Genomic DNA, 132,671 nt, shown 5'->3' with positions numbered 1-132,671 from the left:
CACAAAAGCGAGGGATGACAGTGTGAGTCTGTAACTCCAGCGCTGGGGCAAGAGACAGGCAGATCCCTGGACCTCACTGAGTGCCAGCCTAGCCAAACTGATGCGGCCGTTAGGGCTGGAGAGAGCTCAGCAATTAAGGACACCCGCTGCTCTTCTACAGAGGACCCCAGTTCACCGTGACTCACCACCACCTCAACTCCAGTCCCAGGGAATCCAACAACCTCTTCTGGCCTCTGCGAGCTCCTGCACACACGTGGCAGACACACACATACACATAAAATCTTTAAAAAGAAATCATTTTTAGAAATAAAGTAAGAGGACTGGAGAGATTGCTCGGTAGTTAGGAGTACTGACTGCTCTTCCAGAGGACTCAAGTTCAATTCCCAGCACCCACATGTAGCACACAACTGTTTGTGACTCCAGTCCCGGGGGATCTGGCACCCTCTTCTGACCTCCTAAGACAATGCCCATATGTGATGCATGTGTGTGTGTGTGTATGTGTATATACACATATATGTACACATATATATGCAAGCAGAACAAAGAAAACAAACAGAAAGAAAAGAGAGTGAGTCCTTAACCCAGGACCCAAAGGCCACATCACTCACCTGTAAACGGTACTTGTGGAAGGCTGGCCACAATTCCAATCTTGCCCTGTCTTTTCCAGAAAGCAAAGCAGACATCCTCTTTGTTTGTTTTATGGCATGATTTTAAAATTAAACTGCAAATAAATGAGAAAGTTACGGCCAAGAGGTAAGCAAGAGGCCAACAACTCAATATTTAAAGATGGTCAGGAACAGAGAAGAAGGCAACATACACTTGTACCCCAGGGCCTCTGTGTTCCCAGCCCTAGAAAAAGAGGATCACACACACACACACACACACACACACACACACACACACACACACACACACACACACACAGAACAAGTCTCATTATTATTAGAAAAGACAACAGTGTAAACAGTGTAGGAAAGAGCAAGAACCTTATTTCTTTGTTTTTGTTTTTGTTTTTTTGTTTTTTGTTTTGTTTTTTTTTTGAGACAGGGTTTCTCTGTGTAGCCCTGGTTGTCCTGGAACTCACTCTGTAGACCAGGCTGGCCTGGAACTTAGAAATCCACCTGCCTCTGCCTCCCGAGTGCTGGGATTAAAGGCGTGCGCCACCACTGCCCGGCAAGAACCTTATTTCAAAGGCACTGTGGCACACACCTTTGATCTCAGCACTCAAGAGGCAGAAGCAGGTGGATCTCTGTGAGTTCAAGGCCAGCCTGGTCTACATGTCTAGTTCCAGAACAGTGAGGGCTACAAAGTGAGTCCCTGTTGCTATTGTTAATGTTTTGTTCAGTACAATCCAGAGGGTAGGGAAGAAGGCTGTGAAATGTAGTCTTCTGGCCAGGAACTCACTGCAGCTCTGGTTACCTAGACCAGATCTGTGCAAGATGAAGCCAAAAAGATCTGTCAACATTCTAACAGGCAGCACTAACTGGACTGAGTGGGGGAAAAAGACAAAAGAAAACAAGGAGAGGCCATGTTGGGGAGTGGGCGGAGGAGTGGGGGGGTCGGGTGGGGGGTGGAGTCCGGATGTTTAGGAGTAAGGGTGGAAAGAATTAAAGCCACTGTTTTTGTGTATAAAACCCTCAGAGTTAGAGAGCTTGCTGAGTGGTTAAGAGCACATGCTAGGCTCGGTCTTCATGTGGGTCCCAAACAACTGGAGTGGGGGCTGTCTGTGGGATATGTTCTAGCTGGGCTGCCTTGTCTGGCCTCAGTGGGAGAGGATGCACCTAGCCCTGCAGAGACTTAATGTGCCAGGATGGAGGGATAGCCAGGGGGGCCCCAACACACTCAGAGGAGAAGGGGAGGGGGTAGAGAGGGAGGATTGTGGGAGGAGGTGACTTCAGTGGGAGCAATGAGCAGATGAAAAGTTAATTTTAAAAAGTCCTTACTTATGCTTTCAGAAGGCATGGTTTTGTTCTCAGCGCTATCAGGGCAGCTAACAGCCATCTCTAACTCCACTTCCTCGTCTGGACTTGCAGGCACCAGGTGGACTGAGCCAGGAAAGACTCCCAGGAAGGCAGGGACAGAGCTGTCATTCTTCACAGGTGACAGGATTGGACACACAGACCTGAGGTAACCCGCTGAGTAACCACCAGAATCACTGAGCTTTACAGAATGTGGGGTTTGAAATAGCACACAGAGTCGTCTTCTTATGTAATAGGACTAACCAAGGGGCTGGAGGAGGCTCTCGGGACTCCAGAGTGTTCGCTGCTCTTTCTATGACAGACACTGGGTTCCCAGCAACCACATTGGGTGGCTCAAATTCATCAGCTCTAGGGGATCCGATGCCCTGTTCTGGCCTCCCAGGGTGTCTACACAAGCAGTATACACTCACACAGACAGACAGACATGTGAATAAGTAGTAAAATAAGTCTTTAAAATATAGAACTAAACAAATATACTGTTTTTTTTTAAGTCTGGGGCTAGGATGCCGGTGGGGAGATGACTGGAAGCTTTGGATTTGATCCTCAACTTTGAAAAAAAAATTAAATGATACAACTTACCACAATGTCAAGAGATCTCATTTCCCCGGAAGGAAATCTGGTTGAAGACCCGGGAAATGTATGTAATGTTATTGATCAATGCCAATGGGCAGGTGTGTAAGTCATACTCACACTGCAAGAAATTCAACACCATATGTGTGTCGCCTTGTTTTTTAAGGTTTTCTTTTTATTACTATTTTATATGTATAGTTGTTTTGCCTGCATGCCTGGTGCCTGAGCAGGCCAGAAATGACACCAGAGGGTGTCAGATCTCATGGAACTGGAGTTGTAGTTGTGAGCCACCAAATGGGTTCTGAGAATGGAACCCAGGTCCTCTGGAAGAGCAGCTCGTGCTTTTAATGGCTGAGCCACCTTTTGTTTTTGGTTTTCTTCTTGAGACGAGGGCTCACGTAGCCCAAGCTGGCTTCAGAAGCCCTATGTGGATAAGGACAACCTTGAACTTCTTCGTTTTATTATGAGGGGAGGGGAGGCATGGGACCACTGTGTGTCTGCGGAGGTCAGAGGACAACGTTAGGGAGTGGGTTCTCTCCTTCCACAGTGCGCTCTAGGGATCAAACCCCAGTCTGCTAAGCCATAGTGAAGACCCAACCTTGAACTTCTGACCCTCCTTTCTTCATCTCTCAGATGCTGGGATTACAGATACACACTGCTGTACCCATTTTATAAGGTCCTGAGGGAAGAAAGAAAGCCTTTGTGCACAGGTGGCAGCTGCTCTACCCACTGAGCTACAGCCCTGCTCACTTAGCTCCCCCTGGTCCCTCTTCTTAAGCTGTCACCTAAGATGACTGGTCTCTTTTTAACGTAATCATTTCCTGTTATGAACTTTCCTTCATTGTATGTGTCTGTGTGTGTGTGTGTATATATGTCTCTCTCTGTGTGTACGTGTCTGTATGTCTCTGTATATCTGTGTGTGTGTGTGTGTGTGTGTGCTTGAGTCTATGTGAGTGTATCTGTGTCTGTGTGAGTGTCTGTGGGTGTATGTGTCTGTGTGTATATATGTGTCTGTGCATGTGTGTCTGTGTGTATGTGTCTCTGTATGTATGTGTGTCTATCTATGCGTCTGAGGGTCTGTGTGTATGTCTGTGTCTGTGTGTGTGTCTGTGTCTGTGTGTGTGTGTCTGTGTGTGCCACCAAAACATCATGCATTATTAGACTTTAGTTTTCATTAGTGTGGAGTGTTTCATTATTTCCCTCTACAAGCCGTATGGCTTTAAGCAAATAAGGGGATGCTTGCGGAGGGGTGTCTGGGAACCTGGGGCTTCAAGTCCAGTGTTCTGAGGGTGCACACTGCCCCACTCCGGTCACCTCCAAAGAAAGCTTCATCGGGCCACCCTGATGTCCCCTTCAGCTCAGCCCTTTTCACACTGCCTAGTGTGGCATTAGGACCCCAGCCTTCCTACTTCTGAACACCTCTTAGTCACCAAGGACCTAAAAAGAGGAACTTTCCACCTCTGTGGCTTTGTCCACTGGCTCATGGAAATGGTGGTAACAAGATGGAAAGCTTTCAATGTCCATCTGTGACCATGGGCTGGGACTTCCTAGTTACCAGGCCACCTTAGCCAAGGTCACCCAGCTAGAAAGGTCCAGGGAGAGAATGGATACGCTGGCCTCGTGTGCCTGGCTGACTCGCAGAGGCACCTGGAGTTCAGGTATGCTTGTTAAAGGGCGAAGTGAAACAGGGGCGAGGTGGGGGGAGGAACTCAGAGGTGGGGGTGAGCTGTGGCTCTATTCGTAGCTCAGAAACACCACCCTGCAGATTCCCTACCCAGTTCCTTTTTGTCTAGAATAAAGGTGGGGTTTGCACTACTGAACCAAGATGCAAGGATGCTTTTAAGGAGAAATGTCAGGTCCTGGTCCCCAACTTCATCTGACCTCCTGCTGCACCTGTCCACAGGGGCTGCCTCTGTCCTTCTGCTCCTCAGGGATGGCCCCTGTGCTGAGCTCACCCCAGGACACCCAGCTCCTCCTGATGCAAGGGAGGGAAGTATAGAGGGCAAGCAAACATGGAGGAGCTAGGGCTCACGGTGGCCATGGGTAAATGTTCACTGTGCTCAGTCTCTATGCAGGCCCATTGCTTTCACCAAGCTGGGATCAAGTTTGTCTTTCTAACAAATCTCCACGCAATACAGGTGCCACCCCAGGGCCCTGGCTTCAGGAAGTGGCTGGCAAATCCCTGGTCCTTTCTACCCCCACACCAAGCTCCCTGTGCACTACTCTCTCGGCCCCTCTTGTGGTACATCTGGGACAGGCCCTGTGCTGTCTCTTATTGTCTCCAAAATGCAAAATTACTGCTGGCATCATGTCGTTGTACCGAATTAGCCACACTTAACTCAAGTGCCTGCCATCGGCAGCTACTGCGAGCCTGGGCGCCTGGGTGTGCCTGAGACTCTGCACAAACTGACTCAGTCCATGCCACGTGAAACCCCAGGTGGCAGCACCTAGCCCTGGCCCTGCCCTGACCCATCAACCTGAGCCCCAAGCCCTGCAATGTCTCACAGGGGCAGCAGTGAAGATTAAAGGATTCTAAAGGCATCCACAGGGCTCTGGGACCTCCACCTCTTAAATGCCAGGTAACCTGGTACCCGAAAGAAAAACAGAATCCCAAGGAAGCGGTAGGCAAGCACCTGAAACCTCTCTTTGTAATGAGAGTGAGGCTGTGAAGAGAAACAACGGAAAGAGCCTTCCCTAGGGAGGGGCTGTGCTGGCCTCTAGGGCTCACTTCCTCAGACACTTGCTCCTGCTGACATGCTGAAGGGAAGGACAAGGGGACTCTCTACAGGAGTGTCCAGAAAAGAAAAGCACCAGCCTCATTCCTGCCTTGGCCATCAGGGCAATACCCTTGCCTCCAAGGGTCTCTGCACCTACCTGCATCCTGCCTCCACGACATCTAGGCTCAGGCCTTCTGGCTCCCCGCCCAGAGAGTCTCCACAATCTTTCCAGTCTATCTGACCAGAAAACTCACCCCCCTCCCCAGGAACCCGTGGGTCTCTGTATTGGAGTCTATCCTCTCTCCATCAGCAGGGCTATCTCCCCTGGAAGCACGCCTGGCACTAGATGGCACTTCATCAGTTGTGCTAGGCCTCTCCCATTCAGCCACAGCTTTGTGGGTGTTCTTTTTCTCTGGCAGGGAACATGCCTGTCCCCTGGGCTCAGGATATAGCTGGTCAGTGAGGGTTCACAATGCTGCTCCCCACTCCCCACAACCCCCATTCTGCGACAGCTGAACTGCACAACCCCGCTGAAGAGCCAGGGATGTGGTAGCATCTGGAACACAGGACACAAGCTGGAAAGGGAGCCAGGGCTGAGCCATATGCTCTGAAGGGCACTCCAGGGTGAGGCACTCCTCCTGCTATATGCCAGGCTCACAAACCCCTGGGCTCAGAAAAGGCCCTACCTCTAGAAGAGAGGCAGGACTTTGGGCTACAAGCTCAGGAGCCAAGAGCCTGCCGGGCATGCCTGGCACCCAGCACTAAGTACTTAGCAAGCACTTGCCTTGTCCGGGACCACATCCTGAAGGACTGGAGCCTGCCTTGAGAAGGGTACCAGAGAAGCCCTGTGGGCATCACCAAAGCTCAGATGTAAGGTCACGAAGGGAGCATGCTGCAAGCCTCAAGGGTCCCAAGAGAGGCCCCCGTAGCTTGACTTTGAGGGTACTGGGAGCAATGGAAGGATTGGGGCATGGGAGGTAAGGGTCAGACCAGACAGCTTCTGCAAACATCTACCCATCCCCAGTTCAGGGGCACCCTAACCTGGACAGCCCAGGTCCAGTTTGACGGACAGGTGGCCTCAGGGTTAGCAGTGGCTCCAACCCCAGACATTCCAAGAACTGGGTAAGACCACACCACATTTAGAACCAGCCTGTCCGTTAGGATCCAGTTCCACACAGGCTGCCCAAAAGGAGTCAGAAAAGGGACACAGGATTCTGCCTAGAGCTGAGCGGGTAACTTCCCATTGCCTGGCTGCCCAGGTCCAAGGTTAGTCCCTTGGAGTCCCCTTGCTTCTCTCCAGTTCAGGGTATAGGATACAAAGTATAAAGTTTAGAATTGTGGTCTTCCTCCTCTTGGAGTCACCTCCATTCCAAATGTGCCAGCACCTCAACTGTAAACCTCAGTTTCCCGTTGTGACAGGTGTGTCATCAGGTCTGCACAAATGCTGAGCCTGGAGAAACCTGAGCCTTTACTGCTGAGATAAAACATAGCAGCAGAGCCACACGGCCTGCCATTCGGCCACAAGCACCAGCAGTGGGCAGCCATGTACTCACAGACTTGACAGGAACCCCCTGTCGAAGGTGGTTCCTCATTGTCTCATGTGGCCACCATGAGGAATTCAAGGAACTGGAACTTTACTACTGACACCAGCCTCCCCTATTTCCTTTTCGTTGCTTGCGAGACTTCTCAGCTGTCAAGAGTTCACATATCCTAGGTTGGGGCGTCCCCGTGAGGACTTCTGTTACCTGTCAGCTTGTCTGGAATCTAGAATCGCCAGGGAGATGGGCTTCTGAGCATGCTTGTGGGGGAATTATCTTGATTACATTAATTGATATGGGAAGACTCATAGTAATTGTAAGTGGTGCCATTCCCTAGACTGCGGTCCTGAGAAAGGGCACCAAGCTGTGGCATATCTGGTTCCTGGTTGTGGATTCACCATGGACAGCTTCACTCAGCTCCTGCAGCCTTCACACACACCATGAACTTGAACTGTGATCTGCAATAAACCCTTTCTCCCTTAAGTTGCTTCTGCCAGAGGGTTTTAATACAGTAAAAGGAAAAATATTTTTAAGAGGGTCCCCATGGACCAGGTAAGAAGTTTAGGGGTATAGAGACATCTGGGCCTCAGGATAAGGAGACAGGGAAGGGACTCAGGGACACATCTTAGAGCCACAAAGCCAAGCAGGGGAGGGTGTGACCTCGGTCCTCATGACCATGATCAGCCCCTGTGCCTCTACCTTGACATCACACTCTCCTGCTCCATTTCTTCTGGCCCCTGAGCCCATGAGGTGCCTGGTCTGAGACTGCTTGATCACACCTTGCTCTGCGCTAGAGAAGGAGAGAGGGGGACAAAGCAAAAGGAGCCTCATGCAGCCTCAGGGCCAGAAGCCAAGCTACCCCACAGCTGCCACAGTACCAGTAGTTGACACCTGCCCCTCTGCTGACACCCACCAGACAGCCACAGAAAATAAAGAGCCAATTAGCACACATCTTCCAGAGATCCTTCTACAGGTCAGCTGTGCTATAGTTCTGCCTTTGCACAGCCCCGGGCTCTCCTCCACCTCTCTGTCCGTCTGTCAGTCTTGGTGGGGACTTGGGGGGTAGAGAGAGTCTACATATGCTTGTTTGCCTCCCTTCCTTGGCCTCCCCTCTCCCTGCCACCCATCTAATGGCACCAGCTGAGAGGGCAGCCACGCGCTGAGTCACAAATCTTCCATGTTATTCCCTCTCCTTTATTTACACCGGGCGCACAGTAGCAATTCAATCTGAAAAAGCACCGTGTTTTCAGAGGCGTGTGGCCGGAGAAATTGATGTTTGTGTTAATCAATCTTGTAGGAGCCTGAGGGGCTCAGAGAGGTGCCTCTCGAAAGATTTCCTCTATTGATTGATTGGAGCCCAAGTAGGGAGGGGTGGGGAGAAATCAACACTCTCAGAGCCTGGAAGCCAAGGAGCTGGGTCAGAGTACCCTAGGAGCTCTGCAGCACCCTGGGGGCCCCACAGTTTCTTCTCATCAAAGTTTGGGCAGGCTGTGTAATGGGATTCTTGGCTCTAAGGATAGATCTTTATGTCACCTGTTTTCCATCTGGGAGGCCTGGGGACATCCATCCCTTGTGTCATAATCCTCTCACTACCCACTGGGTGAATCTATGGCCTCCAGAGGTTTTTAGGGCTCAGTCCTGAAATAACCCTGCAGCAGGGGCAGCTGGAGATGGGGCTGTGGACAGAACAGCCATGGGGCCTCAGTTGGGCTCCTTCATCGTGGAAAGTCCCTGGGCAGTGGCCTAGAGCAGACTGTCTACTGGCTCTGCTGTAAATGGGGGCGGGGGGGGGGGGCACACAGGCAGTGAAGCCAGTTGGTCAGCCTGTACTAGCAGCAAACCCAAAGACCTGCCCCTTTGCAGCCAGAGGCCTAGGCTGGGTTTGACTTTCTAATGACTCCTGTCTGGGTTCTGGAAGGAGCAAGAGGACAAGGGAACAAGAGAGAGGTGACTGTGACACACAGAAGGGACAGACCATGCACCCATGGCAAACAGTCTGCATTGGGGGAGGGAGGCTATGAGTGACCACAGAACCTAACAGTGCTCCATGATGCTCCCTGACTTGGGGGGGGGGGGTACACCGCGCTCCCTTGGTCCATGTTGGGGGAAGGGGCTGAGTTTCCATAGGTGGCCGCTCAGCTACAGAAGGACAGATCCAGGGTCACAAGGACTGTTTCCAAGGACTGAGTTGGTTCCCCAGGAACAAGCCTTGTCACCAAAACAGGTGGACTGACTTTAGGGTTCGGAGGAGGCCAGCAGTCGGGACAGTTCTCAGACAGGCATCTGAAGCATGACACCTTGCAGGGGCCCAGACCCAGCTCCGGAGCTTTACAAGCAGTCCTGACTCCCTCATTAGAGCATCTGCTCCAAACACAACCCCACCCCAGGACACTGTGACAATCACAGCACACAAATGAGGCCCTTTTCTACCATATCCTGGTCACCACTGACTGAACACCTACTGTGTTCCAGGGACTGAGTTGTCAGTAGTCAATATAATGTTGGAAACAAGGACCATGTCCCTAGAGCAATGTCCTGTCTCACAGGGCAAAAAGACCAGAAGGACCATGAATCTTCAGTGTGAAGCTATGCTCACAGGAGGGACACTATTGTTAGGACTCTGTCCCCAGAGATCTGATAGCAGCGGCCATGGAACACCTTTGTTTGCATGTGAGGCTCTCCAGGCAGGAGAGGCTCTGACAGGGTGATCTTGAGTGGTCAGCTCCAATCTGTCTTGCTATTCCACCTGAAATACTGAGGCAGAAAATCACTTGGGCTTCAGGGGTTTGAGAGCACCCTGGCCACAGACCCCAAGGTCAAAACCAAAAATCTACAAAGGTGACCTAGGGTCCCATCCACTTGGATATCTGTGGGCTGCCTAAACCAACTCCTCACACTTACTGTAGGCCCTCCGGGTGGGCCCCTCACCATGCCCCTGGGCCGAGCACTCAGCAAAGGCACTCGGCCAATCACCAGACACAAGAGGAAATAGAATCTTGGGAATGGTCAAAGGCTACAATGAGCCTACTAATTGGGTGACTTTTGCCCCACTTCCTCACACGCACACACACACTGTCATATCTTGTTGATTTTCCAACAAACAAACACAATTTCTGATTCTGCAACAGAATGTCCTGTTTAGGTCCACAGAAGCCAAAAGGGTGACCCTGAACCATCCACCACAGGACTCAGTTCCAGGAAGAGTTCACTAGTCCCGGCAGAAGCCCCAAAGCACAGAACAGTCTCAAAGGGCAGCTGCACTCACTGCTGCGCAACAACTGTGCCTTGCCCAGGTCTCTGCCTCCGATCAAGGCTACACAAAACAGAACCACTAGGCAAGAAAGAAGGCTTGATAAAGAAGGTGTGTATACTGAAGAGTGACTTGTGGAGCTAGAAAGACGGTTGAGTGGTTAGGAGTGAGCACTGCTCATGCAGGTCATGAGAGAACACATGTAACCTAGCACTGAAAAGACAGGCGAGTGAGTGTCTGGGCCAGTCTGGTCTACAGAGTGAGTTTCAAGACAGCCAGGGCCACAACATAGTGACACTATCTGCAAAAAAAATGAAAGAAAAAAAAAAAAAAAACCAGAGTGAGAACTGTTCTTGTTGAGGACCCAAGTTCAGTTCCCAGACCCCACATGAGGTAGCCTCACAAGTGCCTCTAACTCTGGGCATCCAAATGGGCTCCACAGGGCACCTACATACAAGCACAACATGCGCATAATTGAAAATAAATCTTTAAAAAAACAAGCTTGATGTGTGCGGCTGGGGTAGTAGTTAAGAGAACTTGTTCTTGCAGAGGACCTGGGAGGACCTGGTTCAATCCCCAGCATCCACACGGTGGCTCACAACCATTTGTAACTCCAGTTCAGGAGACTCGCTGCTTCTCAAGGTACCTGGCACACACAATGGTCCACACACAGGCAAAATGCTCAGACACATAAAATACAACAAATCCTTTACAACTGGGCTGCTGGAGAGATAGTTCAGCAGTTAAGACTAAGTACTACTCTTCCAGAGGACTCATGTGTGGTTTCTATTGCCCATGTCAGGTAGCTGACAACCAGCAGCAACTCCTGCTATTGGGAACTCCGACACTCTTTTCTGGCTCCCAGGGGCACATGTACGTACACAGAATTTAAAAAATAACAATAAGCCGAGTAGTGGTGGCACATGCCTTTAATTCCAGCACTTGGGAGGCAAAGGCAGGCAGATTTCTGAGTTCAAGGCCAGCCTGGTCTACAGAGTGAGTTCCAGGACAGCCAGGGCTACACAGAGAAACCCTGTCTCCAAAAATAAAAATAATTAATAATAATAATAATAAATCTTAAAACATAAAATATTTAATGAGAGTTGTCTCAGGCTGCAAAGATAGCGCCATTGTAAAAGTACCTGTTTTGCAAGCTTGAGAAGCTAGGATTGGTCCCAAGTGCCCACATAAAGAGCTGGGCAGAAGAGTGCACTCTGCACTCCTTGTACTAGGATGCTAGGCCCTTGGGGCTTGGCGGCCAGCAAGCCTGGTCCAGTGAGTGAGCCCCGGCCCAAGTGAGAGACCCTGTCTAAGAATGACACCTGAGACTGACTCCTGGCTTTCCCGTGCACACACATACATACACACAAACGTGCATACACTTACAGATACATACATAAAAATATTGAAATGGAAAATGAAAAAATATATATAAATCAAGAAGCCAAACCAACAAAGGAAACGCATACTGGGGAAAAGAAAAAAAAAAAAAAAAGGTTTTTTACAAGAGACAACTAAAAGAGATTTTATTGACATACCCAGAATTCCAACAAACGCAGACAGGAGGAGGCTCTCCTGCTAGAGGGAAAGCAAGTCAGAGGCATGGCCAACCTTGTGTTTTAAATAGTTAACGTCTCAGATTGCAAAACATAAAACAATGAGAGGACAAAGCTGGGGTGGGGTGAGTACATGCCTATAGTCCCAGAGTTTGAGACCAGCCTGGGTAACACAGAAAAACAAAAACATGTTAAAGAGGCAGATACCTCTTTACCCACCCACCCACCCCCCAAGCTGGCAGTGCTGTTGGTCAGTCTATAAAATTGGCAAGATGGAAGGCATGTTACCAAGTGGGATGTCTGTGGGTCTAAAGGAGGAGGGAGAGGGCTGTAGTCATTACTGCTCTTACCAAACACTTGACAAGAAACAGTTTAAGGATGGAAGGTATGTTCAGGCTCCCGAGTCAGAGCATGCAGCGTATCACTGTGGTGAGGATGTGGGGGAAGGAGGCTGCTCCCTCACGTCTTGGTAGATCAAGAAACACAGAAAGGACATGCTAGCACACAGTGTGGTTGGTTGGTTGTCTGTTTGTTTTTTCTCCCTTTTTATTCAGTCTGGGACTCTAGCCCCATGGGATAGTGCTAGCCACATTCCTCTCTGAAAACGCCCTCACAGACACATCCAAGTGTGTCTCCTAGGAGATTCTAAATTCTAGTAGGTTGACAATGAAGATTAACCACCACAAGTCCAGCCCTTGTCAAGCTGACACTCAAATGTATCACTCTTAAACAACAGTCCAACCTTGGCTTCCCATCCAAAACATCTTTAGTCCAACTTCAGAAATCCCTATAGCCTGCTCAAGTGCAGTTTCTTCTGAGACTTGAGAAACTCTAAGAACTCAAATAAAAAATAAAATAATTGTTTAATTTTGTAATATGTATGAATGTTTTGTATGCATGCATGTCTGTGCACCTCATACATGTCTGGCGCCCATGGAAGCCAGAGAAAGCATCATATTTTCCAGAACTGGAGTTAGAGCATACAGTGGAGTTACAAGTGGTTATGAGCCACCATGTCAGTGCTGGGATCTGGGCCCAGGTCCTCTGCAAGTTCAGCCAGTGCTCTAACCACTGAGCAATCTGGGCATCCAAACTTATTGTTATCTTACAGGTATATTTTACCGTCATGTATGTATGTGTGCTACAGACATGCCTGGTGCCTATAGAGGTCAGAAGAGGGCATCGGATTCCCGGGAACAGATGTTTGTGAGCCACCAGGTGATTGCTAGGACTCCAAACTTGGTCCTCTGCAGGAGCAACAAGTGCTCTACAGCCCTCAATTAAAATTTTGAAAAACAAATTCTGGTTTTTACTTTTTGGGTTTTGTTTTTCCTTTTTTTAAAAGATTTATTTATTTATTTTATGTATATGAGTTATGAGTACACTGTAGCTGTCTTCGGACACACAGAAGAGGGCATCAGATCCCACTACAGATGGTTGTGAGCCACCATGTGGTTGCTGGGAATTGAACTCAGGATCTCTGGAAGAGCAGTCAATGCTCTCAACCGCTGAGCCATCTTTCTAGCCTTTTGGGGTTTTTTGTTTGTTTTTTTTTGTTTTGTTTTTTGTTTTGTTTTGTTTTTGTTTTTGTTGTTTTGTTTTTTGTGTTTTTTTTTTAAGGCACAAAGTGAACATTCTGATTCCAAAGGGGAAGAATGGAAAATAACAAGAAAAAAAAATAAGATCAAAGATAGACTATCACTCAGAGGGGCAGCAAGTGTCAAGTCCTGTCCAGAATCTGAGACTGGTGGTGGCCCCACCTGGACTCCAACAGCCTTGATTAACCCCATGCCTCCAACTCTACCATCTGAAGCACATTTAGCCTCTCCCAGGTCACCTCTACTATGTGCCTGCACTTTCCTCAGCGGATACGCCATTGTCCGGCCATCTCCAACGTGCTGGGGTCTCCACTGCAACTGACGTTCACCTTCAAGCTCCTCACAATGGTCTCTCAGAGCCTCCTTATAGGGACTCAACCCTGCTACACAGTGACTTTCTGGATCTTTGGTGCAAACCTCCACGACCCTGTAAACACTTGGATTCTGCATGTCTGCAAAACTGCCACCTCGAGGAGGATTTGAGTCATCCGGAAGCCGGGCTGGACCCCAAGGCCACAGCAGTGTGTCCTGGGAGCTGAACCTAGGAAAACAGTCCCCAGGCGGCTGGGTTTTGGAGAGTGTTTGTTAAGCAGCTTCCACCTTCTAGCCTAGTGTGGGCTCTCTACACTAATGAGGAGGCCTGAATCCAGGCTCTTCTAGTAGATCCTAGAGTAATGGCTTTGCCTCTTTAAGATGTTGTCTGTCAAAAAGGGGGGTCGCCTGGGTGCTCAGCTGCATGAAGAGCAAGCTGTCATATTCACCCCCACTTGAAGCATGGCTTCTGGCTGAAGAAGTTACACCATTTCAACCTCCCTAGAAGCCAGCATACAGTGGGCCTACAAAGGGTCTTCAGCCTGCTTTGTCCTCTGCACCTTCCATCGAAGCACTAGCCCCTTGTGGGACAGCCCGGAAGTTCATGGGCAGCACCTGTGTAAGCCTGACCAGGTCTCCATGTTATCTTGGTTCCCAGCTGCTATCACCCTGCTCCAGCTGTGGTCCTGATGGTCCTTGGATCCTACATTTGCCAAAAGACCCCTGCAGTGCCTAGTGGAGGCCCAGTGGACAGGGAAATAGCTAGCCAAGGGATGGCTGAAAGATCAGCCCAGAAGGCATCCTGAAAGGGTACAACTGCATGGATAGAGACCCTAAGGTGGGAAAAGTTAAACATTCTAGCAGGGAAGGAAGGGTGGAGCCCAGGATGGCTATGCAGGGCTGGTGGCCTACCAGGCTATGTACCTCAAAGCTCCACTTGGGTCAATGGGCAGCTTGCTTGTGAAACATGGAATGAGCCTAGGTTACTTGGCCCAGGAGCCCCTAGAGTTATATATAGTCACAGCTGTACTCTTCAAGACTTCCCCCAGACTGGAAAAGGCAGCCCCCAGCAAGTATCTCCTGCCTTTCCCAAACAGGGTCTGGTCACAGAAAACTAGCACTGGGTCCTGACTTGTGGGAAGAAGCCACTCCACCTGCAAGGCCAGACCTATAGGAAGGGATGTAGAATTGTAGCCACATCACTGACTGCACCCCTTAACAGAGGACACATATGTGAAAATGGAGGTACAGAGAGTAGTGGACTGAATGTTGCCCCCTTCAAAGACATATTCCTTGAAACTTACGACTGCCCTTGTTTGGGAAAAGATACTCTGCAAATGTAAATGGGGACAGGATCATCAAAAGAGATCAGTGGATCGAAGGCCTGAAATCCAATGACAAGTGCCACTATAGGAGACACACAAGACACAGGGGAGCAAGAGGAGGCCTTGAGAGAAGGAAAAGGAAATTTATTGACACATTCTCAACCCCAGGACTATCTGGGAGACAGGAGGAACCATCTCACTAGGAGCCTTGGGAAGAGTCAGCAGCCCCACCCCCACCCCGACATTCCATGCCCCCCCATGCCTTGATATCGAACTCTGACCTCCAGAACAGGGAAATTTGTTTTGAGCCATCCAGTTTCAGTTCGTGGAATTTCAGTGATGCAGTATCAGGCTGCTCAGAAACCTTTATCTGCTCCAAGTAAAACAGGGGCCCAGCCTGGATGTGGTGTTCTGAACATGAGCCTGGGCCCTGAGCTGCAGATTTCGCTGTCTGGAGCTTGGGGCCCAGGGAAGCTTAGGTGGGCAGAACCAGGTCCATTTTGCCTTCACTTCAGGTTTCTGAGCACCCAAGTGTCCAGCTGTGGCCGGTGACAGCAGGTATCCTAGAACCCCACGCACATACAGTCAGTCTGGCTGACTCTTCCCCTGTGGCTCAGTGAGTGTGGTACTGGCAGAGGGCAGACAAAAAAGGCAGACCCCAGTTCAACAGAAAGAGCAAAGGCTACCAGGGACCATAGGACAAGGTCAGTGTCACCGAGTCAGGATTGGGGTACTCAGGAGGATCCCTCTTGGGGAGCTTCAACCGAGCACAGCATGTGCCTCTAGATCAGTGGTTCTCAACCTGCGGGGTGTGACCCCTCTGAGGGTCACCTAAGACCACCAGGAAACAGATATGTACATAATGATTCAGAACAGTAGCAAAATTACAGTTATGAAGTAGCGATGAAAATAATTTTATAGTTGGGGTCACCACAACAGAAGGAACTGCTGTAAAGGGCCACGACAGTAAAAGGTTGAGAACACTGCTCTAGGCGGATGATAGAAATTTGGTCCCTGCCCTGAATCTCAGCCTTCCACTTCTCCAGCACAGCTAGACCTCCAGAATGAGAAGAAAGTTGTCTCCTTGTCCATCCCCAGCCAATAGCCTCCGATTCCACAGAAACAACTGATGAAAGAGAAACAGAGCGAGTGCCCTCATCCAGGCTGCCTCGGGGTTCTGCAACAGCACAGGACACCAGGGGAGCCCAAGAAGGCTCTGGAACAACCTGAAAAGCAGATGACTTACTCTGAGTCATGCCTAGTCTCAAGGGCCTGGGGCTCTGTCCCTCCCTCCTTCAGGCCCTTAGGACTCTCCCAGGGAGCTGGTAGTAGGTTATTTATATATTGGAGGAAGAGCAGCCCCAGCTTGGACCATGCAGAACTTCCGGTCCTTCAGCCAAGGGGCCAGAGCAGGATGGAAGCACTCTAGAGGCGGCTGGGTCAGGCACGAAAGGTCTCTGGACCGACGCCGACCCTGGGAATACTGTGTCCCCTCATGTGCCTGCACGTCCGGGGGTCAGTGGTTGTTTTATTAATAGAGGGCCCCAAGGAGAAGGCTCACCCCGCTGGATGGTCATTCACCTCCCTATAGAAACAGAAGAGCATCCAGGGAAGGCTAAACTAGAAGCACAAGGGCATCCCCCAGAGGGACACAGCCTTAGTCACTCATAGGGGCATCTCCCAGAGAGAGCTTGGCCTCAGTCATCCTCTGCCATGAGAAATAAAAAGCTAATTTGCCAGATCTCTGGCTCCAGCAGGCAGCAGCTACTTTAAAATTGACACCAGTCTCATTGAGACACAGGAAAAGCAACACACAGTCTGAGCAGTAGCCTATCTGCAAGACACTGGAATAGTCAGAGGTGTCCACCTGAGCCAGTCATACACACCAAAAATTTCAGCCCAGCCCTGTGAGTCTTCAAAGCCACTGACTGGTTGGTTGTATCTTTCCAGGGCCATTCACAAAAACAAAACAAAACAAAACAAAACAAAACAAAACAAAACAAAACAAAACAAAACATGGTGCTGGAGAGATGGCTCAGTGGTTGAGTCCTGACTGTTCTTCCAAAGGTCCTGAGTTCAAATCCCAGCAACCACATGGTGGCTCACAGCCATCTGTAACAAGATCTGACACAAGATCTGACTCCCTCTTCTGGAGTGTCTGAAGACAGCTACAGTGTACTTACATATAATAAATCTATAAATCTTTTTAAAAAAAGATGATCAGGTTTACAAAAATACAAACTATGTCCTCAGAGAATCTGGTGAGTGAATTGGGCTTCATGGCTCACATTTCCTGGGTAGTATGAAAAAAATCCCCAGGGCATTTCCTAGTTGCTATATAACAAAGACCTGACAAGACCAACTTCAAGAAGGGATGGTGCTGGTGGGGCTCACAGTCATCAGAGCTAGGAGGGAAGGTCACATGGCATCCGTGCCGAGGATGCAGACAGAGCTCAGCCCACTTTCTCCTTATTTAGGCTAGCACCCCAGCCCGTGAGACGGTACTGACCAGTTTCAAGGTGGCTCCTCCTACCTGGACAAACACAATCTAGAAAACTCCTCGAGGACATGCCTAGACATTTGTCTCATAAGTGACACTGGATCCTATCAACTTGACAGTCAACATTAATCATCGCATGTGGAATTGCATGTATGCACAATACATATGCAATGGGAGGTGACTGGTCCACCACAGCACTTACTAGAGACCCAAAACATAACTATGTACCAAGCCACAAGCCCAGGGCATTCCCTAGCACCCCAGAGTCCTCTGGAGCTGTAGACCCCAGTTCAGTTTGTGCATGTCAGTCAAGGTACTAGAACAGGATCAAAACACTCCAAAACTGGCCGGCGACACCTCCCCACCATCCTGTGTGTGTGCATTCCAAGTTTTAGTTTCTCCATCTGGAATCAGGACAGGCATAGCTGGGTCTCCCAAGCTTGCTCCAAAGCCAAGTCTGAGGCCCACATTATGTATTTCTCTGATCAATTCCTTTGGAAAAAACAAACAAACAAACAAACTGAAGCCCAGTCTGGATGGGCAAATTGTCCAAGCCAAAGAGAAGTGGGAATGCAGCCCTGCCCAAGGCTTGGAGGTGGGGGAGCAAAAGTTCCTTTCCTCGGGACCCAAGACCAGTTTGGCTTTTCCAGAGCCTCCGCACCCTGAGTGGTGCAAGTCTGCCTCCACGTGGAGACTGATGGAATTTCCTCCAGATGAGCAGAAATTACATCTGAGACCTAGGAAAGTCAGCTCCCAAAAGCATGGGGGTAAGTGCTAGAAGAGGCTGAAACAGCTTTCTCGCCTGAATGATGCCTACCCCATCTAAACCTTGCATCCAACGCATCATTAGACATGAGGCATAACTGCAGAGAAATCAGACTGGATAGGTTGGATTTGTTGGTTAGCAATGCTAAGCAGATTCTAGACTCTGTTTTCTAGAGTTGCTAGAGAAGCTCAGCTTAGCTGGTTGGCTAAGCATGGGCCATAAGGTGACCGCCACAAAGTCAAAGCCTAGAACTGTTTGGGGGTCATAGAGGAAAGTGTCACTCCTCAGAGAGACTGGAATGTTCCACTAGATTATTCCAGCATGTCTGTTCATCTCTGTGGGGTGGTCCAGAGAAGACTGCTCTCAGCATGACTGTGAAAAGTTATTTTTCTAGGGGATTCCCAGCATCATGAGGAACACTGGTCTCTCCCTAGATGGCAAGAATTACAATATGGGCCAGAGAGATGGCTCAGCGGTTATGAGCACTGACTGCTCTTCTGAAGGTCTTGAGTTCAAACCCCAGCAACCACATGGTGGCTCACAACCATCCCTAATGAGATCTGACGCCCTTTTCTGGTGTGTCTGAAGACAGCTACAGTGTACTTACATAATAAATAAATCTTTTTTAAAAAATTACAATGTGAACCACAGCCATACTGGGCCCCATAGCTGCAATGAGGGTAACTGGATGGTCACACGGTCAATAACATAACATGGGACTGAGCGGCAGAAGAATCTCCGAGTTCCAGATGAGCCGGGTCCAGGATAGCTAGATACAAAGAAACCCTGTCTCAGAAAACAAAAACAAACAAACATGGGTTTGGAGACCATAAGGACAGCAGAATCAAAGAGTAAAATAAGCTGACTCTGGGAAATTTAGGGTGCTGAGTAGCTGACAGAGGTGTCCTCAGAGGGGACACAGACTGGTACTCTACATTGTTACTGATTTTATGAGTGAAGCTTTGAACTTAAGTGAGCAGAGTCTAACTTGAACTGGCAAAGCAGTCTTGTAGCTTCTCAACTGATTGACCCAATCTATAAACCCACAGGTCTTGCTTACACTGATGTCTTAAATCACTTTCACACTTTTTCCTTTTTTGAAACAGGGTTTCTCTGTGTAGCCCTGGTTGTCCTGGGACTTACTCTGTAAATCAGGCTGGTCTTGAACTCAGAGATCTGCTTGCCTCTGTCTCCCAAGGGCTAGGATCAAAGGTATGCGCCACCACCACTCACACCTTTTAAAATGCTATTTACTGGCTGGAGAGAATGCTCAGAGGCTAAGAGCACTGGTTGCTCTTCCAGAGGTCCTGAGTTCAAATCCCAGCAACCACATGGTGGCTCACAACCATCTGTATGGAATCCGATTCCCTCTTCTGGTGTGCATGAAAACAAAATACTCATATACATAAAACAAATTTTAAAATATTTAATATATATACATATATATGTATATATGTATGTGTGTGTATATATATGTGTATATGTGTGTATATATATATATATGTATATATATATATATATATATATATGTATATATATATATATATTTACAGCAAGCAGTTGAGACACACCACACACCTTTGATCCCAGCACTAGTGGGGCAGAAGCAGGTAGATCTCTGAGTTTGAGGCCAGCCTGGTCTACAGAGCTAGTTCCAGGACCACCAGGACTACACAGAGAAACCCTATCTATAAATAAATAAATAAATAAATAAATACCTAAATATTACATTTATTTAGGGGGGCATATGCTGTGACCCACATCCATGTGGAAGTCAGATGACAACCTGTGAGTTAGTTCTCTCTTTACAACATGCTCAGGCCACCAAGCTCTGAGGCGACCACCTTTACCCACTGAGCCACCTTGCTGGATGATGGTTTGAATGAAAATGTCCAAGGTTTACCGTAGATGAAGGGGAAGCAGGAACATCTGAGAGTCCAGAGTGGACTTCAGTTGTACTGTGAACCCCGAGGTTGTGCCTGTTTCTAGTTGTGGTGTGGCTCAGCCTTTAGCATACATCTCTAATTTCTCTAGCTAGAATACAGGACATGCCCTTATTATCACCTTTAATCCCAAACAATGAAGATAAAGTTAGTTTTAGAAGGAACCACCCATATTTGAAAGTGATGATAGGGCTGGAGAGTTGGCTCAGTGGTTAAGTACACTGACTGCTTTTCCAGAGATACTGAGTTCAATTCCCTGCTACCACATGTGGCTCACAACCATCTGTAATGGGATCCGATGCCCTCTTCTGGTGTGTCTGAAGACAGCAACAGTGTACTCACATACATAAAATAAATAAATATTTAAAAAGAAAGAAAGAGCCGGACAGTGGTGGAGCATGCCTTTAATCCCAGCACTTGGGAGGCAGAGGCAGGTGGATTTCTGAGTTTGAGGCCAGCCTGGTCTACAGGGTGGGTTCCAGGACAGCCAGGACTACACAGAGATGGCTCAGCTGTTAAAAGCACTGACTGTTCTCCCAGAGGTCCTGAGTTCAATTCCCGAAACCATCTGTAATGGGATCCAATGCTCTCTTCTGGTGTGTCTGAAGACAGCTACAGTGTACTCATATACATAAAATAAATACATAAGTCTTAAAAAAAAATTTTTTTTTTTTTGCTTTTTCGAGACAGGGTTTCTCTGTATAGCCCTGGCTGTCCTGGAACTCACTTTATAGACCAGGCTGGCCTTGAACTCAGAAATCCGCCTGCCTCTGCCTCTGCCTCCCAAGTGCTGGGATTAAGGGCGTGTGCCACCACGCCCGGCTTAAAATTTTTTTTTAAAGGATCTAGAGAGATAACTCAGTGGTTAAGAGCACTGACTGCTCTTCCAGAGGTCCAAAGTTTCAACCACATGGTGGCTCACAACCATTTGTAATGGGTTCTGATGCCCTCTTCTGATGTGTCTGAAGACAGGGACAGTGTACTCACATATATAAAATAAATAAATTGGTTTTTTTTGGGGGGGGGGGTTCGAGACAGGGTTTCTCTGTATAGCCATGGCTGTCCTGGAACTCACTTTGTAGACCAGGCTGGCCTCGAACTCAGAAATCTGCCTGCCTCTGCCTCCCGAGTGCTGGTAAATACATTGTTAAAAAAAAATTTTTTTAAGTGATGTCTAGGGCTGGTGAGATGGCTCAGTGGGTAAGAGCACTGACTGCTCTTCTGAAGGTCCTGAGTTCAAATCCCAGCAACCACATGGTGGCTCATAACTACCCGTAATGAGATCTGATGCCCTCTTCTGGTGCGTCTGAAGACAGCTACAGTGTACTTAAAAAAAAAAAAAAAAGTGATGTCTAATTGAGTGGCAGACAAAATGATGAACCAAAGAAAGATTTGACAGAATAGGATACTCCCACTTCCCATGAGGAGAGAGAGGAAAGGGGAGCTACTTAAGGGGCAGTGGGAGAGGAGGAAGCAGTTTTACTGGGTGAAGAGAGAACAAGCCAGAGAATGAGAAGGAGTCAAAAGATTAGAATAAATTGCCAGAGTTAGTTTGAGGCCAAGCAGAGCAAAAGAGTCAGAGACCAAGAGTGAGAAGCCAGATTGAGTCAGTCAGCTTAGAGAGGAGTATGAGCCAGAACAGCTGAGTTGAACCAAGCAGCCAGAGCTCAGAGGGAACAAAGGGCAAGCTTATTCAGCAGCAAATCTCAGAGGCTGCAAACATTCTAGACCTACATTAGATTGTATGGAGGCTAGCAGCTTCCAAGACCAGGCCAAAGTTAGCAGACTGAGGCAGCAAGCCTCAGAGACAATACAGGAGGACAAGAGATCCTTTTACAGGACATGACCAGTCTGAGCTGGGCCAAGTGGACAGAGGGAAAAAGGGAAGGGAGAAGGGAGAGCAGGGGACCCAGAGGGCAAGAGGGCAAAAGTACAAAAGGGCAAGTAAGCCAAAGGACTGGAGTGTACAGAGAGAAACAGCCGGCCCTTTGGACTGGTGGAGAGTGTGGGACAGGGGGTGGGGCATGCCAGACAGGAGGACCCAGCAACAGGTAAGAACTGAGGGTAGTGGAAGAACTTGGTGGCCAGATTCTTTGATGTGTTAAGAAAGTATCTCATAATGTTGTTCCACCTATAGGGTTGCAGATCCCTTTAGCTCCTTGGCTACTTTCTCTAGCTCCTCCATTGGGAGCCCTATGATCCATCCATTAGCTGACTGTGAGCATCCACTAGCTGCATATATATCAAAAGATGGCCTAGTCGGCCATCACTGGAAAGAGAGGCCCATTGGACTTGCAAACTTTATATGCCCCAGTACAGGGGAATACCAGGGCCAAAAAGGGGGAGTGGGTGGGCAGGGGAGTGGGGGTGGGTGGATATGGGGGACTTTTGGTATAGCATTGGAAATGTAAATGAGTTAAATACCTAATAAAAAATGGGAAAAAAAAATAAAATAAAAAAAAAAATAAAAACCAGTTCCTTTAAAAAAAAAAAAAAAAAAAAAAAAAAAAAAAAAAAAAGAAAGTATCTCAGCAGTTTGTTCCAGGGTCTGAGACTTAACAATAGGAAGTGGCACTGTTTGAAAAGATTAGGAGGTGTGGCCTTGTTAGAGGAAGCGTGTCACTGGTTGTGGGACTTGAGGTTTCAAAAGCCCAAGCCAGGCCCAGTAGCTTTCGTTCTCCATATCTGGACACACAACTCTCAACTACTCAAGCACTGTGTCTATCTGCATGCTTCCATGCTCCCCACCATGAAAATAATGGATTAAACTTCTGAAACTGTAAGTAAGCCCCAATTAAATGATTTTCTTTATGAGTTTTGTTGTAGCCATGTGGTAGAGGCACACACCTTTAGTTCTAGCACATGAAAGGCCGAGCCAGGTAAATCTGTTGGTTCAAAGTCAACCTAGGGCTAGAGAGATGGCTCAGTGGTTAAGAGCACCCACTGTTCTTCCAGAGGTCCTGAGTTCAATTCCCAGCAACAACAGGGTGGCTCTCAACCATCTGTAATGGGTTTGGATGCCCTCTTCTGGTGTGTCTGAAGACAGCTACAGTGTACTCATATAGTTAAATAAATAGATCTTTTTTTAAATGTTTTTTAAAAAGAAAGCCAACTGGTCTACAGAGTGTGTTCCAGGACAGCCAGGGCTACACACACGGGGGGGGGGGGGGGGTGTTGTGGTCATGGTGTCTCTTTACAGCAAAAGAACAGAGACTAAGAGAGAAGTTGACACCAGGAAACAGGATGTTGCTGTCACAGACCTGACCATGCTTCTTGTTGGCAGAATGTGAACTCTGAGGCTTTGGATTAGGGAAGCAATTGAATGCTTTAAGTGGGGCTGAATAAGCCATATTACATACTATGATGGCCTAGCTCAAGAGGAGAAGAATATTATTTAATGGCCTAGAGGTAGTTCTTGTGATATTTTGGCAAAGAGTGTGGCTGCTTTTTGCCCTTGTCCTAAAACTCTGGCTGAAACTAAACTGAAGAGTTCTGGATTAATGCTGTTGTCAGAGGAGATTTCAAGACAGCCTAGTATTGACCGGGTGGTATGACTATTAGTAATCACTTATACATCTCTATAATTAAAGGAGCAATCTGGACAAAGAGAAATACAAAATGTCCCGTGTGAGAACAGGAAGACAGGAAGGTGTGATGAAGATAAATCCAGTTTTCAAGGATTTAAAAAAAAAAGGTCTGATGTTAAATGGACTAAATGGAGTGGTGAGCTCAGAGCAGGACCCACCCAGCTAAGCTTCTGATTTGTGGAAAGGAATTAAAGGACTGCTTAAGCAATGGGGGGAAACCCTTGAAACCAGAAAGCTAATGCAGATTCCAGCCTCAGGAAGCAGCAGAACTTGGCAGCTTCAGCCCCATGGTCCTGGCTTTAGAGTCAAGAATACAAGAAAGTTGTGGGGTCTTCCTCCATTACTAAGAAAAGCTGCTGAGGCACATTATGTGTAAGGGGTGTCCCTGCATGGAGGCCCAAAGAGGCCATTGCATGAAACTGTGAAGGTGAAGCCTGAATTTGGTTGGAGACCCCAAGATGCTGGAGGTACAAGACTTGTGTGATGCCTGCCAAGGAGAGCTACAGACTGTGCGTGGAACTAAGTCGAGAGGAAGTGTGTTGCAGTGAACACAATGACAGGAGTTGGAGACCTGCAGAGCACTTTGATAGCAGACACAGAGCTGCAGAGTTTGGAGTTTGCCCTATTGGGTTTTGGTCTTGCTTTGGTCCAGTACTTCCTCACTATGCTCCATTTCCCCGCTTTTGTAATGGTAATGTATATTCTGTGGCATAGCATGCAGGCAATATGTGGCCGGTTTTTTATTTTGATTTTACAGGGAGTTAACAATTAAGAGATTTCCTTGAATCTCAGAAGAGGCTTTGGACTTGGAAGCAGCCTTGAGCCGAAGGGCCTTTTAAAATTAGACTGAATGAGGTTCTTTGCATTATGATATGGCTACAAGCCTGTGGAGGCCAGGGAATTAGATGTGATAGTTTGAATAAGAATGGCTCCTGCAGGCCACCAGGGAGTGGCACTACTTAAGAAGGATTGGGAGGTGTGGTCAGGTGTGAGGAAGTATGCTGCAGACCCTCTGGGCCCCTTTGTCTGCGTGGAACGGGTCTCTAGTCGCGGGTGGGCAAAGCGTCGGATGAATTGACAGACAGATGCACACAGGAGAGGTTGTGTAGAATCTGAATGTATTGTCAAATCGAGCATCAAAATTTTTATGTAGCAGACAATAAGGAAGTTGGGTGACACACCAGCAAGGTACAAAGAGGTTACTGGAATCTTACATAAAACAGAGGAATGCAAACACAGAAGGTCTAACGGGAACCACCTGGGATAGAATTCATTGTTAACAACTGGGATCAACAAGGGCTCCACCTAAGATTCACTTAATCTTAGAAGCCAGGGTCAAGGGCTTCATGCCCTTGCCACAGTTCCTATTTTAGTCTATTGTATAGTCCACCTTCCCCTTAGGCCATTGTAAATACGTGTGTATGAGTGTAACACTATAGTTCTAAGTATCTATTCTGGTTTCTCCTTTGGTCTGAAACTTCCTTCTTCCTTAGTGATGGTAAATTCCTGTATATGGGAGCGACTTGGCTTTTATTCAAAGTGATAGTACACTATTATAGTACCAGAGGCTATTCTGAATGTCACTGAATAGCAACATTCTTACTGAATTTCAAGCCCATGGTCTTGCTCAAGGACGTTCTAGGACTGTTGGAACACTGGCAGAAGGCTTTAGCTATGTCAGAATTCAATCTTAAAAGGCACTTATAATAGGATAATACTAAAAGAGAGCACATGGATCCATACACTAGACTAACGCGGGAATGGAAAATTAATGTATGGATTAGAGAGAACGCCAGACTCCAGGAGCGAGTTTCCGTGAAACTCTTTTGCCTCGTGAGTAGCTTTCAAGCCTCAGCCTGTCAAGCTGACTCGACCGGAGAGCGTGGCAGGAGTATACCACTCAGGAGTGGGCTTTGAGGTTACAAAAGCTCAAGCCAGGGCTAGAACTTTTAATTTTTTTCAAATTCTATTCTTTTTTTTTTCTCCCCTCTCCCCTCAAATTCTATTCTTAATGGTGGCTCTTAAATGCTTTAACCTCCCTTGTAGCCCACCACCCAACAGAGGTAGTAAAAAAGAAAGGATACAGGAAAAAGTGGACCTTTTAGAAAAGTTCTTTGAGCAACTCCCATCTGTGCTGTATGAATATCAGCAGTTCAGTTCACAGGTTAGCAGGCAGCGGCAGCTCGACTCCCTCGCAAACACTTCACAGATACACCAGCAGTCCAGTTCAGTAGTTAGGTTAGCAACAGTGGTGACAGGGCCTAGCAGAGACAGCCAGGCCTCAGCAGGAGGGACCAACAGGAACAGTAGAAGTTCTCAGCTGTGCCTCTCTCAGGGAAGTGAAGATCAGCAAAGACTTGAGACTAAGGATTTCAGGAGCAAATTACTCGAGCCAGTCAGCATCTGCTGTTTAGAAAAGATGCTTTCTTGGGACCAATCGGGGTGTGGGTGGAGGATAGTACAGGAGCTGTAGCAGCGTTCAGTGAGCTTGCTGCAGTGTTTCTCCACCTGCTCCCAGAATCTGTGTCGTTGACTCTGCCACCAACTCACTCTTAACCCCCAAGGGGAAGTAGGGTATGACAGAGAGAGCTGTCCAGGGCATGGTCAACACACCAGCCAGCCAAACTCTGTCTCCATCACTCCATGGAGTCCTATTTATACCCTCCAAATACCATGTGCCCTGCTTCAGCATGTGTCTTGCCTCAGCACCACTCTACGGAAGCAGTACATGTGTGTTGTTAGCAAAGAATCCTTCATTACTTGTCCTTTCATGTGCTTGCTTTAGCAGAACATCCTTTCTCCTGTGTCTGCTTCAGAGAAACGTTCTTTCATGTGTTTGCCCCAGCTAACTTTCCAAAGAACTCTTAAGTTACCTCTTCACAGGCCAATATCTTTTTCTCCCTGCTTCCAGTGGATCTGGATGTAGAACTCTCACCTACTTCTCCAGGACCATGTCTTCCTGGGTGCCGCCATGCTTCCTGCCCTGATGATAATAGTCTAACCCTCTCAAACTGTAAGCCAGGCCCATTTACATGTTTTTTTTTTTTAAGATTTATTTATTTTATGTATATGAGTACACTATAGCTGTCTTCAGACACACCAGAAGAGGGCATCAGATTCCATTACAGATGGTTGTGAGCCACCATGTGGTTGCTGGAATTTGAACTCAGGACCTCTAGAGGAAGTTGGCACTCTTAACCACTGAGCCATCACTCTAGCCCCATTTGTTTTCTTTTGTTGTTGTTGTTTTTGTTTTTCAAGACAGGGTTTCTCTGTGTAGCCCTGGCTGTGCTGGAACTCACCCTGTAGACCAGGCTGACCTCGAACTCAGAAATTCGCCTACCTCTGCCTCCCAAGTGCTGGGATTAAAGGCGTGTACCACCACCACCCGGCCATGTGTTTTCTATTATAAGAGTTGCCATGGTCACTCAATCTCTCACTGCACTTCAAGAGGGCACTGACTAAACAGGTGGTTCTCACCTGAGACATTCTTCCAACAGAAGAGGATACAATGGAGATTGCACGTCTGGGGAGGAATTGCTTAGATTTTTAAGCTTCCCAGAGGCTCACAAGCACAGACTTCAGCTTCTTGTCATTTTTTTCCCTTGAGAACTTCAATTTAACAGAACCCTTACTATATTTGATTAAAAAAAAAAAGTCATGTGTGGTATGTGTATGTTTGCCTGTACATGTATGTGTAGCACCCAGTGGCTGACATTGGAGACCTCCCTCAATCACTCTACACTTTTATTTCTTGAGACAGGCTCGCTCAGTGGACCTGGAGGTCACTACTTCAGCAAGCCAGTGAACTATAGGGACCAGCCTGTGTCCATACCAGCCCACCCCCACTGTCTCCGGCACTGGTTTAGACCCAGGCCTCAGACCTAGCTTTTCTGTGGGTGCTAGGGATTCAAACTCGTTTCTCACACCTGCAAAGCACTTTGCCCACTGAACATCTCCCAGTTTGCTTTTGAGTTACCCTAGTGCCCGCCCTTTTCTGTCTTTCTTTTTCTCATCTGCTCAATTGCTTTAGCACTTTACAACCCAACTTGAATGCTGACTGCAGTCACTGAGGTCCACAAGAGCCTCTTCTACCTGACCACGGTCTTCAGGGCTCAGCCATGCCACAAAAGCTAACACCAACACCAAAGTTCCTGCTCAACTCACGTCCTTCACAACACACCACAGGCAGACCCACTTTCCTTACTCTCTCTTCTATGTTCTTCTATCATGTTCTTCCCAAGAGCTCCATGTTTGGGATCCCAGGAGGGGCTCTTTGGCACAGACGTGACTGCGTTCTCTTTCCTTCATGCCCCTGCACAAGCTGGACTTAGGTGGTGTCCCAATTTCATGTCTGTTACTGTGATAAAACGCCTCGACCAAAAGCAACGGAGGAAGGAAGGATTTATTTCAGTTGGTAGTTCCAGGGTACCGTCCATCTTCGAGGGCAAGTCACGTCACACCTACATGCAAATTCAGACAAATGAACACACCCATGCTTGCTGTATATACCCAGCTAGCATCCTTCATATCTATATAGTATATAAAGATTTTTTTAAAAATATATATATGGCTTAGCAATTAAGAAGACTTGTTGTTCAGTAAAAGACTGGTTCAATAACAGTTTAATGGCAGCCACAAGCACTCTAACTCCAGTTCCAAGGAATCAGACACCCTCTTCTGGCCTCTGCATGGACATCATACACAAACATACACAGGCAAAATTCTCATAAGCATATCATTTTTAAAAGTAGTATTTAAAAAAATATTTAATGGACATTCCATTAAATGTGACTCTCAGTAAACAGGTTAGTTTTAGTGAAATATGTCTTATGAAATATTTGGGACATAATACTTTAAAAAAAAATTCATCGTTTTATCTGACATTCCAGTTTAGCTGTGTGTGTTCTATCTAGCAACTGGTTAGTGAAGTGACCCGAACAATTTTGGCTTCTAGAACTTTCTCTGTGTGCAGTTCGTGACGTCCTTGGGAGCATTTAAGGACAACCACCAGTCCAGAAGTGGTGGTTCTGCTCCTTTCTCTTCGTGCTCCAGAGTCTAGGCACACGGAACCAAGCCGTTCTACCTGTAGCCCAGCCCAGCCTGCTGGCCTCGGCAAGTTCTCATTGATCCTTAAACCCTGAGGTATCAGTGAAGATTTGGCCTGGCATGGTTCATGACAAGGACCTCAGTGAGAGAAGCCCTATGCTGACCAGACATAGCACCATGGGCCTTCCTGTGAGCAGGTGCTGGTATGATAGACAAGGGAACAGAAGGTGTGTTTATCACAGCTCAAGGCCCAGAGGCACCAGCAAAGCATGTTCTACTAACGAACAACAAAGAGCTTCCCTGTTACCCACAGGTTCTGCAGGTTGTCCAAGAAAGAACTGTGGCCTAGTAGGCTCTCCCAGCATGGTCCCGACCCTAAGACACCCCTCTAGCTGCCTTTCCTTACCCTGAGACACGCTTTGTCTCTAAATGTGGCGGTGGACCTCCACCTGTACCAAATGCAAAGCCGGGCCATGACAGTAGGAACCACAGAGGACCACAGAGAGGATTCAGTGGGTAAAGACATGCAGTGACTGATGTGATGGCCTGAGTTTGAGCCCAGGGACTCGCATGATAGAAGTGACTCTGAAAAGCTGTCAGGGGACAACATGGCTTTGTTTTATTTTTAAAGCTGAAGAGGCCTGCTCTGGTGTTCCTATGGGACCGGCTGCCCCCTCCTCCCACTATTTGCAATGAACTTTCAAGCCCATGAAGAGGATGTAGCTGTGCTGGTGCCAAACCAAAGCTGCCAGTTCATTCTCCCAGCTCCGGGCAACACCAAGATCACCCAAAATGTTGCTCCCAGCCTCAGGTCCAGCTCCCACCCCCAGAAAGCTGACCCAGACCCTGGCCCTTGCTCTCTCATGCAGACAATGTGCAGAGTAATCTGCTCTGTCTTTCCATCTGTGAGCAGATTCCCAACTACGGCCAACAAGCTTGTCCTAAAACTTCCCAGTAGAAAAACCTGACTCAATAATGCTAGCCTATGGCATGTGGTACTGCAGGCCTTTAATTCAGCACTGGGAAGGCAGAGACGGTCAGATATCTGAGTTCAAGTTGCTATGGTCTACACAGCACCCTCCTGAACAACCAGGGCTATGTACAGTTCTACATAGCCCTAAATAATAATAATGCCAGCGTTCCAGATGTGATATGCACGCCCACTCCGTCCACGGTATCTAGCTGAATAACCCTTTGACTCCTTCAGTACCTGGCCATGAACCTGCCTTAACAAATTAAGTCCTGTTTGTTTCCAGGACACGTCTCCTTCACCTAGACTGGGCTGGCTTAGTACTCAATTTTCCTGACTGCCTGCACTTCCCAGGTACAGGTATGAAACACATGCCCAGCTAACTACGGACTGCTGTAAAACACAAGCAGCCCGAAAATTACAAAGTAAACACAGCCGATACATACAGCTCCTTCACTGTTTGTATGCATATATGTGCTCGTGTGCACTAGGCCATGCGTTTGAAAAAATGTGCATGACACTTGTACAGGTGTGAGTATGCCTGTCCCTCTTTAGATACGTGTGCATTCTTAACACACCGTGGTTTTACGAAGGGGACTGATACTACCAGGTTGTTCTAGATCGATGGCTTCTTCAATAAAATGGACTTAACCGAAGATCCCCGGACGTGGATACAAAAGCAGGGACAACCGCCGTCGTGTAGAACAGTCCTTCCCTTCCTCGAATCCTGAGCGACAGCTGACGTGTAGCCAGCCTTCGCTGCGCATGCGGAGACACGGTGGCGGGAGCCGAGGAGTATGCGCAGACTCCGTACACAGCCTCCCCCGCACTTTCAGCGTTTACAACCCGTCGCCCGGAAATCTAGGAAGGATTAACAGGCGCTCGTCCTCTGATTCGTGCCCGCCCACTTCCACTTCCCGCCGTCCGCAAGCGTGTCCCGGTTGGACGTGCGCCTACCCTGTTTTGTTTCCGGGGAATCTGCTTTGCCCAAGAACGTTCACAACTTCCGGTGTTCCCTTAGGCCTGTGATTGGCTAGTTTTATGAATTAATTAAAGCGTGTCGGGTTTGAAATAAATAAACCGTTTTTACTTCTAAATAACCGCGCTGAAATTATCAAACCACCAAATAAAATATGATACTTTTCAGTAACAAGCTTTTGTGACTACTAAACAAAATTCACCATTATCTAAAAAGGTCCGATATTGGGAGCTTTAAATACGCCGCGGGAGGAATGTACTTCTGTGTTGTATGAAAGGAGAGAAGGTTAGCACTCCCCTTGACAAGGATGGAAGAGGCCCTTGGGCCTAACAACACACATACGGTTAAGGCATTGCCACCTACTTCGTGGCATCTAACCACTGTTTTTTTTGTGTGTAAATTTGGAAGCTGAAGGATGTAATCTTTTTTTTGTTTGGTTTTTTTGTTTTTATTTATTACGTATTTTCCTCAATGACATTTCCAATGCTATCCCAAAAGTCCCCCATACCCTCCCCCCGAAGGATGCAATCTTATACAGATTTCTTGCTCGAGATTTTTATTCTAATCACCATCCCCAACTCTCTTACCCAGCATATTTGGGACAGATGTAAGTCTACTTCAAACAGGCAATTTCATTCTGAAGCTTGGAGGACTGCCATGTGCAGTAGCTCAACTTGCCACCTACTAAGAGCTATTTGCTCATCAACTTCGGATATTGGGGTGTTCCTGACAGACATAAGGCACTTAATACTCAAACAACAAATGACCCTGAGCACTACTCCAGACGGTGGGGAGTTCATAAGGGCTCTCCTAGAGCAGGTGGTACAGCTTTCTTTATTGACTGTGGCACCAAATCTGTCTTTAGTATCAGAAATCCAAGCAGTGGATACAGGTATGTGTATACTGTGATCACAGTTGAGGTGTATGCACATTTGTGTGCATGTGCACAGAAACACATGTAAACAAATATATACACTCGCTGGGCAGTGGTTTCTCACCATGATGATAATGGATTGAATCTCTGAACTGTAAGCCAGCCTCAGTGAAATGTTTCCCTTTATAAGAGTTGCCTTATAAGAGTTTCCCTTTATAAGAGTTGACTGGAGAGATGGCTCAGCAGTTAAGAGCACTGACTGCTCTTCCAAAGGTCCTGAGTTCAATTCCCAGCAACCACGTGGTGGCTTATAACCATCTGTAATGAGATGCCCTCTTCTGGTGTGTCTGAAGACAGCTACAGTATATATATATGTATATGTATATGTATAAGAAGAGTTGCCTTGGGCTAGCAGTGGTAATGCACGCCTTTAATCCCAGCACTTGGGAGGCAGAGGATTTCTGAGTTCGAGGACAGCCTGGTCTACAGAGTGAGTTCCAGGACAGCTAGAGCTACACAGAGAAATCCTGTCTTGAAAAACAAAACAAATATAATACACACACACACTCATATGCATTTAAATTTAAAGAAAGAGAGACAAAGAGAAACAGAGAAGAGAATGTTGTTTATCAGACTGGGTCTCAGCTGGTCTTGAACTCTCAATACTTATATACCAAATACATCTTAAAAAAAAAAGTCCTGGGGTGGAGAGATGGCTCTACAGTTAAGAGCACTGACTGCTCTTCCAGAGGTCCTGAGTTCAATTCCCAGCAACCACATGGTGGCTCAGAAGCCTTCTTCTGGTGCGTCAGAAGACATCTACAGTGCACAGGACTGGAGTGGGGGCCAACCAGAATGAGCAGAAATCCTCTGAATTCAAATTCCCAACAACCACATGATAGCTCACAACCATCTACATTAAATAAATAAATCCTGCCTCAGTGAGATTAGAGCCATACCTGTCCCTTGCTTGTGTTTAAGGAATATACTTCAAAGCATTTCTCAAGATGTTAGTTGTGAAATGTCATCTCTGTGTGCCTTACTCTAAAATATGCAAAATTGAGGTCATTTTAAAACAATCCCAAAAAAACACCAAGGAGTTTCAAAGCTGATACACCCTGGGGATAAACAGACCCACTCGCAAAGGTGTCAGGGCTGCACCCCTCCTCAGGAACCCACTGACAGGCAGTCATACTCAGGCCCACACGGCTAGAACCAAGTCCTTAGCCAAAAAGGAAGGTGGAAACCTTTAAGGCATTGGGCCATGGAGCAACACACTTCTCTTGGAAGGTGGAGGGAGGCTCATGAACTCCAAAAAGAAACTTAGTCCCAATAAACTGAAAGCTACAGGACTTATAAGGCTCCTCCCCAATTGCTAGGGAGAGGCTGGCTCAAGGTTCAAGAGCACTAGCTGCTCTTCCAGAACTCAGGTCCACTCACAACCATCACAAGGATCAGACCCACTCTTCTGGCCTCCATAGCCACCAGACACACACATGGGATATAAACACAAAGCACTCGTATACATAAAGCAAATATTTCTGGGCCATTCTGGAACTAGCTCTGTAGACCAGGCTGGCCCTGAACTGACAAGAGATCCATGGGTCCCATACCTGGGATTAAATGTGTGCCACCAACATGGGGCACATCTTTAAAAATGCTAAGCAGAGACTCCCACTGTGCCTCCCACTGGCTTGGGGAGCTCCAGGGCTGTCACTCAGGCTGGGCTGGCTGGTTTAGGACACTCACTGATCAAGTTGGATTTGTTACCTGGGTTAGACCTTAAGTTCTCTAGTCTTAGTAACTAGACTTTAGTTCATGTCTGCCCAGAAAAGGTCACAGCCTGTGTACACCAAGAACACAGGGCACCCAGCAGAAATCCATATAAAGCCATTCCATTAGGCCAATGTTGCATGAACAGCTGCTTGTGCCCAGTTCCAAAGCCACTTATACTAAAGCTACTGACACAGGATCCATGACACCGTACTTCAGAGATTTACATTAAACCCATCAAAAGTAAATTATGCAGACTTGGGAGCAGGGAAGACAGCTGAGTGGATAATACACTTGCCACATAGACCTGAGAATCAGCATGCATCCCTAGCACTGGTGTAAATGCAGGGCAGGCACAGCAGCCTGCCCGCCTTCCCAGCATCCACAAGGCTCCCAGTTATGCTGCCCGGCTAGACTAGCCAAATTGGAAAGCTTTGGGTTCAAGTAAGAGAACTACTGAGGTGGGGAGCTATCAAGAAAGTTATCTGGCATCACTCTACACACATGAACCATCACACATATGCACATTACCTAAAAGAAAAGCAAATTTTTTGGGGAGGGGTTGTGCTGAGCAGATGGCTTAGCACTTGAGAGCACTGACTGCTCTTCAAGAGGTCCTGAGTTCAAATCCCAGCAACCACATGGTGGCTCACAACCACCCGTAATGAGATCTGACGCCCTCTTCTGGAGTGTCTGAAGACAGCTACAGTGTACTTACATATAATGAATAAATAAATCTTTAAAAAAAATTTTTTTTCTCCCTTTGGTTGTTATTTGAGCCTTGGTTTGTGTAATCCTAGCACTAGCTCCGCAGACAGGCTTTGCTTGAACTTAGACCCTCCTGAGTGCTGGAACTAAAGGTGTGCTCCTCCACTGCCTGTTCTGCTAAAGAAATCCTTATTGAGTGCCAACCAAGTGGGAGGGAATGACAGGTAATCCTCTGATCTCCACACACCCAATGAATGCACACAGAATGAATTCCTGGAAAAAACAAACTTATATGGAACAAAATTACAAGGCATGAAAATCTTTATTTTTAAAAAGAGAATGTATTTTTACATAAATCTACAACAGAGTTCAACTGTAGAAAAAATAAACTATACTCGGGGATACTGTGCTCGACATGGCAAGCAAGCTCCCTCCCTCAGGAGGAGGCCGCACACCAGGCCACAGCTGGAAGGACCTTACTACCCTCCAGAAACCCCAGCAACATGCCCACAACATTGACCAGAACCCAGGTTCATCTATCCAACAGACGCCAGGGGCCCCAGAGCCCATGTCAGTGTGACAAGCCACCCTCTTTAACAATGGCTTCTTCGATGTGATAGCCCATTTACACACCATCTCCCTCAAGGAAGTGACAATGTATGGGGTTTCTTTTCCAATACCTTTGGATTCTTATTATGCACGATGGAGGGAGAAAGGGCTGTCAGGACCACAGCTGGGGACAAGCCTTGGCAAAGGCAGAGTAGAGCAGCTACTGCCCTGGGTGATGTGGCTTCAATACACATCAGTGTTGGCCTCACAGATGGTTGCTGCTGCAACCAGAGCAAACCCAGAATCTCCTTTCCACCCATGTCTGTGCCCAGCAGCCTCCGCCACCCATCTGTACTCCCAGAACCTCTGCAGTCTGCTCCACAGTAGGTCACCCTGGGTTCAGCCAGCAGCAGTTGTGAAAATGCTGTGTAGTCCTGAGCTTGGCCACTACCTCTTTCCAGTCCTGGTCACCTGAGGCGGTGACCTGGGGCGGGGGCCAAGGACATAAGAGAGGTTTGGTGGGTTTAGAGGCCAAGGCAGGAAGCTGTACCTGCTGGGGCAAGCACCATATTGAACTCCTCCCTCCTGCACAGGTGACCCTGAGCCTCTCACAGAATAAAGAGGTCCAGAACCTCACTACATGGTGCCTTTCCAAGACTTCCTTCCACTCTTTCTCATCTGAGGTTCTTCCTCTCCAACACTCAGCACCCACAGCAGCCACTGGGAAGAAGAGGCACAACAAGGATCCATCCTCCCAGAGACCTTTCCAACTCCTGCCAGGAAGGGAGGAGGGCTTTATAAAGCCAGGTGTCAAAGAGCCTGGTCAGAACTCAGGGCCACACCCAGTCCATACCCACCTTTTATTACAGTGTGTGTAGCTTACTGAGTGATACCAGTGAGACAAGGAGACATTTCAACCACTGAGAGGTCAGTGTTGACCTATGAACTCCAAAAGAACAAAGGGACTTGACACGGATACAACTTACAACCTTTCTGTGTTTCCAGAAACTCATGGAAGCACGCTGGGTACTATTACAGGCAGGAAAATTGAACAAGCAGGCCAGGGCAGGAGGCAGGGAATGGGAGTAGGGCTGTAGGTCCTGTTCCAGTGTGCACTGGGCAATACAATACCAAAACAACAACCACAGAGAAAAACAACCCATGAGGAGCTGAACTCACTCTTGTAATAAAAAAATTAAAAATTTGTTGCCTCTGAGCACAGAACAGACCAGGAACTTCCCCAGGCAGAGACAGAATTGGCAAGAAATATCACAGTGGCTATCAAGACTCGGTAGTGTGCACTCCCCTGAGCCGACATCTTCAGATAGGAGGTGCACCAGGCCTGTCAACCCAGCCTGGCCCCATGCCTCTGCCCCACATGTGTTTCTTGCCAATCCGGGTGGCTTCCTTAAGTCTCCCATGGAGCCAGGACTTAGCAGTCACTCTTCCACAGTTTGATTGTTTTGTCGTTCTCTAACGCTGCTGAGGCAATGATGTTCTCTGTCGGGTGACAAGCCGTGGAAATCACAACATCTGAAAGGAGAGTAGTCAGGGAGCCACTCTAGGACAAGCAGTCCCAGCACATGCCTCACTGCCCTCAGGAGCACAGGGAGCACCGCAGGGTTCAGGGGAGTGCTCAGAATGCCAGAATAGTAACAGGCATCTTAGCCTTGCTCTGCTGGGCACAAGGCACTTGGTGGGTACCCAGCAGGGTCTGCACACCTGTCTACACTGGTCTCAGGACTGACTATGCCCACTTGCCCCCTACTATTCCTGAGGTTGTTCTACCTGAGCACAAGGTAACCATACATCTGGGCAGGGATACTGGCATTACTGAGATGGCATGCAGTCCACTAACCCTGCTTGCTCCCTGGTGCTCAGGTTCCACAGCAAGTGTGACCAAGCCACTCCCAGCTGAAGACAACTGCTTTTTCAGAAAACGAGCTCTCCACTCCTTAGGGTTGCAAAGGAGCACATGATATCCCTGCCATCCCTGGCCCGCTTCAGAAAGTAGACAGGGAAGAACTAGAATGAGGTAACTCCATAGCTGGACTAAGTTTTGCAGGGGAAACAGAAAACCAGCATCCCTGAAAGAGGCTGAGCCTACAGGAAATGTGGGCTAGACACTCTCCATATTCATGGAGTCCTAGTCTCTAAAGTGAAGTAAACAAGCTATATTCCTATGAGGCTTGAGTCTGACTTAAGACCCAAAAGCCAGCCATGTCCAAGACCCTAGATAAGAGCCCTTGATGCTGCCTCCAAGGCTGATCATAGGCCTTCTCAGGCCTGCAGGGCTGGGATGGCAGGGAAAACAGAGTAGCAACACCTGCTGTGTGTCCCTAAACCCCAGAGACAACCAAGCACCTTGGGGAACTGAGAGGCTCCCCTGGGTGGCTCCACCCACCCGTGTGGCCTATCTGCAATAACTACCCACCTGTGTGACCCTGCAACTTCTGCACAATCTCCTTGGTCTGCAGATTCCAGATATACACCAGGTTATCTTCAGAACCAGACACAATCCACTGCAGCATCGAAAGAACAAGCAGGCAGTGAGGACAGGCAAGAAAGACATCAGGTGATATGCTGAATAGGTAGCACAGGCAAGCTGGCTGCGGTTACTCTAATTAATACCTATTTCCCCAATTTAGGGACATGCTAAATGCCTCCCACGGCACCCTCAGTCACTGGATCTATCCAGTCACCACCTGCTCTTAGATCTTCAACCATATCCAAGTGCAACACACCACAGATTCATTCAAAACGACAAGTGTGGGTTTGTTCCATAGGCTTAGGGATGCTTCATAAAGACAAAAAGCCACCTGTGATGGGTGGCCTCTTAGAGAGCTAGCAGGATAACAACATCTCAGTGGAAACTCACCTTCCCGCCTGTCACGGAGAAGTTGGCAAATATGCAGTACTTCTCATTCTTGTGGCCAGTGTATGTCTTCAGGCACTGAAAAGGTAGGTGTGCATTGTTAGCACCCGTGGTTAGCTTTCATTCCAGAGCATTCCAAATTCTGGGTACATACACCTGACTGTGTGAACATGCTCTCTAAATATTCTAGACATACACAAGGCCCAGACTTTAACGTGCAGACTAGTCATTCCTAAAACATATCTTTAAAGGGAGTTGTACCATACTTGCTCATCAGAAGAAGATGCCCAAGTCCCTCCTGCTGCAACTCATGGGTTAGCTATACCCCCCTCAACCTGTTACCTGGGACTGGCATGCAGGCCAGACCGGCCACATGCCTGAAGCTCACCTTCCCCTTGCTGTAGTCCCAGAGCTTCAGTGTGCTGAAAGACAGAGAGTGGGAGTGAGGGGCAGGCCATCTTTGGCACGCCTTGCCTCCCCTGATGCCACCGTATCCTAACAACCGTGAGTCAGGAAAGAAGATCCTCTAGTTCACCAAGCCCAGCCACTCCGTGACACACAAAAGCAAACACAAGGACCTTAGTGCTCAGCTCAGAAACAGGCTGAAGAAACAGATTGCTGGTTGTCTTCCCAAAACTAGCAGTTAGCCAGAAGCAGAATGTGGAAAGCCATGTTGGCTCCAGAAACACCCAGTACAGGTGCCACAGGAAGAGACTCATGCCGACCTTGGAGAAGAGTGGAAGACTAACCAGAGGAGTTACAGAGACAAAGTTTGGAGCTGAGATAAAAGGATGGACCATGTAGACACTAGCATATCCGGGGATCCATCCCATAATCAGCTTCCAAATGCTGACACCATTGCATACACTAGCAAGATTATGCTGAAAGGACCCTGATATAGCTGTCTCTTGTCAGAGTATGCCTGGGCCTAGCAAACATAGAAGTGGATGCTCACAGTTGGCTATTGGATGGATCACATGGCCCCCAATGAAGGAGCTAGAGAAAGTACCAAAGAAGCTAAAGGGATCTGCAACCCTATAGGTGGAACAACATTATGAACTAACCAGTACCCCGGAGCTCTTGACTCTAGCTGCATATGCATCAAAAGATGGCCTAGTCGGCCATCACTCGAAAGAGAGGCCCATTGGACACGCAAACTTTATATGCCCCAGTACAGGGGAACGCCAGGGCCATAAAAGGGGAGTGAGTGGGTAGGGGAGAGGGGGTGGGTGTCTATGGGGGACTTTTGGTATAGCATTGCAAATGTAAATGAGCGAAATACCTAATAAAAAATGGAAAAAAAAAAAAAAAAAAAACTAACCAGGATAATGCCATTCAGGCAGCTCTCAAGAGCTAACTTGGCCAGGTTCCTTAGAGACTTTGTACAGTGTGTGCCAGATTAAGTGAGCACCTAAGAGGAGGTCATCATGTATGGCAGTGAGATTATGCTGCGTGAAGATGCTCAGAGCCTGGGAACTGGCAGGAACAACTAGGTGTCAAATCCTTCTCATACTAAAACTAGCTAGAGTGGACAGTCCTTTCTTCAACCCCTCAACCCACAACCCAAGAACGAACTCTTAATGCAGATATAAAAGAGTTCAACTGGACAACTGGGAGAAGAAACAACACAACAGACAGGAGAGGAACCCCACCAACGAAGAAGACTGTGAGCTCACTCCTCAGGGAACTGAAGCACTCACTTGTCCAAAGTTGCAGCCAGGATGTATTTGCCATTTGGAGAGAACTTCACGAAGGACACTGGAGGATTGTCATCATCTACACAGAAGAAAAACAGGCTGATCTTTGGCAGAGTCGAGATGCAAGTCAGCTCCCAGTTACCCATGTTGACTGTGTGGGGACCCTGCCACCATCACTCTAGAAGGACACCAGAGAGCTTTGACATGCCATCACCTTCCCTGGCCGTTCACATTCTTAAGTCTTCACCCAGTGCCCTGCCAACAAGCCTCCACCACATAAGGAAGGAGGCCCAAAGCTCTCCAGCACTGCTGAAGAACTGATCCCCTGAAGAAAGCTGCCTGACCTAGGGGGTCTTAGAGACAACCGCCCATTCTTCAGCCAAGCAAGTTCTCCTTTCTTGATGGCCTTGCCTCTGCCTCCTGAAGACCAGGTTGCTGACTTTAGCCTCAGCATTTGGCAAGCGGGGTCAAGGCTGGGGTGTTGCACTGCTGAGCAGCCAGGCCTCCAACAAATTGCCCACATAAAAGCTGCTTTCCAGAGCACAACAAAGTCATATCCTTCTGCACAGTGGGCCAATGCGGAGAGCGGGGAGGGCCCTGCCCCTCGCCTGGGTAAGGAGAACGGATCCTGAGGTGGGCCTGCTCGGCCAGCCAAGGAAGCATACCAGGCCCTAAAGTGTGCATACAAGAGGCTGGTGTACCCTGACACACACATTACCACAGGGGGTTCGCAGGGGGCTCCGTTTCTCGTGACTGGTCACAAACACTGAAAGGGACACGAGAGAGTAACTGGGCCACATAATGCTATTAGTTCGGCTGACATGGAGCAACACCTGTGCGCCTTTCCAGGCCACCTCTGAAACAGATGCCTGCAGAAATCAAGACCTGTGCCACACCCTTAATCCCACCCAGCATTCCAGGGTGCAAAGGTGAGGCAGATCTCATTTTGAGGCTGGCATGGACTACAGAGTATCAAGACAGACAGAAATATAAACAAAATCTGTCTCAACAGCATCCCATCCCCTGCAAAAGAATGTCTAAACGTTAATGTCTAAACCTGAAGATGAGAAGAGAAATAGACCTTGGGCCAAACAGGCCTGCCTACCTCAATCCAGGCCTTACTGCCCATTGCCTACCCAAATCTAAATCCTGGCCATGCACCTGGTTGCCTTTCTCAGACTAGAGTTTAGCCAACAATAGATATAAAACAAAGCACCTGCTGGGCAGTGGTGGCGCACGCCTTTAATCCCAGCACTTGGGAGGCAGAGGCAGAAAGATTTCTGAGTTCGAGGCCAGCCTGGTCTACAGAGTGAGTTCCAGGACAGCCAGTAGTGCTATACGGAGAAACCCTGTCTTGAAAAACCTAAAAAAAAAAAAACCTACAAGTTTCAGGCACTGCTGAGATGGCTCATGCACTCGATGCACAGACCTCACAGTACAAGAGTCTAACTCCTAAAAGCTTTCTCTGACCTCTACACATGTGCTGAGCACAGGGAAAAACATACACAAGCACATGGACATGTGTATACTGGGAAACACACAGACCAATTTAAAAAAAAAAAAGAAAATGCACAGATCACAGATTTTGTTGGGCATCAAATTACAATCTTTAATCCCAGCACTCTAGAAGCTGGTAGATCTCTGAGTCCAAGACAAGCCTGGCCTACAAAATGAGCTCCAGCCCAGCCAGGGCTACACAGGGGAAATCCTGTCTGTCTGGAGGGGAAGAAAAGGGGTGGGGAGGGCAGGGCACCACAAAACCAAAGAAACAGAATTTCACTGTTCCCTAGGACAACTGTTTAACTGAAGCAAATGTAACCAACTCTAGCATTCCCTCTTGGAGCTGCATGTAATGGCTGCATCTAAACTGGATATGTGCCTGCACATCATCCCACAGTAACCACTGCCTCCTGGCACGGTACATCTGTAGACCCAGTGGTTTTTTTTTTTTTTTTTTTTTTTTTTGGTTTTTCAAGACAGGGTTTCTCTGTATAGCCCTGGCTGTCCTGGAACTCACTTTGTAGACGAGGCTGGCCTTGAACTCAGAAATCCGCCTGCTTCTGCCTCCCAAGTGCTGGGATTAAAGGCGTGCAACACCATGCCGGGCTATACCCAGTGTTTTGAACCACCTCAAGACTTAAACTGCAGTACAAAGTACACAAGTCACCTGCAAACACTGCACCATCTCACAGGAAGGACCTGAGCATCGGAGGATTCTGGGATCAATGGAAAGTCTTACAACCCTCTCCCAGATATTACTGAGGGGTGACTAGACATGCTATGCAGCTTTCTAGCTAGCTGGCTTTTGTATCTAAGATGCTGCCCTGTAAATGAAGGATGACACAGGGTAGCAGATGTTCACAAGCGTTGATACACAAGCACTAGGGGTATGCTGGAATAGCCGCTGAGTAACATACTCAGCACCAGACAGTTGCCTGGAAGAGAAGATTGGGGAAGGGGATGGTAAGACAGGACATTACTACCTGACATCTGTGACTGCTCTGAAAAATCAGTAAACCCCAAGAGTGGACACAGAGCAAGAAAAGCTTAAAAGCCATTATCCCAGGTTGTGTCCCGAAACTTATGAAGACTATCCATTCACAACTCAAGTAAGTGACAGTTTTGAAGAGAACATCACACAGATGATGGTTGAGGTGGGGAGGGGTGTTGAATATGAGCATGCCATTAAGAGCTGGGCACAGAGAAGCACAAGGGTATGCATGTCATCTGTAGGCAGAGTGATATCAGAGGTCACCATACCCATGACCTGTTCCCTGGCCACCTAAGCTGCCATAGAGGATGAGCTCCTGATTCTTGGCATTCTATCCTAGCAACCTGGCAGGCCAAGAGCACTACACTCGTTTCCCTAACAGTCTAAGGAGGTAGCAACTTACCACAATGCCTATCTACCCCGCAAAGCCAAACTGGTAAAGAAACAGGCCATCTAAGGTTCTGAACTCCAGCCTAGCAAGTAACAGCTTCCCTCCCAACACCTCATCAGCCCACTCACCTGTGAGCCCAGACCTGTCCTGCTCCAACACCCTGCCCACCTTGCAGTACACTATAGTAGCAAATGTGTATCCCCAACTCCAGGAAGGAAGAGACCACTGGCAGGCTGAGGCAGATGAACACAGGTAGAGGCTGCAGGGCCCCAAAGAGCTACAGACACTATTCAACAATGTAAAACAAGCCAAGGACCAACCCCACATGAGCATGAGAGAAGGGGGACAAGTTCTGGTAAACGTTCGTAGTCAGGAAGAAAGGTGCCACAAGTCCTGCAGAATAAGGGAGCCCAGGCCAGAAGGAAAGATGACTTTCTGAAAACAAATACTCTAGAAGGCCCACCAGGACACGGCAGCCACCCACCTCCACAATCCCTACCAGACAGAGCACTCACCAATGAGTGTCTTCAGACACTGGCCAGAGGCGGTGTCCCAGATTCGGCTGTCAAGCAAGAAGATAGGGTATGAGAAAGTCAATTGCTGGTGAGTGCAGTCATCTATACCCCCTGAGTTCTGGGAGGGCATTTCTCCCAATTCCCATAGTATTGCACTTCACCCTTCTCCCACAGCTTTAACAGTTACTCTGTCTCTAGAGACTGAGTGAGAATATCATGTGCACACATGGGTAGACTTCACCTGAGGACACCTGTCCTCCAGCTAGGATTACAGAGACCCTGTCTCTACGCTTTTAAGCCCAGCACTTGGGAGGCAGAGGCAGGCAGATTTCTGAGTTCGAGGCCAGCCTGATCTACAGAGTGAGTTTCAGGACAGCCAGGGCTACACAGAAAAAGCCTGTCTCGAACAGGAAAAAAAAGTTAGGGCTGGAGAGATGGCTCAGTGGTTAAGAGCACTGACAGCTTTACCAGAGGTCCTGAGTTCAATTCCTAGCAACCACATGGTAGCTCAGAACTATCCATAGGAATCTGACTCCCTCCATCGGTGTGTCTGAAGAGTGTACTCACATACATAAAATAAAGCTTTAAAAATGGTAATGGTGTACCCCTTTAACCCCAGCCCTCAGGAGACAGAAACAGACACAGCCTGGTTTAGACAGGAAGAAACGGTGTGTGTGTGTGTGTGTGTGTGTTTGGGGGTGGGGTGGGGCGGCACAGCAAACAACAAAAAAGCTGAGCAGTAAGTCGTGCCACATCAGGAGGTGGATCTCTGTAAATATGAGGCCAGCCCTGGTCTACAAAGTGAGTTTCAGGACAGAAAGAGCTGTTACACAGAGAAACCCTGTCTCAAACAAAAAAAGGATGCCTGTCCTCTCTATACAGCCAGTGTGCTGTTAGGAGGACAAAATTGTTACAAAATGACGACTGTACCATTTACTGGCACATAAAGACAAATTTAAAAGAATCAAAAACTAAACAGTTATTTATATGGTCCTTTTCCTTTTTCCCTTGCTGCATTGAATTCTTGCCATCCTCATTTGTCACTTGGGAAATATAGGTGAGCGTAAGTACAGCCAGTAAGCGGCAGGCCAGAATAGATTCCAAATCTGCACTGCCCAGCCTCTCTGGAACCCAGGACCTGCGCTGTCCAGCATGCGCTGAAGGGTTACACATTTGCCAGGGTTCATGGTGGCTGCTCTTTTTACCTGGAATTAACCAGGTAGATGATGGGGAAAGATCTCTGTTAACAGTCAAGTGCTAGGGATATGTAGGAATGCTATAATAGGAGAGGGCAGGAGTCATGGAGACCGATACTGCCTGAGCACATAGCCTACAGAGTTCAGGATGGAGTCAGTATCAGTCACTGAGCCTGTGTGGAGAATGCATTTGGATTTTAGTTCCTTAGTGTTTTGCTGAATTTAAAACTGAATTTAAGAAACTGAACTAAAAAAAAAAAAAAAAAGAAACAAGAAAAATCAAACCGCGGGCTGGAGAGATGGCTCAGTGGTTAAGAGCACTGACTGCCCTTCAGAGGTCCTGAGTTCCCAGCAACCACATGGTGGCTCACAACCATCTGTAATGGGCCTCTTCTGGGGTGTCTGAAGACACTGACAGTGTACCCACATACATGAAAAAACATGAAAGAAAGAAATAAAATTTAAAAAAAAGAAAAAATCTTTAAAAATAAAATAAAATCCTGGGCAGTGGTGGCACACACCTTTAATCCCAGCACTCGGGAGGCAGAGTCAGGCAGATTTCTGAGTTCCAGGCCAGCCTGGTCTACAGAGTGAGTTCCAGGACAGCCAGGACTAGAGACTATACAGAGGGGACGAGGGCTATTAGAGTCTTCCAGTCCTCTGTGAACTCAGGGCACCCACCTCTCTACTGCTAATCTTGGTCATCTTTAGTCTTTTTAGCTCTACCTTACATAACTGTTTCCTGTTTCTTCCCACTCCACCATTTTTTTGTCTTCGAGTATACTTCTACCTGGGGTCTCTTGTGCCGCTCTGCCTATGACAATGAGAGCACTCTAACACACATTGGACTAGCCCAACTGAAACAAGCTTTAGTGGACTTTTGAAAGAATTGTCCTTTTGCTAAAGTTTGTGTCACCCCCAAGAAGAGAAAAGAAAATGTTTAGTTCATATCACTCAGTGTTCTCTGTATGTGGCCAGGAAACAAATAATGTTGCCAACTGGCCCGGCCCTGTGCAGTCAAACAGCAGAGCTCCAGCTGAGCAACTGCAACAAGGCTCAACTCCATCTGCAGCAGCACTGAAATAAATAAGTTCACCTTCTCTCCATTCTGTCTAGGTTTTCCTTTCTGTCTTTTGGTGGCAGTGCTGCCTGGGGCACAGAAGTTTCTAGTTGCTTTGGTTCACTCTAGACCACTCTTCCCTGTCCTGACCTCCAATCAACTCTAAGGACTTTGCTGGACAGATGCCACTTACCCACCCTGCTCAAACACTTCGTTTAGGTATATTATATTTAGGTATATTTCAGTAGCCTCCAAGCTAAGACCCTGAGTGAGGATACATAACCAGCCCATCACCACCGCCACACACAAACAGTGTGCTTCACTCACCTACCACATTACTTACCTTGCTCTCTATCAACACAGAGCATCAACACGCACTCAGTTATGAAGGCTCCAAGCTTCAAGTGCAAGTACATAGCACTGTACTCCCAAGCCTGCCTTTTGTGACCTACCCTGTCTTCTGAGGAACCCTAAGCACTTCCACCTAGCAGTCATGTCTACAATGCCATCCACTGCTAAAAAGCTCTGCACCATACCTCTGGCTTCTTTTCTTCTGTTCCACACAATGGGATCTGGTGGTTCACCTGCCCAGAGCTCATGGGATCTGTGAACAGCACCACTGCACTTACAAGGGCTCAGACCTTTAACTCACTTTCTACAACTTTGAAAGGGTACACTCAGGGGCATGCAAGGAGCTCCCAGCTCTCACTCTGCCCTGGGTGCCCTCACCTATCATCTACCTTTCCCTTCATAGCTTTTCATCCCCTGAACTCTGCACCCAGTGGGGCGCAGGCCTCAGGAGGATGAGGAGGCACAGGCCCCCACTTTGATGCACCACAGAGCTGGAACAACATAGCAGGCCATAAACAACAGGTCACCGACTACATGAAGACTCTCACTTACCAGAGGCCATCATAGCTACTGGAAACAATCAATGATCCATCACGGTTGAAATGAACCTACAAAATAGAGGAAGAGAAGCTGATTTCTCTCTCTCTCTCTTTTTTATTCTTTTACACTCCATATTTTATTCTCCGCCCCCAAGCTGGTTTCTAATAAGTACTACAGTAGTATGTTTATCTAAATCTCGAGGGCATCTTGCCCACAGAGCTCACCACAATCCCCTTTGAGCACCTGACAAAGCTAATACAACTTGGGGTGGGGGTGGGGGGGCACCTTCTCTTTCTCACCAGCAAAAAAGCAAGAGCTTAAAGTCAGGAGACTGGTCCACAGGTGGCCTGTGTTCATTCATCAGCCTGAGTTTCTGATATCTAGATCACTGCCACTCTAGATGCTCAGTGGTATATAGTCCCAGCAATGAGAGCCAGGCCACCATAAACTGTGTCTCAGAGGAGACGCTTAGGCTAATATGCAAATTTCAGTGAGTCCCTGGTGCCCTTCAGGTAACTCCAGGCCCTTATAACTTACTGTTTTCAGTTTGTCTTACTTTTTGAGACAGGATGCAGCTATGGTTGATTTTGAATCTACTAAGTAGCTATAGCTTCTAACTCCTAATCTTCCTGCCCCTTACCAAAGTGCTGGGCTTACAAGCCTGTAACACCATGCCTGTGTTTATTGTATACAATACTGGAGATGGAATCCAAGGACTGGAGCATACTAGGCAAGCATTCTACCTGTGTACCAGATACTGGGTCACAGTCCAACCCTGCTTAAATCTTAGTGCCAGGAATTGAATCTATCTCCCCAAATTTCTATAACTTTCACTGAGTCTTTGGTAGGTGTGACTCAAGATAAACTTTTTACATAGGAACTCTCAGTGCATGATATGGTGACAAACTTGAGAAATGTTCCAGCTTCAGCTTCTTGGGCTCACTTGTAAGCAGCCATCAGGTTCCAGGGACTCTGCCATCACAGACCTGATGGGCCAGCCTGGTCTAAAGCACTAGAGCCAGAGGTCACTTTCTCCTGTTGACAAGTGCATGTCAGATCCTGAACAGCTACTCAGCCACAACTGTCAGTCACTAGAGTTCCTTCCTTAGGTCAGGCAATACAACTAACTACCCACATTTACCTCTACTTTTAATATACGAAACAAATTGTCAAACATAATGTGGTAAGGGGCAAACATGGGCCCCCGACGTTTCCATGCAGCCAATGTGCAGGTAGCAGCTTGGAGAAACAAGCAAGCCAGCCCACAGGGTACCAGTCAACAGGACTCCCTACTGGGGATGAGACACAGTGAACGGCTGAGGGGACACTGATACAGGCAAAGGCTATAGCTAGGGAGAGTATACAAAAGGGCTTCAAGGCTGGGCATTAATTGAGTCATCAACTTGGCACAGACCTAGGCCCCCCCCCTTTTTTTTTTGGTTTTTCCAGACAGGGTTTCTCTGTGTAGCCCTGGCTGTCCTGGAATTCACTTTGTAGAACATGCTGGCCTCGAACTCAGTAAAAAGCTACCTGAGTTGCCATCTGCCCAACAGACGGGAATGGCTGGCCAAAGGTTCAAGTGACCACAGCTCCAGGAACCAAAATGGGATAAGGGCAAGCGGCTGTGCAGGGTGTTCTCAGACAGTTTTTTTTTTTGTTTTTTTTTTTTTTTTTGAGACAGGGTTTCTCTGTATAGTCCTGGTTGGTTGTCCTGGAACTCACTCTGTAGACCAGGCTGGCCTCCAACTCAGAAATCCATCTGCCTCTGCCTCCCGAGAGCTGAGATTAAAGGTGTGCGCCACGACTGCCTGGCAGGCACAAAAAGGAAATCTTGAGAACATGCCTCTGTTAAGACTGGCCGGTAGCGATCTACGGGGCGTTTCCTTGATTAATTAATGATACAGGGCCTCAACAGTTAGTGATGCCACCTTTAGGCAGGTATGAAAACTTAAAATGACTAAGGCACAAATAAGACAGTAAGCAATGTTCTTCAGGACCTCTGCTCCAGCTCCTGCCTCCAGGTTCTTGTCCTAACTTCCTTCAATTGTGCAACGGTGATGTGAAAATCTACTGGGCACTGCCAGACAGACCCCGCAGAGCTCCTGGGGACCGGACTGTCAACCAAAGAGCACACATGGAGAGACCCATGGCTCTGGCCCCATATGTGGCAGAGGATGGCCTTGTTGGACATCAGTGGGAGGAACAGCCCTTGGGCCTGAGGAGGTTTGATGCCCTGGTGTAGGGGAATACCAGGGCTGGAAAGGGGGGGTGGGGGAAGCACCCTCATAGAGGCAGGGGGAGAGAGGATGGGACAGGAGGTTTCTGGAAGGGGAGACCTGGAAAGGGATAACATTTGAAATGTTTAAAAAAAAAAAAAAAAACCACCACACACACACAGAGGGGAGGGATGGGCACACCTATATATAATTCCAGCACTCAGGAGGCAGAGTATATGAATGAAAATGGCCCCCATAGGCTCATAGGGAATGGCACTACTAAGAGGTATGACCTTGTTGGAGAAGTGTGTTTAGGAGGGGTGACTGAGGTTTCAGGAGCTCAACCCTCCCAGCCCCCCAAAAAATGCCAGGGTGGTGGCACACACCTTTAATCCCAGCTCTCGGGAGGCAGAGGCAGGCAGATTTCTGAATTCGAGGCCAGCCTGGTCTACAAAGTGAGTGCCAGGATAGCCAGGGCTATACAGAGAAACCCTGTCTTGAAAAACAAAACAAACAGAAAAAAAGCTCAAGCCGGGCCCTGTGTCTGTCACTCTCTTCCTGCTACTTGCTGATGTGGATGTAGAACTCTCAGCTCATGATGTCTGCCAGCTTCCACCATGATGATGGCCTAAACCACTCAAGTATCTGTCAGCCAGCCCCAATTAAATGGTTTCCTGTGATCATGGTGTTTCTTCACAACAATGAAAACTCTAAGACACAGAGGCAGATAGATCACTGAGTTCAAGACCAGACTAGTCTACATACTGAGTTCTAGGATAGCAAGGGCTAGAGACCCTGCCTTAAAAAAACAACGACAGGGGCTGGTGAGATGGCTCAGTGGGTAAGAGCACCCGACTGTTCTTCCGAAGGTCCAGAGTTCAAATCCCAGCAACCACATGGTGGCTCACAACCATCCGTAACAAGATCTGACTCCCTCTTCTGGTGTGTCTGAAGACAGCTACAGTGTAGTTACATATAATAAATAATAAAATAAATCTTTAAAAAAAAAAAAAAAACAACGACAACGACAAAGACCATCTTTTCTTCTTGTACATCACTTTGACAACACAGGCTAGAGTCATTAGAGAAGAGGAAGCCTCAATTGAGAAAATGCCTTCGTAAGATTGGGCTATAAGCAAGCCTGCAGGACATTTTTTTTTTTTTTTTTTTTGGGGGTTTTCGAGATAGGGTTTCTCTGTAGCCCTGGCTGTCCTGGAACTCACTTTGTAGACCAGGCTGGCCTCGAACTCAGAAATCCGTCTGCCTCTGCCTCCCAAGTGCTGGGACTAAAGGCGTGCACAACCACATCCGGCAGGACATTTTCTTAAATTAGAGACTGATGGGAGGGCCAGCAGAATGAGCTGGTGGTCCTGAGTTCTATAAGAAACAGGCTGAGGAAGCCATGAAAAGCAAGCCAGTAAGCAGCAGTCACTTTTTTCTGAGACAAGGTTTCTCTGCGTAGCCCAGGCTATCCTAGAAGTCATACTGTGTAGATCAGGCCTACCCCTGTCTTCTGAGTGCCAGCACTCACTCACTCACTTCTGCACTCACTCACTCACTTCTCCACAGCCTTTCTATCAGTCTTGCTTCCAAGTTTCAGCCCTGCTTGAGTTCCTGCCCTGACTTCCTTCAGTGATGGGCTACAATATGGAAATGTAGGAAAAAAAACCCTTTCTTCCTTAACTTGTTTTTGGTCATGGTGTTTCATCATAGCAACAATAACACAAGCTTAGGACACTCCAAGTTGCTTTTGGCCACTGTGTTTTATCAGAATAATAGAAACCCTAGGATCTCACCTCACTCACTTAAAATTCTCATGACTCCCTATTTTCCAAACTGTCAGCCCATTTTGAAAAAGCCCATTCAAGGAAGGACACCCCTCTTGAAAAATCCCTGTCATCTACCTCCCAGCCCACAGAGTGCCCCACCTACCACCCACCACCCACCACAGCTCACAGGCCTCTGGTCACTGGGATGCTACACGTGAGCAAATCAAGTCGGCTCATCCAGAGGAACTTCTGAGGACAGGCCAGGAAGACTACTTACGGCTGAGACTGGGTCCGAATGGGCAGGCAAAGTCTTGAGGCACTTCCCTGTCTTCACGTCCCATATCCTCACACTTTCATCAAACTAAAGGTGAGACAGGACATTAAAGTGATTCTACAGGAACAGGAGCAGCAACAGTGTGATCTCAGACCCAGAACCTGTCCCCACATAAAAGCCAAACTGCCTACCCCAACCAAGCACAATATGACACTGTACACATCACCCTTGGAGGAGAAACCACGCACTTACAGACCCTGAGACGATGAGGTTGGACTGGGGGTTGAAGTTGCAGCAGAAGACGTAGTTACTGTGGCCCTTCAGGGTCTTCAGACACTTCCCCTAGAGCACACATAGCATACCAAGGTCTGTGACTTCCAGGGGCTGAATCTCCAAATACAAGCTTCTTGTACATTTGAAGACCTACCCAAGACCAACCATCTACACAGCCAACTCATCTCAACTATGGGCACTCCCTGGAAGACCAGTGTCACTTACGGAACTCACGTCCCAAATCTTCAAAGTTTTATCATCAGAGGCAGACACAAGGAGGTTAGAATCTGATGACCACGCTACATCAGATATTCCCTTGGGAAGGGAAAAAAAAAACAGTTGGTTTTGAGGGACAAAAATCCAAATGACCAGTAAAAGATCAACCCTACTAACCTATACACCATGCTGTCAGGAAATCCAGCCAGTGTTAGCACCACAAAACACCTGGCCCAGAGGAAAAGGCCAGTACTTTCAGCTCTACCAAACTTCTTAGACTCACTCCCCTGTGGAGGCTCAAAGTGCTTGTGCTTGCACTAAAAATATAAGCAAGCCAGGTATGGTAGAGCAAGCCCGATTCTTAGGCAGGAGGATTGCAGTTCCAGACCAAATTGGACTACTTGGTAAGGCCCTGCACCCACTACACTTAAAAACAGTCCTGACAAGCCCAAGTGGTGGTGGTGCACACCTTTTAATCCCTGCACTAGACAGTTGGATGCAAAGGCAGCCAGATCTCCATTTGGATCTCCAAGTTGAAGGCCAGCCTGAGTACAGCAAGGGCACCCAGCCACCCTGCTCAACACCTAGTGCACCTAATGGGAAACTTACCAGTTTGTGACCAGATATAGTTTTCTCAAACTTTCCATCATATGCTCCCCAAATTTTAATGAGTTTATCAGCAGCTGAAAGGAATGAAAGGGAGCTGAAGTCAGAGAAGGCTGTGGCTGTACAGTCACCCAAAGGAAGGAGGCCTGAGTCACTCAATGAACTAAGTATGGACACACAGAAGTACACCCTTCACTGCAGAGGGGCAATAGCATGTGAACAGGCAATTACTTCAGTTCCATACAAACATGCTGAATGCTAACCAACCCAGAGACCAGTAACAACTAACACAGTCCAGCCTCCTCATCCTCCTTCCTCCAACAAAGTTCAGACGCCTCTCCAAAGGACTGAAGGATACTCACATGAACTTGCCAACCATTCCCCATTGGGGCTGAACTTCACAGAGGACACAGCTTTGGTGTGGCCAGCCAGGGTGAACTTCAGGGCATAGTTTGGCTTAACTGGTGTGGGCTGGAGGAAACAGTACAGATTAGCCAGAGGCAACTACCACCACCCAATCAACCCACTTGATTCCCAAAGTGTAATCAAGCACTAGCTGGTTCCAAACTCATACACAAGAACTTACTATAACCTTATCTGATGTCCCCCTTTAAACTGCCAGTGTGAGCCTAGCACCTCTCTTGAAAGCCCCGACTTTCCCTGAAGTACCTTAGCACACCAAGAATTTGTAATTTTTTTTGGTATGGTGGTGCATGTCTTTAATCCCAGGAAGGGAGAGGGAGGCAGAGGCAGTTGAGTCTCTATGAGTTCAATACTAGCCTAGTCTACATGTCGAGTTCCTCACCAGCCAGGGACTATAGGGGAAACCCTGCCTCAAAACAAACTGTACTTTTTGATAAATACCCTCACCTCCATCTTAGGTCTGGGACTCCCTGGTGTGGCACCTGACTGCTCTGTGTGACCACTGTTGTGTGCTCAGAAATACTGGCAGCATACCTCACTGGGCAGAGAAGCCTAGATTAATAAAATAATGTCCCTGAGAATCTCTCCAGCCTGTGGGACATACCTTGCTCTGTGTGGCTGATGAGGAAGGAGTGGGCTGTGCTCTTGCAGCCTCTGTCTCTGGCTTCTTCTCCTCTGTGGCCATGGCTCTGAAGCCCACAGGGCAGGACACCGTGAAGGGGGAGTCACAATGGAAGAGGCTGTCAGCTGAACTCTATAGTAAGGGGCCTATAAACAAATCCTCTCTTTAACAAAGGTTGTTGGAGAAATAGTTCAGTAGCTAAGCTCGCCAAATGCAGTTCCAGAAGACCTAAGTTTGATTCCCACTTGTGAGCTTACAACTATCTGTGAGTCCAGCTCAGAGGATCTGGCATCCTCTTCTGGCCTCTGTAGGGACTGCATGCACATGGCACACAGACTTACATGCAGAGAGGGAAAACAAAAGTTAAATAAAATTTGCCCTGATGTGGTGGCGCACGCCTTTAATCCCAGCACTTGGGAGGCAGAGGCAGGCAGACTTCTGAGTTCCAGGCCAGCCTGATCTACATAGTGAGTTCCAGGACAGTCAGAGCTACACAGAGAAACACTGTCTCGAAAAAAAAAAACAAAAACAAAATAAATAAATAAACAAACAAACAAACAATGATTCTGGGGCTGGAGAGATGGCTCAGTGGATAAGAGCACTGACTGTTCTACCAGAGGTCCTGAGTTCAATTCCCAGCAACCGCATCTGTAATGTGATCTGATGTTCTCTCCTGGTATCTGAAGACAACTATACTGTACTTATAAATGTAAAATAAATCTTTAAAACATAAAAATAGAAAGATTCCCAAGAAAAAGAATAAAAAGGGGGGCTGGTGAGATGGCTCAGTGGGTAAGAGCACCTGACTGCTCTTCCAAAGGTCCGAAGTTCAAATCCCAGCAACCATATGGTGGCTCACAACCACCCGTAATGAGATCTGATACCCTCTTCTGGTGCGTCTGAAGACAGCTACGGTGTACTTACATATAATAAATAAATAAATAAATAAATAAATAAAAGAATAAAAAGGAGAAACACGACCACCACATTGAACCCTCCAACAAATCAACTGTCCCAAGCTGGGGATAACTGTCACCCTATCCCAGGGCTGACGCTTCAGACACTCTGTGTGATGGCCTAGGCTTCCCACTGTAGCAGACAGGTGTATACAGGGATGTGAGTTTGCTTCAAAGAGCCCTTGACACAGTATTTAAAAGGCTTTCTAACAGAAACAACAGGCCAAGTAACAGGAGGTAGACTTTCTGTGCACAAGTCTGTGAACTTACCCAAATTCTAAAATACACCCAAATAATTTGACGAAACACAGTGGCCTCACCTCCTCAGTGGCTCCCTGTGACCTCATAAACTGCAACATGCCTTTAACAATACCTAGAGCTTACAGAGCACAGGGACTCAGTGCACAAAGTACTACCGAAAGCGCTCCAAGAATAAAACAGAGTAGTCACTGCCCCCATGTGAAAGAAACCTCTGGGGGAGCAGCACAAACAACAGCAGATAAGCTGCAGGTCTGAGGGAAAGTAGTTATTCCAGTCAGCTGGACAGACTCAGCCTGAACATGTATGCAACTGCAACAGTTTACTGCAGTTTACAGGAGGGCCCATCACCTGCACGCATCCAGAAAAGCACACCACCTGACTGGGAAATGAGCTAGTACTCCTCTAACGGAGAGCTACTGAGACATTCCTCAGCCATCAATGTAAGGAGCAATCATAATGTAAAGTCTGGCTTTGAGGTTAAACCTGAAACCTCACATGGACCCCCACATAAGACTAAGATGAAAGGACACCAAAAGAGAACAATGCCTCAAAGTCTTCAATCCTAGAGGAAAGAACAGGAACACCATGCACCACACAGGTGCAGCCAAGCTGTTTTACCTGCAGCCATCTCCATCAAGGTCAAATCCGCTGTAGCTCAAGCCCAGGTGCAAGGATCAGACTAGGGTAGGTCCCAGGGGCCTCTCCACAAACAAAGCTCTTGTGCCCAGGAAATACCAGCTGCTTGGTGCTTTTAGCTTTTTGGAGACAGGGTCTTGCTATGCACTGGTATTAAAAAACCAGTCTCAAGCTTGGTATGGTTGGTGTAACAGGCATAAATCAACTACCAGGCCTGACCTGGTGCTTATTCTTAATGCAACTATGGCCATGAGTTCCCATAGCAACCACTTTTGTGGACCATACAGGTAGCAACAGGAGCTGAGACTTAAGTAATGAAAAGGGCTAGAAAGTCTCTTTCAACCAGCATCTCATCTCCCTACTCCAGTGAAATGAAAGGCCAACAGTGTAGGGCAGATCTATCTCCAGTGTGGGAAGTCTCTAGGAACTAAGCTTCTTTTAGCATATAAAGAGATTCACCTAACAGCAGGTGGATGACCTTGCCAACAAGCACACCACCACCCAGCCCTGCCCATCACATCGTTAATAAGCTGGGTCTTTCAGGAAGACAAATATTAACATCTGAAGACACTAGTTGTAGCACCACCCACTTTAATTCCAGCTCTAAGGATGAAGAGCTCTAAGGATGTGGGCCCCAAACAACCAACCAAAAAACAAAAACAAAAACGGGGAAGAAAGAAAGAAAGAAAGAAAGAAAGAAAGAAAGAATATCAACATTAGCCAATCTGCCTCACAGCATTCAGGAGGCTCAGGAATTCAAAGCAGTTAAATGTGAGGCTAGCATCAACCTGAAACCGGCTCAAAGGAGACCACCACTTTCCAATTCCACAGGGTAGAGTCCAAGACAGAGCACTCAGGAAAGCAGGACTTGGGGAGGGCAGGTCTGGGAGGAAGCTGGGTTAAGCAGGATCCTCAGCAGGTGGTTTGGAGCTGGCCTCCACTGCCCACAAAGGAGGTAGGTAACCGGCAGCCGCAGCCGGGGCTTTACACTAGAGTGAGCCTGACTATGGAAGGGCAGCAGCCATCAGTCTCCCTCCAGTCAAATGTAGACTCCTGGTTTCCACCCTAGTACACAAGTATGGGAAGACAGAATGGTTCAGTCACTCAGGTGAGTGCAGTAGGTAACCCAACAAAGAACTCCAACCCATCCTCTCTGGGCTCCTAGATACCTAGGTACTAGTAGCCTTGGCTTCACACCACTGTGCGCTCAACTGCCCGGCTGTCCCGGACAATGTTCAGAAACCCTTGACCGGTCAGCCCTAGTCAGGTAGAAACTTGCGCTAGGACACAAATGAGGGTTGTGCCCGCAGCACGAGAGGCGCCAAGTGGCCAAGGAAACCTGCGCGACGCTGGCTGGGTGTCCCCGATGAGACAGAGAATTCCACTCCCAGTGACGCCAGTCTGAGGTGTGAGTCTCGAGAAGCTCGCAGGACTAAGGGTCTAGGGGCGTAGCAGGGGCCGCAGTGGAAGTAGCGGGCCGTGGCGGCCACAAGGGGCGGCGGGGTCGGGGCGCGGCCGCAAATGCGGCGTCCGGCCCGGCCCGAGGCCCTCGGAACACGTGCGGCGCTGTGGAGCCCGGAGCCCGAGGGCCCTCGTGGCCGCCGCTCGCCTCGCGCCCGCGGGACCGGGTTTCTCGCTTACCTGCCGGGGCCGCGGCGGCGGGGCCGGGCGCTCTGGCGTCGCGTCGGCTAGCCCTACGCGCGAGAGCAGACGATCTGCTGGACTAGGCGGCAGCGGCGCGGGAGGCGGGAGGGATTGCGCGTGCGCGAGGGGCGGGACAACGGGCGGCGACGAGGGTCAGAAAAACTAGAGGAGGCGGAGCGCCTTAAAGGGGCCGTCTGTGGTTCTCGCTTCCTATTTGACCGCTACTGGTGTTCGGTAACTGCAGACTGGAGCACTCTAGAATTAAAGATGGGTGAGAACGTGCTTAGGTGCCTCTCCTGTTATTCTAGGCTGTGTAGCCAAGCTAACAGTTACAATTTGCCTGTGCTGGCCCGTGCCTGCCCAGGACTGTTGGGAAACCTCTTGGTGCCACTGGTGGATGTCCACGAGGTCCGGAAGTCCGGAGCTCCTGCGGCCTCCCCAGCCTACCGCAAGGCGGGGGGCTTCCTGCCGCTGCAAACCACAGCTCAAATTGAACATACTTGCCTCTCTTCTACAGGGCCATAAGGAGGCTACGCTGTACCACCACCACCACCCCACACAGACACACTCCGAAAAAGGTCTTAGGAGCTACCGCTGCAGGGAGAGATCTACAGTAGTGTCCAGGGAAGGCAGGGCACTACTGTAGAGAAGGAAGCCTGCACGCTGACAAGAGAGGAGCTACCTGACTTAGAAGACAAACAAGAAAGAATGTGGACAGGAAAGGCAAGTGTCCCTAACACAGGGGCTCCAAGTCCTCCAGCTATGCATGCATCTGGAACGATGCAGTTGCACCTGAATGTAGGCTCAGGCAGTTCACATTCCAGGCAGCCACAGCATCCACTACAATCTGGCTCCTGTGTGGCTCTGGAGCTCCATTTTAAAGGCTTTATCTCATTTTCACAAGACAGCCCCTAGCAGGCTGGCCGGCCTGCAGTTAGCAAAGTTTTGACAGCCCTCTTTCCTGTTGGACCACCTCTACTCCTGTCACTAACGGGGAAAACACCCAGAGAGGAGGACACAGGGACAGAAGGAGAACCTGGAGCCAGGTCTGCACCTCTCACTTCACTGTCTAACTCACATGGTCTTAGACTCTTGGAGGTGGCTATGACCTGTGCAGCCTCATCTTCCAGTCTGGGAATATCAAATATAACGCGTGGGGAACCTGTGCAGAGGGAGGGACTAAGCAACTGAAGCTTGAGAATGGAGAGTGTGTGGTTGCCATAGCTACAAGAGTGTGAGAAGACTGACATTGGCCTGGAATCTCCTGCTAAAGGCACAGAAACAGTTCAGACGAATCTGTGTGTCTAACAGACCTATGCCAGGAGCCCTGGATGGAGTGGAGCATGGGATGGTAAGAATAACATCTCCGTATCTGCCTAGCTAACCGGACTGGAAACCAAACCTAATCCTCTGCCACCCACCTCTCAGATAACATTCAAACCTGTCCACCTCCATCCTCATCCCGGCTCTACCTAAGATGTGGCCTTTTCAAAATTCCAGCCAAAGGAATTGCTGAAAATCCAGGTAAAGTGTATGCATAGCATGCAAGAAGCCCTGGAGCCAATCCCCAACACTCATAAACCAAGTGCAACAGCACAAGTATTAGATAGTTAGAGGCAGAAATATTAGAACTTCAAGACCAGCATGGAAGGCTCAAAGGATAAGGGGTCCTGACCCAGAAGCCCCAGATTTCCAACTTTTACTCACACTGGATCTGTAGTAAGAATTTTGATATCTTTAAAAACACAGTTATGTAGGGCCGGGCGTAGTGGCGCACGCCTTTAATCCCAGCACTCGGGAAGCAGAGGCAGGCGGATTTCTGAGTTCGAGGCCAGCCTGGTCTACAAAGTGAGTTCCAGGACAGCCAGGGCTATACAGAGAAACCCTGTCTCAAAAAACCAAGAAAAAAAAAAAAGAAAGAAAGCACCCTATGATAAGATGGGGACATAACCCAGGTGGTAGAATGCTAGCCTAGCATCCACAAAACTCTGTGTTCAAGTCCCAGTGTCACACAAAGTGGGAGTATTGTGCTTATGTGTCTCCCAGCCCTCAAGCTGGTATATTCAAGGTCATCCTTGACTACCCAGAGAGTTCTGGACTGTGGTGGTTTGAATAAAAATGACAAGTCCACAGGGCGTGGCACTATCAGGTTTGGCTTTGTTGGAGGAAGTATGTCACTTAGGAAGTGGGCCTTGAGGTTTCAAATGCTCAAGCCAGGCTCAGTGGCTCACAGTTACGGCAAGACCTGTTGCCTAAGTATCAAGATGCAGAACTCTCAGGTCCTTTGCCAGTATTAAGTCAGCCTACATGCTGCCATGATGCTGTCATGACAATAATGACCTAAACCTCTGAACGTGTAAGCCAGCCTCAGTTAAAAGTTTTCCTTTGCTGTGTGGTGGTAGCACATGCCTTTTCCCAGCACTTGGTGCCGGGGGGGGGGGGGATGATTGGATTCAGTCAGCCCCTCAACCCTCAGGAGAATCAAGGTCCCAGTATTCAGGTGAGCTAGGAGTCGGCGAAAAGTGACAGACACTGACAGAGAGTGCTGTATCTAAATGTAATTTCTCAAAGTGAGCACCAGACTTATATTACAGAAGAAAACAAGGAAGTTAGGCGATACATTAAGGTCATCAAAGGTACACTGAGGTTACCCAATGCAGCTGGGCTGGTCTACTGGTCTACTAGAGTGAGTTCCAGGACAACCAGGGCTACACAGAGAAATCCGGTCTCAGAAAAAAAAAAAAAAAAAAAAAAAAAAGACTGCACAAAACAGAGAAATGCATACATAAAAGCTAAGAGGAACCAGGCAGTGTTTATAACTGGGATATAATTCAGTGTTTACAACTGGGGTCAAAAGCAGCCCCACCTAAGGTCAGTTTATTCTTAGAAGCCAGAGGCAAGGGTTTTATGCCCTTGCCATAGTTCCAATTCTAGTCTATTGTATAATCCACCTTTCCCCTGGGCCACTGTAGATTCCTGTGTATGGGAGTGACTCAGCTGTTGTTCTAAGTATTTACTCTAGTTCCTTCTTAGACCACAACCTTCCTTCTTCCTAGGCCATTGTAAATTCCTGCACATGGAAGTGACTCGGCTGTTATTCTCTAAGTTTACTTTGTTGAACTGGCCCTGAGATTTCTAGCTCTTACCTAGTAAACTGCAATGTCTGACTTCTTTCACTGCCTCTCAACACTGGAGGCGTTACATCTGAATGAGTAGCACTACCTATAATATAACGCCGACTATTGCAAGGAGCATTCATGCTACGGGATGCCAAGGTTCCAGGAGAAAAGTTTCTGTGAAACTTTTTGCCTCAGGACTGTGTCCAAGCCTTTGGGCTTGCCACACCCACTCCAGTGGAGTGGGTGTGGCAACTTGGGAGGCAGAGGCAGGCAGATTTCTGAGTTTGAGGCCAGCCTGGTCTACAGAGTGAGTTCCAGGACAGCCAGGGCTATAGAGAAACCCTGTCTCGACCCCACTCACCCCCCCGCCCCCAAAATGTTTCCTTTACAAGAGTTACTGTGGTCATGGTATCTCTTCACAGCAATAAAACTCAAAACTAAGACAAGGATCAATTTGGGGCTACATGAAACCCTGCCTCCATCATCATCACCACCATCAGCATCACTATCACTATCAACAGCAGCATCTCTGCTTTGTTGATAGAGAATAGAGACCACAGAAAAGGGGAAACATTAGAGAATGCTAATTCACAATAACTAAATTTTGACCAGGGATGAATTGGTTAACTGCTTCAGGGAGCAATTTTTTTTTTTTTTTTTTTTTTTTTTTTTTTGGTTTTTCGAGACAGGGTTTCTCTGTATAGCCCTGGCTGTCCTGGAGCTCACTTTGTAGACCAGGCTGGCCTCGAACTCAGAAATCCGCCTGCCTCTGCCTCCCGAGTGCTGGGATCAAAAGCGTGCGCCACCAAGCCCGGCCAGGGAGCAATTTTTTTTTGAAGACTTATTTATTATTTCTACGCGTCTGTGTGTGTACCTCCTTGAGTTTATATGCACCACATGTCTGCAAGAGCCATGGATCAGAAGAAGATAATGGATCCCCTAGAACTGGAGTTGCATGTTGTTTCCAACCTGAACTGTGGGTGCTGGGAATTGAACCAGTTCTTCTATAAGAGCAGCATGTGTTCCTAACTGCTGGTCTATCTCCTTAGCCCCCTAGCAATTCTAGAAAGTTCCTCTCCACACTCCCTCAAGGCTCTCCTATCAGCCAAGCGACTTCATCATTTTCCTAGTTCTGTCCACCAAGCTGTCATCCTTCGAAAACTTGAAACCCGCTTGAGTTTGCCATCTGGATCCCCCAACACATGAGAGTTGCAGCTGTGGCTCCACAGCTGCCAGCTCCTGCTGCCCAGTGGGATCTTCTTTTATTACAGTTCCTGGCTCAGTGTTCCCTGGGCCTGCTGAAGTAGGTCAGGATCCTTGGCAGTTGGCAAGAAACTGGCCGGGCAGTGTGGCGCACGCCTTTAATCCCAGCACTCGGGAGGCAGAGGCAGGTGGATTTCTCAGTTTGAGGCCAGCCTGGTCTACAGAGTGAGTTCCAGGGCTACACAGAGAAACCCTGTCTCAAAAAGCCAAAAAAAAAAAAAAGAAGAAGAAGAAGAGCAAGAAAAGAAACGAAACTGGAGGAATGACATCTATTAAATACTGAATAGGATTGAATTTATCAGTAGTTAATCTTTTCTAAAAAATTTTAATCATGTTTATTATTTTGTTGGGAAAGGGGGACTCGAATGCCATATGTGTGTGGAAGTCAGAGGACCTACCATGTAGGTCCCAGGAATGGAATTCAGGTCTTTCCGTTTGGCCGCAAGCACCTTCACCCACTGAGCCATCTTTTTATGTTGTTTTGTTTTACAAGACAGGGTTTCTCTGTGTAGCCCTGGCTGTCCTGGAACTTGCTTTGCAGACCAGGCTGTCCTTGAACTCACTGAGATTTGCCTGCCTCTGCCTCTAGAGTGCCGGGATTAAAGGCGTGTGCTGCCACCATGCCTGGTGTGACTGTTAATTTTGACTGTCAGGTTGACTGGACTGAGAACCACCTGGGAGAGAAGTAAGGTACACTTCTGTCTTGTTTCTGTGAGGGCGTCTCCAGAGTTTATTAAATAAGGGGGGGGGAAGAAGACCTGCTGTGAATGAAGGGGTACCTGGGCATAGAGCAAGAGCCCATATAGAATGAAAGGACACTGGCTTCCTCTGCTTCCTGGTTGGTTGCCTTGAGATGAGTAACCTCTGCCAAGGCTATCCCCACCATGGTGCTATACCTCCCAATGGGCCCAGAAACAAGACCGGTGACAAATCTTTCCCCTGTCTATTGTTTTTGTCAGGTCCTTACAGCAACCAGAAGGTCTGACTAGCACAGTTTGCTATATTTATTATCTGTTGTTCATAACAAGCCAGGGGTGAAATGAGTGTCTTTATCAGCCCCTTTCACAATGAGGAAAACAGGGCACAGAGAGGGTGAAAAACTGCTTGAAGCCCAACAGCTAGTGGATGTAACCACTGAAGTCAGGGCTGGCTGAGGACAGCGCTTGCACTCCTAACTTCAGAGCACACTAGGCGGTGCTTGTCAGGTGGATGGGTGGGGGGGGTAGATGAATGGGTAGCTAGATGATGGGGAGGTGGGCACCTAGATAATATGTGGATTGGGTCATTGTCTAGATGGATGGGTGAGTGGATGGATGGATGGATGGATGGATGGATGGATGGATGGGTGAGTGGATGGATGAATGGATAGTTCAAACATGATTATGTGAATGGGTGTGTAATAGGTAGCTGGATAGATGGGCGGATATGTGTCTAGATGAAAAGATAGGTGGATGAGTAGGAGCCCAGATGGATAGGTGGGTATGTAGTTATCTGGCTAGAAGGAGGAATATGTGGGTGTATATGTGGAGGTAGGTGAGTGAATAGGCCCTGCAGCTCGTCTGGGCAGCAGGATAGAGCTGGCCTTGGTTGGGGGTTGCTGGTGAGTGGAAGAGTGGGAGAGCTGGCCGGGCATGTGGTGCACGCCTTTAATCCCAGTACTCAGGAGGTAGAGGCAGGTGGATTTCTGAGTTCGAGGCCAGCCTGGTCTACAGAGTGAGTTCCAGGACAGCCAGGTCTACACAGAGAAACTCTGTCTCGAAAAACCAACAACAACAACAAAAAGAGAGGGAGAGCTGACCAGCTCAGATACCCCTCAGGCCCAAATCCAGGGCTTTGAGTGGCTCCACCCCAACAAGTACCCAATCACAAGGTACTTTGTACTCACAAATCAGCACTCGGGGACCAGGATGTTCCACATGCAGGGTGCTTTATTGTGCACCTGGAATTGCAATGATTATTCCTGGACACTTTTCCCACAATTGTACTGTATTTCAATATTTTTACAATAAACTGCCTGGCATCAGGCTTCTCAAGTTTGATCCATACAAAGTGAGCTGAACCAAATTCATTTTCACCTCAAGGTTTATTTATTATTTATTTATTATTTATTTCCCTGGATGCAACCAGGGGCCCCTGCACAATGGTGAGGAGGAAGCAGGTGGTGGGTGGATGAATGATAAGAAAGTGTCCCTTATCACTGTCAGGGGGTGGGAGAGCTGGCCCTGCCCCTACCTGCTGCAGCTCTCTGGAGAGCAGGCCCTGCCTCTGGTCTGCTGTGTGGTGGTGCAAACGAGGGAGAGGGACAGAGGACTTCCTCCCCTCCCATGTCCCTCAACACCTATGCAGGTGGGAGAGCTGAGTCATGACATTTGGAGAACTGGCCATGTTCCTCACCTGCTGCAAAACTCAGAAGAGCAAGTCCTGCAGCTCGCCTGGGCAGCAGGATAGAGCTGGCCCTGGTTGGGGGTTGCTGGGGAGTGGAAGAGTGGGAGAGCTGACCAGCTCAGATACCACTCATGCCCAAATCCAGGGCTTTGAGTGGCCCCACCCCAACATGTACCCAATCAGTGAACTGCTGGAGCACAAGTGAGGAGGCTGGTCCTACAGGATCTCCAGGACATAGGGCAACAACAGGATATGCAGACGAGTCGCAGTGAGGTTCCCAGTATTGGCAAAGTAGCAGGAGCCAGCAGCCTCTTTACCAGAGCAACAAGCCTTTGCAATGAACATGTGCAAGCAAAGAGGTGTGGATGAAAGGGTATACTGTGTGACATACTAAAGCTGGGACAACGAGGTTTTTGGTTTTTTTTTTTCTCCGTTTCTCTGGGTAGGTTTCAGGAGTGGACAGTGGGTGTGAGCAGAGCAGGAAAGCAGTGAGGTTAGACGCATGACGTGAATGAAATTCACAAAGAACCAATACAAAGTAAAAAAGAAAGAAAGTGTGTAGCACTTCAAGGAGAACATCCCAAGTGAACAGGCATAGAGAGAGCTTGCGAGTCTAGTTGTGGCAGAGCTGAAATTAAAACCATCACCTGCTACAGGACTTAAAATGTTAGAGCAACCTCATTTTGCTGCCTGGTGAAGGCTAATTCCTTAGCAACAGTAAACCATCCAACTCCAAGATGTGCTGTGCAAGGGCTGAGGAGCAGCCCTGTGGTGGGAGTGCTGTGGCCTGCAACAGGGGCAGAGGAACCTCTGCCACTTTAACTGAGCCCAGAGCTTTGAGGCAAAGTAGATTCCGAAGAATGGCAGTTAAAGAGGGCGGGTCTGGAAACCAAGGGACCCTAGGGCCCAGGGGTTCCAGGAGCTACCCGTACTCCCAGATTCCCTAACTGGACAGCAGGCTGCACTCATCCCAGGTGCTCCAGCCTTTGACAGAAGAACCTGATGCTGAATGCCAGCCCAGGTAGGCAAAGACTGGGGTTTTTAGTGTGTGTAAATTCTTTTCCCTGGCAACTCTCTGGGGGCAGCTAGCATGTTTGTAGGATTCGTCTATCCTGGACCTCTTTCCTGTCCTTAGCACCTTCCTGCCACCATGTCTTTCTGCCCCCTGTGTCCTGTGTACCAGAGTCAGCAGTCCTGCTCTGCCGCAGCTTGGTTGCTGACTCAAGTGTCCAGATGATAAGTGACAGGGACAGAGACAGAGCTCCATGCTGTCACTTGCAGTTTCCTGAGCAATGTCCCTTAAACTTTTAGGGAACTCCAATTAGAGATAAAACTAGATCTTTGGCTTCAACATCGAAAAGGATTTCAGAAGGAGCCAGTGTGAAGCGGAGTCCGGATTCATTGAATCTATCTTAAAATAACATTTTCAGCAGAAGAGTTAAGAGAAAGACAGGATCTTAGAAAGTTGAGGGACATACCTAAGAGCTTGTGTGGGCTTCCATTAAAGTCATAGTTTATTGTCTTTGCAATGCTTAAATATAAAGAATTTAGGTGAGGGTCTAGGGAATTAATTATCTTCCAAGAGTAGCTAAGGACTAAAGGAGACTACGGGGTGGTTTCTTGAGGGCACCTAACAGGATTACAGTTGATAATTAAAAAAAAAAAAAAAAAAAAAGCCGGGCGTGGTGGTGCACGCCTTTAATCCTAGCACTCAGGGGTCAGAGGCAGGCAGATTTCTGAGTTTGAGGCCAGCCTGGTCTACAAAGTGAGCTCCAGGACAGCCAAGGCTATACAGAGAAACCCTGTCTAGAAAAAAACAAAAACAAAAAAAAATTAAAAATTTTAAAAAATTAAAAAAAAAAAACAAGCTACAAACAAACAAAATTCCAGATCAGGAGCTAAGAGACGGCTCAAAGGTTAAGTGCATATACCACTTTTGTAGACCCAAGCTGGCACCCTTCCATATCAGGGCTCATAACTGTACGTCCAGCTTCGGGGTATCCAGTGCTTCTAGCTTCAGCAGGCACCTTCATTCTTTTCCCTGGCACAAAGAGGCACACATACACATGATTAAAATAATAAAACTGTATCTTTACAGTACACATCTTTAATCCCAGCACTCTGGAATCATAAGCAGATTGATAGCTATGAGTTTGAGGTCAGTTTGGTATACATAGTGAATTCTTGGCCAGCCAAAGCTATTCAGTGAGTCCCTGTCTCCAAAGTACATAAACAAACAAACAAATAAGCCAAGTGTGTACTTAGGAGACAGGGGAAGGCAAATTGGATCTCTGGGTTTGAGGCCAGCCTGGTTTACAGGATAAGTTCCAGAATAGTCAGAGCTACACAGAGAAACCCTGAGTCAACACCCCCCTAAAACAATAATTTAAAATATATTTTTAAAAATCATGCCGGGCAGTGGTGGCACACGCCTTTAATCCCAGCACTTGGGAGGCAGAGGCAGGGGAATTTCTGAGTTTTAGGCCAGCCTGGTCTACAGAGTGAGTTCCAGGTCAGCCAGGGCTACACAGAGAAACCCTGTCTCAAAACAAACAAACAAAAAGATCCATCTGCTCACCACCCAGGTAGCTGCTGAGGGAAGATAACAGCACTCAACCAACAACTGGAATGTCCGCTGGGTTGAAGCTCTAAACTATACTGTTTCCAGCAAACTGCAGGCCAAAGTTGCTGGATTGGGACTCTCCTTACCTCCAGGTGGTGCTGGGAGCCCAGCCACAGCACCGGATGTGTCTCAAGACCATCTGGCCCTAAGATCAGCCGGGGCCGGGTCTTAGAGGAAGAATCTCAGGAATGTGGCCCTGCTTCCAAAGTCAGGCCGCACCTAGCTCTGTCTCAGTGGCTCCTCCCACCTGGGCTCAGGTTGAGCTTCCTAGACGAGAAAGGACTTGACAAAGAAAGGCAGATGTGACAGCCCTGAGAAGCTCAGAGGCCCTGAGGCCCAGGGAATAGTTTTCTTTTCCTTTTTTAAAACAGGGTTTCTCTGTGCAGCTTTGGGTGTCCTGGAACGCGCTCTGTAGACCAGGTTGGCTTCCGACTCAGAGATCCTCCTGTCCCCCAAATGCTAAGATTAAAGGCTGCGCCACCGCCACCACCACTGGAATATTTTTACTATTAATATTAATTATCTTTATTACTATTGTTCTGTTTTGCTTGAGACAGGGTCTCACTTGGGACTAACTAACCCAGAACTGCATAGACCAGGCTGGCCTTGGAGTAACAGAGATCTTCCTGACGCTGCCTTCATAGTGCTAAGATTAAAGGCATGGACCACCTTATTTGGGAGGGAGGGGTTGGGGTTGGGGGCAGGGTCTCTCCCTGAACCTGATGCTCACAGCATTGCTAAGACTGGATAGCCAGCCAGCTCCTGGGATATCCGTCTCCACCTGCCCAGTGCCGGGGTTGCACATGGATGTCACAGTGCCTGGCTTTTTATGGACATTTGGGCATACAAGCTCAAGCCAGCACCTGCCGGTACTTCACTCCCCAGAACACCATCTTTCGTGAAATAGGAATTTGGCATCCTGTGTTCTGCCTAGGCGTACCCGTTCTGTCAATCATGTCAGGGTATGTTCCTTTCTGAGCACCGACTGTTTACTGTTTTATTTTGCTGAGCCCCCTACTTCCACTCATAGGAGAACTTTAATCTCATCCAGCCTTTTGCTGTGTACAGATGATAAAAATGGGACTCAGAGAAAGTGTCAGCAATGGCACACGAAGGCCTGACCCTGCTCTTCCTGCCTCCTTAGCCTCACTGGCTCTGGTGGGGTAGGAGTCAGATGTCATTCTCTTACTACAGTTCCCACAGCAGTGACTGTCTCAGGCTGCCTGTTACCCAAGAGTTTCCTCTCCAGCCCCCCTTCCTCTCCTGGGGCTGCCTCTTGAGCACGCTTGAACTGCAGTGTTCCACTCTTTTGGGATTATGTGGTGATAGGGTTTGCCCTGCCAATCAGAGGCATATTGCGAGGGGATGGATGAACTGTGTTTGTTGCATGTACTGCGTCCCCCAACCCCCTCTACGCACAGTAAGAAACTGGAGAACTGAAGCAAAGACTATAGATCAGGTTGTGGCTATAGTGCTTGCCTTCCTGGGTTTCCCACAGGCTCGCAGAGAATCCCCAGGGAGGAACAAGCAGCCTAAAATAGAAACACTGACACAGGAAGTGCAAAGGGCCAGAGGCTCAGACCAGTGCTGGACTCTGGAGCCTAGTGCTGTAAGCACTGTATCCTCTCTCCATCCTCGAGGTTACCACACACACACAAGCTTAGGATGGAGCAAATATGGGAATGTGAGTGGCTCAGTCTGTGTCTCACTGGTAGCTGAGGCCAGGCTGGCCTTGAGAGCAGCACCAGAAGCAAAACAGGCCCCCTTCCAACACCTAGACCGGCAGCCAGAGCCTCATTGGCAGTGGAACACATCTGCTGTAGAAATAGTTCATCTCAATCCAGGGCTTCTAACCCCCCTTTGACCATTCAGTTCCTGGATAAATGACACAGGACCTTTCTATTTATAATAAGCCTAGTCGGCACTAGAGCCAGGCAGAAATCTACCCTCTATGCTATCATCATCTATTTCCCCATCTATAACCCCAAGCTATACTTTGTCTTGTTCCATCTGGGCAGCTCTTAACTCCAACTGGCCATGATCTCATGATTTACCCACCCCATGGTGGCTTCCTCCTTTCTCCACCTTCTACTCCCTCCCTCATGGCTCTCATCTGACTCCAAGTCAGGCCCTGCCTATTTCAGTTCTGCCCAGATATAAGCTGTAGGCATTTTATCCACCAATCAGGGATAAGTTAGGAGGTAAGGTCACTTGGATCTACACACAGATTTTTCTCCTCCTTGGGGGCAACCAGGCCTTGGGGGCCAGTTTTAACATGACAATTTATAGCAAAACACCAAACCTCAACACACAACTCCTTGGTGGAGGACAAGAAAGTCAGCCCAAAATTAGGGCAATGGAGATGTGGTACCTTAGGTAGCAAGGTATTGTGCCTGAGTTTAACTGTTGAGGACCAGTGTATAGGGACGGTTTCATTATTCAGTTAGTAGAAACTCTGTTGCTGAAAGACCCCCGTGGGGAGTCCCTCTGGATAAATGACACAGGACCTCTGGGAGGTGCGCACCCAGTAGGACACTGAGACCGAACTCGCTGTAACTACACGAGGCTTTAATGGCACACAAACACACAAACAACAAAGGAGCACTCAAGCCAGCATGCTGGGGTCGAAACTCATGCACTGCACAGGGGGCAGGGGAGTTCGACCCTGGCCCAAACTTTTTACAGGCTTATAAAGGCAAAAACTACAAACCAAAAGGGGGGAGCTGAAAAAATTTGCGTGGTCACACATGATTGGCTTATTTAAATGTTGGCGGGGTGATTACAAATTAACAGGGTAATACGTGCCGGCTAAGGTGTAGGGAGGCACAAGGGCTTGGGACTTCTCAAGGTCAGCAGGACACCTGGTCAATGTATGATTTATGGGGGGCTATAGGGAGGCGCCGCCCAGGAGGCGCCATCCTGCCAGATGGCCATTTGGTCTGTCCTGATAGCCTTGGCTAGTTCCTGCATTCTTTTCTTTATCTTTTATGGCAGGACATTCTTAGCTACAGGGTGGGTTTGGCTGTGCCTGGACCCGCCTGGGTCTATTCTTTAGCCCTGAATTTCTTGAACTTAGATACCACAATGCTAAAAGACCCAAAATTATAAGCTTTTGCTCTTCATTCCCCACTTCTTTTTGTGGATAGCTCTAATCTTAGAGTGACCTTTCTTTTTCTTGTTGAAGAGTCTGATATTGCTGTCTGAGGACCATGACTTGTATGGCGTTTATTCTATCTTTAACAAAAGCAACCAGCTTATTTAAAATACATGGCCCAAAAGTAAGCAGGAGGAAAAGGATAATCAGAGGGCCTGCCAGGGTGGATATAAGTGTAGTAAACCAGGGAGACCTGTTAAACCAATTTTCATACCATCCTTGATATGCTTCTCTTTCTTTGTTTCGTTTTTCTAACCTTTCTCTGAGCTTAGCCATGGAGTCCCTGATAACACCAGAATGGTCTATATAAAAACAGCACTCTTCTTTTAGTGCTGCAGAGTCCACCTTCTTTAAGAAAAAGAAGATCTTTCCCCCTCCTGTTCTGTGTAGCACTACCTCTGATAACGAGGTCAAAGATTCTTCGAGTTTGGTGATGGACTGCTTTAGCGCTCCTAGGTCTGCATCCATAATATGGGGGATTGGAGGCATAACACAGCCAACAAGACTGAGTGATGTTGGGATTGGTACGATTGAGTACCAAAAAAGCCCCCTGTACCAGGCTAAACAGACGGTTTTCAGTATCTGGGGGAGTAGTGGACGATGTAGGTTTCAGGTCTGAGGAAGGGATATAGACTTCTGTTGGAATAGCTGGACCAACTAGGGTAGGTCCGGGGAAGGTAGGTCTGGGAAGGGGCATTGGAGGTTTTTTAACAAGGACGGGTTTAGGTCCTACTGACTGGGTTGGGGGACTCTTTATCTTTAGCCAGATCTTAAATGTGAATCCAGGGTCCGTCCCTGTCACATAAAATCTTAGGCCCCACTGTCTTCCCTTTATCCAATCTTTTTTGTCTCTTTTCCTTTTTGAGTAAAAGTGATGTTTAAGGAGTCATGGCCCTTATTTCGTCTGGATACTATAATAAAACCCCAGCTAGAGGAAGGGTGCCAATGAGTGGTACCAGTGGTTTCATATCCCCACTGACTACAGAAGAAGCCCTCTATTCCCCCACACTGGCGAGCCTCTTTTTTATTTACCCTATCCCTGGGACAGACATAAAAGGGCTCCTGACGGAGTCTCCTCTGTTTAGACCTACCACTACAGCCTGGTATATCTGCAATGTACTGTCCTTGGGAACTTAACCCCTGGTGATATGACTGCTTTTGATAGATTACCTCATCTTGGGGCACCGTTTCATGTGACTCTTCAGGGATATCCCAAGCGTCTAATCCAGCTATCAGGGCACAGATTTCAGGGAACAGAGGGGGCCACCATGTATAGGGGGGGGGGCACCTTTGAAGTACTCCATACAGTATCTCCGGCTTGAGAGATGACCTCCCATGTCAGAGTCATGGGAGCATGAGGATTATTACCCAAGGTTGGGGCTACAGCGAAGGCACAGTTTAAGAGGATTATCAGTAGCGGCCACCATCCAATTTTCTCCGCGGTCGTCTTCATCCTGGTTGGGTACCTTTTTTATGTGGGAGGCGTGGATCCAGGCGGCGATCCCGTCTACCTTTACAGCTGTGGGGGTGGTCAGCAGCACTAGATAAGGTCCCTTCCACCGGGGCTCAAGCGTGGCAGCGCAATGTTGTCGGACCAGGACCGAGTCCCTGACTTGGAACCCGTGGGGCACTGCAGTGGTCCCCAGTGTGTAGGCTTCTTTGATCTGGTCCCGGATCTGTGTTCTGACAACTTCTAAGGCCTTTAAATGGGTAAACAGAGCAGAGGGTGAGGAAGAGTCAGCACTGGGATCCAATATCCAGCCAGATTCAGTCAAGGGGGGCGGTCCCCCATGTAGAATTTTATAAGGGGTAAGGCCAAAACGCCCAGGTGTGTTTCGGGCCCTAAGGAGTACAAAGGGAAGGAGGGTCACCCAGTCTTTACCGCCGGTCTCAATAGCTAATTTAGTTAGGGTTTCTTTTAGAGTCCTGTTCATTCTTTCTACCTGTCCTGAGCTCTGGGGTCTATAAGCACAATGTAACTTCCAATTAGTCCCCAATTGTGTGGCCAATTCCTGACTTACCTGGGCAACGAATGCGGGCCCGTTATCCGAGCCAATTACCCTGGGGATCCCAAACCGGGTTAGGATCTCTTCAAGGATCTTCTTGGTCACCACCTGAGCAGTTTCAGACTTGGTGGGGAAGGCTTCTACCCATCCTGAGAAGGTGTCTATGAAAACTAGTAAATATTTATTACCATATTTTCCTGGTTTGATCTCAGTAAAGTCTACTTCCCAGTAAACTCCGGGTCTATCCCCCCCCCCCCCATTGTCGTTTTCCTTGTTCATTAAAGGGGCGTGCAGCATTAGTTAGGGCACACGCTTTGCAGGATTTAGTTACTTGTTCGGCTACGGGACGTAGCCTGAGCACATAATAGTTTGAGGACTGGATTAAATCACACAATTTCTTTGCCCCCAGATGTGTCAGGTGATGGATGCACTTTACATACGCCTTTCCTTCTCGATAGGGCAAAATAATTTTTTCTTCTTTTGTTCTTGCAATCCCATGGTAGCTAAATCCTTTGGACTTCCCTTGTTCTTCAAGATCTTCAATCATCTCATAATCTTTGGAGGTGTATTCAAAACTGATCTCTGGGGTTCCTTTTGGTTCTTCTATAGTCTCTACAGGCAGCGCAGGGATGCCTTGTGCCACCTGTTTGGCCGCCCAATCTGCCATCTGATTTCCCTGGGCTACAGGACTTTGCCCCTTTTGATGGCCAGGGCAGTGGACGATGGCCACTTTCTTGGGCATGTGTATAGCCTCTAGGAGGGCAAAGATTTCTTCTTTATTTTTGATGTCCTTGCCTGCCGAAGTAAGTAGCCCCCTTTGTCTATAGATGGCCCCATGAATGTGGGCTGTGGCGAAAGCATAGCAGCTATCAGTGTAAATGTTGATCACCTTACCTTCTGCCAGCCGCAGAGCTTGAGTTAGCGCCAGGAGCTCAGCCTTCTGAGCCGAAGTTCCTTCTGGAAGGCTACTTGCCCAAATTACCTGTTTTCTGTCCACCACTGCCGCTCCTGCTCTTCTTTTTCTCTCCACCACAAAGCTGCTACCATCTGTGTACCAGTCAGGCACATCTGGCCAAGGTCGATCAGTCAGATCCTTTCTCGTTCCAGTTTCTTCAGCCAGGACATCAGCACATTGGTGTACGGGGGGGGGGGGGGGGGGGAGTCATCCATCAGGGGGAGGAGGGTGGCAGGATTGAGGATGGCAGGTGGGGCAAAAGTCACTCGGTCATTTAGCAACAGGCTCTGGTAGTGGGTCATCCCGGCATTAGTCATCCAATGGTCAGGGGGCTGTCGTACAATACTCTCTAACGCATGGGGAGCAATTATAGTCACATGCTGACCCAGGGTAAGCTTGTCAGCGTCTTTAACAAGTAGGGCTACCGCAGCGATGGCTTTTAGGCAAGAGGGCCATCCATTGGCAACTAGGTCCAATTTTTTTGACAGGTAGGCCACCGGCCACATCCAGGGCCCCAGAGTCTGAGTCAGGACTCGGCGGGCTACTCCAGTCCGCTCATCAACGTATAGGGTGAAAGGCTTAGTCAAATCTGGCAGGGCCAAAGCTGGGGCTGCAAGCAGAGCAGCCTTTATGCTATTAAAGGCTTTTTGGTGTTCCTCTGTCCAGGTGAACAGGACTTTTTCTTTAGTGAGTGGGTACAGAGGGGCCGCCAACGTCTCGAACCCTGGTATCCAGAGTCTGTAAAAGCCCGCCGTTCCCAGAAACTCACGTACTTGTCGCAGAGTGGTGGGGGTTGGGATCTGCATCACAGTCTTCTTTCGAGCTTCGGTGAGCCACCGCTTTCCTTCTCAGAGGGTGTATCCTAGGTAGGTCACCTCCGTATGGCATAGCTGAGCTTTCTTTCTTGTTTTTTTTCTTTCTTTTTTTTTTTTTTTTTTTTTGGTTTTTCGAGACAGGGTTTCTCTGTATAGCCCTGGCTGTCCTGGAACTCACTTTGTAGACCAGGCTGGCCTCAAACTCAGAAATCCGCCTGCCTCTGCCTCCCGAGTGCTGGGATTAAAGGCGTGTGCCACCACGCCCGGCTTATAGCTGAGCTTTCTTAGCGGATACCCAGTACCCCAACTCACCTAGTTCATTTAGAAGCTTTTTGGTCCCGTTGAGGCACAGTTCCTGGGTTGAAGCTGCAAGGAGTAAGTCATCTACATACTCCAGGAGAGAAATTTGGGGGTTTTGTGCCCTGAAAGGCGCAAGGTCACGGTGGAGCGCTTCATCAAAAAGAGTGGGTGAATTTTTGAACCCCTGTGGCAGCCTAGTCCAGGTTAGCTGACCCGTATATCCTCCTTCAGGGTCTTGCCACTCAAAAGCGAACAGAGGTTGACTGCTCGGGTGTAATCTGAGACAGAAAAAGGCATCTTTTAAATCCAGGACGGTGTACCAGGATGGTTCAGGTGATAAGGAACTCAGCAAGTTGTAAGGGTTGGGCATGGTTGGGTGAATGTCCTGTACCCGCTTATTGACTTCTCTTAAGTCCTGGACAAGCCAATAGTCGTTTGTCCCAGGTTTACGCACCGGCAGGAGGGGGGTATTCCAAGGGGACTGGCATGGGACCAATATACCCTGTTGTAGCAGTCTCTGATATGTGGTCAAATGCCTTCTTTAGTCCCTTGGCTCATGGGGTACTGCCTGACTGAAACGGGCATGAAAAGAATGAGTCACTTTATTTTTCCTACTTCTAAAATCCTTTTGGTTGTCCAGGGATAAAGCTTGCTACCAGTGGCTCCCATAACTAAAGTCTTCTTTGATCCTAATTGTCCTAAAGGTTCAGTCAAGACTGAATGTTCAGCTCCTGTGTCTATTAGAAAATTAACGGGGGTCCCCTCCACAGAGAGAGTTACCCTAGGCTCGGGGAGGGGGACCGAGCCCCGACTTCCCTAGTCTTCTTCAAGGACCAATACTTTGGGGCCCCTCCACTTCTTCTTTGGGCAGTCTCTGGCCCAATGTCCTTTTTCCTTGCAGTATACGCATTGGTCTTTCTCAAGTGGCGGTCTCTGTTCTCCTGGGGGTCTTCTTGCCCTGTTGCCCAGGTACCCTGACTGTCCCTTCTCTGACCTTTCTCCACCTACCACTGCGGCCAAAATCTTAGTCAAGTTCCTTTCCTGCCGGCGTTCACGCCGGTTTTCTCTTTCTTCTGCCTCTTTCTTTTCTCTCTCTTGCTTTTCTTCCTTAGTCTCTCTCTTGTGATACACTTTCTCAGCTTCTTTTACTAAATCCTGCAAAGTATAATCTTGGAGCCCCTCTAACCTCTGTAGCTTTCTCTTAATATCAGAGGCAGACTGACCAATGAAAGCCATGGCTACAGCTGCCTGCTGTCCCTCCGAAGAGGGATCAAACAAGGTATATCTCCTATAAGCCTCCATTAGTCGTTCTAAGAAAACAGAGGGCGGCTCCATTGAACCCTAAAGGACTTCTCTTACCTTGGCCAAATTGGTGGGTCGCCGTGCGGCCCCCTTTATCCCCGCCACTAGAGTCCGGCGGTAGACTGTGAGATGCTCCCTACCTTCCGCAGTATTGAAGTCCCAGGCAGGACGGGCCAAGGGGAAAGCTGCATCTATAAGGTCGGGGAGATTAGTGGGGATCCCATCTGGTCCTGGGACATTTTTTCTGGCTTCTAGCAGGATCCTCTCTCTCTCTTCAGTTGTAAAGAGGACCTGCAAAAGTTGCTGGCAGTCATCCCAAGTGGGCTGGTGGGAGAACATTAGGGACTCAAGGATTCCTGTTAATCCTGAGGGATTCTCTGAAAAAGAGGGGTGATTGGTCTTCTAGTTATACATATCGGCCGATGAAAACGGCCAGTACTGCAATGGAACTAACTGCCCAGGGGCAGGAGTAGGTCCTCCTACATAAGCTCTTAAAGGCAAAGCAACAGTGGAATCTGGTCTAGATTCACTTCCCTCTGGGCTACGGCCAGCCCCTGCGGCTACGAGTCCCTCCCGCTGGTCCTGTCTCAGAGGCCACTCAGGGGTCTGCTGGGGCAGGCGGCTGTGAGGGATCAGGATGAGAAGTTGGTTGGGGGTAAGGGGGTGGGAAGGAGTCAAGGAAAAAGGCATTGTCAATTTCAGAATAGATCCGCAGGGGGGCCAATGGAACGGGCTCTGGCGGACCCAGAGGCGTCATTTTCGGTTTTGTGGCTACAGCCACTGTCGCTGCCTCGGCTCCTGAAGTCCAGGGACGCAGCCAGGGTGGCGGATTTTGTACCAGGTCCTGCTACACGATGATATATGGTACCTGATCAGAATGCCCTCCTGCGGTCTGAAAAATAACTCGCTTGACACCGAGAATAACAGGCAGGCTAAAAGTTCCCTGCGAAGGCCAACCCACACCGAAAGTTGGCCATTTAGAGGAGCAAAAAGTTTGCCAAGGTCCCTTCTTGACCTCGACGGAAAGATTGTGGGCCCTAGTCTTAACATCTGTCCAATGGTTCTGAGTCAGTGTTAGTGGGGTCGTCACAGTCTGTCCCATGTCAAGCTCTGTCACACACACGATAAAAATGATTACAAAGACTACAAGACTCAAAAACAAAACCAGTCGCCGACTCCAAGTCAACCAGAATTCCTGAAAGGAATCAGACGGCCTATTAACAGGCCTCAGAAACAGATCATCAAGGAGAAAACTTATCTCCTGACTTTTCCCGCGGGGGTCCACCAGCCGTCCCTGGCCCTCCCCCTATCTTCCCGGAACATTTCCCAGGGTGAACGAACGGTGGACACCTAGACACATCTGTCCTTATCCACTCTGCTCTCCCTCTCGGAGCGCGGCCTCATAAGAGCATTCGCAAAACCAAAACTGTGATCGCACCAGATTTTCAGACAGAATATAGACACAAAACCAAGACAAGACAGAGGGCCTTACCTCCAAGTGGGTCTAGGACCCCTGGGTGGTCGCGCACTTCCCGGCCAATGCACCACATGAAAGACCCCCACAGGGAGTTCCTCCTCGGGGAGGCGCGCACCCAGTAGGACGCTGAGACTGAACTTGCTGTAACTACACAAGGTTTTAATGGCACACAAACACACAAACAACAAAGGAGCGCTCAAGCCAGCATGCTGGGGTTGAAAGTCATGCACCGCACAGGGGGCAGGGGAGTTTGACCCCGGCCCAAACTTTTTACAGGCTTATAAAGGCAAAAAGCACAAACCAAAAGGGGGGAGCCAAAAGAATGTTCATGGTTACACATGATTGGGTTATTTAAATGTCGGCGGGGTGATTACAAATTAACAGGGTAATACGTGCAGGCTAAGGTGTAGGGAGGCACAAGGGCTTGGGACTTCTCGAGGTCAGCAGGACACCTGGTCAATGTATGATTTATGGGGGGCTATAGGGAGGCGCCGCCCGGGAGGCGCCATCCTGCCAGATGGCCATTTGGTCTGTCCTGATAGCCTTGGCTAGTTCCTGCATTCTCTTTTTTATCTTTTATGGCAGGACATTCTTAGCTACAGGGTGGGTTTGGCTGTGCCTGGACCCGTCTGGGTCTATTCTTTAGCCCTGAATTTCTTGCATCTTCTAGGAAACTGGTCTGGTCTCAGGCTCTTCTTTGCAGCTTGGCCTGTCTGAAAGTCAGTCTTTACTGCTTACTCTAGGAGAGAGGGACCTAGTGAATCTTGTCCATTTCAGGGACTTCCTGAAGCTATGTTGAGTTTACCTCCCTGCAAGGTTTCCTGTAGGACAATCCAGGACACCATGGATTGGGGACATGACTTAGTTGGAAGTACTTTCCTAGCTTGCACTCCATCCCACCACCATGTAAACCAGGACAACGTAAAGAGGCGCTGTCTCAAAAACAACAACAATTACAAAAACACTGATATACCGACACACCAGGAAACATTCAAAAGGGTTACTTCACACACACACACACACACACACACACACACACACACACACTTCTTTTCTCTATTTATTTTATGTATGAGTACACTGTAGCTGTCTTCAGACACACCAGAAGAGGGCATCTGATCCCATTACAGATGGTTGTGAGCCACCATGTGGTTGCTGGGAATTGAACTCAGGACCTCTAGGAAGAGCAGTCAGTGCTCTTAACCTGTGAGCCATCTCTCCAGCCCCTCTTTTCTTAAATTATAAACTTCAGGTTAGGGGCATAGCATGGCTGTTTAAAGCACTTACCTAACAATTACAGGGGCCTGAAAATTAAGTGATAGGAAAAAAAAATTGAAGTTGAATTGTGTGGTGGTTTGAAAGAAAAAGTCTCCCACAGGCTAATAAGAAATGGCACTCTTAGGGGGTATGGCTTTGTTAGAGTAGATGTGGCCTTGTTGGAGGAAGTGTGTCAGTGTGGGTGGGGTTTAAGGTCTCAAATGCTCAAGCTGGGCCTAGTGTGACTTTTTCTTTCTGCTGCCTGCTCATCTGGATTGTCAAAAAAAAAAAAACAAAAAAACAAAAAAGAGTCTGAGGCTAAATTGAAAAGTTTTGGATTGGCAGAGGGACTCTTTGTTTTTTTGAGACAGGGTTTCTCTGAGTAAAACAGGCTGGCCTCAGACTCACAGAGATCTGCCTGCCTCTGCTTCCTAGGTGTTGAAACTAAAGGGGTGTGCTGCCACCTCCTGGCAGAGTAAATCTCAAAACAGCCTAGTTATCAACTGTCCTGTTCTTAGTATTTACTGTTATGCAGACCTATGGTGAAATGGAGCGAGCTGAGCAAGAAAATACAAAACGTACAGACTGAAGAGGAAAGGGGTACCAGGCAGTGAATTAGAGCGGAGTCCTGAGTTCAAGGAGATAAACAGATTGAAGAGAAGTCTGACTTTAAGTAGATGGAAGGGAGTGGTGACCTCCTGGAAAGACCCCAACCAGCTAAGCTTCCAATTTGTGAAAAGGAACTAAAGAAAAGCTTAGGGTTGGGTGTGCTGGTACACACCTTTAATCCCAGCACGTCAGATCTCTAAGTTTGAGACCAGCCTGGTCTACAAAGGGAATTCTAGGACAGCCAAGCTTTAGGAAGTGAATGAAACCATTGAAACAGAAAGCTATGAAGACGAGATTGAACGAAGAGGCCATGGTTCCAGCCCCAGCAAGGACCAGAACTTGGCAGCTTCAGCCATGTGGTTCTTGCTTCAAGGACAGAAGAGAGGGATTATGGGAACCTCTCCCTACAACTAAGGGAACCACTAAAGGTGTGTGGCAGGAGTGTTCCTGCAGGGCCTAGACAGGAAGGTCATTATGTGAAGCTGTGAAAGTGAAGCCTGGGTTGCCTTGGAGACCCCAAGATGTTGGAGATGCTAGAGCCATGGGATGCCTGTGGAGGCAGCCTGAGAGGAAGAAATGTGTCAATAAAGCTGAAAGTTGGAGATCCAAAGAGCACTTTGACATCAGACATGGAGCTGCAGAGTTTGAAGTTTGCTGGGTTTCCATCTTGCTTTGGTCCAGTACTTTCTCACTCCGTTCCTCTACCTCCCTTTTGGAATGATAATGTATATCCTGTGCCCCTGCATATTGGAAGTATGTGATCTGCTTTCTCATTTTGATTTTATAGGGGATTACAGTTAAAGAGATTGCCATGAGTCTCAGAAGAGACTTTGAACTTTAGATTTTTAAACAAGTTTGAGACTGCTATAGATTTTTGAAATTGGCCTAAATGCATTTCTGCATTATTATATGGCTACAGGTCTATGGCAGCTTGGGGGATGGAATGAGGGAGTGGCCCCCTTAAGAAAATGGCCCCCATAGACTCATAGGGAGTGGCACTATTAGGAGGTATGGCCTTGTCGGGTGAAGCGGGGCTATGTTGGACAGATGCAAGTCCCTGTGAGTGGGCTTTGAGGTTTCAAATTTGCAAGCCACGCCTAGTGTGACTTTCTCTTCCTGCTGCCTGCAGTTCCTGATGTAGAACTCTCAATTTCTTCAGCACCATGTTTGCCTGCCCACACCATGCTTCCCACTATGATGATAATGGACTAAACCTCTGAAACTATAAACTAGTTTCCCAATTGAAAAACTGTAACCCAACTAAATGTTGTCCTTTACAGGAGTTGCTGTGGTCATGGTGTCTCTGCACAGCAATAGAAACCTTAAGACACATTGAGGCTATACAGTTCTGAGTCTTAGATACCAGTAGATGTGAGCCACTACCAAGTGGACTGTGAAGGCCCATGGAGGGGAAGTGGAAAGGTGGAAAGGTTGGGGGCCACACTCATCTGCCCCACCCCCACCCCCCAGCCCTCCAGCCCAACCTGTAACATATAAAGGCAGTTGTTTGGTCTGCTAACTTTGGGAATTAGGTGCTGGTGCTCTGTCTGGTTAAGCCCTTGACTTTCACCCAGGCAGTCACATGCTCCAAGCTTGTTTTTCCTTGCTGGGGAGGATTCTGCCTGGTTGCTGTAACATGGCTTGTTCAACTTCTCAGCGAAGGACTATTATTGTAAAGGCTTACTATTATTGTTTGCGTGTGCCTGTGTCTTGTTTCCAGTTCCAATAGCTCAGGTTCAGAGCCACACTGCTCACCTCTGCATGGAGGGCATTTATGCAGATTTCAATGTGATTGTTCTGGAGTCTGACCATAGCGCTGGGGCTGCTGAGTCTTGGGAAAGGGTTTAACTGTTTAAGAATCTGCAAAGCTGGGGCTGGAGAGATGGCTCAGAGGTCAAGAGCACTGGTTGGCAACAAAGTTGGGACCAAGGCCTGCCATCACACCCAGTCCAACATTTTCTTACTATAAATTTCAAACAAAATTTATCACAATTTTAGGCTTCTTTTGTTGTTTGTTTGTTTGTTTGTTTTTCATGGCAGGGTTTCTCTGTGTATTCCTGGCTGTCTGGAACTTGTTTTATAGACCAGGCTGACCTCAAACTCAGACAGGATTGCCTCTGCCTATCATATGGAATTAAAGGCTTTTTTTTTCCCCAGACACTTTGAGGACACATACATCCATACAGGCAAAATACTTGTACATATAACAGTTTAAATGGATATAGTGGACCTGAGGAACAGCTCAGCAGGTAAATGTGCTTTCTAACAAGCATAGCGACCAGCATTTGACTCCTGAGACCCACATTACATTATGGAAGGAGAAAAGTAATTGCTGCAAGTTGCCCTTTGACTTTCCCATGGTACACACACACATACACACACACACACACACACACACACACACCACTTACACATGCTTGCATACATCACATGCATGTACACACATATACACACAGGCATGCACACACACGCACACATATACGCACACCCATATACACATACACACACATAAATATAAAAATTGCGCTGGGCAGTGGTGGCACACGCCTTTAATCCCAGCACTTGGGAGGCAGAGGCAGGCAGATTTCTGAGTTCGAGGCCAGCCTGGTCTACAGAGTGAGTTCCAAGACAGCCAGGGCTATACAGAGAAACCCTGTCTCAAAAAAAACCAAAAAAAAAAAAAAGGGAAAAGAAATTAAAGCAGACCTGGGTGTGGTGGTGAACAGAGAGGCAGGTGGATCTCTTTGAGTTCCAGAGCAACCTGGTCTAGTAGTGAGTTTCAGGTCAGCCAGGGCTATGCTGTAAGGCCTTGTCTAAGAAGAGAGAAAGGAAAAAGAGTGATAATGGAAGACGCTTCCTATCAAACTCTGGCCTGCAGGAAGAGTAGGGTAGATATACATGCAACACACACACACACACCCCTAGTGCCTCCAGATTCTGGCTGTGTGTGAGAGAAGCACCACGCCATGCCTGGGAACTCAGAATAAAAGAGTAAAGAGAGGGAACCTGGAAGTGCTGGCATCCTCCCTCTCCTGAACTTCTGAGCCTCTGTCCCCAGCCCCTGAGTGCTGGGGTGACAGGTGCACACACCTCACACCCATGCTACAGCCCACGATTCATTTATTTATTTATTGGCTGGTTTGTTGGTTTCTTGAGACAGGGTTTCTCTGTGTACTCCTGGCTGGCCTGGAACTCTACAGACTAAGCTGGTCTCAAACTCAGAGATCCACCTGTGCCTGCCTCCCAAGTGCTGCTGGGACTAAAGGTGTGGGCCAGCACAGCCTGCCCAACCCGCTAGTGCCCATTTTAAAAAAGGTGTTTGTGAGTTGAGAAGAGCTGGAGTTACGCATGGATTCAACCGCCCACCCGATATGGTCTTCTGAGAGAGCAGCAAGTGCTCTCGGCCACCGAGTATCTCTCTTGCCCTGCTGTTCGTTCTTGTATCGCTGAAAAAAATGTTATTCCGGTTCTTTGCTCATTATTGAATCTTTGTGTGTATGGGGGAGGGGGTCATTTCTTTTTCTTTCATTTTCTTTTAAAATCTTTCTGTTTCCTTTTCTTTCTTTGCAAGTGAATTGTAGAGGTGTCTCTCTCTCTCTCTCTCTTATTACTCATTAGTACACTGTAGCTGTCTTCAGTTACACCAGAACAGGGCGTCAGATCTCATTACAGATGGTTGTGAGTCACCATGTGGTTGCTGGGATTTGAACTCAGGACCTTCGGAAGAGCAGTCAGTGCTCTTAACCACTGAGCCATCTCACCAGCCCACAGAGGTGTCTCTCATATTGGGGTATTAATCCCTTAGTGATTGCAAATACCTTCTTCCAGCCAGCTGGCTTGTCAGTCGGCTGCTTCTTTTGTTCAGATGAAGCTTCTAGGGCTGATGTGGCCTCCTTATATATTTTGATTCTGAACATGAGCTTTCAGTTCAAGTAATATCAACCATCATCACTAAGGCCAATGCCATGTAGCTGTTCCTGGTTTTCAGAGGCTTTAGTTTCAGGTTTCATGTTTGTTTATTTGTTTGTTTGTTTTCCTTCTCGATCCACCCCTGCTCACCATTCTGGCCCAAAGATTTTTTTCTTTTACGATTTATTTATTATTTATTATATGTAAGTACACTGTAGCTGTCTTCAGTACACTGTAGCTGTCTTCAGACACTCCAGAAGAGGGCGCCAGATCTCGTTACAGATGGTTGTGAGCCACCATGTGGTTGCTGGGAATTGAACTCAGGACCTTTGGAAGAGCAGTCAGTGCTCTTAACCACTGAGCCATCTCTCCAGCCCCTGGCCCAAAGATTTATTTATTTATTGTATGTAAATATTCTGTAGCTGTCTTCAGACACACCAGAAGAGGGTATCAGATCCCATTACAGATGATGTGGTTGCTGGGATTTGAACTCAGGACCTTCAGAAGTGCAGCCTTTGATCGTTTCCGTATCTGTATGGTTCGTGTATGGTTCAGATTCTATTCATCGCATTCAGAATTTCCTAGCATCATCTTCGAGGGGCTAAACTGGAAATGAGGTGACAGTGTGTGGTTTTATCTCTGAACACTCCCTTCAGTTCTGGTGGTTCATGTGCATCTTTGCTTTTAATACTATATAGTTAAATGATATGATTTGAAAGCAGATCCCAGAAACACAGGGAAGTAGGACCTTAAGGTTAAGGTTGGCACAAAACATGCAGATCAATCCACCTGCCTCTTGAACAGAACTCAAGATTAAGTTGAATATCCAGGACATGCATAAAGGCATTTGGCAAGGAACAACATCTTGTGTGTGTGTGTGTCTGTGTGTCTGTGTGTGTGTCTATGTGCACGCACACATGTACTAGCTTGTACACGTGAGTACAGTATCCACAGAAGCTAGAAGAGTCATCAGTCAGTTGCCCCTTGTCTTAGTCAGGGTTTCTATTCCTGCACAAACATCATGACCAAGAAGCAAGTTGGGGAGGAAAGGGTTTATTTGGCTTACACTTCCATACTGCTGTTCATCACCAAGGATGTCAGGACTGGAACTCAAGCAGGTCAGAGAGCAGGAGCTGATGCAGAGGCCATGGAGGGATGTTCTTTACTAGCTTGCTTCCCCTGGCTTGCTCAGCCTGCTCTCTTATAGATCCGAGACTACCAGCCCAGAGATGGTCCCACCTACAAGGGGCCTTTCCCCCTTGATCACTAATTAAGAAAATGCCTTACAGTTGGATCTCATGGAGGCATTTCCTCAACTGAAGCTCCTTTCTCTGTGATAACTCCAGCTGTGTCAAGTTGACACAAAACTAGCCAGTACACCCCTGGAACTGAAGCCGCAGGCAGTTGTGAACAACTGGGAACTGATCTTGGGTCCTCTGGAAGAGCAGTATGTGCTCTTAACTGCTGAGCTATCTCTCCAACACTCCCAACTCTGTCCAACAATCTTTCTTGATAAGCAGTCCCAACATCAGGAGTGTGGGTAAATCCCCTCAGCACAGCAGATAACAATGATTAATGTGGATAAAACACAAAGGTTGGTTTGTTTTTTTTCTCCTAAAATCAGGAACAAAGTGCTTCTATCTAATATAGTACCAGAAAGTATTAGCTAGCTGACAGAGAAAAGAAAACAGGATAGAAAGAAATCTGAGTGATCATGGCAGTGCAAGCCTTGGATCCTAGTGCATGAGAGGCAGAGGCAGGTAGATTTCTGTGAGTTCTGGTCTATAGAGTGAGTTCCAGGACAGCCAAGACCTTGTCTCAAAAAAGAGGGGGTTAGGCTGGCGAGATGGTAAGAGCACTGACTGCTCTTCTGAAGGTCCTGAGTTCAAATCCCAGAAACCACATGGTGGCTCACAACCATCTGTAATGGAGTCTGATGCCCTTTTCTGGTGTGTCTGAAGACAGCTACAGTGTACTTATGTATAATAATAAAGAAATCTTTTTTAAAAAAAGAGGGGGGCCGGGCTGGGCGTGGTGGTGCACGCCTTTAATCCCAGTACTTGGGAGGCAGAGGCAGGCGGACTTCTGAGTTCAAGGCCAGCCTGGTCTACAAAGTGAGTTCCAGGACAGCCAGGGCTATACAGAGAAACCCTGTCTCGAAAAACCAAAAAAAAAAAAAAAAAAAAAAGCTATAAAAAAAAAAAAAAGAAAGAAAGGAAGAAAGAGGTGGGTGGGTGAGGACGGGCTCCAAACTGTTAGAAAGACATAAAATTCCCTCTGCTGTTGAGATAAGATGAGAACTGAAGCAGAGAACAGAGCAGGTGGTATTAGAATGGAGCCCCAGGGAAGAAGGTCCAGTTATGATACAGGTTCCCTGTACCTCCACACCTCTAAACTCTGCCTAGTCAAGGGTCTCAGGAAGGGTAGCATCTCAAATGCCTATCAGTCTTGTCTGTCACACGCACACATATACCACACTTACACATGCATACAGTGAGTGAGAGTCTTAACTGTCTCAACCCCCTACTTATCTCAACCTGACATCCTTTCCCCACCTCTGAAAATGCAAACTCTCTGGGGTTTAAAGGAACTTGAGCAACACTGGTTTCCACACCAGCAGAGGTGTTGCTGAACCTCAGGGTTAGACTGCATAGATCAACAGGGCTGTCAGTGACCACTCCTCCAAAAGCCACACCCATGCCCCCTAGCCCAAGTCTGGCTTCAGCTACTTATGATATTTTTCCCTCCAGCCTGGCCCACTGAGTGACAACTGGCCAGACCTGTGTTAAGTACTTGGGGATGACAGGTAGACACAGGGCAGGCCACAGAGTCCTTGAGCAGGAGTGGGGGTGGGGGTGGGGTGGATGGGGTAGGGGAGATGGGTGTGTGTGTGTGGGGCGCCTGCGCGTGCGCGCGCGCGCACACACACACACACACACACACACACACACACACACACACACACGCACGCGCGCCACAGCCCCACACCTGTGGATGCAGGGATCTGCAGTGGGTGAGCTTCGGGAAGGGAAGGTGAGGTACTAGTTAAGCTTTCACTGATGACAATCTACCCGAGAAACAAGAAGGAGGGACTTGTTTGGCTTAGTCCTGTCACACTGAGCCTAAGATGAGCCAGAAACAATGTAGTGGGAGAGTATGGCAGACAGACAGGAAGAGCCTCGGGGAACAATTCTCCCTCCCTCCCGCCTCCAGGAGACATACTTCCTTCAACTAGGCCCTACCACCAAAAGTTCTACTGCCTCCCAATAATCCATCATTTCCCAAAACACAAATCCAGATGTCAACCTCTGAGAGACAGCTTTAAGCATGTCTGTAAGGGTTACACTGGGTTAGCTGAGGTGGGATGACCCACACTGACTGTGGGTGGGACCAGAGTCCACAGACTGAATAAAACCAAGAACGGGCCGGGCGTGGTGGCGCACGCCTTTAATCCCAGCACTCGGGAGGCAGAGGCAGGGGAATTTCTGAGTTCGAGGCCAGCCTGGTCTACAAAGTGAGTTCTAGGACAGCCAGGGCTACAAAGAGAAACCCTGTCTTGAAAAACCAAAAAAAAAAAAAAAAAAAAAACAACAACAACAACGGGAGCACAGAGGCCCAACTCAACTCATCTCTCGCTGCTTCCCTGTCCGTGGATGTAGTGTGCCCAGCTGCCTCAGGTTTCACCCCTGGACGCCACATGATGAATGGGGAGAACCAGCTCCCACAGATTGTCCTCCGACCTCCTCATGTGCATCCTAAGATACTTGTGGGAATGTACAACAAAGAAAAAAATTAAGTTAAAAATTATGCGTGTGTGTGTCCCTCATCTTTTGCTATTGATTTTTTTTTTTTAAACAGAGTTTCTCTGTGTAGCCCTGGCTGTCCTGGAACTCACTCTGTAGACCAGGCTGGCCTCGAACTCAGAAATCCGCCTGCCTCTGCCTCCCCAGTGCGAGTGCTGGGATTAAAGGCATGCGCCACTACTGCCCGGCTGAATTATTTTTTATTTTGAATTTTGTTTCTTCCAGACAGGATTTCTCTGTGTAGCCATGGCTACCCTGGAACTCACACTTGGTAGACCAGGCTAACCTTGAACTACGATCTGTTTCCTTCTGCCTGAGTGCTGGGATTAAAGGCATGTGCTATCATTCTCTGGCGTGATGTTGAAATTTTTTAATTTATAGTTTGGCCACTGTACATATATTTATTTTATTTCGGAAAAGTGTTTCTTTTCTTTTTAAAAAAAAAAACAAAACTTTTTTTTTTTTTTTTGAGACAGGGTTTCTCTGTGTAGCCCTGGAACTCACTCTGAAGACCAGGCTGGCCTTGAACTCAGAAATCCGATTGCCTCTGCCTCCCGAGTGCTGGGATTAGAGGCGTGCGCCACCGAGCCCAGCTCAGCAGCTAGTGCTCTTAAGCAGTAAGAGCACTTAAGCCGTTGCTCTAGCCCCAACTGTTGCTTCTTCAGTGAAAGAACGCACTTGCTAGAGTAGGGACATCCAGAGCATCTCCCATAGCAGTTTTTGGAAACGGAGCAGCAAAGCACAAATATATGATTATCCATCAAAGAATTCCAGCAGTTTCTCCTTTTGCCTGGTTTGTGGGTTTTCTCAGTTGCCTTTCGTGGGAAAGGGGTTTATTACAAATTATTCTACTCCAGCCGGGCAGTGGTGGCACATGCCTTTAATCCCAGCACTTGGAGGCCGAGGCAGGCGGATTTCTGAGTTCGAGGCCAGCCTGGTCTACAGAGTTAGTTCCAGGACAGCCAGGGCTGCCCAGAGAAACCCTGTCTTGAAAAACAAAAACAAACAAACAAACAAACAAACAAACAAATCTACTCCAATGAAGACCTCAGGACAGTTTCCAGTCCATCTGTCTAGCTAAAAAGCTCGGGTTCAGAATGAAGTTCACAGAGACAGAACAACACATCATGACAGAACCCCCAGAACCCCTCAAAGGAGGACAAAGTGCCTGGATGAAAAGGCTGAAGCACAGGATGCTAAGTACAAGCCCCTTTTTGTGTTAGTCACATGATAAGCAGGTGACTTGTCAGCCCTGTGGCTGATGTCATTCTTCTAGAATACAGATAGAACCACTAGTATGGTTGGGTTGACACCTACTGACATGCTTGGGTCTTTAAGATCCACCTGTCACTGGAGGCTGAAACCCAACGCAGGCCTGTTCACTAAGACTAAGAACACTGCACCTACAGGCCAGATGGGAAGTTGCTGCCCTGCTCCTGCTCCCTCTGCCACTCACCCAGGCCACCAGCCCTTTGGTCAATTCTGCATCTTCCTAGTGTTGTAAGGCCTTCCTACTTTGGGGTTGGGGATTTAACGCAGTGGCAGAATGCTTCCCCAGTAAGCTCAAGGCTCTGGGTCCCATCTCCAGCCTAAAGGAAAAAATAGCAAAGATTTTACATTAGCCTCAGCATGCTTACAATGGTTCTGGCCACCTAGTGGTATTCCTTTGTTTGTTTGTTTGTTTGTTTTTGAGAAGGTGTCTTCTTCTGTAGCCCTGGCTGTCCCTGAGACTTGCTCTGCAGACCAAGGCTGGCCTGAACCCAGATCCTTCTGCCTCTGCCTCCTAAGTGCTGGGATCAAAAGCATACCACACATCTGCCCAGATGAAGTCCTGTCTCAAAAACAAAAACAAAACAAAACAAATACCAACACACACACACACCATAACACAGGGTTGGAGAGATGGCTCAGTGGTTAAGAGTACTGGCTGCTTTTCCAGAGGACCAAAATACTCATACTCAGCTGGCCTGGGCACAGTGGCCTACACCTTTAATTCCAGTGCTAGGGAGGCAGAGGCAGGCAGATCCCTGAGTTTGATCCCAACCTGTCTGTACAGAGAATTCCAGAACAGCCAAGGATACACAGAGCTGTCCTGAAAACAAACAAACAAACAAACAAACAAACAAACAAACAAGAAACTTCATACACAGGATGGTAAGATGGTTCAGCGGTTAAGAGTACTGACTGCTCTTCCAAAGGTCCTGAGTTCAAATCCCAGCAACCACATGGTGGTTCACAACCATCTGTAATGAGATCTGACGCCCTCTTCTGGTGTGTCTGAAGACAGGTATAGCGTACTTATATATAACAGTAAATAAATCTTTTAAAAAATCTTCATACACATAAAACAATAACAATAATAGCCCAAAAAGCATAAACCCATGCATGCTCACAGATCTTACTAGAACCCAGAGGTTCCTTCCACACACCTCCCGCCCTGCTCCTATGTTCAACAGAGAGCATCTCACTAATGTAGAATCCCTTCCTTTCCACATCAAGCCTATAACTGATTCCAAGGTATATATACCCCTGTGCTTTCACCTTTGAACCTGGGGTCCTCAAAATGAGTGTGGCAAAGTCCATGAACACAACCTGGCTGAGCACAGACGATGCAACAAGCCATGCTGACTGAGAGTTAAATTCACTTAGAGAAAGCCAAACAAAACCCTAGCTTTAAGATTTTTTTTTTTTTTTTGTGCTATGCGGTTGGAGGCAGAGGCAAGTGGACCTCTTGAGTTCAACACAGCAAGAACTACACAGAGAAATCTTGTCTTGAGAGAGAGAGAGAGAGAAGAAAAAGATATATCTTTTAAAGGCTGGGAGTGAGTTTTGAGGCCTACAGGGTCTACACAGTGAGTTCCAGGACAGCCAGAGCTATATTGAGAAACCCTGTCTAAAAAAACAAAACAAAACAAAAAAACAAAGCAAAAGACAAAACAAACAAACAAACAAGACCTCCAGTTTCTCTTGAAACAAATTCCAGTGGTCCTCAGAGCCTGACAGCTCCTGGTCCCAACCTTGTAGCCTAAAACATAAAAAAAATTCGCCCAGCTCAAAGGTGGCTACCTCCTCCTCTTCATGTCAGAGGGGATGCTGCTCTTTCCTCTGTGAGCTCCCAGAGTGGCTGGCTCCTTGGTAGGGTGAGTGGAGGTGGAGGCAGTGTCTGCTCCATAGTCCATGATCCGTCCCCCTTTTCTGTTTCCTCTTGTGAAAGCAGTTCTCTCTTAAGGAGTAGCTCCTGCATCCTCCATAAAAATCCCTGTGCCTCCTTGCTCAAGGCCCCAGGGAATGAATTGGTGTCTGCTTCTCTTCTTTCCTCCTGCCCCTGTACTCACTGGGAATAACAGGTCAATCTGGAACCTCCGTGGCAGGGCTTCATGATCTTGCTCTCAGATTGTTTAACAAATTCTTGAATACACTTGATGCAGTGGATATGATTGCAGTTAGAGAGGAGCTTCCTGGGGTTGGCTTTCTCATAGACCACTTCCAGTCAGCTCCAGCACACTGTGTCCTTACTGAGTTGCCTGGGGGGGCCGGGGTGGGGGGAAGCAAGCTTTTTAGTGTAGAACTTCAGGTGCTGGGCCGGACGATATAATTTTATTATCTGCATGACTTGCAAATCCTTTGTTCCTGATAGCTTCCTCTTTTTGTATTTCTTTTATGGCTTTTTAAATTGTTTATTTTCTAATTATGTCTACGTGTGCCTTATGTGGGCGTGTACATGTGAGTTCAGATGCACATGGAGGCCAGAAGCATCAGCTCCGCATGGAGCTAGACTTACACGCAGTTGGTGGGGTGTTGCCTGGTAAGTGATGGGAACAGGACTCTGCTTCTCTGCAAGAGCTGTGTGCATCTTGAGCACTGAGCCATCTCTCCAGACTGTCAGCCTGTGGCCTATTCTCCTTTCCTTCCCTTCTTGCTTGCTTGCTTTTCCAGTGTCTCCCTGTGTAGACCAGACTGGCCTGGAGCTCACAGACTTCCACCTCCTTTTCCTTCCTGAATGCTGGGATTAAAGGCATATGCCACAAAGCTTGGTTCACGAATTCAGATCTTTTAAGATCCCATCTTCAAATTTACTTATATCTGAGGTATTAAGGGCTAAGACTTCAATACAGGAATTTTGGGGTTCACAGTTCAGCTGTAACTTGATTATGTAGGTTTTATTCCTTTCATTCCTTGACTATGGAGTGTGGCATTGGTTACATTTAATATGCTGAAGAACTGTCTGGGTAAGTCCCATTGGGTCACCTCTGTGATCCTGTTAATATGATAGTGTATGTTTTTTTTTTTTTAATGTATGTGAGGTGGTTGTGAGCCTTCATGTGGTTGTTGGGAATTGAATTTTTAGGACCTCTGCTCACTCTGGTCGGCTCTGCTTGCTCCGGCCCAAAGATTTATTTAATATTATACATAAGTAAGTACACTGTAGCTGACTTCAGACACACCAGAAGAGGGTATCAGATCCCATTATAGGTGGTTGTGAGCCACCATGTGGTTGCTGGGATTTGAACTCAGGACCTTCGGAAGAGCAGTCAGTGCTCTTACCCACTGAGCCATCTCGCCACCCAGATGGGGTTTATTTACCTTTAGTTGAAATCCACTTTTCCCGTCTTTTGTGTGGTACTGGAGATTGAACCCAGGCAATCTCTCTGTCTCTGTCTCTCTCCCCATCTCTTCCTCTTCTTCCCTCCCCACCTCCCCAAACAGGGTTTCTCTGTGTAACAACCTTGGCTGTTGTCTTAGTCAGGGTTTCTATTCCTGCACAAACATCATGACCAGGAAGCAAGTTGGGGAGGAAAGGGTTTATTCGGCTTACATTTCCATACTGCTGTTCATCACTGAAAGAAGTCAGGACTGGAACTCAAGCAGGTCAGGGAGCAGGAGCTGATGCAGAGGCCATGGAGGGATGTTCTTTACTGGCTTGCTTCCCCTGGCTTGCTCAGCCTGCTCTCTTATAGAACCAAGACTACCAGCCCAGAGATGGTCCCACCTACAAGGGGCCTTTCCCCCTTGATCACTAGTTGAGAAAATACCCCACAGCTGGATCTCATGGAGGCACTTCCCCAAATGAAACTCCTTTCTCTGTGATAACCCCAGCCTGTGTCAAGTTGACACATAAAACCAGCAGTACAGCTGTCTAAACTTATTCAGTACTTCCCTGAATTCTTTTCTTTCTTTCTTTCTTTCTTTCTTTCTTTCTTTCTTTCTTTCTTTCTTTCTTTCTTTCTTTCTTCCTTCCTTCCTTCCTTCCTTCCTTCCTTTCTTTCTTTCTTTCTTTCTTTCTTCCTCCCTCCCTCCCTCCCTCCCTTCCTTCCTTCCTTCCTTCCTTCCTTCCTTCCTTCTTTCTTTTCTTTCTTTCCTCTTTTTTTTTTTTTAATTATGGAAAATTTAGGGAACAAGAAGGGGAGTTGAGTTGAAGCAGGATAGAGACAAAGACAGGCAGGGGGTGGGGGGCGGCAAGGAACACTTGGAGAGGAGGGGAGAGGGGCATGGGGAGAGAAGGGACAGAGAGGTTAAGAGAGTCATAGCCCCTGAATTCTTTCTTCTCTTTCCTGTAGCCAGTGAACATGTATGTTGTGCTGGCCCTGCCTGGAGAGCCTTTACACACAAGGCGAGTGTTCTACCACAGAGCTCCCAACCTGCTTTCCACTTCTCATTTTTCTTTTCCGTGTATGGGTGTATGGGTGCTTTGTTTGCATGTATGTCTGTTCATCTTGCAGATGTCTGGTACCCACAGAGGCCAGAAGAGGGCATGAGACAGTTGTGAGCTGCCACATGGGCACTGGGATAGAGACCCAGGTCCTCTGGAAGAGCTACAGTGCTCTCAACCACTGAACCATTTCTCTACCTTCCGTTTGTTTGTTTGTTTGTTTGTTTTCATATAGGGTTCTCTCTGTAGCCCTGGCTGTCCTGGAACTCACTTTGTATACGAGGCTGGCCTCCAACTCAGAGATCTTCCTGCCTCTGCCTCCTGAGAGTCAACACTACCCCGGCTCTTTTTATTTTTGAGACAAAGTCTCACTAGGTCAAGCAATTTGGCCTTGAACTCTGCAGCCCCGACAAGTCTTGCAATCCTCCTGCCTCAGCTTCCCAAGTGAGAGGATTTCAGGCCCATACCGTGGGCTGAGCTGAGCTTGGTTCCATGTTAGAAAGGACCTTTGGTATTGGGTTTGTATGAATGGCTTTCTATTTTGGGGACAGGAAAGGGGAAAGTGATACAGCTCCGTTCCCAGCTCAGTTCCCTTGGGGCTCCCTTTTGTGAAAGCAGCATTTGTTTCCTCTTGGTGACAGTTTATCTCCTCAAGGTCAAACTGCAAGTGGATTTTGCGGATGAAATCCACTCCCTCCCACCACAACTCAGGCTGCCAATGTCACCTCACTGTGCAGTTTGCTTCCACTGTTACATGGGCACAGCGATCACCACCTCAGAAAACTGGTCCAATGGGCCCTGGAGAGAAGGCTCAGCAGCTAAGAAAACTTGATGCTCTTGAAGAGGCTTGAGCTTGGGTTTCCAGCACCCACATGCTGGCTCACAACCATCTGTAACTTCAGTTTAGGGGATCCGGTGTTCTCTTCTGAGTTCTCTGGGCACCAGCCATGTGCATGCTGCGCACGTATATACAGAAGCAGGCAAAACACCCACACACAGATGCAAAGATTTCTTTCTTTCTTTTTCTTTGGAGATAAGCTTTCTCTGTGTAGCCCTGGCTGTCTTGGAACTCTCTTTGTAGACCAGGATGGCCTTGAACTCAGATCTACCTGCCTCTGCCTCTGAGTGCTGACATCAAAGGCGTACACCACAATGTCTGGCCAGAAAAAAAATCAATGTTAAGAATAAGAAAACCGGGCTGGAGAGATGGCTCAGTGGTTAAGAGCACTGACTGCTCTTCCGAAGGCCCTGAGTTCAAATCCCAGCAACCACATGGTGGCTCACAACCATCTGTAATGATAACTGAATCTCTTCTGGGGTGTCTGAAGACAGCTACAGTGTACTTACATATAATAAATAAATAAACCTTAAAAAAAAAAAAGAATAAGAAAACCAAACCAAAAAACGGCTCTAAGATTCACATAGTGCCTGGCATACCTCAAGCTGCCCAGGAATGACCGAGTTGTTAGGAGCTCTCAGCTCCTCTCCAGATACTGTAATGTAAGGGCAGGCTGTTGGAAGTAGGGAGCAGAAGCTAGAGCCTGGCTTCGAAGCCATGTGGGACCTATGGAGTATGACATGAGCAGGGTGGATAAGGTATGCAGGCAGAGGCTAGGGCACAGAAATGAATATTAACTCTTCCAACAGTTAAGAGTACCTACTAGCCGGGTGTGGTGGCGCACACCTTTAATCCCAGCACTCGGGAGGCCGAGGCAGGCTGATTTTTGAGTTCGAGACCAGCCTGGTCTACAAAGTGAGCTCCAGGACAGTCAGGGCTATACAGAGAAAACCTATCTTGAAAAAAACCAAAAAAAAAAAAAAAAAAAAAAAGAGTACCTACTAGGTCTCATGAGCTATTGAACTTAGAGGTACAGAAGAGGGTAGACAAAGGCTCCAAGGAGTGGGACGAGGTAGAGAGATGGGGCTGAGAAGCAAAGGCAGGCCAAAGGCCTATGCACCCCAGGCCTGTCAGGGTATAAAAGTAGGCCCTGACTTTCCAGCTTCTGGAGGGTTTGACAGAAGAGGAAGCATGCCAGTGAGATTAGGTGGTCACATTTCAGGCTCAACTTTGTTGTTGGTGGGGACAGCCAGGGAACCTAGAATCCCTCCCCACGCTCGTGTACTCCAGGAAGGGGCCTCAGCCCTTGCTCTGGGAATGGCCAGCTCAGGACTCGGAAACTCAGATGAGCTCTTTTGCACTCTTACACAGCTTAGTCTCTTACAGACACATACAGGCCCAGGAGAGGTGCTTCCTTAAGGCCTCTGGGACACTAGGCCTTGGAGACACCCCAATTCTTGTGAACTCCTAGGAGCATCTCACTGAGAGTTCAGAAGCTAGCACGGACATGGCAGACAGCCTCAGGAAGCCTGGCACATGCCCATTGCCCTACAAGATCAAGCCTGGGTGCAGATCTTTTTGGGTGGGGGCTTGGAAGGTATATGATAGAATCTTTAAAAATATATTTGAAAGACTGACTTCACATTATGTGGGTGCTCTACTTTTACCAGTTGTTTATGTAATAATGCTGTGTGCATACCTGGTACCCATGGACTTCACAAGAGGGTTGGTACTGGGAATGGAACCCAGATCCTCTGCAAGAGCAATAGGGTCTCCTAAGTACACTGCCACCTCTTCAGCCCCAAGGGGTCTTTTAAACTGGTGAGTCACTAAGCCTGTGAGAGATGCCTCAGGCAGTTGAGGAACTTGTGTCTGAGCCTGGTGATTCCAGTTCGAGTCTTATGTGGTAGAAGGGGAGTGCTGGCTCTCACACTGTCCTCTAATTTCCACATGTGCTCTGTGCCACATGTACACACACACATACACAGTTACACACACACACATACAGTTACACACATAGTTAGACACACATACAGTTACACACATACAGTTAGACACACAAAGTTACATACACAGGTACACATACAGTTACATACACATACACAGTTACACACACACACAGTTATACATAGTTACACACACATACACTGTTACACACACATGCACTGTTACACACACATACACAGTTACACACATAGTTATACATAGTTACACACACATACACTGTTACACACACAGTTACACAATACACAGTTACACACACAGTTACATACACATACACAGTTATACACACACCTAATTACACACAGTTACACACACATAGTTACGCACATGTACACAGTTATACACAGTTACAGTTACACACACATACACTGTTACACACACAGTTATATACACATACACAGTTACACACACATAGTTACACACATACACAGTTACGCACACATGCACAGTCACACACACAGTTACACACACTGTTACAAACACATAGTTACACACATGTACATAGTTACACACACACATACATAGTTACACACACACTCACACACACACACAGAGTTTTCTGGGTTTTGTTTAAAAAGTTAACTGGCAAGTCCCTTGTCCTAGTAGCCAGAGTGCTCAGTGTGTCCAGAAAGGTGAGACCCAGATGGCAGGAATGATAATAGAACCTGCAAGGTGACTGCAGTTCTGCAAGCTCCCAGTCATGGCTTTGCTGGGGAGCCTGGGTTCAAGAGTTTAAGGACTCTAACTTAGAGCCTCCCAGGTCTTGCTCTCCTACCCTGTGTTCAGTCTGCGACTAAACAGCAGGGCTTCCTTGCAGTGGCCACCTCGCCCCAGGGTGTGAGAAGCACCCATGCTGTAGACCAAAGAGGAGACAAGAAGAGCCTGGAGAGGCTCCAGCTTGTCCTCAAATCTCTTCCAAGGACCCTGGGCTTGGAGCTTGGGACCTCTGAGACCAAGGATGTCACTTTGCCTTCTTGAGCCTTTTTCATTTTCAGGTACAGAACATATTCGTTGTGTATGTGTGTGTATGTGTGTGTGTACGTGTGTGTGTGTGTGTGTGTGTGTGTGTGTGTCTGGTATTTAATACCATAACCACCTGTGCATTTCTTGCATGCAGCAAAGTGCCCGCTCAGCCAGAAATAAACTCAGTGACACCAGGATCTTGGAATAGGTCCAGCTCACAGCAGAATTGGAACCCTGCATTGGCAGGCAGGTTCAGCGGGCACTGATGGAAAAACTTGTTTTGTTTGTAACGTTTTTGTTGGGGTCTATCACACACCCACCTTAAATTACAACTGGATAAAAACTGACTAACGTAGGCACCATTGTAATTTTCACCAAAACCAAGATCTGAAGTGTGACCCCGTCCTAACCCTTTCAAAACGCAGAAAAAGGGCGGGACTTAATCTCATTCCTGTCTTTCCATAGGCACATGGGGACACACTGAGACTCCAGAGAGGGAAAGTTGGCTGGCACAGCCTGAAGCATCCCTTACTGGTGTCTAGCTTTGGAGAATCCGCCTTTTTCCGGCACCACCAGCCAGGTCTCTTACGGAGTCCCCAGGTCTTCAACCCGCCCCAGGATTTTGGGGCGGGATTGATCGCGACTCCTCCCTGGCAAGGACCGCCCTGCGCGCGCCCTCGCCAGGCTAATTAGGCGCGCGGTTTGTTTACAAACATGGGCTGGGGCCGGTGCGCGCCTCCCTGCTTGTGAGCATTCGGGGTTTGAGGGAGGCCTCGGGGTACCCGGGTAGTGACCCCAGGGTGCTAACTGCGTTCCCGCCTTTCCCACGTTTTCCTAGGCTTCTGGAAATCCGCCCACCAGTTCTTATTCCCTGCGTGTGGCTGAGAACGCTAAAGTGAAGGCGCGCGGGCGGGCCAAGGTTCCAGCGTCGCCTCGGGTCCTGGCGGGCAACCTCCCAGCCCCGCCCCCACGCGCCCCTAGGCCGGGCCCGCTGGCGGCCAGGGCGGCCGGGCGGGCGGCCGGGGGCGCGCGGGGCGGGGCACGGCGTGGCGCCGGCGGGGCCGGGACATGTAGTCCGTGCGCCTCGGCCTCCCCTGGGCGGCCCTGGCGCGAGCCCGGGCGCGGACTACGACTCCCGCCAGGCGCCGCGGCGTAGCGCATGAGCCCTGTACAGCTCCGGCGCGTCTATTATGCTGCCGGGGCCGGCGAGCCAAAGAGGAGCCGGCCGCGCGGGCCGGGAGCAGACGGCGCTGGAGCCGCCTAGGCCAAGTACGCCTTTTTCTCGTTTCCTTGTACACTCTGGGCGGCGGCGGCGGTGGCGGTGGCGGCGGCGGACTTGGCTGAGAGAACACGGCCCGGAACGCATGGTGCAGGCCTCCCGCGCGTCTCGAAGCCCGGAGCCCGGGGCCGCCGCCTTTGTGCGCGGCCGCGATGCAACAAAGCGGGGCGGCCGCCTGCCCGGGGTCGCAGCGACTGCGCGGGCTCCGCTGCCCTCCGCCTTGCGCTGTGCGCCCGCGGCTTGCCGGTCGCCTCGGGCCGGACTGGGAGGCGTCGCCTTGGTCGGAGCGCCCAGCCTGGACTTGGCACAGCCCGCGCTCTCTGCGCCAGCCCTCCCTCACGGAAGGGATTTTTTTTTCCTTTCCCCTTTTCCTCTGCCCGCCATCTTCCGAAGGGGACTGCCTGGAGGATGCGCGGCGCGGGAAGGTGCGCGCGGTGTGCCCAGGGTCGCTCCGGCGCCACTTAGGGCGGATCGTCGCAGGGCAGGCCAGGCTGGGCCTGGACACCGCTGGAGCCTTGCAAGTGGGGCAGCCGCGGCGTGGCTTGGGGGGCGGCGGCTGCATTTGCAGAGTTATGGCCCGGGAGACGACTTTGCGCGCTTACGAGTTACTGGATTATTGCAGCCAGGCCAGGAGGAAACCCAGTTCATGTTTTGAAATCAGCCTAAACGAGTACTTAATCCGGGCGAGGTCGATTCGGATTGAGGTGGAAGGGGTGGGGTGCACGTCTTTTTCTTACTTCGTGTATAACACGCAAGCTAGTTGGGTGAGGAATGCGCACCCCAAAGCCTCTCGTATGTAAGGTTCTTGAGGATTCCCGGTGAAAAATCCTGGCGGCTTGGGGAAGTTCTCTCCACCAGTTGCTGCGACGGGGGCAGGGCTAACGAGGAAGCCATAAACAGTCTTCTTGCCCTGGGGCGGCGGGGGGGGGGCGGTAAGGAGCGGGAAGGGGGCTCACTGGGAGCCGGGGCATACCTTTTGTGAGTTCATACTTTAGGGCTCAATTTTAAGGCTCTGCCCTTTGCAATTTTGATTAAGAGCTTTCTGCCAGAAATAAGTGCACAGCTGTTGTTTCTCTACCTTAAACTTCTTAACTGTATAAGTTTGTGTCTCTGAGGTCATTCTTGTGTTCTTCAGTGGCTAACATGGGACTGGGTGCAGGAAGAGAAATGAGTGAAGGAATTGAAGGGCTCAGGTCCTGTCCCCCTTAACCCATGAGGACAAGCTGGTTGTTGTGTCGTCCATCCCCCCCCCCTTTTGTTTTGCACTTTCTTAGTGGTGTGCATTACTGGGGGTGGGGGTGCCCCTGAAGAGATCTGAGATCTCTGCTGTGCTGCTTGAAGTGAGTTTCTCACAGGCTTTCCAGGGTCCAGGAAAGGAAGGACTCCAAGGATCAAGCCCCAAGCCCCAGTGACCTTTTTTGAGTGGCCCTGAGTGTGGCCTCTCATTCGCAAATAGAGGCCTGTTTGCTGTTTGTTCTGTTGGAGGCCTTGATGTGCACTGTTGGCTGTAGATCATGAGAGGTGAGGTACAAGCTTGACAGTTCAGGAGGTGGGGGTAATTTCTTCCTGACCTTGCTTATAAACTCCGGGTCCACTGCTTTAGCAAGACACCAGGAATCTGTGGCGATCCAGACCTAGCCCCACATCCGGGGAATTCAGGAGAAAGGCATTAAAAAGCTTTTGTAGGGTGGATGACCAGGGGGTGTGCCAGTTCGTTCATTTCCCTACCTATATATCTATTTACTTTATTTATTTTACTTTTAGGAGATGCCAGGTTTACTTTCACAAAGAGTAACTGCTTTCTTTCCACAGTGCAGTATCCTGTTTTGGAAATGAGCTTTGAATGAGGGATGGAGCTTGTAAAAGTGTCCTCCCTCCCTTAGATGGTGAAAATGGGGGGGAGTGCTGAAAGGAAAGGCCCTGCCTGGCTTGCCTCTACTCCGGCTTCTGTAAGCCTGGAGCTGTGCCCCCAGGGGCTCTCAGGGTTACCTTGTCCACTTCCTGGTTTACTGTGTCACAGCCTTCCCAGGGGAGGGTGGCCCAAGGTCACAAGTGTTACCCACTGTTCAGATAAGTGCTGGTTATCCAGATCTCACCTTAGAAGGAAGAGCCGCGGGGAACTATGAGTGGGAAAACAGGATCCAGTGGAGACCTCCACAATTCAGAAGGTAATAGGAAGTTAAGAAAGCAGTACTCCTTCCCAGGGGACAGCCTTGAAGCTTGTGGCGTCCTTACAAAGCTATCCCCTGCACCTGGGGGCTGCTGTTTGCAGTACATTTTGACATGTGGTACCCTCTCGTCTATTTGTGGTTACTGCTGCGCTATGGGACACCCAGCTGTCTTAGTGTTGGTGGGTTCTATTGCAGGGGAAAGTGCCCCATTGTGGGTGCTCACAAGTTGGTAGTCTCTTTGTAGGCCTCTGGGTTGAAGTAGATCTGGGTCCATGCTGTGTACGTGGCTCAGGCTCTGGTTCTGGCAGTTCAGTACTGTTGGCTCTGGTCTCTGCGTCTCCATATGGCCTGATGACCTTGACCTGGAGATACATTTTGGGGAAGGGCCTCCTTGCCCCCATAAGGCCCAGAGCCCCACAGAGGCTATCATATCCTAACAAGATGAGGACTGGAGAAGGAGGGGCTACTAGCTCCAGTGTCATTGGAAGTTGGGCTTCCTGACCCATGTCTGGGCATTTCCAGAAGTCATACCCAGACACTGTGTGTGACATATAGAGGAGGATTCTGGTGGGACCTGTAGTCAGGTGGAAGGGACATTTGGGTCACAGGCATTAAACCGCAGGTCTTAGGTGTGGGCTGGCCTCAGCTTCCTATGTACATTGTGTGAGTTCTGCTTGTATAGTTCTACCTGTGATAATCTGCTTGGGTGCGGTTGCATTGCATTGGGCACCCAACTCCTGCCATTGGGCTTTACTATGTCTCTACTGTGCTTGCCCTGTAGGTTATGGCAGAGAGAAGAGAAGTTGACTGAGCTCTTCAGGTAATGCCCTCCCCTGGATAGTGCAGCCTCATAGACTGAGGGTAAGGTGGGTTACCACTCAGCCCCTGGCTACCCACTAAATAGAGCTCTGGAGAGCTGCCCCAGGTTACGGGAGCCAGGGCAGTGCAGACCACAGGACTCAGGAAGCAGGTGCCCTTGTGGTGCTTAGCATTCTTAGCTCTGCCTCAGTCTGGTTTTGGAACGCGTGGAGCCTGTCTTTAGTGGTCTGAGAACAGGGCAGGATAGTACCCCTGGGCTCCTGGCCCTGTGACCACCTGATCATGTATTTCTTGTCCTTATGGTCTCCCAGACCACCACATTTCTCAGCCTGCCTTCCCGTGTGGTCTAATGAAAGGGGTTCCTCAGGGCCTCCAGGTTGGATGAGGGAGACACTTGGGAATAAGGGCTGATCGAGGCGGTGGCCTTCTCTTGCTCCTGGCTGACTGGCTGGGTGGGTGGAAGATGGAAGAGGTGGTAGTTGAGCTGCTGGGCTCTGAATAGTTGCATTGACCCTCCTGTCCTAGCCCCTGATCTTGCACTGGAGGTGTTCAGAGAGGAGGTGAAAAAGACAAGGTGGCAACCCTTGGGGACTTTGGTTGACACACCTGTAAATCAGGCCTTGAGTTAGCCATTCGTCATGCAGCCCAACAGGAGAGTGTTTCTTCCTTGACCCAACATCCAGGTGCTGGGTGGGCCTGCTGCCCAGCTTTGTTCTGCAGTGTTCTGCTGTTCAGTAGTATCAGGATTCCTGAGCCTTAGTGCATGGTGGGCCACTTCAGGGGCTCCCTGCAAAGGTACTGGGACTCATTATAAGTCCCAGGTGCATGATCCACCTTCCCTCTGCAGGCAGCTTAAATGTCCTCAGAAGAGTGTAAGTGTAGGGTGGCTATGCTGTGGTGATTCAGAGGCTGTTCTGGAGGCCACAGTCTCCAGACGAAGAGAAGCTTCCTCTGGTGGACTGCTGGGATATGAAGCACCAAGGCCTAAGAGCCTGGGGCTATGGTGACAGTTGGAAGTCAGAGGTGTGGTGATTGGTGACAGCTGCAGCCACTGAGCCTTATGTGCCTTTCCATAGGACAGCCATGGGTTCAACAGAGCTGACCCTTCCTGGGGTGGGGTGTGTTCTTTCAGAATTGAGTCTCCTGCCAGACAGAGCCAGGCAGCTGTTAGAAGCAGGTGTGATATGACCAGGGTGAGCTTGGTGTGCTGGCTAGGGCTCCCTAGCAGTGAAGGTCAGGCAGTTCCACTCAGGAGAGTCCACAGTGGCCAGGGAGGCCCCATTTAGGCCCCTGTCTGCCTTGAGACTCCAAACCATGTTCTTCTCCAGGCCTCACTGTAATGAACAGTTGGCTCTGTCTGTCACAGAAGCTGGCCCAGCCTTAACAGATCTGTTTCCCCAGGCTTGGAGGGCCAACACTAGGGTGACCCTTCCCAGGACACTTAGCTGGTAGGTGTGCCAGTGTGAAGGCAGCAGCCTGCAGCATTGTGGAGCATTCATGGGGACAGTGGTGAATCTAGGTAGATGGTTCTGTTGGAGCCTGGCTCTGGCTCCTCCTGCCTGGGCCACAATAGGTCTCTGTTGTCCACATCTGAGTGGCTCCTTGCCTACCTTAGGGGTGGAGTTCATGGGATGTCCACCAATGTATTGGGATGAGCAGAACAGCAAGGACCTGGGGCTAAACTTGGACTACTAGGGTTCCAGGGACTCAGACAGCCGGTGTAAGGAGGGACCCTTCAATATAGGGTTCCCCAGCTCTATGTTGACTCCAGGGGAATGAGAAGACTAGGCATGGAGATATGGTGAACTTAAGTATGGCTCTTGCTTATCACAAAAAAACAGCCTCTTTTTGTGGGTAGCGATGGAGACTGACTATACAGAGCCCTAGCTGCCCTAGAACTTTCTATGTAGTCCAGGCTGCCTCCTGCCTCTGCCTCTGTCTCCTGAGTGAGAAATCCTCTTTAAGGCATCTTGAGGCTGGTGGAGCAGCAGGTGGCTGGCTAAGGCCCTACTCTTTTGAGTCCCCTATTAAGATGTGGGCATACCCCATATTGCTTTCTTTCTATTCTGATGACCCATGCAGCCACATCAACCCCGTCTGTGCTGCTTCCTCCCTGAACATGCCCCGGGGCCACTTTTTGCAGAGCTCAAATGTCCCCAGCTGTAAGTCCCTGACCATGGCCCCTGCCTCTCCACCACTTAGACCTTCTGGAGTCTCTGGGAGGTGGAATGGCCCTGCTCCTTCCTGACTCCCACACACCTGACCAGGGCAGCCTTCCCTTCCCGGGGAGATAGCCCTCACAGCTTGCCTTGAAGCTCAGAGTAGAGGCTTCTTCCCTGGGTCCCAAGAAAGGCTTCCCAGGCAAATCTGTTTCCAAAGTCTGGCAACTGCCCAGGGGCTGGGCTGGCCCAGGGTTAGCATAGGGAAAGGTACTGTGTGCTGGCGTGAGTAGCTGTGGAGCTGACCTTTGTCAAGCCTGAAGGCTGGGTTGTATGTAGTAGGTGCTGGCCCTCATGTCCCTTCTGTCCAGTAGTGCTTGCTTGGCGTGAGTGGGGAGACCTGAGCCCCACAGCTTGTAGGTTGACAAGAGAAGGCTCTAAAGTTACATTGAACTTTTTGGGTGTTTTTCGTGGTGATAAAATTGCAGGTTCCTCCTACCCCCTCAGTATCTGTCCAGGGCCCCTGAGCCTTGGCCTCTCACCTTTGCTGACTTGTCCTTTGGACTTAAAGGCTGGATTTCTGCTTTTATTCTTCAGCCTGGGGATTGGGGAGTGGCCTGCCTGAAGCCATGCAGTGAGACTGGGAAACCTGCAGGGTTAAGGCCTTCCCTTCCTGTCCTCTGTCCTGCATGGGTTTGTAGGGAGAGTGAATGGGGAGTGGACTTTAAGCCTTTCTTGCCTTTTCTTGGTGTGGTGAGGAGGCTGTCATCAGTGTAAGGTATGAATTGGCTCCACACTTTCTGGGTGGCCCCCTGCAGCATTCAGGTGTTCCTCCGTAATCTCAGTAGAGACTTGCTACAGGTTTCCTCTGGTATTTGTTGTGGGCCTCTGTGGTCTGTCTCAGTTTCCACATTGGGTGGTTTCACATCCTCTTGAGGCCAATACCTCCTCAGATGGACTTTCACACACACTTGCCTGAGGTCTTGCCCACGGTAGATGAGTCTTGTGCTGTCCTGGAGGCCCAAGTAAGGGGATTCCAGGGCTCTTGAGAAGTCAGACTCTGCAGAGTAGCAGGCGTGGGCAGGTGGGCCTCAGTGAGGGCTTAACCCTTGTTTTGCCCATGACATACTGGCTCCATCTCTGTCGTGCCTGCTGAAGCAGTTGCTGTGAGTGTCAGTGACACTCTGTAGCTTCTGAAGGCCAGGCCTTAGAAGGCTTACATACAGCTTCTGTGTCCCGGCTTTGTCAGGATCAGCAACAGGCAGGAGGGTGGCCCCTGGGGGTTGCTGCAGTAAAGAGCTGTCTGGCATTCATTGGCTGTCAGTGGGGCTGGGTGGTCAATGCCATGCCCCACCAGCTAGCTGCTTTACTGTGTGAGGCTCTGCCATCCTATGTGTGCACCTCTTTGGACTGGTATCTAGGGGACTGGTTTCCAGACCCATGGGCACCAAATTCGCAGGACCATCTATCTGTACCTCAACCACAGAGCAACCCTAAGGCACCCTGAAGCCCCTCATGCCTTTTCTGGAGGCAGGTGGGGCTCAGGGGAGATTTTGTGGGTTAGAAATGCCCTTAAAGGCCGGGTGTGGTGGCACACACCTTTAATCCCAGCACTCAGGAGGCAGAGACAGGCGGATTTCTGAGTTCGAGGCCAGCCTGGTCTACAGAGTGAGTTCCAGGACAGCCAGGGCTACACAGAGAAACCCTGTCTTGAAAAAAGAAAAGAAAAGAAAGAAAGAAAGGCCCTGAAGTCTCTTTGGTATTCTTCTTTAGCTCCAGTCCTAGCTAAGCCTACCTGAGGCCATGGTTCCCTGCCTCAGCTTTTAGAAGGATGTGGTCCTTAGGTCTCACTGTTGCTGGTGGGAAGTCTGATTTGTCCAGGCCTCCATTTGTCTTCTGCTTCTTGCATCATGCCATCAGGCTCCAGACACTCTGATTCATGGACTGTGCAGTACAAGTCCCTAAAAGATAAGAAGCACGTGCCTCTCCAGTAAGGGTTTCCGCAAACGCGTCCACGGCACAGGCTCAGTCCTGAGAAGCTCACCTTAACCCAAGCCTGCTTCCTGAAGTACAGAATGGAGCCTGGAGGTCTAAGCGAGGGGATCCAGAGTTCTTCTGTATGAAAGTCGGCCCTGGGTACCACAACCTTCCTTCTGCAAGATCACTGTCCTTATTCAAAAGCTCTTAGCAACAGGCCCTTGACCATTTGGCCTTTCCCAACCACAGAAGGTGATGTTTGATTGGGGTGTTCCCTTAGGCCTGGGGCTAGGGATCTGCATAGGAGGGACTCTCATCCCTATAGAGTACTATAGTGTCCACTGGTTTACCAGTCAAAACATGTGACCCAACAAGAGGTAGATCATAGGATCAGCCAGCCTGAGCTTAGTGAGTTCCAGACCAGCCTGAGCTGTAGAGTGAAACTGTCTTGAGCTAAAATAAAAAAGGAAGGAAGGGATGCCTCTGACCTACATGCTTGTGAGCATTGCAGAGGTATGTCCATCAGTGAGATAGAAGGCCCCAGACATGGTCGGCTTGCTGGCATTTCTAGTTGCCACGACTCCCCTCCCTGCCAGCCTTAGAGACTGGGCTTTTAGGGTTCCACTGAAGCTCCTTCTTGTATTGTTGGGGGTCTGCATATTTGAGTGCTCTGGTGTGTGTTGGACTGTGCCCCTGATGGTCTGTCTGCCTCTGCTGTACTTATTAGAAGCCTTGGCTGTTCCCAAGTCTTCACCCTGATGAGCAACTTGGGTCCACCATGGGGTCAGAAGGCCGCTTCTCTTCTGGGTGGTGGCCTTTACCACACCTTTAATCCCAGCATTTGGTAGGCAGAGTCTGAGTTTGAGGTCGGCCTGGCTTACAGAGCCAGTTCTAGACTACACAGAGAAGCCATGTTTGGGGGGGGTGGGCTGGAAAAAATCCAGAGAGAGGGGTTGGGGAGAGGGAGAGGAGAGGGGTGAGGGGAGAGCAGGAGAGAGCATGAGCAAGCAAGCTGCTTCTCCCGTGGGAGATGGCTTTCAAGGAAGTCCATGACTCTCCTTTCTTCTCAGGTTCTGGTGTCTGGTTCACTTAGCTTTGCTGTCTGGTTGGTTGAGGGTTGCTAGGCATTGATGGGGGAAGGTCAGGCCAGGCTTACAGTGGACCCTGCAGCCTAGGCATGCCAGACTGAGTGTGCTTTGAAGGGGAGTATGTGGACATCTGACTTAGTCCTTAGGGATGGGACTGAGTCAGATGTCCACCTATGCCAGGGAGCTTAGGTCCCTAATGGTTGGGATCTTATCTCTTAGCCTCTGTCTCTGGTGGTCCTGGGAACTAGGCATCTGGGCTCTCCCACGGTCCCTGAACCGCACCCTGTCACCCTACTTGTCTCCATCCCAGGCATTAGGGCATTTTCAGGAGGTGGGTTCCAAGACCTGGGTATGGAGAGGACTGTGACCATCTGCCTTCCTCAGAGGAGGCCTTTCTGCAACCTCAGAGCCCTTTCAGTGTGATGGGTCCCCCAGGTCAGATTCATTCTCATGTCCCAGCTCCCCAGACCTACACAGTAGCAGGACCAGTCTTTGTTCCTAGGAATCTCATAAATTATATGAGAGCATCAGCTTCCAGTTCTACACTGGCCATGGCCAGCTTGTGCTGCCTGAGCCCTGAGTGCTTAACTCCAGGCTGACAGCCCCATGGAAGAGAAAAGGACACACCATGAAGCTTTCAGGTAGCAAGAATGAATCACAACATCTACCCTGTGACCTCACGCTGTTTAGGTTTCAGTAAGTTCCAAGGAGGCCTTGAGAGCACATGAGCCTAATGAAGGCCAATGGGGCTACAGCAGCTACACGTTCCAGGGCCCTGTCACCTCAGGCTCCGCTGGAGAGTTTTTAACCTACAAGTGACTTGATCCATTTTAACAGGCTTACCTCCTTTGTGTAGGGCCTGACAGTCTGATGATCCCAGTGAGAAGTGTGGAGGGAGAAATGACATCCTGGTGGGTGGACAAGCCAGGCTTGTGCCTCGGTAGCCTTTGGTCTTCAGGGGAGGGAGGACATAGTTTCATGGCTGTTGGCACTGGTTGGAGGGCTGCTTGCCCCCTGGGGCTGTGTGCTAGGTGTGGTGATTCTAGGGCCTGTGAAGTGGCCCACTGTGGGTACTGGGGATCCCTGGAGTCTCAGAGCAGATACAACTGGCACCCCAGATGCTCAGAAGCACTTTCTGGATACAGGGTGGGTAGTAAGAGTGGCTTGACTGCTGACACGTCTGATGTGCCCTGAGCTACAGTGGAGGGCGTGGAACCTGCTGAGAGTATATGACGCCACACGTTTAGCACCCAGCCTTCTCCAAAAGAGCTTCAGATTGCAGCATTTACAGTCTTTGTGGTGAGACTTTAAGGATCCCTCAAGTGATCTGAGAACCACTGGTCCTGGAGTAGACTGGACATCTCACCTCTGGGTGTCCCTGTGAACATTGGTGTGTGTCCCCAATGCTGTGTGATAAACAGAAGCACATAAGAAAGTCTGGAAGACACCAGGTTCACAGATAGGCACAAGGCCCCACATGCAGTGTGGAGCTCGTGCTAAGCCTTCACCAGTGGAAGTGGGTCCATAGTGCACACACAGTGCCAGCTTCCTCCTTGGGGGATAGCTGCTAAGCTCTTGCCACTGTCCTAGGGACAGATCTGACTGAGCATCAAGGGAGTGAAGAAAGGACAGGCAGATAAGAAAATAGCTGGAAGTAGGTGGGCTGGGCTCTTTGAGGGAAAAGCTGTAGCACCCTAGAAGGTCAGCATGTTTGTTGTATACAGTTGAACAGGAAGGTGGGGTTGTTGCAAACAGTTCAACGTGGAGGCAGGGTTTATGGTATGTATACAGCTGGGTGGAGGAGTTAGGTTTAGTTGCTGTAAGAGAGTGACTTAAGTATCTGAGGGGAAGAAGTTTTCTGCACACATGGACGAGAAGAAGACTTCGATATTCCTTTCTGAAAGAGTGGGTATGGCTTTGCCATTCCTCCACGAGTATTAGGCTGTGGTTGTGCCTATGTTAACAGCACACACATTTACTTGAGGGTTTCTGCTACTTCCCACAGACGGCAGGGATTTGTGTGTTGGAGTAATGTTGTATGTTCCTGTAAGGCACCCCCTGTTTTACCCCCTGACAGCGTGTCCTTCCCACAAAGTACACAGTAATCTTACTTCATGCTGCCTCTACTTTTTTTTTTTAAGATTTATTTATTTTAAATTTTATTTATATGAATACACTGTAGCCATCTTCAGACACACCAGAAGAGGGCCTCACATCCCATTACAGAAGGTTGTGAGCCACCATGTGGTTGCTGGGAATTGAACTCAGGACCTCTGAAAGAGCAGTCAGTGCTCTTAACTGCTGAGCCATCTCTCCAGCCCGCTGCCTCTACTTTTACAACACCTTCATTGTAGAGTTTGTGCTGTGTGGTGCCCCAGCATCGGTGCTGAGCAGCAGGGACACCATGCAGTGGAGGTGCGCTGGGAGAGCTCTAGCAGGCCTCTGTGGAGCAGAGACACCCTGCATGCTACCAGGATTGCACATTACCCTTGCGTTTCTGATGGTCCCGGCTTCTCAGGGATTTGCAGAACTGTCATGAACAGCTTTGTATGCGGTCAGCATTTCTGACATCTAGACTAGGGGATTATGAAGTGGCAGAATGTATCATGTTCGGGGACTGAATACACAGGTGGGATATAGAAGAGGACCACAAGTTGGGTTCACCCTCTATCACCATTCTGATTGGATGAGGGACAGGCATGTCACAGCCAGCCACCATCACAAACCCCAGCTGGTTCTCCTGGTTACATTAGAACCTCATGCCATGCCCTGCTCAGGGCCCCAACACTGTGCTAGGTTTAAGTCTGCAAACTTCAATTGTTGCTCATCTCTTAGCTAAGCTGTTGGATACATGTTGTCCTCTAACCCTGAATTGTTCAAAACATTGCCACAGCCAAGTAGTTGAGGGTCTGGTAGAATTGAGCCAGTCTCAGTCACTCAGGGTAGCTAGGAGCTGAAAGTGACTTGGTCCTTCGTATTCTCCCCACCCTCTTTTCTGGGAGCTGGTGACTCATGCTTGCATTTTTCCCAGGTAGAAGAGCCATGGCTAGGGTGGCTCTGAGGAATGCCACAGCTACACATCAAGGTGGTAGGGAAGGCTGTGTCCTTGCTCAGGCGGAGGCTCTAAGTGATAGATAGCTTCTCTGCTTTCTTCTGCAGGTGCCTGATTGGGCCCAGAAATGGGATGCCAAGCCTCCACGAGGAGCGCCTCTTTGAGCTGCTGCTGTGACAGCAAGTGACTAAGCTGCCAGAGGATGTCCACTACAGCGGCTGCCCCCACGGGGATCCCGGCAGTCCCGGGCCCCGTGAACCCTCCCCCACCTGAGGTCTCCAACCCCAGCAAGCCCGGGCGAAAGACTAACCAACTGCAGTACATGCAGAATGTAGTGGTGAAGACACTCTGGAAACATCAGTTTGCCTGGCCTTTCTACCAGCCTGTGGATGCAATCAAGCTGAACCTGCCTGTGAGTGGCCCTTAGTGTCTGAGATATAGCAGGGGCTGCCCGTGCCTCAGAAGCCAGTGGTCTGGCAAGGTGGTTGCCCCTAGTACAAGAAATGGGGAGAACCTACAGCCTCCATGGTGAAAGAATACAAGGAAAGGGCTAGAGCAGCGGGTCTCAGGAGACTCTCCTCAGACCACATGGCCCTCCTGCTCTCAGGCCTCTGGGACCCAGCTGATGTGGGAGGACTTTGCTGTTCTTGGGAAGTGTGAAAATAACATTGGCTATATGAGTAACACTTCTGAACATCTCTTTCCTAGGATTATCATAAAATAATAAAAAACCCAATGGACATGGGGACTATCAAGAAGAGACTAGAAAATAATTATTATTGGAGTGCCAGTGAGTGTATGCAGGACTTCAACACCATGTTTACAAACTGTTATATTTATAATAAGGTGAGACACAGTCGTGGGGCTCCAAAGCTGCTTGAGGGAGCAATTTCAGCACGGGGGTGGGAGGGTGGGGTGGGCTCAGGTCCATGGCATGACTATGGTGCCCTGTGAGCCCAGGCCCTCTGCCAGGGTCTCAGGCTCACAGGAGGCAAACCCTGGTATTCTTGTGGTCAGTGAGTTCCTGTGCCATTTTAATGGTCTGCTGGGGGTCAGTGGAAACTGGACAGCTTCCAGAGGACACTGACAGCTCACAGGCTCTGTCCCGGGTCCCCAACCTTAGGAACCCTGAAAGTGCAAATGTAGGGGTCCAGCCTGCCATCAGGAGGAGAGGCAGTCAAGTAGGCTGTGACCTGTGGGCAGCCACCCAAGCTGTTACACAAAGCACTGTGACTTGGAACTTCTGCAGAGTGGTCAGTGTTGGAATGGATGGCCAGGGTCACAGGGGACCCGAATTGGGGATTTGGTTTCTTAGCTTCGTGAATGCAGGAAAGTTATTGGTGTCGAGCTGTGGAAACTTCTTTTCTCTTCTGGGTGAAGGCTGTTTTGTTGTTGTTTTTTTGTTTTGGTTTTTCGAGACAGAGTTTCTCTGTATAGCTCTGACTGTCCTGGAACTCACTCTGTAGACCAGGCTGGCCTAAAACTCAGAAATTCCCCTGCCTCTGCCTCCCAAGTGCTGGGATTAAAGGCGTGTGCCACCACGCCTGGCGTAAAGACTGTTTTTATGCTTTGCATTCTTCTCAGATTTTCCACGTTGAAAAATAATCTTGTCCTCCCTCCATGACAAATCTCTTAACAAATATAGTGCTTTCTTGAACTATAACCTACAGTGTTGTTTTTTGCAAGTGCACAACTCCTTTCCCAGTGAGTGACCTGGGTTCTCTGTCTTCAGCCCACAGATGATATAGTGCTAATGGCCCAGGCCTTAGAGAAAATCTTTCTGCAGAAAGTGGCCCAGATGCCTCAGGAGGAAGTTGAACTATTGCCCCCTGCTCCAAAGGGCAAAGGCCGGAAGCCAGCTGCAGGAGCCCAAAATGCAGGTAAAAGAAGGCAGGCAGGGAGGGAGGGAGCACAGGCTTTCCCTGCTGAGGCTGTGGGACTCCTTTGATCCCTCTAAGTTTTTACTGTTGCCTGACAGGTAGGACAGGTGTCATGAGCTTGGCTGGTGATGGATCCTTAGCTGTGTCAGAGAGGTGGCCTGCCTGGGCCAGAGAGGATATTTCTGTAGCTGCTGTCACATGTCCATCTGTCCCCCCACATTTTACACCTATTTTTATTGACCTTAGCATTGGCTTGGCTCTGCTTGCTGCCTGGTTTAGAGGAGTTGCCTTTTCCGCTGGAGAGTCAAGGTGATCCTTATCTAGAGCGCTGGGCCCATCTGGGAGTCCAACCATGTCTGAGAATGGGTATTGATTAGAGGTGTGTCAGATAGAATCACTGACTGGGCAGGGTATGGCTGAAAGGGAGCTAGGTGTGCGGAAGGCTGAATCCTGGGTCTTCAGTTAGTTAACTGTAGACCCAGAGCTGGCTAACCCAGTGAACACTGTCCAGGCAGCAGGGCCAAGTCCTACCCCAAGGATAGGTAGAGAGACTCTTCTAGCCTAGGGTGTCTTGGTCCATCCCAGAAGGCCGTAGTGCTGTGGCTGGATGGCGGGATCTTAGATGCTTCTGGAAATACAGAGCCTACTGAATTGAGCTCCCTGTCCTTGCCTTGAAGGTTCCCAACAAGTGGCAGCTGTGTCTTCGGTCTCCCCAGCAACCCCCTTCCAGAACATACCCCCCACCGTGTCCCAGACACCCGTCATTGCCGCTACCCCTGTACCAACCATCACTGCAAACGTCACGTCAGTTCCAGTCCCCCCACCCGCTGCACCGCCTCCTCCTGCGACACCCATCGTCCCTGTGGTCCCTCCCACACCGCCTGTAGTCAAGGTGAGCTTCCCTGAGGCCTGCATGGCTGTCTAGTGAGGAAGTCATTTGGGGGTCCAAGCCCCCTAAAGTTTCTGGGGCAGGTGGGAGCTCTGCTGCCTCTCCAGGTACAGCTGTTTGGAAAGGTTTTCTGCACAGACAAGAAGACCGAGGCTCAGGGGTGGAGGTCACATGGCTGGTGCTGGCCGAGCTGGACTTGCACCCCAGCTTCTTTGGCCTGGTTGGGGAAGGTGGAGAAGGTGTGGGCTATAGTGAGAGCAAGACGGGTCAGATCATCTCTGGTCATCTCTAAGGAGGTGATGGCCAGTGACACCAGCCTGGATTCGTAGGGGCCTGCACAGTTGTCCCTTGTTTGCTGGGCGTTTCCACAGTGGACACTGTCCTGCTCTGGCCAGGCCCTACTTGGGCATAGGTGGAGTGGAGACTCTCTGTGAGGTGTGGGGTTGGCCAGGCCTATTGAGTCTCCACTTTGAGTAGGGCCCGCAGCAGGCACTCATGTGTATTATCTTCTTCAATTTGATCCTCACAGCGACCCTCTGGGGCAGGCAGTAGTCCCCCCTCTTACAGATGAGGAAACGGGCGCTCAGGGGTTAAATGGCTCTCCCAAGGTAAAATGCCACCTCCGTTGCCTTCCCTCCCCCTGTGGCCTTCACTGCCTGCACTTCCCGGTGGCGCCTGGCCAGGCTGTTTGCCACATCGAGTTTGCCCTCCCACCCCAGGTCCTATGCAGCTCGTGCTTGGTGCTTGCCATCCTGTAGGTGTCCATCAAATGTTTTTGGATGGCCAGCTTGTGCCCCTGTCAGCCTGAGGGTGGCAGCTTGGCTGGGGAAGTAACTAGGGGGCTGTCCATGGCAGGTTCTGTTGCTGTCATCTGGCCTGTGAGTTTTTGTGGCCAAGCAACTCAGAAGAACCCGCTGAGCAGGTCTCAGTATATACCGAGTCCTGGTCCTAATTCAGTGGCAATACCTATTGGTTGGGCTCTTCAGGCTGTGGCAGAGACCCCTTACCCCCTCAGGTCCCTTGGCAGAGACTCTATGTGTGTCAGCTATGAGCAGCCAGCTCCACGTGCACCCGTGGAAGGCTGTGACACCTTCTGGGCCCTCTGCACTGCCTGTGCCTTCCAGATAGAGTCCTGATCCGTTTATGCCTATAGCCCTTGGAGTCTCTTGGCTTCTAACTGCTGTGGCTGCTTCATGTCTCCTGGTCAGGCTGCCCCCACCCATCTAGCCTGGAATGCTCCTCCTGCCTCCCCTCCTTCTGCTCGATTTGTGTCTGTTCTTGAAGCACCTGCTCAGGGTCTGGTCTGGCACTTTCTTCTTGGCCTTTAAAGCAGGGAGTTCTCGTCCCTGGCAGCAGTCTATGGTGTTTCTCAGATGTTGGGTGAATCCCCTGTAGCCCCTCATGCTGCTCAGGTCAGTGGCACGCTCACCCCACCCACCTGGATGGCTGAATCCTCAGGGCTGACAGGGAGAGTCCGAGCCTCACCACGGCCAGCTGTGTGACCTTGGGCCCTGGGCCTGGCCCCTCTGAGCCTCAGTGTCTTCTGGACTGTGGGGACAGCTGAGAAGGAAACAAGACCCTGCATGTGGTCGCTAGCTTGGCACCTGGCAGGCAGTCTGCACTCTGGAGGTGTAGCAGCTGTGTGACACATCTCCCTGTGCAATTCCTTGTTGCTGGAGCTCATTGGTACTTTGTTGTCACAGAAAAAGGGCGTGAAGCGGAAAGCAGACACAACCACACCCACAACATCTGCCATCACTGCCAGCCGGAGTGAGTCTCCCCCACCACTTTCAGAGCCCAAGCAAGCCAAGGTAGTGGCCCGAAGGGAGAGCGGGGGCCGCCCCATCAAACCTCCCAAGAAGGACCTGGAAGATGGTGAGGTCCCACAGCACGCGGGTAAAAAGGGAAAACTGTCCGAGCACCTGCGGCACTGTGACAGCATCCTCCGGGAGATGCTGTCCAAGAAGCATGCTGCCTATGCGTGGCCCTTTTACAAGCCAGTGGACGCGGAGGCGCTGGAGCTGCATGACTACCATGACATCATCAAGCACCCCATGGACCTCAGCACGGTCAAAGTAAGTGGGCTGTGCCCATGTCAGAGTCAGTCGGCTCCTTATGGCCCTGGTAGCCCTGCTTGGCTGAGCTGCACTCTGTGACCTCCTGCTGGTCCTCTTCTGTTGGTGCCTCTTGTCCCTGAGAGCTGGGCCTGCCCACACTGGACCTCGGGGACCAGGACCTGTTAGTTTCTGAGTCTGCACCCTCCATTGTCACTTATCCTGGTGGAACATAGAGCCGTAGTTTAGTTCTTTCTGTCCCCCAGTTCTGTATCACCAGAAGGGGGCTCTTAATGGTGTCTGCTTCAGAGACTAATGCAGAGGCAGGTAGATCTCTATAAGTTTGAGACTTACAGCCTGGTGTGCAAAACAAGTTCCAGGACATTCAGGGCTACATAGAGAGGCCCTGTCTCGAACCCCTGATGTGTAGGTACATCACAGCAGAGATGGGGAGTCTGGTGGCCAGCAGAGTGGCCATCTTTGATCTTGGCCTTTACGTAGATAGGGAAGTATATATAGAGAAATGGACAAAGAACAGAGGCCACAAGCTCAGCTGTGCTATCCCCACACCGGCGTTTCCTAGAGTCTGTGTCTTGTTCTGGTTTTTGTGGTGTCCAGCCAGGTCACGGCTTGGCGGGTGTAAAGGTGGGCTTGAGTTTGTGAGAAGACCCTGGGAGATGATAATGCAGTTGAGCTTGGCTCTTCCTAAAGGAATCTCTGCTGACTCCCAGGTAGTTGCTTATTTCATCCAGGCGTCCTTTCAAAGGCAGTGGCTTCAGCTGAAGAATCATGGTGCCTGAAGCAGAATCTCCCAGTTGAAGCCTTTTGTCCTAGATAGTAGTGAGTATGGGGACAGGTAGACCTAGCCACCTAAAAAGTGTTTATACCTGTGTTCGTTTGAGTAAAAAGTGAAGAAAGCAGCTGGGCCTGTCCAGCAGGGCTGGAGTGAGGAAAAGAGCCCTGGGAAGGAACCACGTTGTCCCAGAGCTGCTGGTGGCCTTGGTTTACTCTGCCTGGCCACTGCTGTGCAGTTGCGTGGAGTTCCAGTTGCAGCTGGAACTTTGGGGGCTCCAGTGTTTTGGCTGTACTGGGACAGAATAATTCCGTTTGGTCGCTCTCTCATCTGTCCAAGATGAGGCACCTTTGGGAGTTCAGTTGACTGGGAAGTCGCCATCTGCTTTGTTCAGGCCTGACAGAGAGGCTGTGTGCTTACACAGGTGACGCTTGCATGGCTGAGCCCGACTGACACAGTCTGTGCGAAGACTTTAGCAGAAGAGCCCGAGACTAAAGACTGAAAGACTAATAAAGGCTATACAGTAAAGGGGGAAGTACTGACTAGGCTATGGATGTCATTTCTGTTTTAGGTCTGTGTACGAGTGTTGGCCTGCATGTGTGTATGTGCACCATGTGCATGTCTGCTACCCACTGAGGTGTTGGATACCCGGCAGCTGGAGTTATAGATAGTGGCCGCGTGGGTGATGGGAACTGAACCCAGCTCTTTTGCAAGAGTAACAGTTGCCCTTAAACACTTTACCATCTTTCCAGCACCCAGTACAGTATAGCTTTTAATGATAAAGCTTAAGGGGGGATTGTCCCGGCATGTATCATGCTAGTTCCAGGAGTTGTCCAGGTCCATATCACACCAGTTCCAGGAGGCATTTCTCCAAGCAGCCATCTGCTGAGACATGAGTGTCTTTGGGCACAAGGGCCAGGCCTGTTACTGAGATCCCTCCACTGTGTAGGAACACATATCCAGTCAGGGGTTGGGATGGATACTTAGCTCCCCACACAAGACAGGAACCCTATACCCTTATAAGCAGCTTTTGCCAGCCCAGTCCCCACCGGTCTGCCCTGCCCAGCTTTGTGTGCCTGTGTGACCTTGCCCAACCTGCAGCTGCTGGGACTGCTTGGGCTAGACTTCAGTGGAGTTTGAGGGGCTTTGCTCCAGGGTGGTCCCCGTGATTGTCAGCATTGGCTTCACAGACCTGTACTGCCCTGCCCTCCACCCCTGCACAAGGTCAGAGCTGCCTCTGGGCCCAAAACATAAGCAGCAGGTTGGTAAGAGCGCCTGGATTCCTCCCAGGAAAAGCTGTCTTCTGTGAGCTGAATGGACTTCCCAAGATTGGGATTGAAATTCCCCTAAAGCTCCCCGCACCAGAACCTTCTGCGACACGCGCCATGCCATGTGGAACTGAAAACTAAATGAGGGTGGGGTTGGTGTGAACCTTTCTCCCAATTGTTCTTCCATTCAGTGGCTCTGTCCTTAAAGCCAGATGCTTCTTGTTGGATTTCTTACTCCTTCCCCGAGGGCTCCCGCCTCTGACAACCCTAAGCTAATTGCCAGATGCCTGACTGGCAGTTGGCTTGGTTGCAATGGGATGTTCTGAGGATCTAAGTCTATCCCTTGCATGGTCTGCTCACACCTTGTTGCTTGTTACAGAGGAAGATGGATAGCCGAGAGTACCCAGATGCACAGGGCTTTGCTGCTGATATCCGGTTAATGTTCTCGAATTGTTATAAGTACAACCCTCCAGACCACGAAGTGGTGGCCATGGCCAGGAAGCTCCAGGTAAACCAGGGCTGGGTGTAAGTGTGATTAATAGCTGCATTATGCTGTGGGTATTGAGGCCTTTAGATATAGTCTGGGCACACCGGGACAATGATGCAAGTCTCCAAAGCATCCCCAGCAGGCAGGCCTCTGAGGCGCCTTGCTTCCACAGCCCACTACCTGTGTGAGATCCTGCTAATCGTAGAGTGGATTCCAGGATACATAAGTAGACGGGCAGGGTGCAGGCTGGGATGGGAAGGTGGGAAGCAGGAGTGGCCTCTCTGGCTGTAGAAACCCATGCCTAGCTGTCCTACAGAGTATCACCGCCTGTCCGTTTGGGGTTGGTGTGCCCTAGTGAGGCTGGTGGGTGAACGTTCTACTGAGGTGTTAAAGCAGGGCTGGGTTGGTTCCCAATGACAGCGACTCTTAGAGAAGAACTGTCTTAAGGGGAGACCAGAGTGTTCTTGTGGAGCCTTCAGTGCAAGTGTGAGTAATCCACAGAGTCTGACCCAGGGTGTGTGAATACTTGTATGCACATGTGGTGGTCTGCCAAGGACCAGGTGCTGTATAGAACACCAGGATTTTGTTGGGGGAAGTTATCAAAAGGCTTTGCTTTTGGTGACAAAGGTAAAGATTATGAAGTTTTTCAGCACCTGAACGTTTTTATTTTGGTTTTTGGTATTTCGGTTTGTTTTTTTTGTTTGTTTGTTTGTTTGTTTTTGTTTTTGTTTTTATGTTATTGTTGCTGCTTTTAACTGAATCTGAGGGGCTGAACAATGGCTGAAGTGGTTAAGAGCACTTGTTACTCTTGCATAGGACCTGAGTTTGGTTCTCAGCACCTGCATGGTGGCTCACAACCATCTATAGCTGCAGTTCCAGGGGATCCAACACTCTTCTAGCCTGTGAGCAGTGCATGCATGTGGTTCATATACATACATGCAGGCAAAACACACATAAAATACACATTTTAAAAAATCTTTAAAATAGAGTCTGGTTCTGTAACTTAGGCTAGTCTTGACTTTGTCGCTATCTCAGTTTCCTGAGTTTGGGTATTACAGGTGTCCCACTACACCTGGCTTGGGGACCCAGAATGTTCTATGAGCATTTCTTAGTTCCCTAACAGCCATCTTGGGTTATGAGGGTTGGTGGGCAAACCCTTTTTCCCACTTGTGTGGGTCCTCCTAATGTTTCTTACCTCCCTTTGAAATTGGCCCCTGTGAGGGAAAGAGAACCCCTGTGAGGTATAAGGTCTCTTCAAGTGCTGGCTGTGCCCTGCTCCTTCTGCACAGACCCTGCTGGGAAACAGGGCACAGTAGTTATGGAGGTCCTCTTATGTGTAGAGGTAGCTTTAGGCCCTGCCTACTTGATCTATGTGGACTTGCTTGCTGTGGACTCCAAAGGGATTGTCACACAATGTCAAAGGACACTGTGCTGCTAAAAGCCATATCTCAGCCAGGCGGTGGTGTGTGCCTTGACAGAACCAGAGACAGGTAGTGTCTGAGTTCAAGGCCAGCCTGGTCTAGGAAGTGACTTCCAGGAAAGGTAGGGCTACACAGAGAAATGCTGTCTCAGAAAACAAAAGAAAACGGAGGCCAGCTGTCCTGCAGAAGGTGATTGCTAGCCATCCAGCCATAAAGCATGGAAGGAGCCTTGTTACCAGTACTGTTGAGCAGTCGCCACTGTTAATTTTATGGATCGTGCTCTGGGGGCTGTAGCCCAACACCATATTGACTTGTTAGTTCAGGATCTAAGGGTTGGGAGGAGTCTAAGTGCACACTCAAAGTAGAAGCTGGGCTCCGGCCTGATGGGTGTGGATGTGTGCACATGCTACCACATGTCTGGGTAGGTCCAGTGTATGAGGCAGACAACAGGAACACCCCCTTATTTTCCTCATGACCCCTTCATCCCTTTCTGCCTCATGGTAGAATTGTTTCCATCAAGGTTTTCAAACGGATTCGTCCTACAGCGGCTGCAAGGGACTTTTTTAAAATTTGGCTTTGCTGGAATGTAGCTTTCCCCATTTTGGCACTCTGGTGTGAGGTGTGTCACTACAGTAAAAGCCCAGGGAGGGGATCAGGTGAGATAGGAGCCAACTCCAAGTACCCTGTGGCTGAGGTCCCTGCTGGTCTTCAGGGCTGAAGGAAAGACACTCTTGGAGGAGCCAGGGCTGCCTGACTGCGGGGCTGTTTTTGCCTCTTGCAGAAGACTTGCAGGTTTAGTCACAGGGAGCTGTGTGCCATACTCTAGAGAGCCAGCTCTGTGATTGGCTGGCCTCTTTCTCTCATTCTAGGCCTACACTGAGCAATTGCCTGCCCCTTTGCAGAGCCTGAGCCGTGTGTGGTGTGTGCCACCGAGGTGCATCTTATATGCTAGAGGGGCTACCTTGCAGCTGTGCATGTGTTGAGATGTCCCTCTTTTTCCCCAGGATGTGTTTGAGATGAGGTTTGCCAAGATGCCCGATGAGCCCATGGAGGCGCCTGCGCTGCCCGCTCCCACGGCCCCCATCGTGAGCAAGGGGGCTGAGAGCAGCCGCAGTAGTGAGGAGAGCTCTTCAGATTCAGGCAGCTCAGACTCAGAAGAGGAGCGAGCCACTCGGCTGGCTGAGCTGCAGGAGCAGGTGAGGGTGAGCAGCCCTGCTGCTTCCCACTGGGCATGTGCCACCAAGCCTAGCTGCCCGAGCTGGCCCCGGCCGGCCATCCTCTTTCCTTTCCTTCGCCTGCTGCGGCCCTTGTCTGTGCTGGTGGAGTAGTCTCTGGTGGGGTTGCTCACAGAACCTTCCTGGGTCTGAGGAGGCTGGAGCCTGACACCCAAGAGCACACAGGTAGCTGAAAGCACTTGTGTGCCTGAGTCATTCTTGAGTCCCTGGGGGCTGGGCTCTCCAGAAAGGCCTGGGGGTCATACACAGGCCACAGAAATGTCTTTTAAGTAGCAGCTACAGTGGGTGTGCTCCAGGCTCCAAGAACCCCTCGGAGCCTGTCTCAAATCTGTGCCTCTCATGCCCTCCTCTGCCTCAGTCTCCCTGCTGTGTAGAACGAGGTGACCTGACTGTTCTGAGGAACAGTCCAACTATATGAACTACTTTCCCAGGTGTGGCAGCCAGCCCTGCGAAGTCAGAACACAGCCACCAAGACAGTAGTGTGCGTGAGCAGGTGGCTCCAGGGGGAGGCAGGGCTAGGAGAGTAGAGTGTCTTGAGATGGAGCTGCATGTCAGACTCTGGCATGCTGAGGCCATGGAGCAGGGAATTGGCTGTGAAGGGTGTGGCCTTAGGGCTGCTGAGTCCTTCCCACTGCATGGTACCTTCCCCTGTTGGCTATGGAGCTTTTCCTGAGGTACCCAGGAGCCACGCAGGCCACCTGCTTACCTGTACATGGTGGGTCGCGGCCCCTCCCCAGACATGAGTGCAGCACTCTGTCTTGCCGGCTGCTGGTCGGGCCTCGGGAGGATGAGCCGCTGTCATTGTTTCGCTTTGATCCCGCAGACTGGCTGCGGAGCCTTCCAGGATCAGCTGTTGAATGTCTCCTCTGTGCAGGTGCTTACACTAGTCCTCTCATCTGAAAGATAAGCATTAATGACGAAAGTATTAGCTGCTATTACCAAGTTCCTCCTGTGTCACCTGCCCCAAGCCCAGCCTATGTGCAACCACCCTGGGAGGTGGGTCCCTGTCCCCCATAGGTGAGTGAACAGGTTCAGAAGGTGACATGACTCACCAGCAGGCACAGAGAGGGGCAGAGTGGGCTGGGACGTGCTTCCCTGCATCTCTCTGGCTTCCAGAGGCAGAGTGGGGTCATAGTTGAGGCAGCCACAGGGGTGCAGACCTGCCCAGAGTACCCGCTTAGCTGCTTGCTCTTTTCTAGCTGAAGGCCGTGCACGAACAGCTGGCTGCCTTGTCTCAGGCCCCAGTGAACAAACCAAAGAAGAAGAAAGAGAAGAAGGAAAAGGAAAAGAAGAAGAAAGACAAGGACAAAGACAAAGAGAAGGAGAAGCACAAGGCCAAGTCTGAGGAGGAGAAGAAGGCCAAGGCAGCCCCAGCAGCCAAGCAGGCCCAGCAGAAAAAGGCTCCCACCAAGAAGGCCAACAGCACAACCACAGCCAGCAGGTGGGTGGTCGCCTGCCAGGCCCTCAGACTACCTCAGGGCCCCAGGACTGCCAGATCTGGGACATGGAGCCGTGGCTTTGGGGAAGAAGAGGGTTCTCTGTAGCTAGGTGGGAGCATGAGCTGCTGTCAGCAGGTGAGCGGGTAGGCAGTGGAAGCTGGGTACAGAACTTAGGGGAGGCTAGCAGACAGCTTCTTTGGGTGGACTTAGACTACTGGGGGGAATGCTGAGAGGATGCGTGTAGACTGCCAAGTGCCCTTCTTTGGTAAGGCATCCTCAGAGGAAGGGGTCACATAGTGGCCATTGTGGAGGACAAGTTCTTGGGCAGAGGTCATGCAAGCAAGGACACTGCTTTGGATTGGTGGCGCTGCAGGAGGTGGCAGCAGTGAGGCTGATGGCTTAGAGGGCTGCTTGGGAACGGGCTGGGAAGGCTTGAGTGCCTAGGTTCAGGAGAACAGTGTGTGCAGCCCTGGAGCCATGCAGGGAGGGCTCTGTTCCCACCTGCCTTCCCCTCTCCTTGTTCTCTCCCTTGGAAAGGATATAGAAATCAGGATTAAATCCGCATGCCTTTAATCCCAGCACTTGGGAGGCAGAGGCAGGCGGATTTCTGAGTTCGAGGCCAGCCTGGTCTACAAAGTGAGTTCCAGGACAGCCAGGGCTACACAGAAAAAACCCTGCCTCGGAAAAAAAAAAAATCAGGATTTTTTTCATACTATCTTTGTCTGGATTTGGAATCTGTATAATGCTGATCCCCAGAATGGTACTGTATAATATTTCAGAGTAATTAGGGACAGTTTTTGAGAAGACTATTTACCTCTTTTCTATTTTCTGGCATTGAGTATGTTGGGAGACTCCTCCACTCTACATTCTGTGGCCTGGCTTTAATGTATACATCTCTCTGCAGGTCTGAGGTGTCTTCATGGGCAGTTGACATATGGTCGAGACTCTTTGTCAGTATCTAGTCTCTTCTAGAGAACAGTCCTTGACAGGAAGCCTTCCCTATTGTCAGTTTTGGTTTTTGGTTTTGGTTTTGGTTTTTTGAGACACCTCTTGTCACTTTTAGTCTTTTGTTTTGTTTTGTTTGGGACAGGGTTTCTCTGTCCTGGAGCTCACTGCTCGCAGGATGGCCTCTAACACAGATCTGCTTGTCTCTGCTTCCTGGGTGCTGGAGTCAAGGTGTGCACCACCATGTCTGGACCTGCTTTTAAAAGTATTTATTTTTATTTTATGTATTGCCTGCATGCATAACTGTATACCATGAATATGTGTCCCCCTCAGAAGCCAACAAAGGATATCAGCTCCCTGGAACTGGAGTTATGGGTAGTTGTAAGCTGCTGTGTGGGCGCTGAGATCCAGGTCTTCTGTAAGAACAGAGCTCTTGGCCACTGAGCCATCTCTTCAGCCCCCCCCCCCCCCTTTTAAACTCTTTAAAATTACTTGTGGTGCTGAGTAGGCACAGTGCCACACATTGTTCATCCAAGCACTGAGGAGTCAGAGACGATCTCTGTGAGGTCCGGGCCAGCCTGGTCTACAGAGTGCATTTCAGGCCAGCCAGGGCTATATATTGAGAACCTGTCTCAATAAATAATTAGAAAATCGTGTGTGTGTGCATACCACAGTGTATACGTGGAAGTCAGAGGACAGTCTACAAGAGAGGACTCTCCCTTTGCAGTATGTATATACTGGGGATTGAACTAGGGTTTACAACCCCTCATCTACCAAGCTGTCTCCCAACCCTGTAGCCTTCTTTGTAAAAATACAATATAGCCATGTTTGGCTTTCCCCGCCATCTCAGAGACAAGGTTTTACTACCATCTTGCCTGTTGAGTTTGCATGGTGTGTTTTACCAGCTTGGTAACTTTGTCACTGAAGGCCTTGTTTCTCATGTGACCATCTCTTCCCTTTCTGTCAGCCACTCACACTCAGTGACTGACGCATTCGGACTGCATCGACCATGCCATCACGATCTCTGTCCCTGGCCTTTTCTTTTCCTTTCCAAATTTTAAATAGTATGAATGTGGCGATCTGGTTTTGACTTGTTAGGTTTGAGAGGTGGTAGGTAGTTCCTGACTGAACCCTGGGCCAGGAAGCAGCTATTCCCCGAAATAGGGTCTTGCCTATCTCTGGCAGGCAAACTAGACACCCTCAGTTTGCCCAGCTCTTGTTCCTGAGGAACCTTAGTTAACCTCTAGGGAAGAGAAGGGTCTTTAGTGAAGGAGAAAGGGGCTAGGTGGTGGGATAGGTAACTGAGACTCAACGCCACATGGCTCTGTCTTCTGCCTCAGACAGCTCAAGAAGGGCGGCAAGCAGGCATCTGCGTCCTATGACTCAGAGGAAGAGGAGGAGGGCCTGCCCATGAGCTATGATGAAAAGCGACAACTTAGCCTTGACATCAACCGGCTGCCCGGCGAGAAGCTAGGGCGTGTGGTGCACATCATTCAGTCTCGGGAGCCCTCGCTTCGGGACTCAAACCCAGACGAGATTGAGATTGACTTTGAGACCCTGAAGCCAACCACGCTGCGGGAACTGGAGAGATATGTCAAGTCTTGTTTACAAAAAAAGCAGAGGAAACCATTGTGTAAGTTGTCTGGGAGAGCATGGTTCTGGTAGCCTCTGCAGCCCCTGAGAGCAGGCACTGGGCCCACAGCTGCCTTGCTGTTTAAGCCTGCCTGCCTGCCTACCACAGGCCCCAAGGACGTCTGTGCTCAGCAAGTGCATTCGTGCTGCCACATCCTCTTCCCTGTTCTCTGATAGGGAAGATTCGTATTGGGCCCCAACTGGCCTGTCGTGAGAAATAGGATGTGGGGTTGGCTCAGCCTATTCATTCACGTCCAGGTAGGGCCCTTCTCATACCCCTTCCTAAGGCTCCTTCTGGGGCTTTGGCTGTAGGGAAGAGTCCCATTCCCTTCACTGATGACGTGTGTACAGAATCTCCACAGGATGGACCCTGACCTAAAGTGCATCCTGAGTTTGATGGTTTCAGCAGACAGGGACCAGTCACTGCCTGGGTTTGCAGGTGCTAGAAGCTGGGAGGAAGAGAAGTCCCAAGGCAGCCCCTCACTATCTAGGCTCATGCCAACCTACATGTGGCTGTTGAGTGAGGTGTGTTTGGTCCTTTATCACTCTGGAACAACAAGCTTGAGGAGGAGGGTGATCCAGGGGCCAGGGAGTGAAAGCTGGACTCTTTCCTAGACCGTGGCAGGCTCTGTGGCTCAGGCAGGAGGAGGAGCTGTACTGTGGGAGGACTGAGACAGGGTCTGTGCCCTTCCCATAGGAACAGATGACAGGTCGTAGCCCAGGCTCCGGAGCCAGGGAGGCAGAGAGATGAGGATATGTGGGAGCACTCAGTAGATGTGGTGTGGCAGTGGTGGTTCCAGGTCACCCTGCCATTTCCTGCTCCGGCTCCCGTGTCAGAGATACACTGATCCTGCAGCTAGGCCGGTGGCGGCGGTGCGTGCACAGGTGTGTGGGACTGGGACTTATGTCTCACTGCTCACTTACTCCACAGCAACAAGCGGGAAGAAGCAGGCAGCCAAATCGAAAGAGGAGCTAGCTCAGGAGAAGAAAAAGGAGCTGGAGAAGCGGCTGCAGGATGTCAGTGGACAACTGAACAGCAAAAAACCCACTAAGAAAGGTAACCATTGAGGCCTTTCATTGTGAGCAGGAGAACACGTCAACCTCCTAACACCTCCTAGCCTTTAAGAGTGGGGGCATCTTTGGGCGCTAGGGTGGTTACAGGTAGGGGTGTGTGTGTGTGTGTGTGTGTGTGTGTGTGTGTGTGTGTGTGTGTGTGTGAGAGAGAGAGAGAGAGAGAGAGAGAGAGAGAGAGAGAGAGAGAGCTTCTAAAGGTCTATGCAGTTGGGCTCTTGGAAAGATCTCCTTGGGGTTGGTCTTGATGCCGAGCGCCTGCTCACCCCTAAACATCGGTCCCCAGCTGTAGAAAGCGGTGGGTTTCTGGCTTTCTAACCCACCATGTTAAATTGGTACAGTGAGCAAGCACTGTCTGCAGTCCAGAGCTTCTGCATAGGGTTTGCTAGGCCTTAGATTTGGGTGAGTAGGTATTTTTGTCCCTTCCTTTTGCTTTGGCTTCAGAGATGCTCTAGAAGAGCAGATGTATAGGCACTGGTCAGAGTCTGAGACTCAGTGGGGATCCTACCTAGACAAGTGTCTTAGTGCAGCCTTGTGGCCAGACAGGTGACCTGTGACAGTGTGGCACACTGCTCAGCAAGGGTCTCCCCTCCTGTGTCCTTGCAGAGAAGTCCGGCTCAGCTCCCTCAGGAGGCCCATCAAGGCTCAGCAGTAGCAGCTCCTCTGAGTCTGCGAGCAGTAGCTCCAGTGGATCGAGCTCCGACAGCAGTGACTCAGAGTGAACTCGGACTGGGACAGAGCTGGACAGATGGACGTGGTGCACGCCAACGCAGTGTCCCCTCCTATGGTTAATATACTTTCGTTCCATGGTGTGCAGGTTTTCTTTTACTTCAGTGTTATGATCTCTTCCAGCTGTGCTCCAGTAGGGCGGAGAGCCTCGCACGTGCACCAGACCCCATGAGAGGGCCGAGCTCTGCGAGGGGGAAATGCCTTTGCAGCTCCATTTAGTTGTTTGGAGACTGCTCCTGGGATGCTAACCTGATGGCCATAGACACGGTGGGCTGGAGGCGTGGCTGGATCTGCCCAATCCTTCCTCAGGACCAGCCTCTCCCTTAGTAACTTGAAGGAAGCTTTGCAAGGGTGTTTCTCTGGAATGGGTTCTGTGTTTGAAAGCTGTTAGAACACTAACCAGCAGGTTACTTCTCTCCGCAGGGGCTGAAGACAGATGTGTCAGCCCATGGGAACCAGCCTGGGCCCTAGTGGAGGGTCCTGGTAGCTGCAGACCAGAGCCTCACACCTCTGGGTTGGGTGTGGAGGAAGAGGGGTACTGAGTTCCCTGGTCCTTTGGCTGTGTGTGCAGCGTGCAGATTTCGGGACACCGAAACTTTTACCTCAACTTAAGGGAATAAAAACAAACAAACAAAAAAAGATTAAAAAAAAAAACAAAACAAAAAAAACAAAACAAAAACAAACCTTTTTTGTAAGTTCATCCATTTTCTACAGAAGTCCAGCCCAGAGTCCCCACTTTGCTAGTGCTGCCTGGCTGCCACCGCCTAACGCTCTGAACCACCACCCCAGGTTTATGTATATATAAATACTTTATTTATTAACATCATTGGTCATTTTTTAAAAAATGAAAAAGAAAAAAAAGAAGAGAAAAACCCATAAATAAGTGCATTGAGAAGAACATGGAGAGGATGCTGTCCTCTGCAACAGAGACAGGCCCGTGGCGGGGCGCCTCTGGTCCTGGTGCTCATCACGGCTGGCTTCTCTGAGCTCATTGGCTGTTTGTTTGTTTGGTTTTTTTTTTTTTTTTTAATGAAATGTGGGGACTTTGCAAGCGTAGACGCCCTTCAGCTGTAGCACATCTTCATTTTATAGTATCTATTCAGTTTGTTCTTACTAACTTCTGGTCTTTTAAAAGACGTCAACGGAGGAACCTCGGTTCTTCAACACAAGCTTTGTATGTAAGCCGAGAGAAAAGTCATGTATATCAGGCCTAGGTCTTGACACTTAATTTTCTATTGTAAAAAGTAATAATATACAGAGTCTAACAGAAGGTCCTGTTGGGTTTGTTGTTTTTGAGGCTGCCGAATGGTTTTGGAATGCAGGGTCAGCCTTGGAGTATCTCTGAGCATTGTGGCCTCAGCCAGGAGCGCACTGGCCAGTCTCCCAGGCCTGGAAGCACTGCAGTGTGCAGAGGCTCTCCTTGACCTTTCTACTTTTGACACGGGTCCCTGTTCGAGAATTTCCAGTTAGCCCCAGAAGAGACTGGTTCTCCTGACCCCCACCCGAGAGCGAGAGCGCCAAGTGCAGGGCCTTGTGTTGTGTGGTTTTACTTGGGCTGGGGGTGGTTCTTGCGGTTTCTTCCATTGCTTCTAGGCAGAGCCAAGGACTCATCCTCACCATCCATACATGGGAGATATTTAAAGTTTCTAAAGTCGATCCCACCAGCCCTCGATGTGCACAGGCAGTGGGTGTCAAGCTCGGGAAGTGGCTGGCTGGCTGGCTGGCATGTCTAGACGCCTGGTGAGTTATCAGCCAGTTAAACTTGTAAGCCAGTTTTGTTTATAATAAAGATATAAGTGGATTTTAAGGTTCCATTTTTTTAAGGTTACCCTTGTTTTTCAAAGGTATTTTTTAAACAGATCTTTAATAGAATATTTAAGCTGTGACTGTAAGAAATAAACAAGAGTAAACTGACAGGCCTTCCTTCACGTGGGGTCTCAGTGGTGGCCTACCATGACAGCTTGGTCAGTGTGCCTAGGCAGGGCACATTGCCTGGGCATGTGTAGAGTGAGTGCCCCTGTGAGCTGCTAGGCAAGCAGAGTCTGGCTCTGAGGTGATGTCCCCGCAGCAGGGTGGTGGTACAGAGCTGGGCATAGGGTGGAGGTCTGGCATTCCTGTGGCTGTGGTCCCTAGTAAGCAGCCTTGGTCATTGGTGCTTTTAACTTTTTTTTTTTTTCTTTTTGTCCAGACTTAAATTGTTTTGTCTTCAGAGTTTTGGAGGACCCCGGTCCCCACAATGCCAGGCTGCAGGATAACTGCCATCCCCTTCTGTGAGTTATGTACGGGGACTTAGACTGTCCTGTGCAGAGGTGGAGGGCAGCTGTCTACAGGCTTCCTAGAGGTCACATGCAGGACTGGGGTGGCCACTTGGCAGAGTCCTTGGGGTTCAGACCTCCACAGGCTAGGTAGCTCAGCTTGCTTACAGACTGGAGACATTTTCTTGTGTGGTTTTCTGGGTTTCGTCCTTCTGCAGCTGTCATGGCTTTACAGTCACTTGGGAAATGCAAGCCACTGTTAAAGCTTTGTCCTGTTCATCACTGTCCCTGCTCCTGGCATAACACTTCCAGAGGCTTTCCTTTTTTATATATATATCTATATATATATATATTTAAAACGTTTCTTTTCTGTATGATGTGCATGCAAGTTTACCGTAACTTTTCTTAAACTTTTTAGTGCCGTTTCTAGTATATTCCTGTAAATGTCAGTTACTGAAAATGAGTCCATTGTAAGTAGTTTAGCTTGTTTTTTGCAATGCCGGCCTCAACACCACAGAGTAAAAAAAAAAAAAAAACGGTAGGAAGTACTCTGGTGTCTCTGGTAATCATGAACCTTTCTCCTAGGGTGTTTGTTTTGTTTTCATAATAAAAAGGGAAAGAAGATTGTGTCTGTGTGGTGCTCTTTGCTGCAATGCCTCTTTGTAAGGGCACATGGCGAGGTCCTTACACTTCACCTCTTAATAGCTCTCGGTAGAAGTGCTGTGAGTGTGTGTGTGAGTGTGTGTGGTACACACAAACATACAAAGCCCTTTCACAGAACACACAAAGCACTTGAGCAGCTGCTGTCCTGTCATGGTGCTGGGGTACGGGGAGTCCTTTGCAGTCCTCGTTTAGACTGCCTGCCATCCTAAGTGAGGTCATGCCTCTCCTGAGGTCTCACTATGTCCACACCACCCGTCCCTTGCTGCGGTTGACTGACAGGTTAATTGTGGGATAGGCCTCCAAATGTAGTGGGCCAAGTAGAAATGTGTTAGAACATATAAAGAGCCCTATACTGCTCACTACAAGTTGGCCGTAGTGTGGCTTAGGCACCGTGAAGAAGGAATGAGAGGAGGGTCACTGGGCTCTAGGGAATGTCCGTCCCATCCAGAGTGGGTCAGGCTACTTTGGCACTCTTGCTGACACTAACCCTTCTCATCAGACTAGGTCTTTTGGCATTGGCCTGGCCTCCTAGCACAGATGGCATCCTCTGCAGTGTAAGCAGTGTAGTGGCTTCCCAGTGTCCTACATGGAGCATCATGCTGTGTGCTACCCATATCTGCTATTCGCCTGAAGACAGAGGCCCAAGTGCTCACAGTCCTAGCACATCTGTGGTCTATCTCCAAGTTAATGTGCAGTGTCTGATTCAGACAGACGGCCTTGGGTTAGGATAATGTGTGAGCAGGTAGTGGGAATTCCAGATACACATGAAGCTTGCTTGCAGCATTTCAGTTGAACTGAAAGACTTGACAGAAACTAATGAACTTGGAACAGTTTCTAAGTGTTATGCCCCAGGTCAGGCCAACCAACCCATACTATCTATGGGCTTCCTCTATATTTACAGGAATGTATTACAGAAGTCTAACCCATACCCTTGATTTTGGCTGGGACTGAGCCTAAGGACCTAGGCCCCTCAGGAGGCTCCAGCTAGTCAGGCTGGATGAAGTGTTTGAGGGATGCACCGTATCCTGATAGTTGTAACACAAATGTGCACATCTGCAAAGAGATACAGAGTACAGTGAATACAGCCATGGATGAGACATGCCTTTTGCATACATTACAAGCCAGGTGTCATCTGCCTGATGAGTGGGCAGAGCAAGGTGCACGGGGAGGGTTGGTGCCTCTGGAGCAGTTTGACAACACAGTGCAGAGTGAGGAGACGTGCAAACCCTTGGACAGTGGCTCTCGGCAACCACTGTCACCATTACTGTTATTTTAGAAAGCTGAGTAAGGTTTTACACAAGAAAAATGAGAAAGGGAAGAGTTTTTAAGATGTTTATTTAGAAAGCTCAGTTTTGACAAAATGCATCCCCACATTTGCATAGCCATGGGGGGGGGGGGAAGTGCTAGCCTCTAAATGAGTGCCTTCGCAGCCTGGTAGAAGAGAGGATCCGATTCGTCACCATCAGAATCCACTTTCCCCACACTCGATTAGGCTTGGAATCACTTCGGGGCACATTTTGCTTAAGGACACACCTATATAAGAGGCCACATCTGGTGGCTAGTGTGGATGCTATCACAACGCAGTAATGTCACTACCAGCACTGCCCCCCTTTCACATGCCACTGCAGTGAGCTGACAGATCTGGGACCCTGCAAGAAGAGTCACCTCCTTACCCTGGACCTGATCCATTCTATATCAGGCAGCAGCTCACAGCAGGTGAGGGTCGGGGTGTGTGTCTCTCTTGCTTCCCTTTTGTTTGGAAGCATTTCCTGGGCTTGGGCAGTGAGAGGAGCATCTAGGTACCTGTTGTGCCCCTAATAAAGTGTTGGATGACATTCTTGGGTGTTGCGTTTTTATACCACGGCTTGATCTTCATGGCCATCAAGGGTCTTCTCCCTGGAATTACATGATTGAGCAAAACTTAGACTGGCCAGTGTCCCTAGAGACCCCAAGCTGGTTTTTGTCTCGAACTAAGATGGCCTCATTTCCATACTGGGAGTACCACATGCTGCGGCTTCTGCTCAGGTATGTACTAGGTGGTACAGACTCCAACTTCTGCTGCTCTTGTTGCCAAATGAGCAAGGACGTATCCCTGTACCGGAGGCGGGCATAGGATTCTGACAGGGCCTTTTCTGCCAGCGGGACTCGCCCACTCATCCCACAGGCCCAGCGTCCTGCACACCTGGCTTTCCTCCTAGGCCAGGAACAGCCGGCTGCTGTGCTTTGTAACTAGTTGGCCAACAACCTTGATGGCTGTTGGGTTTGGGAGTCCTTGTTCAACTTAATAGTGAAAGTAGGTAACTTAGACCTTCCATAGGCAAGATCCTCAGGAGGGCAGGAGAATCCAAGACACATCTCTGACCATTCAGGAGCCACGTGAGAGCCATTCCAGACAAAGTGCTCTAGTGTTGACAGTGACTCCACACCACTCCTGGGAAGCTTATCAGGTGTCCACTGCCGCTGCAATACTGCTGAGCTCAAAGAGATGTATCCAGGGTGTCTGCAGCAGGGGCTGGCCTGTCCACCCCGCTCAAAACACAATGGGGATGTGGACTAAGCGTTGGTTCAGGTCCTTTCTTCTAGCCAGTCTTCCACTCTTACCAAGGGTGACACTACAAAGGGAAGAAACTGTCGGAAGGGGAGGGGAGTCGGGGACAGGCCCAGCATGGGCCTCACCACCAGGAGCAGCCTCTATGGGCCAGAGTGTTCAAGCGAGGTTACTCACGGATGCAGCTTGCTGAGCTGAGCTGAGCGGAAGGATGAGGCGGATGGACAATCGCAGGTCCCTTAATAACCCACAGACGGTTGGCGGTCCCAGGGTCTCCTCTCCGCTGGTGAGAGAAGCGGTCCTCAGCTATGGAGTAGAGAGCTACTGGAAGGAGGAAGGATGCGAGCCCTACGCCCCAGCGGCCAGCAAAGTCACCGCTTGCCCGGATGCTCCAGCGAAGCAGACTTTGCCACCGGCGCTCGCGGACACGCGTGGGCCTGCTGACGCAAGGGATCCAGGTCCCGGGCAGAGCCAGGAGGCCGCGGCTACGTCTCCATGGCAGCGTCGCAGGCGTGGCGAGCCGAGCACCGAGGACCAGCCTGCAGACGGACACATCGATCATTCTGTGGGCGGGGCCAAAGACCTAGAGGGAGAGGAGGAGCGTCCAGAGGGCGGTGGGGAAGGAAAGGGGAAGGACTGGAGTGGGAGGGGGAGCTTGGAGAGAACTTAGGTTAGGGGGCGGAGAGAATAGGGGGAGGAGGAGATCCAGAGAAAAGGGAGAGGGGAGGAGCTTGAAGAGAGGAGGAGCCGGAGAAAGAGGCAGAGCGAGATCCAGGATAAGGAGAGAGTGGAGAGAGAGGAGGATCCCGAGAAATTTGGGAGTGTGTAGTGGGGGAAGAATCTAGGAGATGGGGAGGCTCTGGAGGGGGGAGCATGAAAGGAATGCTAGGAGAAGACAGAGCTAGGGAGGAGAGGATGAGGATTGAGAGGAGGAGCCTGAAGAGGCAGAGGAAGAAGAGGCGTTTGGGGGAAGCAGAGTGGGCATTGCAGAGTGGAGGGGGTGGTAAACACAAAGGGAGAAGCCAGGATAGAAAAGGAGCCTGGGGAAGACACTCTGGAGTCAGGACTGGGAGGGAGATGGGGCTAAGAGCTGGGGAGAAGAGCTTGGGGGCATTGTAAGGAGGAGCATGGAGGGTGAGGAGCGGCTAGGAAACCTGGAGGAGATGCTGAAGAGGGATTAGGAGTTAGCATTAGGCACCTTCCCAGTTCTCGATCCTAACATGGTTTCTGAGGTTTTCTTTCTTTCTTTCTTTCTTTCTTTCTTTCTTTCTTTCTTTCTTTCTTTCTTTCTTTCTTTCTTTCTTTCTCTCTCTCTCTCTCTCTCTCTCTCTCTCTCTCTCTCTCTCTCTCTCTCCCTCCCTCCCTCCCTCCCTCCCTCCCTCCCTCCCTCCGTCTCTCTCTTTCTTTCTTTCTTTTTTTGTTTTTTCGAGACAGAGTTTCTCTGTATAGCCCTGGCTGCCCTGGAACTCACTTTGTAGACCAGGCTGGCCTCGAACTCAGAAATCCACCTGCCTCTGCTTCCCACAGTGCTGGGATTAATTTTATGTTTGGGTTGGAGCTTTTGTGGTCTGGAGTTTGACGCCACGGCCTTGGGCATGTTAGGCAAGTGCTCTAAGGCTAAGCTTTGTCTTCAGTCCTTATTTTCTTTGTGCAGTTTCCTTCTCAGACCTATTGCTGTTATTATTGACATCCCACTCAGATGATGGGCACATTTGTTTTCAATTTATTTAATGTGGTGTGGGATGCATCATTTCAAAAGTAGCTGCGAAATTCCGCCATTCCACATACTGCTCATTTGAATTGTCCTAAAGCCCCAGGAAAATTCAGCATACACTCCTATTACACCCGACCAAACACTGTGACCCCGTGTCCATCATTTTTCTGCATAAGTTCTATTTTCACACTTTAGTCCGATGCCAGTTAAGAATATTGACATCAGTGGGTGTTGGAAAAGGAGCAGGGTGGGATGGTGGTGGCAGGAATTTTCGAGGCAGAGGCAGGCAGATCTCTGAGTTTGAGGCCAGCTTAGTCTAGTCAATGAGTTTCAGATCAACCAAGGCTACCTAGCAAGACCTTATCTCAAAAAGATAAGAGAGAGAAAAGAAAAAAGAATATTGACACCATGGACAGCCCCAAAACAAAACCAAAGTACAGAATACCATTTTGTTGTTGTTTTGTTTTGTTTTGTTTTGTTTTATTTTTCAAGATATGGTTTCTCAGTGTAACAGCCCTGACTGTCCTGGACTCGATTTGTCGATCAGGCTGTCCTCAAACTCACAGAGATCTGCCTGTCTCGTGCCTCCTGAGCACTGAGATTAAAGACATGTACCACCACTCCCCAGGATGGAATACCAATTTTTCCCCCCCATGGCTCCACTCGCTCTGGTCTGCTTGCTCACTCACTTCTGCCCTGCTTGCTTCGGCTGTATTTATTTCATGTATGTGAGTACACTGTCACAGTCTTCAGACACAGCAGAAGAGGGCGTCGGATCCCATTACAGATGGTTGTGAGCCACCATGTGGTTGCTGGGAATTGAACTCAAGACCTCTGGAAGAACAGTCAGTGCTCTTAGCCCCTGAGCCATCTCTCCAGCCCCAGAATACCAATTCTTTACATGGGCATTTATCTGTCTGCCTGCCTGTCTGTCTGTCTATGTATTTGTGTGTGTATATGTGTGGTCATGCACATACCATGGTACACATGTGAAGACCAGAGTTCAGCTGGAGGGCATCTGCTCTTTCACTTGGGATGGAACTTAGGTTGTCAGTATTGGTGACACATTCCCTTGTCACCTATTGACCCATGTCACCTACTGAGCCTGTCTCCGGGCCTTCACCTTGTTTATTCGTTAGTCTGTGTGTGTGTGTGTGTGGGGGGGGTGAGTGGCATGTGTGCATATGGAAGATGTGGAAGTCAGAATTCAGCATGCAGGAGTCGATTCTTTCTACCATATGGGTTCCAGAGGTCAAGCTCAGATAGGCTTGGTGGTGCGCATCTTCACCTGCTGAACCATCTCCGCAGTTTTGAAACAGTGTCTTCCACTGAACTTAAAGCATACCAATTTGGCAAAACAAGTTAGTCAAGGATTTTCCTGTCCCTGCCTCCTCAGTGAAGAATGCATGCCACCATGCAAGGCTGTGTTATGGGTTCTGTGAACCAACCCAGGTCCTTATGTTTGTGTAGCAAGCTCATAACTGATGGGACCATTTCCCTAGCACCCTAGTGCCCTAGCTTCCCTCCTTCACAATGCTTCACTGTGTAGCCCAGGTAGCCCATGTCCTCCTTAAGTTCTTTGAGGAGAAGTTCAAGACAGAATTTCTCTGTGTACCTGCCCCTTTTCTTTTTTCTCTTCTCTTCTCTTCTCTTCTCTTCTCTTCTCTTCTCTTCTCTCCTCTTCTCTTCTCTTCTCTTCTCTCCTCTCCTCTCCTCTCCTCTCCTCTCCTCTCCTCTCCTCTCCTCTCCTCTCCTCTCCTCTCCTCTCCTCTCCTCTCCTCTCCCCTCCCCTCCCCTCCCCTCCCCTCCCCTCCCCTCCTCTCCCCCTCCCCTCCCCTCCCCTCCCCTCCCCCTCCCCTCCCCTCCTCTCTCTCTCTCTCTCTCTCTCTCTCTTTCTTTCTTTCTTTCTTTCTTTCTTTCTTTCTTTCTTTCTTTCTTTCTTTCTCCTCCTCCTCTTCCTCCTCCTCCTCCTTTGCCTTGTTTGAGACAGAGTTTCTCTGTGTAGCCCTGGCTGTTCTGGACTCATTCTGTAGACCAGATTTGGCCTTGAACTCACAGAGATCCACCTGCCTCTGCCTTCCAAGTGCTGAGATTAAAGGTGAGTGTGCCAATATGCCTGGCTCTTCTTGAGTTTTTTGTTTTGTTTTAAGATTTATTTATTTATTTCATGTATGTGAGTACACTGTAGCTGTCTTCAGACATACATTGTAGCCGTCTTCAGACACATCAGAAGAAGGCATGAAATCCCATTACAGATGGTTGTAAGCCACCATGTGGTTGTTGGGAATTGAACTCAGGACCTCTGGAAGAGCAGTCAGTGCGCTTAACGGCTGAGCCATCTCTCCAGACCTTCTACTTGAGTCGTTCCCCCCCACCTCCCCGTGCTGAGGATTGAACCCTGGGCCTTGCGCCTGCTAGGCAAGTGCTAAATCCCCAACCCGTTCTTCTTGAATTCTTAATGATTCTCCTGCCTTAGCCTCTAGGGTGGTGAGATTACATGTATAAGTGATCATCAAGAAAAACTACCTGACTTCTGAGGGCAGGCCGTGGCGGGTAAACTGACTCCTCCTGGCTCTGCATTTTGGGTGCTTGCAGCACTTTTTCCTAGATCTATGCTCCCTGACCCTTGGTGCTGCTAGTTGCAACGTGTGTTCAAGCCTGGGATCTCCAGCTTCCTAACGAAGAGTCCAGTCACTGACGGTTCTTCCTGACTGGTTCAGGCTTCATGGTACACTTTACTCATGGTAGCTGCTCTGTGGCTTCCTGTGGGGGTGTGGCCCTGCGGGGGTGTGGCCCTGCGAGGGTGTGGCCCTGCGAGGGTGTGGCCCTGCGGGGGTGTGGCCCTGCGGGGGTGTGGTCCTGCGGGGGTGTGGCAGTAAAGCTCCATAAATGTCTGAACTGATGGAACTGTATTCCTTCTCGGTTCTGGAAGTGAGCTGTTTGAACTTCTGTTGTGGTTGGCGGCTGGGGATGTAGCTCAGTCTAGCATGCACACTTAGTTAGATCCCCATCACTTCATAAAATAAAACTGGGTGTGGTGGTGCAGCCTGTATCCCCTACACTCTGGAGGTGGAGGCAGAAAACTCAGATGTTCAAGCTCACAGTGAGTTTGAGGC

At 49.1% G+C, this 132,671-nt stretch overlaps 3 protein-coding genes, 1 long non-coding RNA gene, 2 other non-coding genes and 1 pseudogene across 21 annotated transcripts; 3 read left to right on the top strand and 4 right to left on the bottom strand.

The window, feature by feature from the left end:
* Window positions 1–24,742: 24,742 nt before the first annotated feature.
* Gm13421 (predicted gene 13421) lies at window positions 24,743–30,407 on the bottom strand. Of its 2 annotated transcripts, none has more exons than NR_166126.1 (2): window positions 30,239–30,407; window positions 24,743–28,104 (listed from the first exon to the last, which is right to left on the bottom strand). It is a non-coding gene; the product is annotated as a predicted gene 13421 (long non-coding RNA). The 2 variants fall into 2 exon arrangements; NR_166127.1 differs by having other exon boundaries at window positions 30,268–30,407.
* Window positions 30,408–30,902: 495 nt separating this feature from the next.
* Window positions 30,903–31,028, top strand: Gm25541. The gene has a single exon (XR_003954248.1). It is a non-coding gene; the product is annotated as a U6atac minor spliceosomal RNA (small nuclear RNA).
* Window positions 31,029–34,297: 3,269 nt separating this feature from the next.
* Wdr5 (WD repeat domain 5) lies at window positions 34,298–55,686 on the bottom strand. Of its 2 annotated transcripts, none has more exons than NM_080848.2 (14): window positions 55,553–55,686; window positions 52,041–52,204; window positions 51,376–51,484; window positions 51,017–51,090; window positions 50,417–50,506; window positions 50,171–50,260; window positions 49,922–50,005; window positions 45,672–45,727; window positions 42,513–42,559; window positions 39,119–39,194; window positions 37,807–37,840; window positions 37,422–37,496; window positions 36,978–37,065; window positions 34,298–36,076 (listed from the first exon to the last, which is right to left on the bottom strand). In NM_080848.2, the coding sequence occupies exons 2-14, from the start codon at window positions 52,119–52,121 to the stop codon at window positions 35,976–35,978; spliced, it is 1,005 nt and encodes a 334-aa protein (NP_543124.1). In that variant the 5' UTR covers window positions 52,122–52,204; window positions 55,553–55,686; the 3' UTR covers window positions 34,298–35,975. The 2 variants fall into 2 exon arrangements, with proteins under 2 accessions (NP_543124.1, XP_006497735.1); XM_006497672.3 differs by lacking the exon at window positions 55,553–55,686 and adding an exon at window positions 55,081–55,527.
* Window positions 55,687–63,175: 7,489 nt separating this feature from the next.
* On the top strand, window positions 63,176–125,257 carry Brd3 (bromodomain containing 3). Of its 12 annotated transcripts, XM_011239155.2 has the most exons (14): window positions 95,794–97,434; window positions 98,219–98,257; window positions 106,640–106,944; window positions 107,241–107,378; window positions 108,265–108,412; window positions 109,090–109,304; window positions 111,005–111,376; window positions 113,796–113,924; window positions 116,329–116,520; window positions 117,383–117,433; window positions 117,759–118,000; window positions 120,284–120,576; window positions 121,507–121,632; window positions 122,253–125,257. In XM_011239155.2, the coding sequence occupies exons 3-14, from the start codon at window positions 106,735–106,737 to the stop codon at window positions 122,366–122,368; spliced, it is 2,232 nt and encodes a 743-aa protein (XP_011237457.1). In that variant the 5' UTR covers window positions 95,794–97,434; window positions 98,219–98,257; window positions 106,640–106,734; the 3' UTR covers window positions 122,369–125,257. The 12 variants fall into 12 exon arrangements, with proteins under 12 accessions (XP_006498313.1, XP_006498312.1, NP_001107046.1 ...); XM_006498250.2 differs by lacking the exons at window positions 95,794–97,434; window positions 98,219–98,257 and adding an exon at window positions 63,176–63,343; XM_006498249.4 differs by lacking the exons at window positions 95,794–97,434; window positions 98,219–98,257 and adding an exon at window positions 95,073–95,691.
* Window positions 87,485–88,061, bottom strand: Gm18548 (predicted gene, 18548; annotated as a pseudogene).
* Mir7578 (microRNA 7578) lies at window positions 120,203–120,284 on the top strand. The gene has a single exon (NR_106102.1). It is a non-coding gene; the product is annotated as a microRNA 7578 (primary transcript).
* A 1,354-nt stretch (window positions 125,258–126,611) lies between the features above and the next one.
* Window positions 126,612–128,397, bottom strand: Brd3os (bromodomain containing 3, opposite strand). Of its 3 annotated transcripts, none has more exons than NM_001360792.1 (2): window positions 128,019–128,397; window positions 126,612–127,921 (listed from the first exon to the last, which is right to left on the bottom strand). In NM_001360792.1, the coding sequence occupies exon 2, from the start codon at window positions 127,448–127,450 to the stop codon at window positions 127,196–127,198; it is 255 nt and encodes an 84-aa protein (NP_001347721.1). In that variant the 5' UTR covers window positions 127,451–127,921; window positions 128,019–128,397; the 3' UTR covers window positions 126,612–127,195. The 3 variants fall into 3 exon arrangements, with proteins under 3 accessions (NP_001347721.1, NP_001347720.1, NP_001347719.1); NM_001360791.1 differs by having other exon boundaries at window positions 126,612–127,905; NM_001360790.1 differs by having other exon boundaries at window positions 126,612–128,397.
* Window positions 128,398–132,671: the final 4,274 nt, after the last annotated feature.

The sequence above is a fragment of the Mus musculus genome, chromosome 2 (genome assembly GCF_000001635.26).
Source record: "Mus musculus strain C57BL/6J chromosome 2, GRCm38.p6 C57BL/6J".
Classification (NCBI taxonomy): Eukaryota; Metazoa; Chordata; class Mammalia; order Rodentia; family Muridae; genus Mus; species Mus musculus.
The sequence above is the reverse complement of the archived record's forward strand: the minus strand, read 5'-3'. Positions and strand labels throughout refer to the sequence as shown.

Excerpts from the sequence above, each read along its gene's own strand:
- Brd3os (NM_001360790.1), bottom strand. The coding sequence starts at position 127,450 with ATGAGTGGGCGAGTCCCGCTGGCAGAAAAGGCCCTGTCAGAATCCTAT.
- Wdr5 (NM_080848.2), bottom strand. The coding sequence starts at position 52,121 with ATGGCCACAGAGGAGAAGAAGCCAGAGACAGAGGCTGCAAGAGCACAG. Across the intron at positions 37,841-39,118 it reads CTGGCTGCAACTTTGGACAA|CACACTGAAGCTCTGGGACT; the intron begins GTGAGTGCTTCA and ends TCTGTCTTTCAG. Across the intron at positions 37,497-37,806 it reads GGGACTACAGCAAGGGGAAG|TGCCTGAAGACATACACTGG; the intron begins GTGAGCTTCAGG and ends CTACCTTTTCAG.
- Brd3 (XM_006498250.2), top strand. The coding sequence starts at position 106,735 with ATGTCCACTACAGCGGCTGCCCCCACGGGGATCCCGGCAGTCCCGGGC. Across the intron at positions 106,945-107,240 it reads CAATCAAGCTGAACCTGCCT|GATTATCATAAAATAATAAA; the intron begins GTGAGTGGCCCT and ends TCTCTTTCCTAG. Across the intron at positions 118,001-120,283 it reads AGCACAACCACAGCCAGCAG|ACAGCTCAAGAAGGGCGGCA; the intron begins GTGGGTGGTCGC and ends CTTCTGCCTCAG.